The 144,179-nt window shown below is 38.0% G+C and overlaps 6 protein-coding genes across 11 annotated transcripts; 3 read left to right on the forward strand and 3 right to left on the reverse strand.

The window, feature by feature from the left end:
- Window positions 1-4,253: 4,253 nt before the first annotated feature.
- ngdn (neuroguidin, EIF4E binding protein) lies at window positions 4,254-9,520 on the forward strand. The gene is made up of 11 exons (XM_084102450.1): window positions 4,254-4,310; window positions 4,540-4,599; window positions 4,706-4,777; window positions 4,874-5,011; window positions 5,445-5,529; window positions 5,617-5,669; window positions 7,863-7,977; window positions 8,093-8,267; window positions 8,404-8,551; window positions 8,817-8,877; window positions 8,958-9,520. Exons 1-11 carry the CDS (start codon window positions 4,287-4,289, stop codon window positions 8,975-8,977), a joined length of 951 nt encoding a protein of 316 aa, XP_083958576.1. The 5' UTR covers window positions 4,254-4,286; the 3' UTR covers window positions 8,978-9,520.
- Window positions 9,521-11,723: 2,203 nt separating this feature from the next.
- pabpn1 (poly(A) binding protein, nuclear 1) lies at window positions 11,724-21,877 on the reverse strand. 5 transcript variants are annotated; one of them, XR_014604442.1, is made up of 8 exons: window positions 21,394-21,877; window positions 19,863-19,971; window positions 19,488-19,555; window positions 19,289-19,395; window positions 18,479-18,566; window positions 15,996-16,147; window positions 13,039-13,303; window positions 11,724-12,393 (listed from the first exon to the last, which is right to left on the reverse strand). XR_014604442.1 is itself a non-coding variant. In XM_084102451.1 (7 exons), the coding sequence occupies exons 1-7, from the start codon at window positions 21,526-21,528 to the stop codon at window positions 12,198-12,200; spliced, it is 855 nt and encodes a 284-aa protein (XP_083958577.1). In that variant the 5' UTR covers window positions 21,529-21,877; the 3' UTR covers window positions 11,724-12,197. The 5 variants fall into 5 exon arrangements, 3 of the variants coding, with proteins under 3 accessions (XP_083958577.1, XP_083958579.1, XP_083958578.1); XR_014604443.1 differs by having other exon boundaries at window positions 13,034-13,303; XM_084102451.1 differs by lacking the exon at window positions 13,039-13,303.
- A 939-nt stretch (window positions 21,878-22,816) lies between these two features.
- zfhx2 (zinc finger homeobox 2) lies at window positions 22,817-36,185 on the reverse strand. 2 transcript variants are annotated; one of them, XM_084102455.1, is made up of 6 exons: window positions 36,055-36,185; window positions 33,160-33,318; window positions 32,896-32,956; window positions 27,527-31,542; window positions 27,159-27,208; window positions 25,471-27,035 (listed from the first exon to the last, which is right to left on the reverse strand). In XM_084102455.1, the coding sequence occupies exons 1-5, from the start codon at window positions 36,058-36,060 to the stop codon at window positions 27,197-27,199; spliced, it is 4,254 nt and encodes a 1,417-aa protein (XP_083958581.1). In that variant the 5' UTR covers window positions 36,061-36,185; the 3' UTR covers window positions 25,471-27,035; window positions 27,159-27,196. The 2 variants fall into 2 exon arrangements, with proteins under 2 accessions (XP_083958580.1, XP_083958581.1); XM_084102454.1 differs by lacking the exons at window positions 25,471-27,035; window positions 27,159-27,208 and adding an exon at window positions 22,817-25,362.
- Window positions 36,186-36,779: 594 nt separating this feature from the next.
- On the forward strand, window positions 36,780-40,334 carry thtpa (thiamine triphosphatase). The gene is made up of 4 exons (XM_084103361.1): window positions 36,780-36,849; window positions 37,222-37,297; window positions 38,280-38,816; window positions 40,010-40,334. Exons 2-4 carry the CDS (start codon window positions 37,228-37,230, stop codon window positions 40,108-40,110), a joined length of 708 nt encoding a protein of 235 aa, XP_083959487.1. The 5' UTR covers window positions 36,780-36,849; window positions 37,222-37,227; the 3' UTR covers window positions 40,111-40,334.
- A 12,687-nt stretch (window positions 40,335-53,021) lies between these two features.
- On the reverse strand, window positions 53,022-90,900 carry jph1a (junctophilin 1a). Its single transcript, XM_084103405.1, has 6 exons — window positions 90,193-90,900; window positions 87,286-88,048; window positions 66,774-66,892; window positions 56,036-56,724; window positions 55,849-55,945; window positions 53,022-55,186 (listed from the first exon to the last, which is right to left on the reverse strand). The coding sequence occupies exons 1-5, from the start codon at window positions 90,569-90,571 to the stop codon at window positions 55,865-55,867; spliced, it is 2,031 nt and encodes a 676-aa protein (XP_083959531.1). The 5' UTR covers window positions 90,572-90,900; the 3' UTR covers window positions 53,022-55,186; window positions 55,849-55,864.
- Window positions 90,901-93,090: 2,190 nt separating this feature from the next.
- Window positions 93,091-101,229, forward strand: gdap1 (ganglioside induced differentiation associated protein 1). Its single transcript, XM_084103468.1, has 6 exons — window positions 93,091-93,396; window positions 94,463-94,655; window positions 97,223-97,396; window positions 97,483-97,577; window positions 97,744-97,858; window positions 100,368-101,229. The coding sequence occupies exons 1-6, from the start codon at window positions 93,244-93,246 to the stop codon at window positions 100,718-100,720; spliced, it is 1,083 nt and encodes a 360-aa protein (XP_083959594.1). The 5' UTR covers window positions 93,091-93,243; the 3' UTR covers window positions 100,721-101,229.
- The last annotated feature ends 42,950 nt before the right edge of the window (window positions 101,230-144,179 follow it).

A 144,179-nucleotide genomic window follows, 5' to 3' on the forward strand; every position in this document is an offset into this window, starting at 1 on the left:
CAAGACTAATTTAAGTGGGAGCCTTTCCAGAAACGGCACTAAAGGACATCCAATCAGAGGACAGAAAGAGACTCGAAAGCCATTTACTGATGAGAGAGAGGGTATAGCAGAATGGGCGAACTTTTTCATTGCTTTTCCCCCCTCTAATCCATAAGAATGGAAACAAACAGGACAGCTACTAATAATAATTACATTTACAATGTCCTCACAGCCGTCACAAACATAGATCCTCTGTGGCCGTAACGGAGAGAAAGAGAGTGTATGTTCGGGAAAGGCTTTGTCAGAAGCATGTATGATTTCCTTTAATAGTTCCAGAGTCCCAGACACAGATTCATTAGTGATTCCTGTAAGGTCCATCATGTCAGGAGGGTTAACAGGAAGAGCGTCGGCAAGGCCACACAGAGAGCTTTACTCACATCTGTCTCTATCTGCTCTCCCTCTTTCAGCCTGTTTCTCATATCATTAGCTTTATATATCTCATATCACTTGTGCTTTAATTGTGATTCTTTCAAGCACACACTCACAACATTTATCTTATTGTCTGAAACATACATGGATGATTCTTCAATTAGGAGATATTTTCCCTCCTTAATTAGCATTTTGTTTTAAAGAATGGATTAACCTACATTAGCTTCAAACGTGTCCCTTTTATCATTTCCAGATGTTTAAGTGTTATCAATCTTAGAAGTAAAGTTTCTAAAGGGTTCTATCAGCTGCTATATAGAATAGTTTAGGGTTCCATATCATGGAATTTAAAATTTTATGAATTAATCAGCTTGTAAACATACTTTATCACTAGAAACATTTAAATAACCCGTGGGTTCTAGAAGTCCGCTGAACCTTGAAGAGTGTAATGCATATTGCATACATTTAGCAGAATTACTCTATTATGGGCTTGTCATCTAGCACAAATTCAATTCAAAACATCATAATTGTAAATTGTAAATGTAATTGCATTATATATTTGAAGACCATAAATGTAATTCATTTTAAAATGTATACATAATAAGAATAGCTTTGTTTTAAAGGTAGCCTATTATTTAAGAATTTAAGTTCAGAAACAATCAATTTTTTTGCAAAAGAAGAAATGTCATTACCATCATGCACAGTATTAATCAGCTGGGTCGGTTGCATAAACTATTTAAAAGTTAGTAATCTATTTTTTTTTCTTCAAGTCTGAAGCCAGTTGCATACATAGCTATTATGTTAAGACTGTGTCTTGAGTAGGCTACTAGTATGACCAACTAGCAATTATCAAGAGGCAATCAATCTTAATTTTGGTATCAAATTAGACCAATCTACGTTTTTAGGCTACTTGACATAAAGGGATAGTTCACCCCCAAAACTAAATTCTGTCATCATTAACTTACCCACGTGTTGTTCTAAACCTCTACGAATTTCTTTCTTCTGTTTAACACAAAATATGATATTTTAATTCTTTAGTAACCAGACAGTTGACGGTAGCCACTGACTTCCATAAAAACACTACGGAAGTCAATGGGGCCATCAACTGTTTGGTTACCCATATTCTTTAAAATATCTTCTTTTGTGTTCAACAGAAAAAAAGAAACTCATTCAGGTCTGGAACAACTTGAGGGTGAGTAAATGTTGACAAAATTTAAATTTTTGGGTGAACTATCCCTCTGAAACAGTTATGGACAGTCTTAAAGAGAAAAAATATGTGATTAAGTCTTAAGTCTTGGCAGTTTATGCAACAAGCCCTTGGCACAAGTTTTGGTCCCACTTTATTTTAAGTGGCTTTAAGTAGGCTACTTACATCGAAAAGTAAGTACAATGCACTTATTGTGTTCATGTTGTATTGTAAAACACTTTTGCTGACCCCAGTTTTTAAGTCAATTACATGAAAAGGTAGATTGGTCTAATTTGAACCTGAAAACGTAAGACTGATTAGCCTAACTGTTTTGGTCAGACTTCTTAACTTAGCAGCAATGTTTGCCCTTGCAGATCTTTATGTTAAGACATGTGAATTTAAGAGGTCAGGAATGCTTATAATGTAAGAACCATTCAAATAAACGAGTTCAGTAACTGTCTTCAGTTACTCACATAGCCTACATTCATCACTCAATGTGCTTCACTCTTCAGTCGCAAGCATGTGAGGTCAAATGGACTCTTTCGCCATCTTCTGGTGAAATGCAAAGCTGCAGACAGTTCAGGAAAGTCGAAAATCACAAATTCTATTTTAGAATTGTGAATAAACAACAAACAAGTAGACATATGCACTTTGATCAAGCTATATTTATATTTAAGTTGGTTTGGCTAGTTAAAATGCCCCAAAACCTGTATGCGAACATTTTTATTCTAATTGATGTAATTGTATTCTTTTTATTACAATCTTATTCATCTTTTATTTATGAATTCTTAGATCCACATGTTAGGGCTATTGATTTATTTAATCGTTTGGCCTATTTAGCCTATTATATGCTCTGATACTGTATGTTTGATTATTTCCAAATGGAAGATCTTTTGTGTCTCTTCTGTGCTGTAAGATGGAGTGGGTGTATATTTTCCATTAGAATTGATTATGTGATGTACCTTCGTAACAAAATATGTTTCCATCTCAGCAGGCATAAGGTACAAGATACAATATTCTCTTAAAGGTCTTAAAACCACCTAATCAGTCCTGCTAGGGTATAGTGTTGATGGCATCATTAAATGGTTGCAAGAGAAGTAGGCTACAAAGAACTTCAATAGTCTACCACTTCAATAGTCTACCACTGCTATGCTGATGACACACAGCTCTTCCTCTCATTTCAACCAGATGATCCCACAGTAGCTGCACGGATCTCAAGCTGTCTGGCGGACATCTCGACATGGATGAAGGAACATCACCTGCAGCTCAACCTGGCAAAAACTGAGCTTCTCGTCCTCCCTGCCAATCCGTCTCTACAGCACGACTTCACTATCCAGCTAGATTCATCATCAATCACCCCATCAAGGTCGGTCAGAAATCTTGGAGTAACGTTTGATGACCAGCTGACCTTCACAGATCACATTTCAAAGATAGCTCGATCATGCAGGTTTGCAATGCACAACGTCAGGAAGATCAGGCCTTTCCTAACTGAGCATGCAACACAACTTCTCGTCCAGGCCCTGGTCATTCCTAGGCTTGACTACTGCAATGCTCTTCTGGCTGGACTTCCATCATGTGCAACCAAACCTCTACAGATGATCCAGAACGCTGCAGCTTGTCTTGTCTTCAACGAGCCAAAGAGGGCCCACGTCACTCCTCTGTTCATCTCTCTGCACTGGCTACCTCTCGCTGCTCGCATCAAGTTCAAGGCATTGACGCTCGCTTACAGATCTATCTCAGGCTCAGCTCCCTCCTACTTTCACTCACTCCTACGAGCCTACATCCCTACCAGAAGCCTACGATCGGTCAACGAGCGACGTCTCGTGGTTCCATCACAGAGAGCCACAAAATCACTGTCCAGAACATTCTCATTCACAGTTCCATGCTGGTGGAACGCTCTCCCCACCCTCATCCGGAATGCAGAATCCCTGACAACCTTCAAAAGACAGCTGAAAACCCATCTCTTCCGTGAGCACTTAACCTCATAAAAAAAATAATAATAATAATAAAAAAAAAAAAACACCTTTCCCTCTAAAACCTCACTTATCGGGCTAATGCGACTCCGAATAATGCCTGAACTTCGTATCTTGAGCACTTCTTGCGTTGTTTTTGTTTTTGCCTCTTCATGATGACTCGCTTAATCTAGTCCTAACTTGTAAGTCGCTTTGGATAAAAGCGTCTGCTAAATGACTAAATGTAAATAGTCCCTCGTCCCTTCCTGTTACATGCACAGCATAATGTAGTTTATAGTTTCACAAGACTATGGGGCTTCTTCCTCTCCTTTCATTCTGCAAATATCTTTCTTATTTTGGGACTTTCTTTCTCTTTCTGATCAGCACAAATTTCATCTGTCAAATGCAATACTGTGGATAGGCCTATTAATACAGATTTACTTTTCTATCTTCTATCCTTATTCAAAATTGATCTCTGCCTAATCATTGCTTGTCTGCCTGGATCTCACTGCAACAACCAACAGACCAGTCTAAAACCAGCAAGAGTACCACCTTTAGTTGGTTTAAGAATTTTAGCAGGAATGGTAAGCAAGAATAGTTTAAGAAATACTTTCATATTTTATTTTATTTAATATAAATAAAAGAATGTTGACTTTTGTCGAAAGGCGATTTTTTTCCCCGCTGAATTGCTTGCTTCGAGTTTTGTCCCTACGTGGTACCCGTATCAATTTGGTTAATCCAAAATGGCGACGACCACAGTTGGAAACGTGAGTTGTTCTTTAACTAAATAATTTTGTCCTTATTTGAACGTATACATAGATGTGCTGTAATGGGCCTGTCATATTATAGTTTTATCGTCGGTTTGCCATGGAATTGTCTGTTAATTCGCGGATAAATGACAATATGCGGTCAAATTCACGTTGGCTAACCTGATAGCCTTTATGTTCTCTCTCTATTCTCTGCCAAATAGTTAACTAATATAGTTGTCTTTTGCAGGATGTTATTGACACTGACCTTCCCACTGCCGTGAGTCTACTCAACAGTCTCACAGAACAGGTCTGTAATGTAATTTAGATGGACAGCATCACAATTGGATGATATAATGCAGAGATATGAGGAGAATATAGAGAAGATATGATGATTGACACTTATATATTTACAGGTTGCTTCAGTAACAAGTCATGTCCGGGATATGATAAAGAAAGTCAGAGAGAAAGCGTTTCAGACTTCTAAGGTAGAACTATTTTTATGGTATTGAAATACTATCACACACACACACACACACACACACACACAATGTTTATGACATTTCTTTTCCTTTTTGCTCTAGGGTTTGTCTTTTCTGGACTTGAGATATCATCTGTTACTGTTTTACTTGCAAGACATCACTCATTTGATCAGTTTAAAGACAGAAGGAGAAAGTCTGAAGGATAACAGCGCAATCCACAGGCTGGTCACCATAAGGACGGTACGACATAAAAAACTGTCAGATATTCATTTTCTGTTAATATTTGCTCATTGAATAGGTTTTTTTTTTTTTTTGACAATATCCCCTTAATTAATCGTATCCATTTTTGTCAATTTCATCCATTTTTGTCAAATCCCTCAGATGAATTGATTCATTCTCTAAAATAAATTCTCAGTTTTCAGAATTCTGCCTGTTCAGGTTTCAAATCAAATGTGATAATGCAATAAACTACATGTTTAATAAATAAATAAACTTTATTTTTGCCCCATGCCTTGGTTAATTTCTGACTCTGGTACATAGTTAAAATTCACATAATGTACTTATCAGGTCACATCTGTTCTAAATCTGCATGATTCTACAGTATGCAGACTACTTTTAATGCTGTGCCAATGCTTAAAGTGTATTTTTCCCCCTTTCTGTTTTTGTTGTATAGGTTTTGGAGAAGATGCGTCCCCTAGATCAAAAGCTGAAATATCAGATTGATAAATTAGTGAGGACTGCAGTGACAGGCAGCCTTTGTAAGATTTTTTTTTTTGTTCTCGTCATTGATTGCATATTTTAAGAATAATAACGTTTATTGACTTGAATGATGGTGTTTCTTCCAGCTGAAAATGACCCTCTACACTTTCGCCCTAATCCTCAGAATCTGGTTAGCAAGGTAAAGCTCTCGTCATGTAATATAACGTAAATTATATAGTATATATTTTTATTATACATACATACATACACACCCACACACATATATATATATATATATATATATATACAGTGCAATGCATAAGTGAATACACCCATGCTAAAGTTGACTAAAAAGAGGAATAAAAAATCATATTTTGGAAATTGAACTTAATGCCTTAATTTAAAAAATTAGGAAAAATCCAACCTTTAAGGACACCAATTTTCTTTGTGAATGAATAATGTATCGTAAATAAATAAATGTTCTTCCTTAAAATACATGGTGCATAAGTGAGTACACCCCTATGTTAAATTCCCATAGAGGCAGGCAGATTTTTATTTTTAAGTATTTTTTTTTTTTTTTTTTTTAGGATACTATGCATCCTGATAAAGTTCCCTTGGCCTTTGGAATTAAAATAGCCCCACATCATCACATAGCCTTCACCATACCTAGAGATTGGCATGATTTTATTTCAGTTAGCCTAAAAGCTAGTTTGATTTGCATTGAGAGATGATCTTATGGAAAGTACCCCATGCCAATCTCTAGGTATGGTGAAGGCTATGTGATGATGTGGGGCTATTTTAATTCCAAAGGCCAAGGGAACTTTATCAGGATGCATAGTATCCTAAAAAATAAATAAAAAAAATACTTAAAAATAAAAATCTGCCTGCCTCTATGGGAATTTAACATAGGGGTGTACTCACTTATGCACCATGTATTTTAAGGAAGAACATTTATTTATTTACGATACATTATTCATTCACAAAGAAAATTGGTGTCCTAAAAGGTTGGATTTTTCCTAATTTTTTAAATTAAGGCATTAAGTTCAATTTCCAAAATATGATTTTTTATTCCTCTTTTTAGTCAACTTTAGCATGGGTGTATTCACTTATGCATTGCACTATATATATATATATATATATATATATATATATATATATATATATATATATATATATATATATTCATCCAGCTCAAATTGTGAAAGATGGAAATAAATGTTGTGATGTTATTTCCATCAAGAAGTGTGTCAATTTTTTATCAAGATTTTGTATTGACAATGCAGGTGTCGAGCACTCTGTAAAGTCTCTTCCACCACATCCCAAAGACTTTCACTGAATTTAAGGTCTGGACTGAGAGGTGCAAATTCATGTGTGAAAATGATTCTTCATGCTCCCTCCCAGTCATTCTTTCACAATTTGAGCCTGATGAATCTTGACATTGTCCTGGAATATGGCCATGATGTGTCTTCCTAGATGGTCGTTTAAGAATTGAAAAGCTACACACTCCATCAATCAGGATTAGAAGAACCGTTGCAAAACATGTAACATGCTACAAACATAATAATCACTGCAATAATGATCCAATCACAGACTCTTAAAGGGATACTCCACTTTTTTTGGAAATAGGCTCATTTTCCAACTCCCCCAGAGTTAAACAGTTGAGTTTTACCGTTTTCGAATCCATTCAGCCGATCTCCGGGTCTGGCGGTACCACTTTTAGCATAGCTTAGCATAGATCATTGAATCGGACAGGACCATTAGCATCTCTCTCAAAAAAAAAATGACCAAAGAGTTTCGATATTTTTCCTATTTAAAACTTGACTCTTCTGTAGTTACATCGTGTACTAAGACCGACGGAAAATGTAAAGTTCCGATTTTCTAGGCTGATATGGCTAGGAACTATACTCTCATTCCTGCGTAATAATCAAGAAACTTTGCTGCCGTACCATGAGTGCAGCAGGCGTAATGATATGACGCAGCGCCTGAAAATAGGTCCAATAGGTTAGACAAACTTAGTCCCGGTCACTTTGGAAGTTACCAAGCTGGGGACTATTTTCAGGCGCTGCGTCATATCATTACGCCTAATAATAGGAAAAATATCGAAACTCTTTGGTCATTTTTTTTTAGAGAGATGCTAATGGTCCTGTCCGATTCAATGATCTATGCTAAGCTGTGCAAAAGTTCTACCGCCAGACCCGGAGTTCGGCTGAATGGATTTGAAAACGGTAAAACTCAACTGTTTAACTCTGGGGGAGTTGTAAAATGAGCCGATTTCCAAAAAAAGTGGAGTACCCCTTTAAGCATTTTTCTATTCAAATCCAAACAGCGACTTGTTTTTGTTCAGCAGTGTATATATAATTTTATTTAAAATTGCTGCATTTCTTCCACACAGCTCAGTGAATCTGACAATTCAGGCGATGAGGGCGAAGAAGGAAAAACAAAAGGGGGAAAAGAGCCTTCATCCAGCAGGAGATACGTACCTCCTCGAATTGCTCCAATGCACTATGGTAAGTCATTTTATTTTGTAACAGTTCAACTTATCTTTATTTCACATTAGGATTCAGACGTAGAGACATAATTCCAGTTAATACTCATCCCAAACCCTCTCCCGTCCATGCATAGATGGGGACACGACGGAAGCAGACCGGCAGAAGGAGCGCATTGACAAACAGAAGAAAGCGGCTCTCCGCAGCTCCGTGATCCAGGAGCTCCGGCAGCAATACAGCGACGCTCCGGAGGAGATCCGAGACCGCAGAGACTTCCAGACTGAGCGGGAGAGCCGAGAGGAGCAGAACAGGTACATCATGTGGAGGTTCTAGATAATAGAGGCTGTTTTGAACCTAGTTTCACGGTTTAGATTATTCTGTAAATTAAGCGCTTGATAGTCTTTCAGATGTTTTTTCCTAATGCTCTTGGGAAATATTTTGTACAAGGAAAAACTACGAGGAGTCCATGATGGTCCGTCTCAGTATGACACGTGAGCAGAGGCTCAGGAAGAGAGGAATGATGGGAATGGCTTCACAGCTGAGTAACATCACACGATTCGGTGACATCACTGTTCTGACAGGGGGAGAAGCACAGGTGAGCTGGACAGTGGCATCATGGGTAGTTTTGCATATCTTTCAAAAGTTCCAGTTGCCGTTGTAGTGACACATAGCAGTAGTTGCATGTGTATTTCTGTAACAGCTGAAATCCACTCACATACACTGAACATGTAGAAATGCAGCGTTTATAAAAGCTTCGTGTGGTTAATCTACGACAGAGAGGACGTGAGCTATGACACGTCTGCTGATCTCAGATCCTTCATTTTAGAAAATGTGTCTGAGTGGATTTTCTCTTTTCGTAGGATATTGGTCATTCAAAACCCAAGAAAAAGAAGAAAACGATTAAGAAAAGTAAAAAGAAAAGTAAGTATTTCTTTTGTATGAGTGTTTTCAAAAATATAAGCTTCCACGGTTGCATATTAATACATATTTCATGTTTTCAGTTTTCAGGAAGCACAAGTAAACCTCTGATGCAAAGGAATTTCAACAAAATGATTTTTTCAGGATTCTAGATAATATTTGCTTGGGACAGTTTCTATTTTCCTTCCATGAACAAAATGGTATATTGAAATATGTGTGTATGTGTCTTTTTATGTAATTTTGGTTAATGCAAGCTGTTGATCTCAGTATCAATCGGATTACCTTGATTAGCATAACAAAGTGCATTCTGTTGTAAGACATTCTTGTAAATGTGATGGATACTAGGAACGTAATATGTTTACAATATTTTCATATTTAATTGACTATAAATTCAATTTTGCAGTAAATGAAGGCATGATCGTGATGGACTCGAGAGTTGAAACATGTTTTCAACCCATGTTCGAGTCTGCGTCCAATAAAGTGGCCAACTGCTGTTTTTTAAATGGTTTTTGTCCCTTCCAAATCGCAGGATTATATTAAATGTGGCCAAGTCATACTGTTGGTGCCATATTGCTTTTTGAAAAGTATATTCCTTTCAGATGAAACATGCTGTCCGAAAAAAATACACAATTCTTATGTTTGAAAACTTCAGTTGTCAAGTCACCTTTATTTATATAGCGCTTCATACAATACAAATTGTTTCAAAGCTGCTTTACAGCGATAACTTATCAATTTATTATTATTATATTAACTTATCGACAAATTATTATTAATTTGGCTGTACAGCATCTCTAAAAGATATTAGTGTCATTGTTCAGCTGAAGTCAGTTCAGTTGTAAAGATGATTAATCATTAAATTAGTTCATTAATATATAAAGCGGTTCTGCAGAATACAGCGTCATCATCCAGCTCAGTTCAGTCCGATAGTGTCAGTGCAGTCAAATGACTCAAATCAATAATGTTATTGAATATTCAGTGGCCCCAAGCATAAAATAATGCTGAGCGATGACCCTGAAATCATGATACGCAGAACTGTTTCTTGCACAGGATTTGTTAAAATTTTGATGTTTATTGTAATGGCCAGTGGGTCTCAATATGTCAAATAGGTGTACTGTATAACACTGTAAACAAACATTTTTCAGGACACAAGGGATAGGTTATGAAAGACATAGGGTAAGATGCCTTTAAAGGGATAGTTCACCACAAAAGATATTTAGAAGAATGTGGGTAACCAAACAGTTCCTGGACCCCATTGACTTCCATAGTATATACATATATATTTCATACTATTGAATTCAATGGGGACCATTAACTGTTTGGTTGAATTTATCAATTCAACTGTATGAATTCAAATGGAATGATTTCACTCAATTAGCCTATAGGTTTTAATGAAAAGTAAAGATGTTTGATATGTACATTGCTTGCATGGAATTATTAAATAACCGCATCAATTACAAAATCTGTTTAAAAAAATAAATAACATGCCATTTGGGGCCTTCTGTGCCAAATCATCATCTAAAAACCCTTTATTAACAAAAAACACAACAAAACTTTGAAAACCAATATAACACAATGTCACAGATCACTATTTTCCAGAGACACAAAATTAAATTAACCTCAAAAGTGTTGAGATGAAATTTTACTATCGTTCAGAGCATATTTTTTTTAATCTCTTTTTTTTGTTGTTTGTTAATTATTTAGGGTATATATATGGCAGAAAACTAAAGCTTGGACATTTTTTGAGTCCCCGTAACATAATTCAGGTAAAATCTGTTGTACGTTATGCTGGCATGAGAAACTTGTCTCGCCAAAACCACAAGAACCAGAGGAGTCCTCTGCACGGACCCTACGGCCAGCTTCAACTCCTCCCTCCAAATGCAAACGTGACGTATCCCAGTCTTCAAGCTGAAAGAACTGGATGATATATTCTGAATGATCAATGCACATTCTGACTTATGATGCAGTCTGGAATTAAACCACACCATGTTCATTCGTCTAACTCAGGGGTTTCCAAACTCTGTCCTGCAGAGAACATGCCTCAACACACCTGCCTGGAAATTTCTTCTGTGCCGACAAGACATTGATTGGTAGGGTGAGGTGTGTTTAATTGGGGTTGGAACTGAGCTGAACTTTGCAGGATTGGACAGCCTTGGTCCCCCGACTGAGCCTGGTGTTTCTTAAGTTTTTTTTTTCTCCATTTCTATCACAGATGGAGTTTGGGTTCCTTGCCACTATCATCTTTTTGGCTTGCTCAGTCAGGGACACTTAATATCCGACAATAATTATCAATATCATTAATTTGATTGCACTGACACTACTGGATGAGAACTGTACTGAACTGGGTGATGACATCATTCACCTTTATAGATGAATTTAACTAGTTGCATAACTGATGAACTTTACAGTTATTGAACCGAATCAACGCTAAACTGATTTCAACTGAATAATGACTGTTTACTATTGTCTTTCTAGAGCTGCTTTACAGCAGAATTTAATCTGTTTGCATCATAGAACATAGTTTTTCTGCTTATTGTACAGCTGCTTTGAAACATTGTATTGCTATAAAGGTGACTTGACCAAAATCATTAAAAAAATATATATATATATGGTGGGCATCCTGTCTGGCCAAACCACTGACAGGCTTCCCACACCTTTTGACCAATAAATCCCCCTACTGGATAATGATTTCTAATCATTTTACATATGTCGCCCTCAAAAATGGTGATGTCTAACCAATATCTTTTTTTTAGAAAATCTTTTCTAAAAAACCATGAGAAACCCACAGAGGCAAACAGAAACTTAATGGTCTTAAGATTCCCACCTCAAAAAAAAGACCCAAACGCTTAAAGTACTTTTTACACAATGTCTTTTATTTTTTTTCTAATTACAGACTCATGGGTTAAAAATAAAATAAAAAAGGAAAACATCTTTTCTCTTTTCGTCCATACCCACTCCCCCATCTGAAAAAGGAAAACGAACAGAAACGAGAAAACCATCTGCACACAAATCCCCCTCCCTCCCCCCAAAATAAAAGCTCCGAAGCCCTCAAGTAACCGATACCTGTAGCCCACGCGTTAGTGCTCCATCGTGCCCTAACTGCACTGTGCGCTGAGACAGACAAGGCCCTAGAAGAACCCTCCCCTTCAACCTCTATCTGGTCCTGCCTCTCTCACTCACTCGCAATTTAAGCAGCCATTGCTCTATCATGGCTCTGCCTTCACGATATATAAATTTGTGTGGTGGATGTGTGCGGTGTATGCGGTGTCTGTCTGTATGTGTTAACATGGGCCTGGTGCATCTCAGTAAATTTATGTTGGTAAAGCTCAGCGCTTGTTATTGTAATAAATGCCTCCCGCAGTGGGCCGGTGGTCGCCCTGTCCCCCTCCCCCTCCCCCCCACACGGAGAGGATGGGGTGAGTGTGCATAGCGGGAGCAGAAAGAGACAGAGACGCCGCCGAGACGGTAGGGGGCGCCGCGGCCACGGGAGGAGGGGTAGTCAGTCTCCACTGGTCCTGAAACCTGAAACGACAAGAAGTGGTCTAATATACAAAGAGAGAGCAAGGAAGAGGGGGGGTTGGGGAGGGGGGAGCACAGGAACAGAGGAAGGAAAAAAAACTGATGGTCGGGAATGGCATATGGCAGCATGAGACAAAAAAAAAAAAAAACTCTTAAAACACAAAAGAAAAGATCTCAGAGCTCAGGCCATGCCATCTTACAATAGTCGTATGATGTGGAAGATGGTTCAAGAACAGTAAAACGTAAAAACAACGCGAACTCTAAACCATTGTCGGAATAACAGGTGGAGGAGGTAATCCGAGTGAGGGATGAACAGGAAAGAAAACAGCGCTGGGGGGGAAAAGGGATTCCAGAGAGCACAGACAAATAGAGAATATGATCTCAAATAGCACAACTTTGTGAAAACAACAACATTCTTGCTATTAAATTGTTCACATATTCACGGTACAATAATAATAATAAAAAAAAAAGTTAACATTTTTTTTTTTCTGTTTGCCTTTTTTGAATGCAAACATAAGAGGGGCTGTTTGGTGAGAGAAAAATCACAGCCAGACAAAAGGACACATCTGCAGCCTGAGATTACATCATCATCTTCTCAAATTTAAACAAATGCCACCAAATCTCCCAGACGGCCATATTGTACCTTACCAGGGCGATCGCAACACCTCCTCACACCCACGCGCACACACAATCGCACACTGCGGCCAGTCAGTCTGTCTTTCCAGGAGATGCTCTTTTTTTCTTTTTTTTTTTCTTTCTTTTTTGTCTTTTTTTTTCTTCTTTTTTTCTTCCTTTATTGAGAGGGGTCTTTTTTCTTTTCTATAGGGATATGGGGTGATAGTAAGGGGGATTTCATAGGGGGGTAGGGAGGTATTAGTAAGGGGAGTACCACGATGTTGTTCGCCCTCGGCCCCTGGAAAAGAGAGAGAAAAAGAGGGTGAGTTCTTTTTTGTGATTGGTTTAAGAAGACGGACACCAATTCAGTTTTTTGGGGTATGAGTGTATATCAGTAATATGCATTTTAAAGGGCCGGTTGAGGACAAGCTGAACGTTTATGCACTCACGTTACAGGTATACGCAATTCAAAATATGAAATGAAATGTATACCCCTCTTCTACGGATAACAAGATTTAAATAGTGATCAATGCAACCATGTGTGAAGAATCCAGTAATGTGGTTTACTATAAAGGGAAGCTGAGGAAGATTATCCAACAGCAGAATGTGTGTGCGTTAGTTATATTCAAGCTTTATAAATGGTCTAGTGTCCAGTGTTGGGGACAGTGAAAGCACGCTCTCCCTCTTTCTCTCTCTCTGAACGGGGCGGCTCCTGTGGTCTCTGTAAGGGAGAGATCCTGGGGACATGAACCCTCGAACACATGCACACAGTTACAGTCATCGACACACAGCTTTCCACAAATGGACTGGGCCACAGAGCGCGCACACACACACACACACTCGCACATATATACATTAATAAATGCAGTTGCATCCATTCAGGCAGCCAGAGACGCTCGTCATTCACACAAAACCCCCTCCAGGAACAGCCTGTGCTCTTTGTGGCACAGAAACCTGTTATCGGTTGGATTCTAAAACAGTCAATATCAGGCTGCAGGAATGAACCCTCCATTCTGGAAGTGAACACATTGTTATTCATGCGAGGGGTGAAAATGTACCAAACTAGGTTTTTCTAAAGCAAACTTGCCTGAGGTCAAACACACACTTGCCTTTAAGTTATTCAGAGCTGAGCTTGACATCAGCTACATACTCAAACTTGTAGGATCCCATTGGCTAATTATAAAGATATAGAAATATACAATCATAGTCACCTAATAAACATCAAAATTATTTGGGTTTGGGATAAAACAAATTCTTCAACCATTCACTAACACAAGCTCCACTCTAACAAAAAAAAGTCAAAGTGTGGCAGTGCATGTACAAGAGTTTCCCAACAAACTGATGTACATGATTCTGATTCATAAAATGATTTCACTCTACCAGATCTTAAAAGACAGGAAATATTCAAATGCTCCCAAAAATCTTCAATTTAAAGTCCTTCATCACACTAGGTTATCAAAACAATTGAAGCCAACAGTAATGATACAGATATAGACCTGGTTTCACAGACAGGGCTTAGATTAAGCCAGAATTAGGCCTTAATTTAGGCCTTAATTGGGACATTTACCCCCCGGTTCCACAGACAAGGTTTAAGATAGTCTAATACTAAAATGCATGTTTGAGCTGTTTTAACTGAAAGCAACTTGCACTGACATATCTTAAAAAATATCAGTGCCATTGTTTTGTCTCGAGATGCACACCAGTAATGTTTTTTTGTTTTTTTTTGTCTAAAGCACATTTATAAAAGCTGTTTAAATGTCCTAATTGAACTAAGGCCTAATCCTGGCTTAATCTAAGCCTTGTCTGTGAAACTTGGCCCTTAGTAGCTTTTTTTAAATGTTCCTTAGAAAAATACATTACTGGTGTGAATCTTGAGAAAAACAACAACAATGGCACTGACATATTTTAAGATCAGTACAAGTTGCTTTCAGTTATGACAGTTCAAACATGCATTTTAGTCCGGAGCTAGGCTTAAGCATTGTCTGTGATACCAGGCAATAGAGTGCCAAATCTGTCCAGAGGGCCTATCAGGCTTTAAGTTGAGTGTCGAAACCTAGCAAGATGCCTACTGAGACAGGACCACAGGTCTGCCCTTTTTGAAAATTCCCCATTTAGGCATCTAACTCTGTTTTGAGGCACAAGGCATACATGATCTTCACATTGGGAAGCAGGTTATTGACTTTGAAACCTCTGGAGAGTGTGAAGGATCATTCATGCTCAGAATCTTACACTGCAGGAGGGAAATGGAGATGATAACGATGTGTGTTTTTAATGGTTTCTGTAATTGTTCCTCAGTTTTCCTTTTAACATGACGACACAGAGGGGTTTGTACAGAGAGTGCAGACTACAAAAGAGAGTGGTGCAGTTCCTTCTCTCCTCACACCGAGGCATTAAACAGCAGCATGCATACATACAGGAGACAGACTGCGGTTACACTTTAATTTAAGGTGACGTAGTTACATTGTAATTACTCAAATAAGCACTGAGTAATATTAATTCACTAAATGTACTTACTATAGAGTTAGGGTTTGGTTTAGGGTTAGTTACTTGTAATTATGAATAATGTACTATTTTACTTTAGTAAGTACATGTAGTAACGTGTAACTATGTCACCTTAAAATGAAGTGTTACCCAGAATGCTTTACACTTGCAAACTAGCACAGAATGCTTTAAAAGGTAACAAAAAAAAAAAACAGAAAAAAAAAACAGAAAAGTTGATGGATTTTAAGAAATGTCATGTTATATATATAAAAATGGACAATTTTTTTATACATTTTTTTTCTTTTGGTAATTGTTCCTGAAATGTTTCTATTACACGATGGGATTAATAAAAATAAAATAAAAATAAATAAATAAATAAAGCATGGATATTTAGAAACATTTAGATCGTCCCCCACCCAATGCGCGCACACTTTCACATCAGCACTCTCTGTCAGGATGGAGCCTGTGTGTCAGTCAATGTCAAACGTGCAGGTTGGCATGGAGCTCACCTGAAGGCCCGTCCTCTGCCTCTGGGAGGTGTGTAGCCACTGTAGTAGCGTGCCCGGGATGAGAAGTTTCCTCCCCGTGAGCGGAAGCGGGCCCGAGGGAAACCGCGGTCTGTGGTGCTGATGCCAGGACGATTTGTTCTCTTGGCCCCAACCTGGAAGAACAGTTGGGAAATTTAAGGGCGCTTTCACACTTGGTTCGATTGCTCCCCCCTACCCCCTGACGGAATGTGTTCACATTATATTATTCGTATCCGAACCGCGGTACGCTTGCGTCATCAAGGTGCAGCTGGTGCATAATCGTGTTGCTTGGTAACCGCTATGAATGAAAAGGCGTAAAAATGGATAGAAATGCTTGCTTCACATGTGTTGTTCTTTTTTATACAGATACAGAAACACACTTGCATCTGTCTGCCGCAAAACTATTAAAATCGTTCCAAAGACAGTGGACTGTCCGCCGAAGACAATTTTTGTGGAGGCAAGCAGAAATCATCTGATAATTGCCCGTTTTAGGGCTTTGACGATTAATTATCTGTTTTAGGGCTTTGACGATTATGACGATTATTTGTCTGTTTTAGGGCTGTGTCATACATTTTTTGTGAGCTTCATTTATTAAATAATTGTGATGAATTTAATCCTTTGTAAGTTATCATTTTGCAGTGTAAGATTACAATTAACACCTTTAAATATTAAATAAATGTATTCAATAGCTGTGACAATTTTTTTTTTTATTAAACTTAGTGAGTGTATAAATCAGCAGCAAAAAGTAATTCTTGAAAACATCTGCTCAGTAATTTTATCAAATCTAAACGGGTTAAAAACAAATTACAATTCAATCATTTATTCATACATTTAACAATTTTATATTTATATATGAATGTAAAGAATTATGTATTATTGTGTATATGTGTGTGTAATGTATATATATATATATATATATATATATATATATATATATATATATATATATATATATATATATACATACACACACACACACACACACACACACACACACACACACACACACACACACACACACAAATAATATGCAATTAAATTATGCTTATTCTAAATGTACTGTGCAGCTTTTTAATGGGGCAACAAGACATGATAGATATGACAGAACAAGATAGGCTTTTAATAATCTTTCAGTGCGCAAAACCATGATAATATGAAACGCTTCAAAACAGAGCAGAACAAAGCGCGTATGCAGAATGATGTGCTTAAAGCAACATGGAGTCACAATGCGCATCGCTGCACAAGATCACATTTAAAAGTTCACGGCACAAAGTGAAGAAATGCGAGCGTACAAATCCTAGTGTATATCTGTCCAACAGTTTATTTATCATTTGTTTCTTCACAGTTTTAAATTCCAGTTATTGTGCGTTTGATGCCCATTCAGTCCTTGTAATGTGTGTGATCTAACAGGCACAAGTCGTTTAGAAACAGTTTTACCGTGCATCCTGTCGTAACTGGACAACGCGCTGAATGGAGAATGATTGACAGCCGCAGAGGAGGGAAGACGAGTTTCCGTGACCTTAAATTTAACGATGCAAATATACTTATGTCCCTCATATTAAGCTATGGAATGGCTTCAGATGACTTTGAATATATTGCTGGAAAACTTAATTAGTGCTTGTCTATTTCTTTTAGTCCATGACTCCCCCCTTGTGCCGTAGGCCTATAAAAGAGCGCAATAATCGTGGTTGTCTTAATCGCGGTTAGATCAAATAATCGCGATCAGACGGTTATTTAATTATCACGAAAGGCCTATATTCAGGTAAGAAATACTACAGAAATTTAAGTAATCAAATGTAAAATAACTGGATCGTCTTCATTGTAAAAATTAAATACAGATTAATGTTTACAATTAGTTACAAATGTTATTCAGTCAAGAACAGAGAGTGATTTTCTTTGTCTTTTGTTCTTTTACTAACAGACAGGAAGTTTTTGACTTTAAGAGTTTTTGCACGGATCCAACATACCGCATTGACATTTTTTGTGTGCATTTGACCGTTTAAGCACAGTAAGCCACTCATTTTGGTACTTGCGACTCACAAGCTGCTTGAGACTGAGAGGCAGCTTGTGCTCTCCCCTTATATGATAAGCGGTGCGTGTTTTTGGTCTGAGGGCAAAACCCGCAGGTATTAGTAAACTATGCACAATACAAGTACTATATAACCAGAGCGAATGAGACGAGTGAGTGCGTCACTTCGTCATCAGAGAGAAGAGAGCGAGAACGTGCAGCTGATGTTATTGCCTGTGCTGCTGGCAAGAAAACGGACCGGCTCGGAATCGGAAAGACGTGAGACTGACCGGGTCACTGGTCTGGGCCGAACAAGCGGAAAATCTGCCGATTCCGGTCCCTGGCCGGTCGATCGGTGCATTTCTACTACTGAAGTGTTTGTCAGTGCTTTATATCTGCTTCAAAACTAATTGACTTTTGAATATGTCAAGACAATTTATGTTATGCCTCATCTCACCTTAATCTGCCTTCCTCTGAATAAGGACTCATCCAGTGCCATGGCCGTCCTAACAGACTCCTTGTCTGCAAACTCTATATATGCAAAACTGAAATGTGAAAAGGGCAAATGATCATGAGGGCAGTCAAGGTCAATTAAAAAGAACAGGAAAGCATATACTGAAACTGCTATGAATTATTAATTGTTCTGGACAAATATATACATGCATTAGAAACTAAGTAAGCATATTGTTAAAGATTTAAAGACGACAGAAAGTAGATTTGATTAAAGCTGGCAAATTATTAATGGGAACAGCTTGAAAATACTGTGAACCAGAATAGCTAAAGAACAATCTCAAACTCAGTGTCAAGTCCACATATAAAAAGTATAAAAATCACACCACATACCGAAAAAAGACCATACTAATTATGGCAATGTTCCTACAGATACTGAGTGGCCATGCACAAAGATAAATAGTTGTTTATATAAAAATACATATTTCTTTATAAATAAGCTCTAAATTATGAAGAGAAAAATGCTTTTAGTTTAGTTTGCCATTAATAATTTGTGTTCAATTAAACACTCATTTTATTTAACAATACTTCTTTACTAGTATCACAGCCAATATGCCTCAAATTCTAGATTTGTTTTTCATTTCAGTGGTTACTGTTCACTATATCTGGGTTAAGGTGATGCATCAATGCCTTCTCTAAACCTACAGTGCCTATCTAGAGCAGACGCTGCACAACATAGAACAAGAAAATGAGACGCCCAAGAAAAGGACAAATACGACAGGTAGGAAAGTGCAGGTTAAGAGAATGCATGAATTACCCTTTAGGATGTCCTGTAAACTTGTCACACAAGATGGTGACTCTGTTTACGGACCCACATCCGTGGAAGTGCGCCTCCAACTCCTCTGCCGTCGCACCATAATCCACCTGCAAGAGACAAAATCTTATCACTACCATTTCTACCGTCAAGCATGAAATTAATGACTCCAGCTTGTAGGTGTGAGAATAATTGCCCATACATTTCCAACATAAATAGATCTCCCATCGGCTTCCATCTTCTCTTCAATGGACATGATGACAGGGCCAGCTGCAAAGAGAAAACATTATTTCCACACAACTCTGATAAATCATGAAGTTGCATATGTTGATGAATGAGAGTTTCATAGTAACCCCATTGTCGGCAAGGTTATTGCATAGCTTCATCTCTGAAGTCTATTTTTCGTTCTGTTTCTAGTCATATCTCTATTGACCTCAAACGGTCCAGTGTTAGTTATTCTTCTCCTAATGCAGTCCTATGCTTCATCACTGTCTGTTCTGCAATGCTCTCCTTTAATTCAACCTTCCTTCCCAAGACTTGCCCGTTCTCCCTCCCTCATTCATTCAGTCTCACTTACCAGGTGGAGGACTGAGATTCATCTGTTTCTCCACCTCGTTCTGTAGCTCCTTCAGTTTCTCTGCCTCCTCCTCCATCTCTCTCACCCGGGCTTTAATTGCCTCCAACTCCTGAGAAACCAAATTAACATGCAAATTTAGACCTTAGACATTTAGAATATTAAACATTCAAAAAAATCGTTGCATAGCTAGATCCTGATATTGAAACGAGTCAATTATTTTGAATGTGCCTGATCGACATTGGATCCAAATGCATCAGTATCATGTGTTTCTGCTAAACCCATTTTGTCAAAATCAGTCATTATTTTCACCGGTTTTCATGGAGACAGCATGCACATGCACTTTCACACACGTGATTATGCACTGGGCTCTTTCAAACCATGTATTGTCCAGTCAGCAATACGCCCTAAGCATGATGCCATCCGTGCAGGCATTGTTGTGCGCGAGCGAACACACTTTTGGTGTGTATTCATTCACACGCACGCACACAAGTTTCAGCAGTGCTGCATTGCAGGGCAGTCGCTTTGGATCGCTCCTAAAGTAACACAGCATGGATGTGATGGCCCCTTTTACGCAGTTAAGATTTTGCATGATACGATTTAAATAGAATACACAACCAACAGCATATTATGAAGTAACTAATGATTAAATACGAGCCATAAATAGAGCAGAATTGCATGATGAAATAAGGTAGCCATGCATTCAGCATGCAAATACATGACCTACTCTAGTTCCAATAACGTTAATGTGCATGGAGAGAAATGCACCAGCCCAGCCCTATTGCCCCATCTCCATCACACACACTCGCAAAAATCGCCAACAAATTATACAATGCATCACGAGCGGCATTTAATCTCTAAAGTACATCGAATACAACGATCACGGCGATGCAGATGTGCATGACATACAGCGTTTTGCCCAACGACAACTATGCAGCTTTCCTTAATGTAACCAATTCGATGGAAAATCAGAAAATAAAAGCCTTTCACGCCTTTTTAACATGTCACACACGTCGCATGAAGATTTATTCCATTGCAGAGGCCAAAAACAATCACGCGCAATTACCAACGCGACTTACTTTTTCACGCCACAAATATTACTGATCAGAAAAGAGGCGTGTTTACCGTGAGCCGTCTGCTTCTTTGCGGATGGATCCACACACTGCTGCGGCTAATGGCGGCCTGTCCTACCCTCGCCCCTGTCTCTTACATCTCCCGTCGCGCATTTTTTGCGATGAAGATTTTTTCCCTCCGCTAGGTCTGCAGATCTGGCGCAGAGGAACCCAGACGGATGTTGCGCCAACATGGCGGCCAGCAGCACGCATGTCACTCACTAATTCTACTGCACTGCGTGAGCCACAATGGCGGACAAACCGTCCTGGCAAAACCGGTTTCGCGTACACATGATTATTTGGTTTGTAATTCAGTTTTATTTCATTTTAAAAATGTGAGGTTGAAGAGGAAGTTGGGGTGAAACCCTATACCAATATACGAAATGAGTCGTTAAAGCGGGTGTGATAAGTCCTTCACTCACCGGATCTTCAATAGCGGCCTCTCCCTCGTCTAATCCAGGTTCTTCATCGCCGGCGCCTGGGTCTTCAAGTTCTGAGTGACCCGGGTCTGAGTCCAGCAGAGACTCATCTGCCAGTCCGTTACCAAACTCCGCCATCGCCTGATTCCCGGTGGTCCGACGCGCCTCGTGGCTGAACTACAGGCCGCGACTCTCGCAGGGGGGAGCAAGAGAGAGGGGCAGGGGAGGAAATTAAAAAAACGGCGGAAAACGCCGCTCACCAAAGTTAAAATGGGGAATAAAAAGCCCGCCTCGCTTCCTCTGGAGCTCAAACGTGTACTTCCGCGAATAAAACAACTACACTATTTAATCCAAATATAAATAGGTTTCACTTGGTCAATATGTCGCAATTACTACTCTATTTACATTAGAAGACAAATTCAGAAAAGCAAATGTGTATTCTTCGCGAGGGCTCGTGTGTTCCAGAACAGAAATGGAAGCCGAGGGCGGGGATTCCGAGCACTGCAGGCGCACTATCGAAAGGTGATTGGACAATTCCGCACTTTAGACACGCCCTCTCAACGTATCGAGAACGGGTATTGGTCTTCTCTTGGGATAATTCAATGCGCTCGCCACTTATACTTTACAACAGTGACTGTGATTGGATGAAAGCAGCGTCATTCAGTGCTCACAGACCACCTTTGGATTGCTTGCAACGGTATTTGTATCGGATTAGAGCTACTATGCAATGTTGCCATGTCCGCACAGTATAATACACTTTGACTTGTAGTTTACGTAAAGTCACTTCTAAATAATTTATTTATTAAACTTATTTCCAGAATATAGTCCCATCTTTAGGCTTGCTGCTGCCTGGCCTAAATAGCACAATACAGCATGGCCAAGCAGCAGTTGTCGAATATCAGGAATAATTCTTTTCTTTTTTTTCAAAGCCTTGAATTTCTGTTTTTGAAACATTATATTAAATACATTGTAATTTTTTATTTAGTTTTATTTTTTTCTCTATTGTTCTCTGAATGTTTGTCATGTTGTTCATAAAAATAAAGAAAAAAGTAATGTGACCACTAATGGTTGTTGTCATTTTTAAAAACATTTGGGCTTGCTTTTCAAGTGAGATCTGGCAACAATGCTACTATGCACACACTGAAATACCGAGACCTTCAAAACTTAACCCGAGGCCACTGAAATTATGCCACTTACCCATTATAAGACATGAATATTGATAATCTCTAACGAGTAATACTTTAGTATTTTCATTTGCCTGCCACATTAAGCAATACATTAATGAAGCTGAACCCCTGACAAGATGGTCCATAATAGTTATATTAAACAGTGCAGCTAATACCCAATTTATGTAGACATAAAATATAAATAAATCTACATATACACAAATTATAAGGGTAATTTACATAATGAAGAGAAACATCAATACATGAACTTCAGTTTATTTGTTTTCTGCATAAGAAAAAAGGAGAACCAACACAAAATGAAGGTACATTTGAGGGGAAAACAAGCTTAATCAATATTCTAATTTTTCATAACAAGACTGCCACCATTATCGTTCAATATTCATATCAATGGCATATCAAAGTCTGAGATGCCATTAAAACCGTTATGAATCAATAATAATCAAAAGTGATGAAAAATAGTAAGTAGTAGTTATAACAAGTGATAATCAAGTGTCAATGAAAAAGTGAAAAGATAATATAAAAGCATTTCTCCATATTCTACCTATATACTCTGAACAGTGCAACACCATGTGATCCCACGTCCTGTAGCACTGCACTACAACCCAGTCCATGTTCATTTCATATGAACTACTTGACACTAATTTTAACAAAAACAACTTGTATTTGCTGGGATATACTGAAAACAAAACATTTCGATGAACTTCAAGTGTTCCAAGTTGAGTTGTCGGAAATGCATTTATCTGTAGCTCATGCTTAAACCCTGGACTAGTTCAAAGTGTCAAGGCATGGGAGCTCCTTTGTGGTTTGCATTACAAACACTTCCAATCAAGATTGCTTTTTGGTATCTTTAATGAGACAAAGCAACAGAAAGAATAACTTTGGAATATCATTTTCTTAATATAGTTCATTAAAAAATCTTTTTTAGTTTTGCATTTTGTTAAAGTATTAATAGTATCAATAATAATATACAAAATAAACCAAAAAGGAAAATCGTCTTTAGTATTTCATGTCCTTCAAATCGCACCTCCTGTTGGCCTGATGAATAGTTTCCAGGTCCACTTAAAGCACCCTGTCTTCTCTCCTGGTGGGTTTTAAAGAAAATACTTGAATATTCTCAGTACGAGCACTCGGCTTACAAAAAAACAAAACGCTTAGTGAAAGAACAAGAAAAAAAAAATGACAACTCTCTCCCATAAATCTAAAATGCTTTTGCTTTTACCATAAATAAATGACTTTTGTGTTTAATTTATATTGACAAGCTGGGGTTACTCCCTAGACTCAAACCAAATGAAATGATTTATCAGAGGGTATAAGGTACATGATTTCAATGTTCCACAAATCTATATAAAATTGTGTAAGTACAGACTTGACTTTGGCTTCGTGCACAGCGGCTAGGTCTGATCCATTTTTTTTTGTCTGTTTTAACTATGTGCAATGCAAACTCTTTAAAAATAACATTAAAAGCTGATTAATACTTCATTACAGTTTGACATACAGTAAGTTTTTAACCATACAACAAAACTGTTTATTTTGCGGAACATGAAAACCTTAAAAAAAAAAAAAAATCATGTTTGTGACTTTAAAAGGGTCAAAGTGCTGTATGAGGACCATCTGACATCTTTAACGTTCAACGAGAGCTCTGCTGATGACTATAGGATTGTCATGATGGTTGTTCAAAAATAGCTATCATATTGTCTGGATTCAGAACACGCTCCCAAATTCTCCATATTCCAGACTACACATATTCTCTGCTTTATTTGTCATTACGATTTCATTACTATCAACTGTTAGCATAGTCTAGTCTTCTTTCAACTGAGCCAGAAGGAAAACTTCTGTTTACAGGATAGATTTCTTTGAATTGACAAGACTATCGGAGATAAATCAGCTTAGAAACAACTCTTCTATATAGGCTTTAAAAACAGGCTAAAGACCACCCTGGCTCAAGCAAAAGCAGTACCACAAACATAAATGACAACCCAGAGCACTTTGGTTGAGTTTTTGGGCATTCATTACCATAGATTCTCCCAATCAAACCAAGTGTTATATGTAAATGTGAGTAGAATATTACCCAACATAATAGGAGTTTAAACCGAGATGAAGTTGTGAAAAACGGACCATGATCACATAAGCATTAGCATGTCCATGATTACCATTTCAGTAGATTATTTATAGTAAAATGATGCTGTGGCAATAGGTCATTAAAAGGAGCCCTGTAAGTAAAGACTCTGTATAATAACAATGTCTTGCTGATATCCAAGGAGAGAAAGTGAAGATGGCCAGATTCATCTGTGCCCACTCCAATTTAGAGCCTCAAAAGAACAATAGCTTAAAAGACCAGCACCCTTTATCTGTCTTTTTTAAGCCAACAAGTCTAGTGGGTCCACAGACTATACCAGCTTCAATTCATTGTTTAGCTGGAGCTGCTAGCTGGTGATGGGGTAGAAGACTGGCTGGCAAAACCAGTAGACCCCGTACCAGATCCATTGCTGACCAACGCTGCTTGCTGACCAAAGTTAGTGGTTCTCAGAGTGGCAAGATGTCGAGCAGAGAAGACATGGTCACGTGCTGCAGCCCTGGATTCAAATTCAATCCCACAGGCGTCGCACTTGCCTCTCAGAGTCTCACGGCCTGTTGTCTGGCCGATGGTATATGATGGAGTTGGTTCCACAACTGTCAGTTGTACAGGTTTGGGCAGGATGGGACGGTTGGCTCGGAGAGCATTGTATTGCAGGTAGCTACCCGAGCTGACATCTACCTTCTTGGAAGGGTCAATGGGATTAGGTGACTGTGTGAAGATGTAAAAATTACATTGTTAGTTTCATTTCATTACAGAAAAACTAAATTTTAAGCAATAACAACAGAGAAAACTGTGTGTGTGTGTGTGTGTGGGGGGGGGGGGGGGGGGGGGATCACTGTAAATCCCTCTGCCTTAAATAGTTATTGACCATAGTCTAAGTCAGGGGTCGGCAATCTATTGCACGCGGAGGAGTAATTGCTGGCATGTGAGCAAAAGTAAGAGAGGTGTATGCATTTCATTCAGATAAAGTACCTCGCACATGCATACAGATCTAATCATTCCTCATAGTAACACAGCTTGCTTTACTAAGTTAGGAGTTATAAATGTTATTAAAGTGTGAGAATTAATCTGCTCAAGTCAATTAAAGCACGCAGCTCTGAAAAACCATTAGCACGACCACTGCACATCATGCGCGCACAAGTTACTGACTGACAGCTTACAGCTTGTTCCGCTGTACATAGTTAATGCTATAAATTTCAGAGATATTCAACCAATATATAGTCCTAATATACATTCCACACACATCAAAATGACTGTGATGCATGTGAAAACCCGAAAGAGAGGGCATTTTTTCACATTCCAGATGAAACTGGATAAAATGCATCTGGTTGTTGAAGTATTAAATTATCTTACTAATGCTGATGCCACTCACTCCTTAATTGCAGTCTTTGATTTAGAAATTAGCTGATGATAAATAAAATGAAGCTTATATCTTGCTTTCATTGACGTGAACACTGCTTCAGAAATATTTAAGATTATGCACAACTATATTAGCCATTATGAATATTTAAAATATATTTATACATATGGGGGAGGGGGGGGGGGGGGGGCACAGATTAGGTTAGGGCACAGTGAATAACTCAGAAACTTAAAAATGGCAAAAGGTTGCCGACTCATGGTCTAAGTGCTCAAGTTTTGATTTAAAAAAAAAGAAGAAAAAAAGCAATTTTTGTAGTAAAATCATAGCAGCTGCCACTACTTTCCTGTGCACCATACACTTCTGTCCATCAGGTGGCGGAAACAATCACCTGCTTCTAGGCATCAATGTAAAAGATTCAAGGGCTGCGTCCCAATTCAGAGGCTGCATCCTTCAAAGACCACATTCGAAGGCCGATTGCATCACAGTAGCGTGACGAAGGCTGTCCCAATTCTAAGGCTCCTTCAAATGCGGCCTTGAAATGCGGCCTTCGTTTCCTGGGCATTGAAGTACACAACAGATGGATCCTTCGTTGCCTAGTATACCCCAAAATTCATTGCATGCCATTGACGACAGGAATTTAAGAGAAAATGCCGGATTACACTTTCAAATGCAAGTATTGGGTGTCAACTTACTCGAATATCTAATGATACAAATGTAAAAATAAAAAGTTAAGCATTTCAAATGCTGACTCGTATCTTACTAAGATGCGATTTTTTATAGTTTATACTCTTTATTACTTACATAAATGGACCACGGTGAGCATATTTAGACAAGTTGTGAACCCTGTTTTGTTTTCAGACAGTTGAATATAACTTTCAAAAAAGTCCAGTACAAACATTACTGCCGCTCGTTAACGGCAGCTGTCACAGTTGCTAGTCGACAAGAGCAATCCTCCGTAGGCTAGACCGTCCCATTTAACAACACTCGGTCCGACCTTTGCGGACTTCGAAGGATGCAGCCTCTGAATTGGGACACAGTTAAAGAAAAAGAAGTAAAAAAAAGTAAAAGAAGCATTTTGCCACATACTGTGTGAAGCGTAGATGGTGCACAAGAGAGAAGTGGCAGCCCACGTTTTACTACTTACATTTCGGGGTGAACGAAGCACTTAAATACCCAACCAGATTAAATGATCTCCTTTTGTGTAAAAGAACGTAAAATGAGATAAATGAGAATGTAATGCAAACAGGTTTGGAATGACATGAGGTTGAGTCAATTTTGGATTGATATTTTTTTTTTAAAGGCATCAACACCAGTATGTCAAAAGAAATAATAAAATATGAATTAAAGATGACACTTTTTTTAGTTACTGCACCGGGCACATTTTTTATAACGTGTTGCTAGTCTATGACATGAGAAGTATATTGACACCTCTAAGGCTAATGGCATTGTAGCAAAATACTAAAATTAGACATGAAAACAGTTGCTTCAGAATATTAGACAAAGTGCCCTTACCATTTTCTCTTGCTGAAGCCTCCAGCGTTTCTCCTTAGCACGTGTATTTTGGAACCAGATTTGCACAACCTTCAGTGGAAGCCCAAGCTCTGTCCCCACTGCCTCACACTCCAGTGCATTAGGATGAGCACATGTCTCGTAGCACGACTGCAGGATGGACAGCTGAAGACAGTTCAGGTGAGTTCGAGGTCGTCTTGGGGTGGAGTTCTGAAGCATGTAACTTGTTTCTTTTTGGTTTTGACCAGAAGATACTGTAACCGTCACAGGAGATGGCGTGGTGGGCGTGGTGGTAGTGGGTGTAGGTCGCTGTGAGCTCAAGCCTAACTGTTCTCTTGAAAGGGTGTTGATCTTGAATGGACCTTTCTGAGACCAATATTTGAGCCCATTGTGTTTCTGAGATGCCAAGGCAGAAGATTTGTTAATTGGCGTAGGGGACAATTTTGGCACAATGTGGCTGGTAGTCCCAGACTCGACCTCTCCTCGGTAATCGTCATCATCTTCATCAGTATGGTCTGACTCGGCTCGTACCTCTTCAACCTTCCTTTTCGGAGCAGATCGAGATGTAGGAATCCCACTCACTAGCAGAGGAACTGCAACCGGAGTGGCCACTGTCTTAGGAGCTATTTTAACCATTGTAATGGGAGTTGCTTCTGTTTTGGTCTTGTGAACTAATGAAGGGCCGGAGGACACAACGGTGAAAGAGGCTGTCTGATTTGGTCTACTTGGACCTTGAGTGGGAGTTTTCAGGGGCTCCTTGACCTCCTTCACCTTATCTGTCTTTGGAGGAATATTTCCAGTTTGGGGTTTTGCAGAGCCCCAGCCAGTGGAGGGACTTGGGTTAGGTTTAGGTGGGGTTGAGAATATGGGCTTCGAGAGTGGCCAGGTGAACTTAATGAGTGGTTTCCCAACAGCTGCCAAAGTGCCATCACTGATAAAACGGACCTCTCCCTTTCGCTCCCTAGCCCTCATATTCTGGAACCAGATCTGAACCACTTTCTTTGGAAGGTTTACCCACTCAGATATTTGTTCAAATTCATGCTTGCCTGGGTTTGGATCTTTGAAATAACATCCATAAAGAATATCAAGCTGGTCAGCATGGATGATGGTCCTGGAACGTCTCATGTCCCTGAACCGTCTGACTTTTGGCCTCTTTTGATCCCGCTCTTTTTCTCGTTCCTTCTCTTTTTCCCTTTCCATGAGTGATGTGCTGACCTTTTCTGCTGCCCTCATGTACACAGTGCTAGTCTTAGCCAAATTATTGCGATTAGTACTGTTATTGGAAGATGGTAAAGCAATGGCAGATTCTGGCTTCACCTGAACCACGATGAGACCTCTATCTGTAGGAACCCCAACAGTCGCTGGTCTCAATCCTAGACCATCAAGCAAATGACTTTTCTGTATAGAGGACTTGTTAGCTGGGGAGACAGATGATATTGTAGAGCTGTGGTTTTTCCCCATGCTTAGATCCAAAGCAGACTCGCAATCATTACCATTAGATAAGGAGTGTGTAAGAGAGGTGGGTGCAGCTGCATTAAGAGGGTCCGAAAGTACTGCTGCTGGACTCCGAGTGTTTGCAAAGGCCATCTTACCTCGATCTCTTTCTGAAAGACCCACCCCAATAACTGATGAAGGAAGTGAAAGTACATATGGACTGTATAACTGGGTGGAAAGTGGAGCCAATGACAGGGAAAGGGGCAATGACTGCAAGATGCCAGTTGGAACGCCCTGATGATCGACCGCAACTGAAAAAGGAGTAGGAGGGTCAGCTTGTGCTTCCAACTGAAGATCAAGATCTACATCTTGCTTCTCTCGTTTGATCTCCACCTCTTCCTTGTCAATCTCACTCTTTCTCTTTTTCCTCTTCATACTTTGTTCATCATCATATTCGTCCTCTGCATCCGAGAGGAAGACTGTAGTAGAACGAAGAACCTTTCCACCACCACTTGACCTTTCAACTGTTGGCTCTACCTGTGAAGACTGTTTGATTGGGCTACCTGACTCTTCCCTCATCGAGCTGCTTTGACTTTCTTCATCAGTCACGATAACAGACGTGTAGAACTCTTCGTTTTCAGAGTCGGATGTCAACAGCAATTCTCTTGGGCTTCCCTTACCAATCCTGTGTCGTTCTGCACTACTGGAAAGGTCAATGGCATGACTACTTGTTGCTGATGGACTATGTCCATCTTCACCCTCATCTATCATTAAATTACCCTCTTCTTCCTCCATACTTCTGTCCAATTCATCATGGAAGCTGTCTAATCTCTCCCTATCTTTGGATTGCCGGGCGTCTAAGAACCACTTGCGTACCTCTTCTCCACTTAGCCCAACCTCCCTGCCGAGGGCTTCACAGTCCTCCCGCTGAGGACTAGATGTTTCAGCATCATCTCGTGACTCTAAAAAGGCCCACAGAACCTGAGATTGAAACTCAGTGAGCACAGACCGTCCTGAAGACAAGAGTGGATGATCTTTAGCACTTCTATGGCCTAAAGCTCTTAAGGCAAAATTAGTGTTACGAAAGGTACAGTAAACAGCGCCAGAGCTGTTAACAGGATGTGCATGGCTGATACCTTGGTTTGGATCCAAAGCGAACGAAATATCATGCTGATGGACAGGGGCCGCTGAGGATTCAGTTACTTTGGAGTTTGCATCATCCCCCTGACACACCTTTTCACTGTTCCTCTCAACTTCCATTTCACTTTCTTCTTGCTCTTTTTCATCACATGCCTTGCCATCACACACCATTTTCTCACTTTGCTCTTGTGTATTTTCACTCTTAATACACATCTCTTTTTTTATCCCATCAATTTTCCAGTCCTCTTCAGATTTTAGTGACATTTGCTGATCGCAAGGCTCTACTTTTATCTCATTGTGCACTTTCATGTCTGCACCCTTGTCTACCATCTTGTTGGTCTCCTCTAAACTCATTTGAGTGGTGGCTGGGAGGCCAAATGCAGCCCACTGACTTTGTAAGCCACTGAGTCTTTGGGCCAAAAGAGCCTGTTGTGCAGTACTGAGACCAAGAACTGGCACTGCCTGCTGCAAAAGCTGGTTTGGAGATTCTGGATTCTGGCCCTGGATTTGGGTTTGAGTTTGGAGTCCATTCAACACCAGGGGCATGAGCATATGAGGCTGGGGTATAAGCTGCGGGGTAGCTGCCCCTGGTGTTGCAGATGTCCCAGTCGTGAAGAGAGGAGGAAGAATGGAGTGTGGGAGAGAATTTGGGCTGGAAGTCAGGAGAGTGAGAATAGCAGACATGGCTTGTGCGGAGGCCACCGGAGAAGAAAGTAATGAGGGAGCTAGCTGAGGCTGCATCTGCTCTCCGTCTTTGGTCGTTACTGCTGATGGAGTCAGGTTTGCTTGGGTGACACAATTGCTGGTGGAGGCGTTAACTAACTGTGTGGTGCTTCCAACAGTGGTCGTAGCCAAGTTTGTAACCATGGTTCCAGTTCCTGTATTTGCAGTGGAACTAGGAGTAGCATTCCCCGCACTCCTGCTGCGACTCTGGTGCAACACAGATTTTAAATGACTTTCCAGGGTAATGGCATGATTGTAGGAGACACGACAGACGGCACACTGGTATGGTTTGTTGGAGACATAAGGTCGAGCCAGGAAAGGGGTTGAGTCACTGTCTTTCACCGTCCCGGTTCTCATCCTCTGAATATGGGTGGTTGAATTATAATGAACACTCAATGCTGTTCTAGTGGGAAATGACTCCAAACACGCATTACACTTGAATGGACGGTTATCGCCATCAGAGGCTACACTGTTTTTACAGACGGATCTGCCATTGCTTACAGAAGCCTCTGATGTTTTTATAGTTTGCTCCACATTGTCCTGATCTGACTCCAGGCCAGCCACGTCACTTTCCTCATTTCTTCCTCCCTCCAGCTCTTCATCCAGCCCTTTTTCCTGAGAAGAACCACCCTTGTCACCTGCATCTGTAGATTCGCTCTCATTTTGGGAAGCCATTGAGGGGGACTTTGTGTTCTCTAAATGTTTCTGCTGAGATGTGTCATCTAATGAATTGATAAAAAATAAAATACAATGTTAGTGAGCATTTACAAACAAAAAAGTCCAAAATAAGTGCAGTTTTATTATGCTGAATATGTAAAACAGGTCTTCAAAAAGGGAGCAATTTCACAAATTGTCTGCTAATTGTAAAAAGTTATTTTAAAGGGTTAGTTCACCCAAAAATGAAAATTCTGTCAGTAATTACTCACCCTCATGTTGTTCCAACCCCGTAAGACTTGTTCATCTTCGGAACACAAATTAAGATATTTTTGATGTAATTGAGCGCTGGCTCACTCCTTCATAGGCTGCTAGGTAATTTATATCTGCCAGCCCAGAAAAGTTAGTAAAGACATCATTAAAATATTCCAAGTGACTACAGTGGCTCAACCTTAAGTTTATCAAGCGACGAAAATACTTTGTGCGAAAAAAAACAAAAAAACTTTATTCAACTATTCATTTTCTTCTGTGTGGGCCTCTGAGTGAGTTCACGTAGTGTAACAGCGCAGCGCTTCTGGGTTGTACATCAGAATGTAGGCTTACTATTGGGCAGCATCACACACATGACCAGCATCGGCCAATAGTGAGCCTACGTTCTGACGTACAACCCAGAAGTGCTGCGCTGTTACAGCTGAGCAGCTCTCAGATTTCATCAAAAATATCTTAATTTGTGTTCCGAAGATGAACGAAAGTCTTACGGGGTTGGAACAACATGAGGGTGACTAATTACTGACAGAATTTTCATTTTTGAGCGAACTAACTCTTTAAACCAAAGGTAAAGTTAACAATACATTTATTAAGATGAATCGTAATATACATGTGTATGAATCCATAAATCAACGTTAATTTGACCAATATCATCTCATAGGTAAATAAATTATACATAGGTATAATAGAGCAGGCTTAAATCACAACACTCAGTTTACGATATGCAACTGGGGTCCCTGGTCCATCCCTCACCTTAACAAACTTGAAACCCCATTATGTCCGGATTCAGAACAAAAATCATTTGTTTGGATTTAAAAACAACCAGTGAAATGTAAATAATTTGCAACAAATCATTTGTTTTTTTTTGTTTTTTTCAGCAATCACATCCAGGAGTCAGCAGGAAAACTGAATACTTGTGGGGGCCACACTCAGCTACAACCTACAGGTGCTTCATTGTCATGGAAACTACTGATGCAAGGTGGTCACCAACACAGCCAATTGTGTGTCCAGTGGTGCATAGCCTAGGCCTGGTATCAATAACACTGGAACCTAAGACCTCAGTGCTGGGATAGTGTTAAATCACTGTGGCACAAATACAAACACTTAACATTATAATACAATTAACAATAACTTTATAGATTATCAAAACTCACCTGAATCATTTAGGGCTTTGGATTCTTCATCTTCAGCAATGGAAGAGTGCTTAGGAGCAGCCTTATGAAAAGAGGAAATCAATTATTTACGTTAAAAGCAAACAAAACAAACTTGTGTAAGCTTATAGTTTCACTGACAACACACAATGTAGGCCTCATTTCTTTTGTAAGAAAAAAGGATTTTCCATCAAAACGTACATAATGACATCACTAAACATTACTAACATTTTTCTTTCCCAAAAAGTCCATCTTAAATATACTCACAATATCCAGTAACTTATCAAGGCAAGCAGGGAGGACACTGTGTTTGTCTGTAAGGTGATGAGAGAGATTCTCACGGTCTGGTTGACTTTCTTGACATAGAGGGCATAAACACATTGACCCCCTGTTACTGGCACCTCCCAGAGTTTCTCCTGGCTCCTCCTGAAACCAAAGTGGTATTATTATTATATGCAATAATATTTTATCATACCTAAATAAGGCAAATATTTTATTACTTATTTTCAGAATTCACAAAATAAAATTAATGATATTGTATAGCATGTATTTATTTTTGTTTCAAGTGGCCTCATGCTATTGTGTGCAATTTTTTTATGCATCAGCGATCTGAAAGAAAGGTGAAATTAACAAATACATGAAATAAGTGCAGCGCTTCACAAAACTATAGTCTTAAAGGGTTAGTTCACCTAAAACTGAAACCGCATCCTTATGTCATTCCTAACCTGTATGCCTGACTTTCTTCTGCAGAATGCAAAAGAAAATATTCTGAAGAACATTGGTGTGCAAACAACATCGGACCCCATTGACTTTCAAAACAGATATTTTTATCTGTATTTTCCACAGAAGAAAGTAAGTCATTCATTCAGGATTGAATTTGGAATGACATAACAGTGAGGTGCAAATATAAATTTTTGGGTGAACCAGTACTTACATATATATATAAAAATGAGATTACATAAACATATAGAATATATAGAATAAATAACAGATTTATAGACAGCATCTAATGCATTAACATGCTTCATGTCACTGCATGTATTATGTCTAATGTACAGACAGCTCTAAAATAGTTGTTCAGTTCACATAAGCTTAATTGTTAAAACTCAAAAATATACTTTAAGAAATGCAACAATTGTCTCGCTTATTAATTGGGTTTGATGTTAGATGACACTTACAAAACAAAACAACAAAATGACCATGCATAACATTGGGACATATCACTCAACCACCCCTTTCTTTCATTCAAGTATGTTCACAATCAGGTCTGATATTGTGACCTCTAGTTACTTATATAGGCCATACAATCTGTGCTATGCACTTATAACAGTATTCGTGCAAGACATCAAATCTGATTCACAGATGCAGTTATGTTCTTTCTGCTAGACACAACATAACAAAACTGGACCACGATACCTTGTGGCCTGTTAATAAATCATGCATTTGAAGGCACATTACTTTAAGGCATACCATGTTCATAAAATCTGAGAAGCAGAATCACACATGCATTTATCACTTCTGCAATAACTAGGCTATTTACCGTCAGATGAGGCCTAAATGTTGACCTTGACTAGTCTTATAATATGCTGATGTGAGTGAAATTTGGCAACATGTTGCCCCTTGTGAATAAGGCGACATGGGCTGTAAATAACAAATAATGGGTGCAAATCCCCTGGGATATTAATGACAGTAATGTCTCTTTAAAACAATAACCCAAATAAATAAATAACACATACGTCGAGATCAAAGATATAAACATCTTAATTCACATCTAAACGACTTCGTTTCGCGTATGCATGCAAAATCGTTTCAAAATACACCGTTTCTGGCTTCGTTTTTACATGCCACACTGTCAAGTAACGAACAGACATCAAATGCCAACAGTGCTACAATGCCACGCCAATTAGCTTCCCTGCTAGACTGAAAACATGCACTGAATCCTCAAGGCAAGTACTATTAACTTCTCCTAAAAGTCAAAGACAGACGAACCCACACGCCGCGGGACACTGCCGTTCGACAGCGAGCTCATATGGCCGCCATAACTCTTGATGATTTCGTTAATTAACCCACAGCCTAATTAGCAAGACCCGTGTGCTGTTGAATCAATTGGAAACGGAGAGCTTTAGCCTGCCTCGCTAACACGCATATATACACACAGACACACACTCACTCTCTCTCTCTCTCACTCCAGTGTAATCATGACAAATACCCCATTAAAGTGCATCGCACTGCAGTCTCCTGCCCTAATAACCCCCTTTTCCAACTTTAATCGCTGCAAAGCGACTGATTTTAGTGATTTCTTACTTGAAGGGTGATGTTAAAACAAAAGAAGCCGTTTCTCATAAACAGTCGTGGCACTTCACATGGCTAACGCAGCTAACAACACTCAACAAATTGGTCAACTAATTATGTATCGCCTATCACGCCACAAATCGCCCACAAACTTCTCAAAGACACCGAATAAGAGCTGCGAGAATAGATTATAAGGTATATAACAATATCAACGCTCGAGATGCTGCAGTCCAAGTCTGCTTTATTGCGCTAATTGAATTGTGTAAATAGGCTTTCGGCTCTCAGATGTAAAACCTCGGGCTTGATTAGTTCCTCGCCCCCCTGATTGTGGCCTGTTGGTCGGACATTGAGACATCCCCCGCCCGCCGTCCGCTGCACAGCGGAAATTGCGGCCTACATCGACTAAGCTATTTAATTAATGAATTTGGGTTGCTTCATACAGATGTGTTAACAAAAACAAGCCGTTTGTCGTTCCTCTTCGGCATTTATCTAACCCAATACCTTGCATTTGGCGGTCTAAGTTCCTCGTTTAGTAGATAATGTAGATATTAAGCACCATAAGTGTGTTTTAATAATTGTAGAGCGCAGTAATTAACGATGGACGAAGCGCATTGCTGCTCGAAAAGAGCGACGTGCAAAAAACGAGCAGCGAAAGGGGGTGGCGGGGCCAAAATGAGAGTCCGAGGCAGAAAAGTTTGGATTTTAACACTCGAAATCTAACTAAATATTCGCAATGAAATGCCATGCATCAGATTCTCTATCATGCTCAGGACGCGATGAGATCCGCATCGCCCACACGATCGCAACTTCTTGATCAATTCGGCGTCAACATCGTTTAATTAACACTAAAGCAATTAGCTAAGGCTTTACCTGCATGGTTGGGACTCCAGCACACGCTTCCTCTCGCTCTTTAAAACTGAAAAGTTTTGTCTCTCTCTCTCTCTCTCCCTCCCTCTCTCACTTACTTACTCACTCACTCACTCCCTCCCTCTCTCTCTCTCGTTCACTCTTGCATTGCTCTCCTCTAGTAAACACACGACAGCTCCCCCAAAAGCTGACTGCTAACTCTCTCCAAGAATGTTCCTCTTCCCACTAACGGTTCGATTCAACAAAACACTTAAACGCATGTTAGAACATTGTTATACTGTCATCAATTAAATTAGTTGTAACTTTGTTTAAAATTTCGTCTTTAAGAATGTAGAGGCGAAGTATTAAAACATACACGGCAAATGAGAGAAATATTTATACAAAGGTGTGTATAAAAAAATAATAATTAATAAATATATTTGTATGTTATTGGTAATATGGTGTTAATAATTATAGGATGTAATAAGAAAATAAAATGGGTCTAAGCTAATAAATGTAATCTTAACATTTTTTTTTTTATATATATATATATATATATATATATGTGGTTCTACTGGCACTAATGTGCTAATCAAACTGATTGCAGACTCATTCGTTTATTAAAACACTACGAAATTGTAACAAGAACCGTTAAGCAACTATTTAGCCACATTTTATACTTAAAAAAATCACTCTGTTCTGTTGCGTATGTGGTGCGTTTAATGACGAGCAGATATTAGGCTGCCCGTGAACATGCCTGACCGGAAAAGCTGTACAGGACCCCGATTCCACGTCTGTCCTCATTACACTGATTGATCGGTAAGTTCAGATGTTTTTGTTTTATGGTTTGTATCGTTGACTCGGAATGACTGTCACATCCTGATTTTTTAACCGCATTAATAGTTACAGTATAATTACCTCAGCCACAGCTAAAAAAATATGAACCTGTTAGTAGGTTCCCGGCAATATTTGTTGTCAAGTCTCATTTGACAGCATTTGAAGTCATCGCCCCGAAAGCGAAAAACTACTGCCTCACTGCGCAGCTCACTTTGTTTTGAAACACAGCTGATCTGAATTGATTTGGACATTTTACAACATTATATGTTCATTTATAGGTTGTCCATTACAGCAGAAAGTCTTTAATAATGCGGAAATTCTACTTTCTCGTTTTTATTTTTATGTCTCATATAGGACAAAATGACTGTAGAGGTGGAGAGAAAATTTGTTTGTAATGCAGAAATTATGGGGAAACTACAGCATATTGGAGGTGTGTTCAAACTTTTTTTTTTTATTCACGTATGATATATGTATTTTAGATTGGTAATGTTTTTGAAATGTTAATGTTTAATGTTTTTGAAAAAAGTATCTTATGCTCATCAAGCCTGAATTTATTTGATCAAAAATACAGAAAAAGCAGTAATGTTGTGAAATATTATTACAATTTAAAATAATGGTTTTCTATTTGAATATAGCTTAAAATATAATTTATTTCTGTGATGCAAAGCTGATTTTTTTTAGCAGTCATTACTCCAGTTTTCAGTGTTACATGATCCTTATTTATCATCAATGTTGCAGTTGTGCTGCTTAATATTTTTTTATATACTGTAATAGCCTACTTTTTTCACGATTCTTTGAATAAAAAATTAAAAAAGAGCAGCATTTATTTAAAATGGAAATCTTTAACAATAGACACTATCATTCAAATATTTGGGGTCAGTGATTTTTTTATTTTCGTCTTTGAAAGAAATTAATACTTTTATTTAGCAAGGGTGTATTAAATTGATAAAAAGTGATGTAAAGATTTATATTGTTAGAAAAGTTTTCTATTTTGAGTAAATGCTGTTCTTTTTAACTTTTTATTCATCAATGAATCCTGAAAAAGTATCACAGGTTCCAAAAAAATATTAAGCAGCGCAACTGTTTCCAATATTGATAATAAATCAGCATATTAGAATGATTTCTGAAGGATCACGTGACGCTCAAGACTGCAGTAAAGACTGATAAAAATTAACCTTTGCATTACAGAAATAAATTATATTTTAAAATAGAAAAAATACATTATTTTAAATTGTAATAATATTTCACAATATTAAATTTTTTTTCCTGCATTTTTTTAATAAAATAAATGCAGGCTTGATGGGCATAAGAGACTTTTTTCAAAAACATTAAAAATTAACATTAACACACACACACACACACACACACACACACACACATATTAATACATATATATTCATTTCTCTACACAGCTAAATGCATTGGTCAGCGGCAGTTTCAAGACCAGTACTTTGACTCTCCAGATTTCATCCTCACACTAAAAGATTTCTGGCTGAGATGCCGAGAGGGATTGTGGGAATTGAAATGCCCTGCAGTTTCAGGAACTGCTCCTGACAATGAAACTCAGGCCCTTTGCTCACGCTACAAAGAGATAACCAGTTTCCCTCTGATTCAATCAGAAGTCAGAAGGATTATCAGGGAACACGCTGCTGAAGGGAGTGAATCAAATTCCTCACAAAGGGAACAAATTGACAAAGTGGCAGAAAATGAGGACACAGAGGTCTGTTCAGCAGATGACACAAAGTGGCTGTCTGACCTCAATCTCATCTGTTTTGCTGAGTTCAAGACCAAGCGCTGCTCGTTCATGCTAGAGAGAGACGGTGCAGTGCGGGTGGATCTGGACCAGGCTGATTTCGGATATTGTGTGGGAGAGATTGAGGTTCTGGTGCCTGAAGGAGGTGACATGAATGCAGCTCTGCAGAGGATTACAAGCACTGCTGCAGAACTGGGTGAGCTGATGTTTTGTGTGTGGTCACTGCCACACAGAGGGAATTTGTTATATATATATATATATATATATATATATATATATATATATATATATTCATATTTCCTAGTCAAAACTAACAATTCTTGTTTGTTTTTTTTTGGAATATTGCGGTATTTATTATTGTAAATGATTTATTCATGCACATCATTGTTGTTATTTTTTTATATGCATGTGCCCTCGTAATCTTTAATTGAAAAAACTTCCCCTTCCTTTTGCAGCAACATTTCTTCTCTGATGATGTGTTAACTGCCGTGAGGGCGGGGCAACCTGTCAATCACATGACATCACAGAAATAGCAAACCATATCCAAAGATGCAATCAATTCCCGATGGACAAAATCAAGTCCCGCCCTACATTTTTTTTTTTCTTGTTTGAGAAGCCGTTTCACTCGGATATACGTCCCAATACGGAAGAAAAGACTATTGCAATCCGTTTCATGCTGTCTATAAAGTTTTAGTAATTTTGTCTTTTTCATTTGTCACTTTAGTTTTTATTTCAGTTTTAATTATACATTTTTTTTCTTGGTAGCTAACTGAAATGAAATAAATTTAAGTTTTAATGTTTATTTCAAGTAACAAGTGGGGTTTTTTTTTGTCAAGTCTACTTTATTTATATAGCGCTTTATACAATATGGATTGTTTCATAGCAGCTTCACAGTAATAAACAGGAAAATAACAATGAGTGATGCAAACTTCACAATGATGCAAACATCAAATATGAGAAAAAATGAAATACTGCTATGCAGGTCAACAGAAGAAAATACTGTCATTCAGTTCAGTGTTGATTGAGTTCAGTTCAAGTTTTATATAGTTTAGTTTTAGGTTCAGCGTTGGCTAAAGTCAGTATGAAACAGAAGTTGTGATAGTCTTTTCTTCCCTAGTGTGGCTTCTCGAGCAATAATAAATGTGGGGCGGGACTTGATTTTGATTTTTAACTATAATAACCCTGTCTAAGACATCCAAAGATGCATATCTGCTGCCTAGTCAACATTACTATAAAACAACTATAAACGAATAGCTAAAACACTTAATTGGCATCTGTTATACATCAATAACCCATTAGAATTAAAGATAAATAATGATACATGAACCTCATTTATAATAAACCATGTTATAATATAAAATGTGTTTTTTTTTTTGTCTGTCTTCACAGGTTTAAGCTGTGAGAAGAGAGTAAAGGGGAAAATGGATATTTACCTTCAAAGATATCAACCAGACCACTATGCAAAACTTCTTAACGCTCATATTTTATGAGGAATCAATAGTGTAACATGTAATTTGTAGTTTTTAATTGTTATTAATTTATGAAAAAGTGCACTACACAAAGAAAATAATCACTGTTGTGAAGTACAGATAAATACAGAGGAAGTATTTAAAAGTATAGAATGTAGCATTGTACATTCTGTAGTTGACATTGTATCATGCGGTTTGCATCAGTCAAACAAAGCAGATATTTGATTAAAAAATATGAGTACCTTAATATAACAGTCTTTGTGATTTGTTTTGGCACTATACATTATTTATATATATATATATATATATATATATATATATAATATATATATATATACACACACACACACACAGTGGGGAGAACAAGTATTTGATACACTGCTGATTTTGCAGGTTTTCCCACTTACAAAGCATGTAGAAGTCTGTCATTTTTATCATAGTACTCTTCAACTGTGAGTGACGGAATCTAAAACAAAAATCCAGAAAATCACATTGTATGATTTTTAAGTAATTAATTTGCATTTTATTGCATGACATAAGTATTTGATACATAAGAAAAGCAGAACTTAATATTTGGTACAGAAACCTTTTTTTGCAATTACAGAGATCATACGTTTCCTGTAGTTATTGACCAGGTTTGCACACACTGCAGCAGGGATTTTGGCCCACTCCTCCATACAGACCTTCTCCAGATCCTTCAGGTTTCGGGGCTGTCGCTGGGCAATACGGACTTTCAGCTCCCTCCAAAGATTTTCTATTGGGTTCAGGTCTGGAGACTGGCTAGGCCACTTCAGGACCTTGAGATGCTTCTTACGGAGCCACTCCTTAGTTGCCCTGGCTGTGTGTTTCGGGTTGTTGTCATGCTGAAAGACCCAGCCACGACCCATCTTCACTGCTCTTACTGAGGGAAGGAGGTTGTTGGCCAAGATCTCGCGATACATGGCCCCATCCATCCTCCCCTCAGTACGGTGCAGTCGTCCTGTCCCCTTTGCAGAAAAGCATCCCCAAAGAATGATGGAGGTTTCCACCTCCATGCTTCACGGTTGGGATGGTGTTCTTGGGGTTGTACTCATCCTTCTTCTTCCTCCAAACACGGCGAGTGGAGTTTAGACCAAAAAGCTCTATTTTTGTCTCATCAGACCACATGACCTTCTCCCTTTCCTCCTCTGGATCATCCAGATGGTCATTGGCAAACTTCAGACGGGCCTGGACATGCGCTGGCTTGAGCAGGGGGACCTTGTATGCGCTGCAGGATTTTAATCCATGACGACATAGTGTGTTACTAATGGTTTTCTTTGAGACTGTGGTCCCAGCTCTCTTCAGGTCATTGACCAGGTCCTGCCGTGTAGTTCTGGGATGATCCCTCACCTTCCTCATGATCATTGATGCCCCACGAGGTGAGATCTTGCATGGCGCCCCAGACCGAGGGAGATTGACCGTCATCTTGAACTTCTTCCATTTTCTAATAATTGCGCCAACAGTTGTTGCCTTCTCACCAAGCTGCTTGCCTATTGTCCTGTAGCCCATCCCAGCCTTGTGCAGGTCTACAATTTTATCCCTGATGTCCTTACACAGCTCTCTGGTCTTGGCCATTGTGGAGAGGTTGGAGTCTGTTTGATTGAGTGTGTGGACAGGTGTCTTTTATACAGGTAACAAGTTCAAACAGGTGCAGTTAATACAGGTAATGAGTGGAGAACAGGAGGGCTACTGGTTGGTAGGTGATCAAATACTTATGTCATGCAATAAAATGCAAATTAATTATTTAAAAATCATACAATGTGATTTTCTGGATTTTTGTTTTAGATTCCGTCACTCACAGCTGAAGAGTAGCCTACCTATGATAAAAATTACAGACTTCTACATGCTTTGTAAGTGCAACAAACCTGCAAAATCGGCACTGTATCAAATACTTGTTCTCCCCACTGTGTATATATATATTTATATATATATATATATTATTAAACAACTGTTGAACTTTACTCTTAAATGGTTCTGTTACATTATTTTGAGTTATTGCATGCTACTTTCATGTTAAACAAGTTATTGAATTTTTTTCCTAGTGATTAAGTATGTTTATGAGCTGTTTAATTCATGAAATTAAATCAAAATAAAAAAGTGAATTAAAATTAAATCCATAAAATGATGCCATGATGGGAACCCCTAAATATTTCAATATAAAGATCTTTAACAAAAGTGGGTTTGTTAAATGTATCATGGACAAGTAGCAATATAATAAGATTTTTACTAAAAGTTGCTTTATATGGTATTATCTTACAGTAAATCATGTGTTAGATTGTTTAATCAAAAAAAATAAAAAATGCCATATTCGAAAATATTACATATTTCAGGTACTTTTATTTTGAAAGTAATTTAGTAATTTTCTGCTTTGACCTAAATAGATTTGTGTATGATTGTAAAGTGCACCGTTTGCTCAGCAGAGAGCGCTGTTATCTTAGTTATGAGCTGTTCGCTCAGCATGCCAGCAGTGGGCGCAATCTTACTGGAAAAAAAACATTGACAAGTTCATTAAACTCTGTTTTAACACCAGGTGGTTTGGTAATCTATACGGAGCAGACTTCGAAATGATTAAAATGAGCCTTATTCATTACTAATGATTTATGGAGCGTCAATTAGATCAATTATCTATAGGCCTACATATTACTCTGATTCATTGTTGACACTCCAGCAATGTCCAATGCTCACACAACTCTAATGGACATTATACCACAATGACATGTGTTTATGATTCACAAATATTATTTTTTTAACCCTTGTACATTCGGCATCAAATTGACGACATAGTTTGAGTGTAACCTACACTTATTTGCAAAATACATGATTGTTGTAACATATCTTCATTTTTAAAATTAAATGTTTTAAAAAAGGAAGTATTTAAAATCTAAAAGCAGTAGTTTTATGAGGTGCATGCACATATTATTGGAGTATTTTCTTCCCAGTTGTGACGTATATCCCATTTAACGGCTCCGAGTGAAATTGCTTCTCGAACTTGTTGGGCGGGATTTGATTTTGTCCGGGGACCTGATTGGATGGTTGGGGTTTGCTATTGGTGGATCTCATGTAAGTGACAGGACGGGTTGATCCCGCCCTCACGCCAGCAAACACCATCACCAGAGAAGAGGCAGAAGGGAACATGAACTAAAATAATAATAATGATGCGCACAGAAAAAATAATTTATAATGAACTGCAATATTCCATAAAAAGATTTATTTTGACTTCAAACGCTTACAAATTCAAACCCTTAAAAATTAACTGATACATGCAATTGCTTTTAACATGATTTGTTTGATTTTAATAAACACTAAAAATTAATTAGGCCTATAAATAATTTTATTATACTAAATATTTGACAATAAAAACATCAAAAGAGCACCCAGTCAAGGTAAAAAAAGAAAAGAAAGAAAAGGTCATGATGGTAACAAGCTCACGTGCAAGGCTGTAATAAAAGAGAGTTGGTATGCAGGGATGCAATGGGTATTTATTTCATCTGGAGACTTCAGCTTGAGTGTGGAGAGAAGGCTTTTATGAGGAAATATTAGCAGAGGTGAAATATGATGCTGTGTACTCACTTCAAAGTGCAAGTAGGCTATCTCTGGCTTTCTTCTCCCTAACACAAGGCCTTTGCCTTTAGACTTCTATTATTTTACGTTGATATCCCTGAGAAAATGACTCTAGATATTTGCTCAGACCAACTCTGTTCATTGTTTTTTTTATATGTATATAGTGATGAAGGGAAACCATTGTGCAAGGTTTGACAGGATACAATTAAAGTGCCATTATTTCAGAGGAACCTTCAGATGGGAATGACAGAGGTGTATTTTTCGCATCAAAACCATTGGATGCCTTGTAACTTTTGCTAATAAAAGCTTTAGTTTTGCTGCTAACAATCCCACTTGCATCCATTCACACTCAAGTTCTCACAGTCTCACAAAACGTCTCTCTCTCTCTTTCCAAACAATCAGTGACCTTCCTGTCATCAATAACACTTACACAGGTGATCAAATGAAGCCACATGGCGCTGTTGCTTTGAAAGTTCTCACATTTGACTCCTCTCACAGCAGCTGCTTTACACTATTTTAGTTTGGCTTTGGCAGAGACTGTGAACACAGTCTCTTTATACACACACACACACACACACACACACACACACAACGCGTCAAAATGTTTAAAAAACGTTTTGAATGTTGAGAGAAATAACGTTTTCATAACTTAATAGGAATGTTGGCAAAACGTTCTTAGAACATGTTTTTGTTAGCTGGGATGAAACTCTGAATTAATGGTATTATAATGAAGTCATATAGCTATGAAATGCATTTTTTTTTCTGGATAGAGATTTAACATTCCTTGTTCTGTTGAGAATAAAATGTATATTAAAGTCCCCCTGTAGTCAACTCATCTTTGATCACCAAAATGTCCTTGAAAAAAGTATTCATGCCTTAATATAGCTTGAATTTAACTCACCCTTGCCTCATTTAGTATACGCGGTTCTATGAATATGCAGATTAGCCCCACCTCCACTCACTCACACCTGAGAGATCCACTCGTTGACGATGACTCGTTGACGTGATTGGTTACAAGGTAGTTTGTGATGTCAGAAACACCAGCGATTTCAAACCGCGTTTTTTAGACTGTCTTTGGTTCACTGCGGTTTTAATGAGAAAATACTTAGCAATGGTGTTGACTTATGAATTTGCACATGGTTTGTCTTAAAACATATTAAAAACATATAAACAACATTAAAAGCTTGATTTTCAAAAAATAAGCTCTAATTTTTCTTACAAATTCTTCTTATATGTTACTGTGGGCTATTTAAAAGGCAAGTATTTTTATTTCCTTTCTATCAAAGCAATTTCATGTTTTTGAAAGTTAAAAATGTTTTGCATTTATTCAAGGTTTTATTTCTGGAATCTTTCAGACCCCAAACAGAAACAATATAACATACTTTATTGATGACTTATAGAGCAAGTTATCATGTGACATCATAACATATCAAGCTGATACTCCAATGTTAAGCATGAAATCAAAATTGAAAATTCTTATTTTTTTCATAATTCTTATTTTTTTAAATACATGTGCCCTCATAAACTTTAATAATAAAAAAAAACGTACATCGACGTCTCTTTTGTCTGATACTGGCTTTGTCCGCTATCCCTAACTGCTAAAAAAGTATGTTCTATATAGTATGAATGTAATCTGGACGCACTACATTCGCCATGTTGTCATTATCATGTGACCTACCAGTCAGTTACGTCGCTTCACTGTCATTCACAAATCCTCTCCCGTGGCCTCATGGGATAGTAAAGTCAAGTCAAATCACCTTTATTTATATAGTGCTTTTTACAATACTGATTGTTTCAAAGCAGCTTTACAGTGATAACAGGAAAATAATGCAACAAAGTTTGTTTCGGCTGTACAGCAGATCTAGAAGAAAATAGCATCATAGTCAGTGATGGTTCATTTCTGTTTTAAAAAAGTTATTAATTTACTTCATTTATCTATACAGCCTCTCTGGAGAAAACAGCGATGTCATCGTCCAGCTCAGTTCAGTTCTCATATAATGGAGTCAATGCAGGCAGAACAATAATATTGTTGAATATTAAGTGTCCCCAACTAAAGCGAGCCAAAAGCCGAAGGCGACGGTGGCAAGGAACCAAAACTCCATCAGGTGACAGAATGGAGAAGAAAAAAAACCTTGTGAGAAACCAGGCTCAGTCGGGGGGGCAGTTCTCCTCTAGCCAACAGTAGTAAAAGTGTCCATCATATGCACACTTCAGAATCTTGCCGGAAGAAGTAGGTCATCCGGGTACTTTTTCCCTACTCTTTTATGAGTAGGCCTACTGTGAATTTGGACATACTACTTTTGTCACATACTGTTTTTTCACCTGTTAGTAGGGAAGTATGTGATTTCGGATGCAGCCAATGTGTTTACTGGCATGAGGGCGGGACAATCTGTCAGTCACATGACATCACAGTTATAGCAAACCACAACCAACAATCCAATCAATTCCTGATGGACAAAATCAAGTCATACATGTTTGAGAAGCCGTTTCACTTGGATATACGTCACAATAGGGAAGAAAAGACAATCGCAACTTCAGTTTCATGGCGATTTTCAGGGCACGAACAAAATATGAGGATGAGAAGTGCTTATGAGTTGACTTGAGCAATAGTTTAGTGTAATTTAGTGTTATAGAAATAGTTATTGCATTTAATAATTTGATATAAAGGTCAATAAATCATCTGAGGAAATGTTTACATGCAGCTGTTGTGGTTCACCCACAAAAAAAAACAAAAAACAAAAAAAACATAGTTAGACTTGATTAGATTTATTAAATGAACTCAAATCAGTTAGTTTAAATTAATGGAATGAACTTAAAATATTTACATATACTTTGTATAAAAAAAACTAAAGTTACATATCAAAATGATTGACTAAACCAACACTAAATTATGAGTGAAAATGATATCAGTATATATAAGTTCACAATAGTCATATGTATTTATTTTTAAACTTAAATGGTTTGAAGCAATCCGTTTCCTCAATCGGTTTGAGTTGAGTTAACTTATTGGGTTTTACAGTGTATCAAACAGAAACAGTATAACATTTTGATGCATTACAGTGGGTCATGATGGCAAATGGTTTTCTATGTGAATATATATATATATATATATATATATATATATATATATATATATATATATATATATATAAACAGTATATATACAGTACACACATTTTCAGGATGTCTGCACTTTAATAAATTAGGGTCAGTATAGGTTTTTAGATACAGTATAGTAGAGAATTATGGGCATCCACTGTGGGTTTTCTCTCTTAAAGAAGAGCAACATGTCATATTTGATTTGTCATCACACTCCTCTAAGCCTAAAGCCAGATCTGAGCTCTTGTAACAGTTCTGTCACTTCTCATTTCACATGTGTACATATCTAAAGGGACCAGTGACCCAGGGTTTTGAGCTCAAGTCTTTTATTCTTATCAACCGCAAACCAAAGGTTAAGACATAATTCGTTTGTCATAAACTGATGATTCATCCATGTATTTCTTAACTATTAATCTCATATGTTTAACCATTCTATTGATTGTTAATATAGGCTATTTCAATTCATGTATATTTTATAATATATTTTTATATTCATATTCATACATCTAATAAGGTGAATTATTTTTGAAAACCACAAAAGATAAAATATTTTTTTATTCTGGTCACCAAATATCTGACAATGAAAAATATACACTAGGCCTACTGTTAAAAAGTCAGTGTGTCTTTTTAAAGAAATGAATACTTTTATCCAGCAAGGATGCATCAAATTGATCAAAAGTGACAGTAAATACATTTAGAATGTTGCAAAAGATTTCAATGCTTTTCTTTTGAACATTCCATTTATCAAAGTATCCTAAAAAATAAAAAAATAAAAAAAATAAAATCATGGTTTCCATAAAAATATTAAGTAAAAATTTTAAATATATTTACCTATTTTAAATATTAATAATATTTAAAAAATATTACTGTTTTTACTATATTTTGGATCAAATAAATGCAGCCTTGGTGAGCGTGAGATACGTATAGTATATGTATATATTTTACTTATCCCTCTACTGCACACATTATGATGTGATATATAAAATATAAAAAAAGAAAATTCTTTTCTTAGAATGGCTTAACTTGAAGTGCTGTAAAAAAAAAAAAAAAGGAAAAAGTATTGTTTTAAGGTACTTTATGATATGTTGCCATACGGCAATAACCTACAATAGTGGCATTTTTTTTAAAATTGCCATTTAAATTAGTTTTTTTTTTTTCATAATACAAATGCCTTGGCAGTCCTTAACATATGACTAATCAACATTATATCACTAGCATTAATGTTGTTATTGTTACAGCTTAATAGATTGCAGCTGACCTTTCCACATTGAACAAAATTATAAACGCTTTTGTTTTTGCCCCCATTTTTCGTGAGCTGAACTCAAAGATCTAAGACTTTTTCTATGTACACAAAAGGCCTGTTTCTCTCAAATATTGTTCACAAATCTGTCTAAATCTGTGTTAGTGAGCACTTCTCCTTTGCCGAGATAATCCATCCACTTCACAGGTGTGGCATATCAAGATGCTGATTAGACAGCATGATTATTGCACAGGTGTGCCTTAGGCTGGCCACAATAAAAGGCCACTCTAAAATGTGCAGTTTTATCAAACAGCACAATTCCACAGATGTCACAAGTTTTGAGGGAGTGTGCAATTGGCATGCTGACTGCAGGAATGTCCACCAGAGCTGTTGCCCGTTCATTTCTCTACCATAAACCGTCTCCAAAGGCGTTTCAGAGAATTTGGCAGTACATCCAACTGGCCTCACAACCGCAGACCACGTGTAACCACACCAGCCCAGGACCTCCACATCCAGCATCTTCACCTCCAAGATCGTCTGAGACCAGCCACCCGGACAGCTGCTGCAACAATCGGTTTGCATAACCAAATCATTTCTGCACAAACTGTCAGAAACCGTCTCAGGGAAGGTCTCAACCTGACTGCAGTTCGTCGTCGTAACCGACTTGAGTGGGCAAATGCTCACATTCGATGGCATCTGGCACGTTGGAGAAGTGTTCTCTTCAGGGATGAGAGGTGTTCTCTTCACGGTGTGGGTGAGCGGTTTGCTGATGTCAACGTTGTGGATCGAGTGGCCCATGGTGGCAGTGGGGTTATGGTATGGGCAGGCGTATGTTATGGACAACAAACACAGGTGCATTTTATTGATGGCATTTTGAATGCACAGAGATACCGTGACGAGATCCTGAGGCCCACTGTTGTGCCATTCATCCATGACCATCATCTCATGTTGCAGCATGATAATACACGTCCCCATGTTGCAAGGATCTGTACACAATTCCTGGAAGCTGAAAAAATCCCAGTTCTAGCATGGCCAACATACTCACCGGACATGTCACCCATTGAGCATGTTTGGGATGCTCTGGATCGGTGTATACGACAGTGTGTTCCAGGTCCTGCCGATATCCAGCAACTTCGCACAGCCATTGAAGATGGGTGGACCAACATTTCACAGGCCACAATCAACAACCTATGCGAAGGAGATGTGTTGCACTGCGTGAGGCAAATGGTGGTCACACCAGATACTGACTGGTTTTCAGACCCCACCGGACCCATAAAAATACAGTAAAACTGCACATTTTAGAGTGGCCTTTTATTGTGGCCAGCTTAAGGCACACCTGTGCAATAATCATGCTGTCTAATCAGCATCTTGATATGCCACACCTGTGAGGTGGATGGATTATCTCGACAAAGGAGAAGTGCTCACTAACACAGATTTAGACAGATTTGTGAACACTATTTGAGGGAAATAGGCCTTTTGTGTACATAGAAAAAGTATTAGAACTTTGAGTTCAGCTCATGAAAAATGCCGCTTGGCAACACAGACATTTGATCGATTTGCCAAAAACTAATTTCATAAAAACTTTTTTGAGTGGTGAATATGTCATCATATCTTACCTGAGGCAATGTTTCCAATTTTTTTTGTGTATGTGATATGGGCTTGTCCTTGTTTGTTACTGATGTTTTAATTTGCTTTCAGCAACAACCGACAAGAGTCTGCCAAAAATTGTGCTACAGAAAAAAAAACTGCATGTCATGTGACTTAACCAAAGCACATCATTGGCTAAACTAAGGTCTTCTCATTCCAACAAAAAACACGAGAATGTTTTCTTAAAGAGACAGTGGCAAGGAAATGAACACAAAGAGTATGTTGCCCTATGGCAACACCATGCAGTAGAGGGTTAAATGGTGATGGAGAAAAATCATATGTGTTTTTATGACAAATAATGTAAATATACTGAAAAGGCAGGGGCCTTTGGTCCCATTGTACCCAAAAATAAATACAATACACTCATTTGTTCTGCAGCAATTTCCTGTTTAAATAATAGTGGCTTATAGCAAATATTATAGCAAATCACATCCAATGGTCATTACAAAATAAACAGAAATGTTAGTGGCTGCATCCAAAATTGCATACTTCCCTACTATATAGTATAGGCAAAAAACAGTATGTGACAAAAGTAGTATGTCAGAATTCACAGTACTCATAAAAGAGTTGGCAAAAAGTACCCGGATGACATTCTTCTGGTGAGATTCACTTTACTATCCCATAACGCCACAGGAGAGGATTTGTGAATGGCAGTGAAGCGAAGTAACTGACGCTGGTTGGTCACATGATAATTACAACATGGCGAATGTAGTGCGTCCAGATAACATTCACGCATATAGAACAATACACTCTTTTTTAGCGATGGTGAATTAATAACTTAATCAAAATAAGGCTACCCACTCAAAAGAGTATGTGATTTCAGACGCAGCCTTGTGTAGCCCCGCCCCTTTTTAGCGCTGATGAATGAACTGCTTGTTTTAAAATCTTCCCGGTCTAATGACATTTGTTATGACATCAGCTTCAAACATTACAATACTCATGATAACTTTCATTAACTCTTTAAAACCACTTCACCAGCTACTTACTCTTCGACAGCGATGCCATAGAAGTATACAGAATTACCGCAAAAACAGAAGTTCAAACACAAATTTCTAAAGATGGCTGCGTGCTTGTTTCTCTGGCGATCAAGGTCTATAGGCCTACATCCAAATTTCTTTGGTCTGAAATAATGTGGAATGTTGTATATTGTATGAAACAATCTAGATATTCCTGCTTTATATTGCTGACAGATGTTTATGTCAGGAAAACAGAGCCCTGGTTTGTTTAGATGACTAGAATGTGAGTCATTTGCCAAATACTCTACGCTACTCAGACTTTGGTTTTCTTAGTCATAGTGCTTACAATTAAGGGGTGATTCATTACATTTAATCCATTTTATGTTTACTCAATGATGATTCAATGGTGCTAAGCTAAAGACAGAAAGATAATTTTGCCCAAGCTAATGTCTTAGCAACTCTGTTTTAAGAAAACACATAACCAGCCATATCCCTTCCCTGCTTACTAGTCTTAATCCAATTTCAGCAACATGTTACATTCGCTTTTTAGAAGCTGGTAGATCTTTGACCTCTGAAGACGTTTAAGATTACACATGTGAAACTGATTCTTTAGTGTGGTGCACGGTGCTCACGCTATGTCTACATTTAGTCATGCAAAAGTGAAACGCTGAAAGTATTTTAAATGGTCAGAGGGTTCAGAGCAACATGCACTGTATTATAACTGTACTGTACTTCTGTCTAGTACAGAATAACCCAACAAAAGTGAATAAATGTAAAACAGGGTGCTATTCTGTACCAAATGGGTGTCAGTTGATTTTAGAGATTTTTTTTAATGTAATTACTTTATATTATAATGTTGTGATTCACTTTTAACATTAACAATTGTAGTTTTGAGTGTTTAATATTTTTGGACACAATTGCATAGAATTTGAATAAATTTTGGTAACACTTTACAATAAGGTCTCATTTGTTAATGCATTAACTAACATGAACTAACAATGAGCAATATATTCTGCATTTATTAACCTTTGCTAATGTTACTTAATAAAAATGTGCATGTTCTTTTTAGTTCACTGTGCAGTAATTAATGTTAATAGATAACTTTTGATCTTAAAAAATTAGGTTTTAAAAAAAAAGATTAACAAATGCTGTAAAAGTATTGTTCATTGTTATAGTTCATGTAGCTAACTAATGTTAAAGTCAATAATTTTAACCCTTAAAATCAGCAAAATCCCTTATCTTTGATCACCAAAATTACATATTTAAAGTTTTTTCCTTGAAAAAAGATGCTTCATGCCTTAAATTATCTTGAATGAAACTCTACACCCTTGTCTCATTTAGTATATGCAGTTCTATGAATATGCAAATTAGCCCCGCCTCCACTCACTCACACCAGCTCAGAGATCCACTCGTTGACGTGATTGGTTACAAGGTAGTTTGTGACGTCAGAAACACCAGCGATTTCAAAAAGCGTTTTTGTCTGTCTTTGATTCATTGCAATTTTAAAGAGAAAATTCTCAGCAATGGTGTTGACTCATGCATTTGCTCATGGTTTGTCTTAAAGCATATTAAAAACACCACATAGACATATAAACAACATTAAAAGCTTGAGTTTCACCACAGGGGGACTTTAACAAATGAAACCTTTTTGTAAAGTGGTCCAATTTTAATATTGCATTGAATTTTAATATATAATATTAAAATAAATATTAAAATGATGATGATAATGATTAGTATCTGCCAGAATTTAAATATCAGTGCATCCCTATACCTAATAAAGCAAAAACTACAGAATCTATTGGATTCACTGATTCAGAATCAATGACCTTAAATTTTTAAGTACAATTATGATGTTTAAGTCATTTCAACTTAAATTACATTAAACATCCTCTATTTGGGTAATTTTGACCCAAGAATCTGTAACACTTGAAAAACTTTTGTCGCACTTGAACCACGAATACACACAAAAAAAGACTGGATTCGAGGAGATTATGTGGGTGAAATAAAAAAAGTAACAAATCCTTCTCTCGGGGTCAATTTGAGCCCCTTAGGAATGAATGGAAAGCGAAGAATGCTTCAGTATACATAGAACCAAAAAACCAAAAAATTGCTCAAAATTAAAACTAAAAATGCTAAATCTTGTGTATCTGAATGCATACTGAAGAGAAAAACTGACTTTAGGACCCAACGGAACAGCTAAATTGCATAAAAAAATATTATAAAAATGAAATATAAGTTTTCTGAAAATAAAATAAAAAATAACTTACTAATAACTTGTCATAACTTATTGATCATATAATTTTTTACAGTGTAACCAGTGCTTTAGCGTTGGACGAGAATCAGCCCATAGATGTGTTGTTTATTACAGCACAATAGTTGAAAAGGGGTAAAAAATTATGGAGAAAGCAGACTTACAAGGTATAACATTTTATTATACAGATAAATACCATAACTTTTCAATTACAGAAATACGTGGGGCTCTATGGGCTCGAAATGTAACAGAGATTAGGTTTTTTTTGCATTGAAGGGTTCAAAAAAGTATTCCTGTATCCTCAGCATTTCAAGTCACATTGAATCATATATAGTTTTAGTGTTTTAATTCCGATGTGTGAGATACAATGCTTGATATAAAGGAGCTATACTGCTTTTGACAAAATACAGTTGTGCATTTCAATAGAAAAATATCTTAGAATTCGTATTGTAATGGCTGTGCTCTGTAAAAATTCTTATAAATAGAATAAACCTTATATAGTATATAAATGTCTTTTGTTTGTGCAACATCTGTTTTTAAAAAAATAATTCCTTGTCCTGTCCTGTTATAAGAGCTCCAAACTCTCCTTCAGAAAACATATAAAAAAGAGCCCGTACACATTGCACTGCATTGTTGCACAGAATTGAAATACAACCAAATAAAACACGTCCTTCAAGAGTAAATTTTGATGCCTTAAACATTTACCTCAGATTGTTTTGAGTCAGATATACAGGCGTTAGTCCATTTAAAGTCTCCATGCAAACGAAAACTAAAAGCAAATGAGGGTTTGAAGAAGAGAAAGCCCTTGTACACTCACCAAACACTTGAAACGATATCTAGAATTCCATATATAATAAATAAATCTTTAATTAACCTTCCAAAGAGGAAAAATGCGCATAAATATGATAAGAAGAATAACAAACAGAAGTTAAATTTCCGGATGTACCAAAAGAAAATCATTTTACAATATAGTGGCACATTTAAAATCAATTCCCAATGACTGCGTCAGTCAAAATTTGCATACTACAGATTTAAGACAAAGACTTCATCTCGTACGAGGCTTTTTCCTTTATTTCGTTTGAGGTAAACTGAAGTACTGTTAAAGACTCTTAAAGGCAATGTCCTACTTCCTCTAGCGCCACCCGACTGTGGCACTACCTGACTTTTGATATCCAAAGCATCCAAGGTCACAAGCATGCAAGCAATCCCTCAACGACTTTTTTTTATTTTTCCCTCCGAAACATCTCACATGCTGTCACACGTCATACCTGACATCTGAAGCATGACAACTCTTCCACAACATCGCATGCACAACGGCATAGGCTTCATTTACATAACATGACAAACAGTCAATTCCCAGAATTCAATAAATAACACACTTTATAAGACTTTTTGATTGGTTTTGCCATGACCAGAATGGGCGTGATCAAAAAAAGAGCGGGAAATCAGTGCATCGTTAACTTTTCAAATCCGTTCATGTTTTTCCTTCTCTTAAATACCAGAACAAATGGGACAGAACTACAATGTCCCTCATTGGTAAGTGTAAAAATAAATCATATTGCACATTTTTAATAAATAATATAATATTTTCCCATTTTTCAAATAGTACCAATACTCACACACACACAAAAAAAAAAAATTGGTAGTGATTTTTTTGCTTCGTATAATTCAAACACGGTGTTGATTGAGGTGAACAAACATAAAGGAAAGAAAGAAAGGTACATGAAAACAAAAACTGAAACGTGATGAGTACAGTAGGGAGCTTCCGAGAAGAACGAAGGAGATGCTAGAAGAAACTGCAGTGGGTCAGTAAAGGGTGTAAGACGGGACGAGTGACGCTGGTGTACGCGTTCGGTTTCCTCTCACTGGAACGGACGCCCGCTGCAGCAAAGTCCCCTGAACGCATTCCTCTGGCACTCGGAGCACATCTCCCAGTTACACGTCAGATGGTAAATGAGTAAGGCAGCTGCTCTTGCCCATCATGTAAAAGTGCATCATCAAACATTTCCAGTTAAGTCTCTGCCAGAAGCCAGAGACCTATGGAGTGGCTGATATTAAGGCTTTCCATCAGCAGATATGAGTCACGTCACACTGCATTCTCTTCTTCTGTTTCCATTTTAATGGTAATTTTTCGCCCCAAAATATTTTCATCTCGTTTACCAGAGCCGCATGACATTAGACCATGTCATTTTCAAGGATGATGCTCTCTGGATTTCAAACTCCCATATGTTGATTCTTCAGCTCTCTCTGCTCTCTGGAGACTGCCTGGTGCCGTTTGGATTTCAGAAAGGTCATTGACACAACTGTGTGGGTTGCCATCCAACACTAAAGGAATAAATGTTATACAGGGTTAAAAGTCACAATACATCCACAAAAATGCAGCTTGGGCTAGTTGTCACAGGGACTGTTGGCTTTAAACACATTTTTCAAAAATGTCTTTCTGTAAATTAGGATTTTTTTGTGTGAATTCCATCCTCCAAACTGCATTTTCAGTTTTAGTATGAATGAACAGGCTACGTTCACTGTAAAAAGTCACTGCCTTAAATGTTTAAGTACAATCAACTTGGATGTTTAAGTCATTTCAACTTAAATTACATTAAATTGACTTAAAAAAATGAGTTGAATCTTGTATAATTACATTTATTTGATCAGTAATACAGTAAAAGCTGTAATATTTTGAAATATTATTACAATTTAAAATAATCGCTTTCTATTTGATTATATTTTGAAACCTAATTTATTCCTGTGATGCAAAGTTGCATTTTCAGTGTCACACGATCCTTAAGAAATCATTCTAATATGCTGATTTGGTGCTCAAGAAACATTTCTTATTATTATCAATGTTGAAAACACTTGTGCTGCTTAATTTGATTTTTTTGTCAGGATTCTTTGATGAACAAAGTTAAAAAGAACAGCATTTAATTTACAATGCATTTAAATTAAGGCATCAACATTTTGAACTGCAGTGTATAAAGGAAAAAGCTTACCTTAAATGGTAGTGTTTCATGTCAGGAAATGGACAAAAATGATTGCCAATCCAATGTTCAAAAGCATAACCATTGCAACCAAAACTGAGTTAGGACCCTGGGTAAAAAAGACACATGATGTAACAATTACAGCACAATCCATAAAAAGACATCTGTAAGTATAAACGAGACACTAGCAAGCACTTACAGATTCTTCCGCTAGTGTTTCATCTGCCATATCTATGCTGGCTTTCTTGGTATCAGCTAAGCTCTTTGGTTTAATGGACTCTTGTTTCCTGATCTTGGGCTCTGGTTTGGGAGTGGGTGTCCTGACCAGTTTGGGTGGCGGAGGCATCCTGGCCAGGCTAGACTGTGTCATCTCAGGCTCATCATCTTCTGGTTCTTCTGGTGGAGGCATCTTCGACATTGGCTTCACATAGTAACTGTGATAAGCAGCGTGTAGCTGCCCATTACCTGTGCTCGCAGGTTTGGACGGGGGCATAAGGGTCTTGGGGGGTTTTGGTGGGGGCACTTCCTGTAACTTGATGGCCGGGACAAGAGGAGGGGCGGATACTTTGGTGATCTCTGCCACAATTGAGGCTCTCTCTTCTTTGCTTATCTTGCGAGCTACACTACTACTGTCCTTGCTTATCTTTCGGGCTACGCTGCTGTTGTCTTTGCTTATCTTGCGGCTGGCGCTGGGGTTGGGTGCTTGGCTCTTCTGAGGAGAGTGAGGAGGTGACGGGTTTGGGCTCTGGGCAGGAGTGTGGCTTGGAGTCGTGCCGTGGCGATAGAAAGGGCTGCTAGAAGACTTCTCCTTCTCCTCCTCCTCTTTAGGTGCTTCCTCCTTAATCTCATCCACCGGCTCACTGAACTTTTGTTTGATGTAGTCAAGTCCTGTAAGGAAGGGATCAAATGTTGGAGAAAGTTAGGGATATTACAAACTAGAACAGGCAGCCAATACAGGTCAGAAAAACTAAAGAACAATCCAAAAGAGATTCAAGGATTCAATACAAGTTAACCAGCATTTTGACAACAAACTTCACTTCATTTTAGCCAAATTCTAGATCATAGATTAATGTGGCCCTGTTATGCTATTTTAAAGGTTCCTCATTTTGTTTTGGAGGTTTCATACAACAGGAAACATGCATCTAAGGTAAACGGGAAAAAAAACATTAAATGTTTAGTTAGAAGATTTTGTCTCTCTAAACGTAAACTCTTTACGTGAGGTTACTCTGCTCTGACTGATCAGATGGCCCAGTCTGTTGTGATTGGGCGGGTCAAAGTAGATGTTGTTTGTCGGCAGCCAATGAAAACCATAGGCTGGCATTATGCAAATTCGTTACAAACCTATGTAGGCATTTTTATATTTAGTAATATTCTTTAAAATTAGATGCTAGTAACATGTTACAACAATGGATATTCCAAATCATAGCAACCAAAGCACCTCAGCTGGATTTAAAAAAAATTATTACACTGCATGAATGAAAGGTAATATTCTAAAAAGTGACTTGTTTTTTATTTTATAACAATATATATAGTATTGCACTGCAAACTTCACACATTGTTGCCAAATCTTAGGTCATCAGGGGGCCATACATTTAAATTAAAATATATTGTATACATTTGTTTTATAATATAATCTGATTCCCAACAAAAAACTTGGTTCACTCTGCCAATGAAAACTCTTAGTGCATCTAGATCAATTAACTTAGAAGGTAACTGCAAAACTATGAATGACGCAACGCTGAGTTTGCATAATAGAGCCTTCCGGGAAAATCATACGGCTCGAACTAGCTTAAGCCCAAACAATTTAACTGCAGTTTAATTCACTTGACATCTCTGGCATCCATGATGATCAACTTCAAAGAGTGAGAGGGCATTCTTAATGTTTAAATGGCTTAAAGTATCTTCTGAACATAATTTCTCACAATAACTTGATAAGAGCTCATGCTTTATGGAGGGTCCATTCCGTTTCTTCCTGTCTGAACAGAACTTATGTCACAAGTTCCTAGCATTGTCTGTGTTATTTACTGACCTAAAGGGACCATGGTAGCGCACTGCAAGCATAATTCACTGCCAAACACACACGCCTGTTCTTCTGTCATTTACAGAAGACACTGATCTACTCATATGACCAGCTATTGACTAGCTGAAGTAGAAAACAGAAGTTAACTCTTCTTGATCATTAAACATAACATACTAATGAAAGAAAATACGTTTCTATCAACATTAAGACTGATTTTGATCATATGATGTCTCATGTTACACGCCTTTGTGTAGAGTGTTACTCCAACGGCAATAACTTAATCTTGTAGTTGCGGAGCAACTTAAAAATAAAGTCCACATAATGCTCTAAGATTGCTTTGATCTCTCTTTAATCCTCGAGCAAGACTCTGAAAGTGGCAGACTGCTACCCTGGGATGGCACAATAGTAAAATACTGTATTTTATATAAACAAAACAATAAATACAATGCACTTGAGCAATTTTAATAATCATTTAAATTCAAAATCATCTTAATAATACACCATGCATGACTAAAAAATTAACAAACATCGAACTAGCGCACAGAATGACAACTGAAAAACACACAATAGGGCATTAGACCAGTGATTCCCAAATAGAGTTACATGCACACCAAAGCAAAATTAGATTGTTTCATTAAATCTATAAATCTATATATATATATATATATATATATATATAATTTTTTTTTAAAGCAGTCAAAAGATTACAATTTAAACAGGTAAATAATAAATCCATGAAAATAAATATTTTCAGTTATTTTTATACAAATTTATCCAAAACAAGACTGGGTGTGCTACAGTGATATATGAGAGGCAAATAATAGATATAAAATAAATACAAAATATTAATTTGTTCTCAGATGAAACAACATTTTCCAGGGCAACCACTGTTACAAGATGAAGATGAAGACAGACGAAAGCAGATTCAAAATATAAATGAGGTTTAATCCACAAGCAGGCGATAAAAGGTAACAGCGTGTGTTACACACACACACACACAAACAACAACTGACAGAGAACTGAGGAGAAAACGGAACTTAAGTGCAGATTCAAACAAGATAATTAATCAAACACAGCTAAACCCAACAAACGAATAATTTCTGACCATAGAAACAAAGAAGAAGCGGGAAAAATCAACAAACTGAAACTAACTGAACATAACTGTGACAGTACATCCCCCGCAGGGAACAGATGATGAAGAGGGAGGGATGGTGGGGATTTGGAGGTGGCAAAGTGATGGTGACTGAAGGTGGCGGAGGAATGGTGACATATCATACTATAGCATACTTTTTGAATGGTCGTGAAGTAAATTCAAATTCAATAGTACCTACACAAACAGTACGGGAGCTTGGACAAAGGAAACACTGCTGCAGGCAAAACTGTGTTACTTGAAGCAACGATAGGATTATATTCATAATCAGAATGCATAAACTAAATCAGTACAAATGCATTACAAGCATGTAGGGCTGAAAAATAAAAGGTAATTTCAAAGCAATCCCATAGGTTTATAAGAATAATATGTTTCTTTGTGTTGTCCACAGATGACGGCTATATAATGGATAATCCTGGCCATATTCCAGCACCATTAGACAGGCCTATGGGGAAGCACGGGCCGTTAAATCCTTTGGAGCATTGCATCCTCGCCAACCTTAAATTAGACCAAGCGTCAATAACAAGAGGTATTCATTTGATAGTTGACGGGACGGAAATGCCTCATCTTCTGAGTTAAATGTGCTGTGCTGGAGTTAAAAAAATGCCTTTGTGGATTAGATTATGGCATATGTGCGCTGTTATGATTTTTTTTTTTTTTTTCGTAATTAGTATTTTTGTCTTGTATCCGCCCCCCAAAAATATCTAAACACCCTTCAAAGTAAATTCCAATATTTTCTTTTAGCACAATTGTATACCATAATAATTATTTATTTACTGAATTAACCTTAAAACAAGCAAAACATTAAAACAAATTTGGCCTTAAGGTAAGAAATATAAACTTAATTTAAGATATATTCTCTGAATACAAGGCTTATAAATTTAACTTGTTTTAAGGATGCAAGATGCTTATTTAAACAAGACAAAAACATTGCTTAAGAAATTATTTTTTATATTGTAACAAAGCAAAAAACAATTATACTTACTAATTAAATAAAAACAATACTGAAAACTACCTTAAAAGAAGATCTTACAACAACATGATGAGACATCGAGATGTATAATGAGAACTGTCATGTTGCCATGTGAAATTCAACTCCAAAAATAAGTGGTGGCAATAGAACCTCATGGCTCAAAATCAGCATAAGGCATTTGACAAAGATCCAAAGGCCTCTCTTATGACATGAGAAGGATTATGAAATCTTTTCACCCACAGTTAAGAGACACAACTCAATTACCTGATACGCAATTAAAGCGGTACCCTTGTTTTAACATGCATTATATGAAGACGCTACGACACAGCACAAACAAACCTAGGCATGCAATCAACCTTAAAGTTTTGTTTATTATCTACATGGTCCGGAATATTAATAGGCTCTCTATCCCAATAAAAGCGGCTATCTGTCTTGATGGGGCATGTGATGCAGGGCCCGGGGGCTTTTGAATTTATTAAGCACTTCATAAATTCATGCCAGTGGAGTCTTGTGTGTATTTAAGATTCATGCCATAATGTATTTCATAATGACAGACAACTGATGGAATAGTACTGACTGATTTATAGTGGATCTATGTATATTTATCTTTTACTGTAGCGACAGTAAAATAGATTCAATATAACAATAGATGTTCCTTTCCTTCTCATAGAAAAATACATTAATAAATTAAGTAAATTAAATACTATTAAATTAATACTATATATATTAATCGTGATTAATCGACTCTAAAATAAAAGTTTGTTTACATAATGTGTTTATATTTGCATATACAAATACACACATATATATTTTATATATATATATATATATATATATATATATATATATACACAAACATATATTATGTAAACACAAACTTTTATTTCAGAATCGATTAATCGCGATTTGACGGCGCTATAATTTATATATATATATATATATATATTTATACACTGTAAAAAAAAATTTACATCCCCAAGTCAAAAATTTCAAGTGACCGATAACATCTAAATTTTTCAATTAGTCTGACGTATTATTTCTCATTGAGCCAATGTTAACAGACTATTGCAACAAGAATTTCACTTGGGCCAATTGAAAAATTTAGATGTTATCGGTCACTTGAAATTTTTGATTTGGGAGGGTTAGAAATTTTTTACAGTGTATATATATATATATATATATATATATCTATTATATAATATGAGTTTATTTTGTTTAAACAAGAAACAGTCGCAATTGTGAGATAAATAAATATATTTATAATCTATTTACTTTCTACATATACTTGCCTTCTTTCATAATAATAATAATTATATATGTATAAAATAATATTTGTTTATAGGAAAAACAGTCTTAATATATACATTAACATATACATTATTTATTTATAATAATGTATGTCATAATCTGAGCCATCAAGTTTGCACTGGAACGGCATAAATAAAGAGGGAAAACGATTTGGGGGTCATAGGGTCAGGGAACCAGCTGGCCTCTGTGCACCTTGCATTGAAGAGATGGGCAATGATTTAAAGAGAGGTGGGAAGAGGAGGTGCAGTCAGGGTTCAAACGTCTGACTGAAGGAATGGACAGCTGCTCGCTGTCCTGCCATTCCAACTATCCCACCGTTAGCTCCCTGTAAAGGACACACTCGCTCCAAATATAGCGCAATTAACGTCACTCTATAAACCTCGTTGGGTAGACCATTTCAAACGGGACCTAAAGACAACTGTGGCGACAGTGCAGCGTTTTTTTCTTGATGTGTTACAAAGGCATACATAACCTCTGCACTAATCTGCCATAAGCCAGAAATGTCAATTACGAATGCTAGTGCTTACTCTTCTGAGCAGGATGTTTGAGAGCTAGTGGGAGAACAAGGCACCGCTGGGGATCAGGCGGATCATTTCAGAAAGCCACTTTGTTTTCATACGACACTTCAAACTGAACACACACAACTGTGTACATCAGCAAAATTTTATAATATTGTGCAAAGTTGCTGCATTCCTTTACAATGTTTTTGAAAGAAGTCACTTCTGCTCACTAAGGCTACATTTATTTTATTGAAAAAAGTAGTATTGTGAAATATTATTACAATTTAAAAGAAACGTTTTCTATTTTAATATATTTTTAAAATGTAACTTATTCCTGTGATGCAAAGCTGAATTTTCAGCATCATTACTCCAGTCTTCAGTGTCACATGATCATCTAATCATAATTAGAAATCATTCTAATATTCAGTTTTGCTGCTCAAGAAATATTTCTTATTATTATCCGTGCTGAAAACAGCTGTGCTGCTTAATATTTTTGTGGAAACCGTGATGCATTCTTTTCCAACATTCTTTGATAAATAGAAAGTCCAAAACAACAGCATTTATTTGAAATATAAATCTTTTGTAAAATTATAAATGTCTTCTTTACTGTTACTTTTGATTCTAGCTGAATAAAATTATTCTTACTGCCCCCAAATTTTGATGCATATGTCTATTTATTCATCATATCGCTGATGCCAAAATTTGAAACGAACAGCCACTCGAGGCTCTGCGTTACAGTGACTCTGGGCCCTATTTTAACGATCTGAAACGCAAGTATCAAGCATGAAACGCAAGTAACTTTGTGGGCTTTCTTGGGCACTGTTGCTATTATACCGGCGGGATAAATGACTCTTGCGCCCGACGCAAATCTAAAATGGGCTGGTCTGAAGTAGCTTCATTACTCATAGGTGTGGTTTGGGATGTAACGTGAAATAAACCAATCAGAGCATCATCTCACATTCCCTTTAAGAGCAGGCACGCTTGTTCCATGGCGGATTGCTATTATAACGGTGGAGTTGCCAGGCGCACGCCAGGAACGGTTCACAGCCGAGGAGACCGACGTTCTCGTCAGGGCCGTAAAACACAGAGAAGTGACGTTGGGGATGGAGAAACACACCCAAATTAGCTTCGGTTAAACAGGCGTATAATAATTTGGGTAAATGTGTAAGCTAGATTTATGCCTATTTTTTCACATCTTCATGGACACAACGATTTCCCTCGTGTGTTAATATTTTTCCTTGTAATAATGTATGGTTTTCTAAAAATGAGAACTGCTGCGTCTGTGTGTAGATGAGATAAGCAAAGTGTATGAGCGTTGTGCACACGCTACATTGATTATGGCCAAGCATGCACCCTTAAAATAGCATATGAATAACATGCGCAACGCGACTTTAGACTAGGTTTTTCCTGGTCAGTGGCAGAATTGTTTTCTAAATCTGCAAAATAGCACCAGGGAACGTTTGCGCCGGAACACGCCTCCTCTTTGCGCTGAACCGCCCCCGGGAGCGCAAATGCATTTCCTAGTTTACCGACGTGCGTCTGTGGAGGGAAAAGTCTGCTGTGCGCGGGTGAAAAATAGGAATGATACATGCGTCGGTGTACAAAGTCAATTGCGCTGGGTGCAAGATAGGGCCCTAACAGTTTAAGCGAGGTTTCTCTTCATGTCATCACCAATAACATTTCGTACCCTTACCAATAGTAAAATCACTATGTAAGTACAGCTGTTTATGTCTTATAGATAAATCTAAAAGCAAAATCTAATCAGCAACAAGCAAATCTATATTACATGGTACTATTTGACATTATATTTGTAAAAGGTACAATCAATCATGGCTGATAAGACAATAATGACCTCTGATGCTAACAACAATCCTACTTTAAAACTGAAATATAAAGAAGAGCAATACAGTGTTTGACGTTGCACTGAAAGTGTTGTTTAACTGGATGCAGTGTTGGTTCAAGTAGACTCTGTGCGTATTTAATACTTGGAAAGAAGATGAATGACATGGGGAAATGTTTGTGAAGCCTAAACAACACAAATGAACAAACAGAACCAGGAAACGCCCAGAAATGTCTAATTAACATAGAAACATATGGCAGCATATTGCATATCAGTTCTGTAAAAGAAACCTCACCTACAATAAATGCACTGCCACGTAAATGTTCTACCACTTGCACTCATGAAATGTGAATGTCTGGTTAGTTTTAGCATGCAGGGTATGTACTGAAAACTTATCATATTAAATAAACACTTGGCAGTTATGACCTCAAGTGTGTTAGTCATTAAATCTAGTGGCACTTATTAGAGGCTCATTAACAAATTATATCCTCCCTTGGATTAATCAACTATCAGAAGCACTACTATCAAAATAAACCTGTCTATTTGAATGAATCTAGTTTGACACATCATGTTTACAGTGAACTGAATTCTATTCATCAACAAAACTGTATTTTCAAATTTAAATATATTACATAAACTACCAGTTTTACTAGTCAGTAGTTTTTGTTAAAGATATTCTGCAAGGATGCAATAAATAATCAAAAGTGACTATAACATTTACTGTTCTTTTGAACTTTTTATTAATCAAAAATACTGAAAAGAATGCATCACGGTTTCCACGAACATATTAAGCATGTTTTTTGAGCAGCAAAAAAATGATTTCTGAAGGATCATGTGACACTGAAGACTGGAGTAATGATGCTGAAAATTCAGCTTTGCATCACAGGAATAAATTACATTTTAAAATATCTTAAAATAGAAAACGGCTGTATTAAAATAGTTTTTATTGTGTTTTTTATTAAATAAATACAGCTTCTGTGAGCAGAAGAGACTTCTGCACAGAAGGAGTGTACTCATTTTCAATAGACACAATCTAATGTTACAAATTCTTACAAAACCAGTTTCGCTTCATCTCTGAACAAGCCGGAATAAGGTGGTGTTTCTAACAATCTTATTCAAACAATACGGTGGTGTTTCTGTAATGTGTGTGCGGGCGTGTAAATGTATTGTAATGTACAATGTAAAGCGACCTTGAGCTACGGAAAGGCGCTATATAAAAAAAATCTGGCATTAGATTTCACAAATAATGTATTTTGTGATAAATAAGGTCACTCAGAGAGTAAAAATAACTGGTAGAACAAAAAGTAAGCTCTGAGCAACAACAGTTCTCAGTTTAGTTAAGATATTATCTCCCTAACAGCGCTCGCAGAGATTTCCCGGTACCTGCAAGACATGACTCATTTGCTCAGTCACATCCAGTCCAACATGAGCGTCTCCTCTTGAAGGTGATTTCCAGTTATAGATCTGCAGAAATGTATATACCCCCCCTTGTGAGTTTGACCTTTCTCCCTTGACCTCCCTGTGCTCAGCTGGCAGGAGTTTATGTGTTTGTGTGGGGTTTGCTTCTGAAAACTGAGAAGTGTTTCTGGGACCTTTTCCATGAGAGGTGAGCGGCACAATAGAGCTGTAATTTGACATGCCCACTTCTTATCTGAATCCGCTTACTGATAGCAATGTGCCGTACGCACGACACACTCAACAAGCCTTGCATTCCTCATCCGGAGAACATTCTCGGTTTGATATGGACCACATTCTTTGGCTGCTGTCTGAAATATTTCTAAAGGGAACTAGAACAATCACTGAGGAGCAGTCTACTAATATTAGTGCTCTGTAATGTTGAGTAATACACTTTATTTGTTTTGATTAGGACTGCCAATGTTGGAGGCTCATTAATGATGTCATGATTCATTAATGATGTTAAAGATTACTGAAGTATTTTCTTTCTTAGCAAGACATCTCTCAAAGAAGTTCCAAAAGATTTTATTGAACAAAACAACAAAGCCGAGTTGCTAATCATCTATTACCTAAAAAGAGTGCTTTTGTGTTCTTTCCCAGGGTTAAACCCATCCCATTTGTTTGCCACAATTAATTATCAGACCTTCGGACTTCTTTTTAATGGTGGGATCCAGCCAACTAGTCTATTTTTAAAAAAGAACATTTAATCCCATTCATCAAGAAAGTGTACATTACATGTAAACAGAATAGAACAGCTTGATTAATGAGTGTACCATTCAGTGATTGATGGATATTTTCTTCACTGTATTCCAATGCTGAGATGAGACGAGGCATACAGTATAGTGAGGTAGACCTTTTGAGGCCTACTAAAACTAGATTTTCCTGGTTTATTCCAGGCTATATGTTTGATATTAATATACTATCATGATAAAAAAATCACATAAAAACACATAATGCTAATAATGATCCACTACCACATTCAAATTTGAATTATATTTGAATCTACAAGTGCAACGTTTAAAGGGACATAATTGAGGAAAACACATTCCTGTAGCCTCAAACAGTTGATCTGTATTTATATTTCATTTATAATTTTAATAAATATTTACTATTATAGTATTAAATCCCATATCATATAATAAAAATATTATAAATTATATAAAATGTGGATAAAAACAGTACGACTCACGTCATCTGATATTTGTTGTGCTCAGAGCAACCATCTGCATGTTTCATGAACATTATGATATTAAATCATGTTTAAGAGGCATCTGTCAGGTGTTCTAATAATTTTGGCCACCACTGTATATTAAAAATAGATTAGAGAACATTAACACATGACAGCCAATATTTACATATTAATGTTTTGATAAATGTCAATCATAACAGAGGTCAGAAATCTTAAAGGTACAGTAGCAAAAAAGCCTGATTAGCTCTCAGGGTCAGAGAAAAATGTAATTTCACTGTCAAAAAAACTTGATAACCCAGGGAAAAGCATTCATGTCTTTGTACTCTTTTGTTTCTACCCTCAACAGAGCTCCACTGAGCTAGTTTCATGCGGAGAGAAAGTATCTATTGCGAGGTTTTAATTACAGGTGTTTGGTTATAATCTGGTGACTTTCATCATGGGTATTTATTTATTTGCAGGGTGTGTGTGGGAAAGTAAAACATTTCTTCTGTATAAACTGTACCTGGTTGATGGAAGCTTGGAGATAATTCATAAGCCACAGCTCTGGCCAAGTCGGATTCTTGACATCCTGCAAGTGCGGCCTGGTCCGCTGCTTCACTCTTAGTCCTTGCGTGGGACGTCCTGTAACCACAAAAGTTAATGGCATACATCATTTTCTGGCATATATACAATCATATGTGTGTATTATACAAAAAAAAAAAAATAATATATATATATATACACACAGTACACACACACATATATAATGTAAACACAAACTTTTATTTTGGATGCGATTAATCGTTGCCCAGCACTAATATGTATATGTATACACACATATATACCCCCACACTCTTACAAATGAGTCTTTTCAAATGAGTCAAATGAGAATTTTCTGAATGCTTCACTTTTTGGAACTTCATGTCCCCTTAATTTCACACTTCAATCTATTCAATCAATCAACTCAATCTATTAACTTGAAAGTTCATTTTCATAAGTATATCTATTGTCTTTTTGATTGTTTTGTTGTAAAAAGTGTGCTTATGCTATGTATATTTGAAATCCTGAAATATTCACAAACATATATTTAAAACACATACAGTACATACTGTTTAAAGTGTGTGTGAGTGAGCATTTCTTTGACTGAGTGGTTTGCTGAATGCTTGCGTTTGGGTTATTGAAACATAGATGCATTATCTTTTGTACTGTGGCCTGCCTTTAGCTGTGTATAGGGAGAGAGGGAGAGAGGGAGGCAGAGGGAGGTTGTGTGTACGTGCACATGTGTGCACACATGTATCTGTGTGTATGGAGAGTAGAGGATTCCTGTGCCTAAATAGTACTATGGGGTGTGCTGATCCCCCTGTTTTTGTCAAATCCAAATCCTGCTTTTACAAACGGACAGGGACAAAGCATTTAATCTGGTCAGAGGGCACAGACCACAGGAACACATCCCTCTTACTCAGCACACAACAGACATGATAGAACACTAAGACCTGTACTCCAATAAATAAACTATTCTACTAAATACAAATATATAATATTATATTTTATATATAATGAGGAAATCATATATTAGTATTTTAATATACTATACTGTATATATTTTTATAGTGTGTATATGTATATATACTGTATATATACAGTACTGTGCAAAAGTCTTAGGCACGTTAGTATTTTCACCAAAAACAAAAAGGTTTTAAGCCAGTTATTTATATATTTTGCTATAGTGTGTCAGTAGGAAATATTCCTTTTGCCATTAATTGTAATAATCCAGTGAGATTTTTGTATGCACAAGAAGTGTGACAATAGCCAGTGGTCCACACAGAGATCTGATCACACCATCATCAAGTCTGGGCCAAATGCAAAGGAGATCTCTGGCAACGTCTCCAAGACGCTTGAAGAAACCTGCCTAAGAGTAGAAATGTGCTTTTGCAGACTTTTGCACAGTATTGTATACACAAACACACACACACACACACACACATATGTATATATATATATACAGGGCCTAAAATGAACGCTCGCCAAGCGCCAAATGTTAGTACAAATTGGTGTTGGCGAGTATATTATGAAAGGGTGCCAATCGCCAGTTGGCTCGCAACAATATTATGAGTTCTAAAAATGCAAATTTGTGAGAACGTGAACAAACGTGAACGGCGCTCAAGACAGTTGATGGGGCAGTCCTGCATCGTCACAAGAGTTTAAACCTTCCCAATTTAAACATACAAGCTCAAGAAGACACAAAAGGGAACTAAAATTGTTACTCAAATGCTGTGTGGGAAGTTTTCTGTGCGCAAACATCCGAAATGCACTTCTCACTGGCAGTGCGCGGATACTGAATTGAGCTCTCTTTCACGTCTTCTTGCGCTTGAACAGAAATATTCAAGCAAAATTATCTCAAAATGCCCATCTTGGCTATAGTTTCCTTGTAAACAGTCAGTTGTGCCTTAACTAACGTAAACAGTTGAGAAATAAAACACAAGTGTGACAGTATATTCATTGGATCTGTGCATTAGCTCTTAAAGTGACAGTCAGCCTAATATTCCTGCTACTGTCTGCGTTTTTAATGCTAATCAAACAACAAAAAACAATCACTCATTGCTCTTGCCTGAATAACTTTTGTAACTTTAATTTATATTTCATTACTGGTAAAAAATATTTATGGCTGGTAAATTTTCTTAAGTCACAGACCCTGTATATATATTAGTATTTCAATATTTCTAATTTTAATAACATTGTTAAAATGTTCTAAAATTAATATTATTACCAATAAAAATCGTATCTTATATCTGTATATGCTTGGGTGGGACATGCCTGAGGAAGTTACCAAGAGGACAATGTTCACTGAACAGCATGTGACATTGTTGAGATTTGAAACTAGTGAAGACACACAAGATTATGAGGGTCTTTTTCTTAAAGCAGGGCTCAGTAGTTTCGGGATTTCTTCGCTGTATTCTCGCTTTTTGCTCGCAGGTTTCTCTCTAGAGCTCCCCCACAGCTTCGGAATAGGTATTTGACAACACTGTTGTAAAAACTTGTTGGCGATTCTCAGACACCAGAGGCTAGTAGATCAACGACATCAAAGCAGACGGGACATTCTTTAAAACGTCTTCTTCATTCGGGTTCGAACAGCGTGAGGGAGCGCAATAATGACAGCATTTTAGCAGATTTCTTTTGGCCGTAAAGCAATTGTTTACATCGCGAGACCTGATATCACGCGATACTTCCTGACGCAGCGGCCGGCGGCCCGCCGACTCAAAGTTGCAAGTGCGGATTTTCCGCTCATGGGCACCATTCAACCCGAAATAAGTAATATAACCATTCCAATGACTCCGAAGCTGTTCAGTTAAGGTAAAAAAGTTACTTAGATCACCTTTAAGAGCAAAAGTCTCCATATGTCTCGAGGCGAAATAATCATGAACACAGGAAATGATCATACTAGCACACATAACAAGTAAAAGTTTATGTTGTGTTGGGATCATGATAGGCTTGGCCTCCGGACGGCTTTAATGAAACCCGCATCATGCTGAAACACAAGCTTAGTTATCAAGAGGTGACCTGCTTCTCAAATCCCTTCAAAACCCCCAACGTGCTGCAACACACACTGTTTTCATCTTCTCACAGACAGGCCAGATTGAGTCTGTGCAGCGTATGCATTAGGCATTAGGGATTTTTCCCCGTCGGTTCAGAGCTATTACTATAACTATTATGCAACCCCAGCATCAAAAGCACAAAATAAACTCTCTAAAATGCAGGGGATTAGTCCAACTTGATGCTTCAGTAAGAACTACCTCCAAAATATGAGTCAAGTCAAGATTCACCAGCAGAATAGGATGTCTGAAATAAATAGCTGAGTGTTCTGCATAGAAACTAAAGCTTTTAGTTCTCTATAATATCAATCAGTTTCTTCCTGTGACCATGATGGATCGAGATGTTTACGGCTTTGTTAAACCCTTCTTAGACAAAGTGGTGGTCTGTTTTAATCATTAACCTTATTTCAAATGCAAGAGGCCAGATGCTTTGGGATAGTCTGGCCACCAGTGCAAAAATAGCTTATCATTGGGGGACAAAGAGGTGCTTTCTGCCCAGATTCCGATTCTGACACATGTCGACCTCTATTTCCGATCGTCACATAATAACGATCATTGTAGAGTCCTCATGTAGACAGTGTGAAGCATGCAAAGCAAGTGATAAAGCGTGAGGGAGTTCTAGACGCATCTATTTGGGGTATGAGACAGACTGTGGGGTTATGGAGGCCCCCACTGACAGAATGTTTAACCTCACGGCCCTTAATAAGCAAATCCATAACGCTTTATTATAAATAAATACACCATGCAAGCTGTGTCAAATCTGTTTAAAAATTATTCACCTCAATTAAACCTCAATGAAGTAAATACACTACTGTTCAAAACTTTGAGGTCAGTAAGATTTATTTTTTGAAAGAAATTAATACTTTTATTCACATGATGCATTTAATTGATCAAAAGTGAAAGTATAAACATTTACAAAAAATAAACGATGTTCTTATGAATTTTCTATTCAAAGAACCTTAACAAAATGTAATGAGGTTAAAAATACAAAAATATTGAGCAGCACAACTGTTTTCAATATTGATAATAAGAAATGTTTCTTGAGCAGCAAATCAGCATATTAGAATGATTTCTGAAGGATCATGAGACACTGAAGACTGGAGTAATGATGCTGAAAATTCAGCTTTGCATCACAGGAATAAATTGCATTTTTAAATAAAAAATAGTTATTTTAAATTATGAAAATATTTTACAATATTACTGTTTTTTGATCAAATAAATGTAGCATCGGTGAGCATAAGAGACTACATTAAAAAATATTTTTAGTGGAGTCCAAAAGTCTGACACCACTATTTCATATTTATTAAAGAATTAAAAAAAAAACCCTCCCCCGTCAACATGAATTGAAAAATTAATATGAATTTCAGAATATTTTGGTATTTGGTATACATTTAAGAATCTCAAATCTTTCTTATTTATTTTTTATTACTCATGTTTTCATTTAATTAAAAAAAACATTATTATTTTTTATTCCCAATTTTCAATGTGGTCTCAGAGACTCGACTGTACATATGCGAAGCATTATAGAATGAGAGAATAACAATTACAAATCCCTCTCTATTTCATATTCTCCCTCTATTCAAATCCCACCAGTTTCTGTGTGTACCTACTTCAAGACCTCTGGGTATTTAAAACCTCGGTATGCATCTCTGCACCCCTCTAATTTTAATGGTGCACTTGAATTTCACCCCCTCTTTGTGACCTCCTTTCAGGCCAGGGCCGGGACAAATGTGCCTGCGGGATTGGCTGGTCGTCCCTCAGGCCATTGGCCCACATTGAGACGAGCTAACATGGCTGATCAGAAACCAGTTTTGCCAGTTTTCATATAAGGATTAAGATGAGGCCTGTGGTACCACAGGATGCCTCCTGATCACAGCAAAAGGTTCATTTCCACCCGGAGCTATTTGCGGAATCTACATTTACTAACACTGTTTTGCAGTGAGCCGGTGCTGGCAATTGGTACAGTATGTGCCTGCCTCTCTCTCTCTCTCTCTCTCTCTCTCTCTCTCTCTCTCTCAGTGACCTTCTCCCTCCCACATTTTCTCAGTTAAACAGGAGATATTTGCATTTTATTCAACAAGCCAAAATCTGCCCCCTAAGATGCTTACGTGGTACATAGACATAAATCAAACTCTGGGTCTCAGTTATGAGTCATAATAAAGACCAGCGTATTATGCATTTGAATAACTAATAAAGAGGTTTGTATCACTTTGAATAACAAATCCCTTTAGGCTATGAAAAGGGCTGATGAAGCACTGGATAAACAGTATCTAAAAGGGATAGATCACACAAACAGAAAAATCAATGAATTATTTACACCCTCATGTTGTTCCAAACCTTTATGACTTTCTTTCTCCTCCATGAAACACAAAATCTTGTTGCATACAGTTCATTGATTGATAATAGCCCCATAAAAGTAGCATAAATTCACGTTTAAATGTATGTGGTCAATATGTTTTTTTGAAAGACATTATAAAAATACAATGAAATGCAGCAAGGGTGCATTAAATTGATCAAAAGTGACAGTAAAGACACTAATAATGTTACAAATTATTTATATTTCAAATAAATGCAGTTGTTTTTAACTTTCTATTCATCAAAGAATCCTGAAAGAAGTATAATGCGTTCAACAAAAATATTAAGTAGCACAACTGTTTTTCAACATTCATAATAATGTCAAATGTTTCTTGAGTAGCAAATCAGCATATTAGAATGATTTCTGAAGGATCATGTGACACTGAAGATATAAGTAATGATGCTAAAAATTCAGCTTTGCATCACAGGAATAAAATAACATTTTGAAATTGAAACTCAGCAAGTAGAAAATAGATCAATTTCAACATTTTAAATTGTAATAATATGCTGTTTTGATCAAATAACTGCAGCCTTGGTGAGCATAAGATACATATAAAAAATACTGACCCCAAAAAGTAGTGTAATCCATATGATTTTGGATAATATGCAAAATCTTCTCAAGTCACTTGACAACTTTGTGTGATAAGAGAGAGAATAAGATAATTTGTGTGAGAATAAGAACATATCGTTCTTATTCACTGAGAACCACTGAGACCAAATCATTGAGCAATTAAGTTTAACATGAATCAGGGTAGCATTTTAGACTAAAGGTTTGTTTTATGAATTGGCCTGATCCAATTCTGGAGTTCAACTCATTGACTGATATGATTTAGGAAAATTATCAGTGAATACTAACTAAATAAAGTTCTTCTAAAGTCAGGCGATTTAGAGCAATTTATGTAGTTTTTTGGTGTGTCGTTTTTGAAACATGACATGAAGCTTTTCCATGTCAAGGAAAGTACCCAATTGCAGATTCTTCAGAAAGATTCTTATTTTGTTGTCCGCAGAAAAATAAAAGCATATAAAATAAAGTGTTCAAAAACGACCTGAGCGTAAATGATGAGACCAAATGATTTTGAAACTATATTACAATACTGGTAGTATAAAAACACATTAAGCACATACGTAGACTGAGTGGAATACACTTCAGATAATCAGTCAGATGTTGAAATGTAGTGTTTAGCATGCTTAAAATTGTATACAATTAGCACAATGCTTTTACATACATGAAGCGTCTAATGCCGGACTCCCAGTGGGAATGTGGAATTATGCTGACATAATTAATGGCTTGCTAAAATAAACAACGAAACATAATCATTTATCCAAGCTGTGTTGATTTGAAAATGAGTTGCGGAACAAAATGGTATGTGGAACAACCTACATAAACAATGATGACAAGAATACAGCCATTGTAAACATGAAGATGTTAATGCTTTGGCATTCTGTCAGTCTTACTGATTAATGAGCATATAAGCACATTTAATCTAGAAAAAGATCTACAGCAACACAAAAACAGATCCTAATATTTATCTAGTACAAAATGAGAGAAGACTTTCAGAATGAGATAAATGAGGCTGATGGGAGACTTGGTGTAGGATGCTTTGTTGGGCAAAAATAAGGCAAAACAGTGGGATCTCATCCAAAAGAATTGCATATTCCACCTCATCCAATTTATCACTCAAATGTCGTTAATAAAGAATGTTTTACGACATGGCTGAAATTAGAAATGAATCCTGGTTGTCTGTTGCAGGCAAGTTCAGGTTAGTGAGTTGTTCAACACGTACTGTACATATCCCAAAAAGTCTAAAGAGGCAACATCTCTTCAGCATCCATTACCAAACCAAAGACAGATGCTTGGCAGGGAAAATAGTCAAAATCAGCTTTGATTAAATAGAAAATACGCAGTGCATGGGCATTTCTGTCTGGATTAGCTCTTTAATCTCTTTTTGACATACTTACTTTGAGTGGCAGTCATTGACGATTTAAAGTATTCCAGATATCACCAGCTCACAATAACCCTGGATACTTGTGCTTGAGTGAGTTTCAGTGTGACATCAAATCCAAAAAGGCCACATAAGACATCCTATTTGAGATTTTTCTCATTGCAAACTTCAGCTGATTCTTTGCATGTTCTAGTAACATCAGAAAGTGGAAGTAGCCTATGTCTTTTATTATTCTCAACAGTTTATAGTGACATCTGCAGAATCTTTAGCCTTGAACAAATATTCCATCCATCCATCTATTATCCAAACCGCTTTATCCTTATTAGGTCACGGGGGCTGGAGCCTAACCCAGTGTCTTGGGTCAGAGGCGGGTAAACAACATGAAAGGATGGCCAGCCCATTGGCTCAACAAATATTGAATATTGAACAAACATTCACATGCTAAAATTAAAATGAACTGCATGGCAGATCTCAGATCAGTGTGAAAAGTATTACTTTTATTCCTCATTGGCTGATGTCCTGAGTTAGGCATTTCGATTTCACCATAACGCTTCACAAAATACACCCACTAAAGTGAGCATTATATGATCTCCTGCTTAAAAGCCCATGAAATCACTTGACAAAATAATAGTCTTTTGTTTCGACACAGCATGGGCTACGTATACTATAGGAATAGGAATAGTATAGGAATAGCAGAGTATATATATAGTAATATATAGTGTATATATATATATAGGAATAGCTATGTCTGTAAATAATAATAATAATACGTTTTATTTATAAAGCGCCTTTCCCATATACATACTTTGCAAATTTATATATTTATATTTATATATCCCCTATACAGAATGCAAATTTCCTGTAAGTACAGAATTGGCCAAATGACCTACTACACTTGCCAAAATGAACTGGAAGTAATTTAAGCCGCAACATTAATATCTTTCTTTTATCTTGACTGATTATTTGGTTGGAGTACCAGATTTTTTTACACAAAAATAAATAAAATGGCAAAATAACTGGCTGAGTTAAACATGACACCAATGCAGCATACTACTGTTTAAAAGTCTGTTGTGACTACTGGCTACTGTTTCACTTCATCCTTAAAAGAATAGTAGGCAGTATGGAGTATATACTGTGCAGTAAATATTTCTTTCTGAACATGATTTGCTATCTGATGTGCTGCGTCCAAAAATCGCAAACTCTCTGAGAAGGTACTTTTTTGAATAAGTACTCTGTCATTAAAAAGTACATTCTATATAGTATGACTGCAATCCGGCTGCAGTACATTAGCCATGTTGTCATTGTAATGTGAGTGACCTACATTGTCAGTTTTTCTGCCATTCACAAATCCTCTCCCATGGGCCATGGCCTCAAGGGATAGTAAAGTGATGGTGCAAGGATGGCGTACTTAGGCAATTGGTTTTTTGAATGGGTTTCAAACACAGTATTGCATTAAACAATCAGTTGTAAAAATAGTCATTAAACCCTGAGGTAAACTTTAAAACACTGCATAGTCTTAACTGTATCAATTAAATATACATTGAATCTTATAAAAATACTAAAGTTATTCAGTCAAGAGCAGTGAGTGATTTTGTCTTAGTCTTTTGTTTAACATTAATGACACTAGCAGGTATTTGCATTAGGCTTTAAAGGGATAGGCCTAGTTCACTCAAAAATTAAAATTAGCCCATGATTTACTCACCCTGAAGCCATCCTAGGTGTATATGTGTATAGGTGAACTTAACGCACAACGTAATGATGAACGTGGTTGCCCAGCCGCTGTTTGAACCGCGAGAGGCCTCTAAGCTTACGCTACCTCCTACATCCTACGTCATACATCGTCAAGTGTTACTCTTTTGGCGTAAGTCGACTTGCGTACGGCCATCTGCCGGAAGTTTTAAATATGGATATTTTTCTTACACGAACGCATCGCTTCACTTCAGAAGGTGTTTATTAACCCACCGGAGCCGTGTCGAGCACTTTTATCATGGATGGATGCGCTTTGATGGACTTCCAAAAAAATATACCCATTCTAAAGCTTGGAAGAGCCAGGACATTTTTAAATATAATTCCGATTGTATTCGTCTGAAAGAGGAATGTCATAAGCACCTGTCACAGAGATTCCGGAAAAAACACAGATAAAGTGACCCAGGATTTGACCCGGGTTCGTTTGATTTTGGTTCATTCACGCTGCCAGTGATTTTCCGGAATCAGAGAGTGTTCACACACAAGCCGTAAAAATCCCGTAAAGACACGTGACATCGACGTGACATGCATGTAATGTCTCAGCAGCGTCTTAAGTTTGCTTATGAGCTGCGATTTCTCTCTCGAGAAACCACGCTTGTGCATTTTTTTCTCTGATTCGATCATAAACTTGCGCATTACGTACCGTTTCACCAGCTGGCGAACGATCCCGGCTTCAGCGTCATCACTACGACACGGCATTATTACGGCTTTTGTTCACACAGCGCGCGTTCTGGGACTGAACACGCCAATGTTACTAGGTCCCCAACTCGGCATCGATGCCGGTGTTGTGCCGAATTTCGACCCCCTGCCAAATTATTACCCCCCTCGTTGAAGTCAGTACCTGATTGCCTAATCCTAACCCCACCCCTAATCCTACCCCTCCCCCACAACTAATCCTAAACCTACCAATACTAGGGGGGTAATAATTTGGCAGGGGGTCGAAATTCGGCACAACACCGGCATCAATCCCGGGTCGTGTTTGCGTTCACACAGAAGGCATTCTGGCAATTTCCTGGCCATTTGCCGGGATCATCACGCTGTGTGAAAGGGGCTATATACACCTAGGATGACTTCAGGGTGAGTAAATCATGGGCTAATTTTCATTTTTGAGTGAACTATTCCTTTAAGACCGAATGCACGTATCTATTATAATGACACGCAAGCGATTTCTTTCCCAACTGTTTATTCACTTAAGACATAACTGACTGCCTTTATGTAAATACTCGCCAAGACGGAAATGTTTACATATTTTTGTGTATATGTTTGATCGTTTAGGTGCGCGCCTGAAACCCCAAGTAGCCTATACTTTGTTCATCCGTGTTCCACTATGTCTCACAGCGCGCACACAGAAAGCATGTGGGGATCAAACTTTTTTGCAGTTTAATGCGCTTTTAAATAAAGCTTTTCCCGCAGTAGACTGCATTTTACGACAGTCACGTTGCATGATTTGACTTATTTGGACATTAAGTTTAGGTTAAGGAGGGGCGAAAGTACGCCGCTTCATAGAGGAACGGCATGCGGCACAATGATCATTTTAACTTGATTATCACAATTTCAGAATCGTTGGAAGCCAAAATACTAAAACTAAACTACAGCCATCGAGTAGACAGTCATTGCTGTATTTTAACATTATTACGAGGACATAAAAGATCACGATCTCTACGATTTCGCTTGAAATATAGTTCATGAACGTATTCAAGATCGATCATGACATAAAATCTTCAGATCTCCCACCTCTAAGCTAACAGATATTTACTAAAAGCCACAAATCATTTTGATCAAGTCAAGTCATTTTGATTTCATGCCATGGCATCTTTAATCTTGAGAATGTATCAATGATTATCAAAGATTACATTGTCCACCCATTCATTTTGATGTTCATTTAATTAGCGAACCTTATATATATCTGACATTTTATAACAAAAGCTTGCAACATTTGCATTCTGTTTTTATCTTGTGATCAGCACACAGTGGTCACGTTGCCATCGCTTTCTAATTTTTGCTCTTTATTAAATTAATGAATTAAATAAACAGGAAGTAGGAGCGAACCATCTGCCTCCCTCACAGTAACGCTTCTACTGCAGAAAAAGCAGTGCATGGCTGACAGGATGCGGTCGCCATGGCAACGCTACAGCACTCTGGCAGGTGCTTCTACACATCATCTGGCCCTGTGTTAACAAATAGCAAGAGCTTTACAAACCAAGCGAAATAAAGACTTTACGGCTGTAGAGCACGTACAGGATCACATATACTCACTTAACACTCTTTGCGCACAGACAGGGTGGGATATGACATGTAGGGCATTCAAGCGAAAGCATCGTGAGCTTAAACACACACACTCGGGTACGTTGTTGAGAAACTTGATGTCTGTTGTACAGTGTTCATAGCACCCTGTTAGAGGAAAGGTCACATCGCCTGGCAACAGAATGCAACGAGCTCCAGCTGCAATTTTAATTAGGGCAAAACCGTTTCCTGGCCTCTGTTTCCTCTCCTTCCATTCACAGGCGTGCGGTCGATACAAGCAGGTGAAGTGGACACATCTTACACCTCACTGCTTTGATTCACATGCAAACAAATCCATATGGCCCTACCTAACAACTCCAGAACACATCTTTCATTTCAATCTATAGGTGAAAAGGGAAAAGGATAGTTTGCTTCTTAATACTATTAGTATTATCTTAATTATATTAAGGGCCCTATTTTAACGATCTGAAACGCAAGTGTCAAAGCGCAAAGCGCAAGTAACTTTGTGGGCGGGTCTCGGCGCTGTTGCTATTTTCCCGGCGGGATAAATGGCTCTTGCGCCCGGCGCAAATCTAAAAGGGGTTGGTCTGAAGTAGCTTCATTATTCATAGGTGTGGTTTGGGCGTAACGTGAAATAAACCAATCAGAGCGTCATCTCACATTCCCTTTAAGAGCAGACGCGCTTTTTCCTTGGCGTATTGCTATTATAACGGCGGATTTGCCAGGCGCGCGCCAGGAGCGGTTCACAGCCGAGGAGAGCAACGCTCTCGTCACGGCCGTAAAAGAGAGAGAAGTGACATTGGGGATGGAGAAACACACCCAAATTAAACAGGCATATAATAATGTGGGTAAATGTGTAAGCTAGATGTATGCTTTTATAATAAATTGTCTATCTATCTATCTATCTATCTATCTATCTATCTATCTATCTATCTATCTATCTATCTATCGTTTGTAATAATATGATTTGCAAAAATGAAAACTGCTGCTTCTGTGTAGATTAGAGAATCAAAGTGTATGCGCGTTGTGCACGCTATACATTATGGTCAAGCATGCGCCCTTAAAATAGCATAATGAACAACGCGCGACGCGCCATTGACTTTAGACTAGTTTTTTTCTGGCCAGTGGCGCAATTGTTTTATGGAACAGTAAAATAGCACCAGGGATTGTTTGCGCCGGGACACGCCTCCTTTTTTGCGCTGAACCGCCCAGGGAGCGCAAGTTCATTCCCTAGTTTAGCGACGTGCTTTTGTGGAGGGAAAAGCACGCTTTGTGTGGGTGCAAAATAGGAATGAATGGGTGCAAGCTAGGGCCCACAGTCTTACAGTTTTTCTCAGTCGCTTTGGTGCATTTCTCACATCACTATTTACATTTGCACAACAGTTAGTTCAACCTCCACAACATTTAGTCATTTGTGCACATCATAGTAGCAGTTTCTCATTCCTTCCAACAAATTGCAAATGCTTTTGGACATGCATCAATTGCTTTCATACAACTCTCTGCTGTTTTATAACATTATCCTTTGCTTATGTCATGTCAGTCAAAATTAACTATACTTGTGAATGCTGAATAGTCATTCCATATAAAACTAATAGTCCTCATTTCATTGCTTGAGTCATTACATACAAAAATGTTGAACTAGTTGTCAAAATCTGTCAAGCAAATTTTATACATTTTTTTAAATCTTTTTTTTCCTGAAAAAAGCAAGACCCTTTCTCTTTTTCTGATTGCAAGAGATGATATTCACTGTGATGTAGATGAAATTATGTGGCCAGACAGAGAGGAACGTCTGGATGTGCATGAATGATTACAGTACTATGTTGTATGTTCAGTTCCAATATGTACTCTACCCAAAGGGAGTTTATGTTTGTTGTAAATAAGGGTGTATTTTTTCTTTTGCACAATGCTGTGAACAAATTAGAATTGCAAAGAGCATATGCAGTAAAAATGTGAAACATACAACTTACTGTATTTTTCAAATGGCTGTGCAAATACTATATAGTGCTGTCTTGAGCATTTTCAGGTAGTGTCACCAAGATCTGACTTTTTTGCATTGGAAAACATTTACAGAGTAAACTGTCATAATGAAAACATGACCTTGTTCATAAACAATGGTGTCAGGACTTTTCATCTTGATGACACTGACACTTTCATTGACATGAATACTTGCTTTTGAGGAATGAGCTATCCATTTTGAGCAAGTGACACGCTTTTGCAGGTTATCAACTAGGTTTTGCAGTTTGTACTAATTGTTTTGAGAACTGCATTAACTGTTGTGCAAATGTAAATAGTGATGTGAGAAATGCACCAAAGCGACTGAGAAAAACTGTAATACTAGTATGTTGTTTACTTGTGCAATATCGGTATATATAATATTGATTCTTAATCCATATGCACTGTAAAAAATATATGATTTAAAAATATCTAAACATGCACTGCTGTTAAAAAGTTTGGGGTTGGTAAGATTTATTTTTATTTTTAAGAAATTAATACTTTTATTCAGAAAGGATGCCTTAAACTGATCATAAGTGACAGAAAAGAAATTTATAAATGTTACAAAACAACTTTTGAACTTTCTATTCATCAACAAATCCTGAGAAAATGTATCACGGTTTCCACAAAAATATTAAGCAACACAAATGTTTTCAACATGGATAATAATAAGATATGTTTCTTGAGCAGCAAATCATCATATTAGAATGATTTCTGAAGATCATGTGATACTGAAGACTGGAGTAATGATGCTGAAAATTCAGCTTATAACATTATATAAATACAAAATAATTCTTGAATCAACCTGAATTTTTCTTTTCTTTTTTTCTTCTTTTTTTGGACATTTGATTTGTCTTTACATTTGTATGGTTTATATTTTAAAATATTTTTTTTATCATTAAATTTTTTATCTTTATAAGTAACAGCTTATTACACAATTTGCTTCTCTAATATATAAACATATATCGTTTAAAGGACGACAAAATATTTTCACTGCCACGCAAAGAGTGAGAAATTCCATGTTTCGCAGTGTGGCACTGTGCCGATTATTATATTCATATTGGGTCATATAAAGTTCAATAAGCTCTACGATAAGCACACAGGATTAAAATCTCCTGAATGATCTAATGAGCTTAGAAAAAGGTGGTGGCATTAAAGATGTAGCACAGGAAGTGAAGACAGATACAGTGGGATTAATATACAGGCAGAGATTGCGAAGGTTTAATGGATACTAACAAAAACAAAAATCTTTGACACAGCGGTGTTCTGTCCAGAGGTGCGGATCAGGGCAGTTTTACGTGCCAATTCAGTGCCGTTCCTAATATTTACTGTACACAGAGATCTTTCTGTTATTAATACCATGTGATGCTCCAAAAGGGAGGGTGAGGATGGAGAGGCCGCATGATAAAGCTGGCAGATGTTTTGTCTGACAGTGAGACACTAATCTTGGCGTTAAACACGATTGCTAATATCAATCACTACAGCTGTGGATTATTACATATTAACATAAATTATGCAAGTGTTTCAATAATCACATTTCGCTTCAATTTTACTGACATTCTACTTATCCAGCAATGGACTTGCCACACTACAAACTAATCATGGCAGCATTCTTAGAGAAATTGAGATGTAATCGAGCATGCTTTCCATTTTCACCACAGCTATAATTTATGTGTCCTCATTCCAGAATGTATTAATTAAAAATACGATGGCTGCGTCTATCAGTCTTTTTATGTGTTGCTCATATTAAGCTCTAATAAGGGGACTTGTTGGGAGTTCGGCATCAGCACGTTTAATTTTAGTGGTTGCGCTGTGCTGGAGGGTAGGGTGGCTCTCACGTGGGCCCGCGTTGAGCTGGATGTGGACAGGCTCCTCACTCATAACCTGTCAACATGAAGTAATCCCTCACTGCAGTTCTGCCACAGCGATATACAGATGGAGGGATTGGGCGAAGCAGGTAACGGACAGCTTCGTCAACCAATCAGAGTCTGCTCTTTCCTGTAAGTGGATTTTTTCACACACTGTAAAACACTCTGTGCTTTTTAAAACTGGCTCTGTGCCTTCTAAAGCACTGCCTAAAATGAATGGTCTAATTATATATTATATTCAACAGTTTGAACATTGGAACATGCAAACTATAATTTCTTAGCCTTATAATATTTATTTATTTATATTATTTTTATGTTAAATACACTACCGTTCAAAAGTTTGGGGTCAGTAAGAAAAAAAGAAATCGAAATCAATACTTTTATTCAGGATACATTCAAATAAATGTGGTTCATTTGAATTTTTCTTTTTAAAAAACATTGATAATTAATTTCTTGAGCAGCAAATCATCATATCAGAATGATTTCTGAAGGTTCATGCCACGTTGAAGACCTAAGTAATGGCTGCTGAATTACAAATTATATTGAAAAATGTATTCAAATATAAAACAATTGTAATAATCTATCACAATAGTACTGTTTTACTGTATTATTGATCAAGTAAATGCAGCTTTTTATTTCCTATAGTTGATTGAAATAACCTACATCCAGCATTTTATGTCATAATTATTGTTATTCTTTGCTGTTTCCTTTACTAACTTACTGGCTCATAGTCAGTGTGTCAGCGTGTTTATATCTGTGTTCTCGCATGCGAGTAAGGGACAAATGCAGATGAAGTCATTGTTGCGATTGACGATAAACATTTGTGAGCTCTATTGGCACGTAGGACAGATGACAGCCTGGCAGTGATGGGCTACTGTATCAACTGTTTACTGGCTTATGTATTTCTGTCCAGAGCTGATAAGTTGACTCCATCCTTGCCTTATTTAGTCAGCCAGAGTTCTGTGCTGCTGACACACCAGTGAGCATGAGAGAGAGAGAGAGAGAGAGAGAGAGAGAGAGAGAGAGAGAGAGAGAGAGAGAGAGAGAGAGAGAGAGAGAGAGAGCACAGGGCTGTAGGTTGACTGAACAATTAAACGCTCCTATACTCCCTCCTTTTTATGGTGAATGACTAATATCAACTGGAGCTGAGTGTGAAGAGGGTGAGAAAGGTGGGAGGAAAAATTGAAGGGCTCTTTTACCTCTCTCATTCTCTCATTCATAATCACTAGTATAGCCAGTGGCAAGGCAGTCATTATAAATTGGGGGGGATGGGTGCGCATATCCATACCACATTTAGAAATTTCTATCAATTTATGCTCATGCTCAACGTATTGGGAGTTAATAAATATCAATGGCCTAATGTGACCCCCCGCAGGTTTCAATTCGTTCTTAGGGTCATATTTCATTTGAAAAACCTAAAGAACAAATAAGAAACAAAGAAACTAAACTTATTTTTGCACCATTAAGATTTTCTTTTAAATTGACCTTATTTTCCCTACTGACCCTAATTCGCATAAATGTAAAATGAAAAAAGACAATATTTAAATGTAATAAGTATTTATAGGTTATGGCCGCATGTTCTGTGCCTTTAAAATAAAAGAGAATTACAGTATTTTTTATTGTAAATAAATTCTAGGGTGAAATGTGACCTGGGCACTGGGCAGTCAGATGAATTTCTTTTTTATTTTATTTTTTGAAGCTCTTGATGTGTCAACTTTTTTAAGGAGTGATAATAAAGAAATGCTATTCAATAATAAGTGATTGATTCAACCTAATTATAGGTCCAAACAAAGTTAAAGCTAACCCCGCCAATGTGTACAACCAACCAAATTGTCAACAATTCCCCTGACTAACACTGTGTCTTATCCTAAAGTGAACCTGTTATATTCTGTAGTTGCCCTGACACTGAATCTATCACGTTTCCTTTCACAGTGAGGCCAAGTACGCAAGTTAACCTTTCACACCAACTCCTAAAACAGCAGATTCTGTTGACCACAGCAAGAGCCCAGCCCCTCGGGAAAGGGGGTGTGTGGGATTATATTTACGACCCTTTAAAGAGAATACACTCCAGGGTGGAGTGAAGATACGGAGCAGTATTACTGTATCAATCTCTAAAGCACTGATAGCCAGCCAAGATCGTAACCGTTAGCCTGCAAGCAAGCTCTAGTTCAGCTGTAACTGAATGCAAGTAATGCATAGTAAAATGGCTTTACTTTAATTTCATAGCACTGGTACTGACCCTGGAGCGTAAGCCCTGTAACCCTGACCCACTGCTCGCTGAGGGAGAGGTAACCACAGAACACAGGTCACTCTTGAGTGGGACAAATGCCAGATACTCAGCTAATGGTGCCCAGTATGTGCTATGTGGCTTATTCCATGTTATAATAAACACAGAAACTGTAAATAGCCAGAAAGTGCCACTCAAACCAACTGTTAACCTGTTTGACCCCTTTGTACACTGGCAGTGCTGCCTATATTCTACATCATGATATTTATTTATTGATTGGCTGATCACTAACATGAGGTCAGAACGTCAGAGTCATGAGGCAGCCGGAACACATACATGAGGCAGACGTGCTCTTATACACATACCAACAATAATTTACTAATGATGGTCTTTTATTTATGGTCTTTAACCCAGAAATAAAAGATCTGGACTGAAAAGTGCTCTTTTATTCGTTACACCTACGTTTGGTAGGGGTTAAATGTTACAAAGGTTACTGGTTCAGTTCCAAATTGGAGTGACACAGGAAGTCAGAATCTGTGCAATTCTGGTCAGTCGCTTTATACCAATCACATCATTTCTGTGTTGGCTTTGGGCCATTAAAATGGCACAATGTCTTCCATTCTAACTGAGAATATGGAAACTATCTACACTACCGTTTAGGTAAGTTTAGGGTTGGGAAGATTTTGTAATGTCTTTGAAATAAGTCTCTTATGCCTCACCAAGGCTGCATTTATTTGATCAAAAATACAATAATAATGATCAGAAAAAACTGTTTTCTATTTTAATATATGTTAAAATGTAATTTATTCCTGTGATGGCAAAGGTGAATTTTCAGCATCATTACTCCAGTCTTCTGTCACATGATCCTTCAGAAATCATTATAATATGCTGATTTGACGCTGAATAAATATGTCATATTATTATCAATGTTGAAAACATGTATTTGTGTAAAAGAAAGAAAGTCATATAGGTTTGTAACAACTTGAGGGTGAGTAAATTATTAATAATTTTTGGGTGAACTATCCCTATAAAACCCATTAAGAAGTCATTTTTTTAAGTGCAAGCCCACTAATTTGTGAACCAAGACCCTTGCTCATTCAGTGGCTTCAACATTATGAGTGGGAGCACATAAGGATAGCTTTCACTATATTAAAATACTCTAATGTTTGTTTGTGTAAAAATCACAGACTTGGATAATCCTTCATTAATCCTTCATTGGCTGCAAGTAAACTCTCTAATCCACTGGTTATGCTCATACAGTGTGTCTGTATACATTCATACCTTATACTGGAATTTGGTCTACTGAAGACGTTTGATTGAAGATGTTTGACGAAGCATCTGTTCGGGTGGTTAATGGAAGTAACATGAGCATGTGAGTTCCCCAAGACCTGTTTAGGATGCTTTGAATTTGCGTGCCTTGAATAAGTGGTTTACACAACACATCTATTAAAATATGTCTGTCTAGTATGGCTCTTGGCAAGGGAACAGACATCATAATAGAGTACATGAGATGCATGACCTCATGACTGCTCCCTGTGCACCTGAGCTATGGACAAATAATAGACACCAATCCTCAAAAAGGTTGTTTGTGAAACCTTTTAAAATTCGGACTTCATAAAGAAGATCAAACAAAAGAAATCTGTTAAAAACACCTGAGCTTTGCTGAACATGGTTGGTGTGACTCTGAAGCAACATCTAAAAATAGGTCTATGACATACGGTTAATGAATGAAATCTGAATAGTCGCCCCATACGCCATACGTCTGAACCATGCAGACATCACAGCTTAACAGTGCAAGTAGTAACAATCTTGGGAATGTTACAGAAGGCTTGATGTGGTTGGTGAACTTGATCACAACAGTTTCAAGTCAACCTGTCGAGATTGCACATGATATATTACAAATTCTTGATGTCTCATTGTTGTTATAATGTCTATCATCATTTACTCACTTTCATGTCGTTTAAAACACATTTGACTTTCTTACATCCAATACAAAAGAGAAGAATGTAATGGCCATAAAATGATGATCGCACATGGGGATCTGTGCTGTTGAGCTTCAAAATGACAAAAAAACACCATTAAACTATCATGAAAGTAGTCCATACGACTCATGTGCTATATACCATTTATTTGAAAGCCATATAGCTTTTTGTGACTAACAGACCAAATTTTGACAGATTATCAACATGTTCTGAATATGAATATGTGGAAGTGCAACTAAAAGCTACAGTGGAGTTTCATTTTTATACCATTTAATTTTTATTATATAATATTATTATATTATTTATTTATTTTAATAGGCTTTTATTTTTATATTTTCAGTTTTTTATTTATTTAAAGTTTTAGTAATTTTGTTATGGGCTTTTGTCATTTTTATACATTTTTTATATATTTATATTTAGCTTTATTTACTTTTATTTTAAGTTTTTATTTTAAGAAGCTGTCAGGGATCAAAATATTGATTTTGAACATGTTGCAAATGATAGTTTTGAGAACATGTTTGAGATCGTGAATATGAGCCAGATGCTGAATACTGGGAAATGAGCTCTGACGAGGACAGTGATGATGGTATAAAACATCTGCTCAAACTGAACCCTTCCAAGATCCAAAATGTAACAAAATATGCTTTGTTTTATTCCCCTATAATTGTTACTCTCAGGAAAGTTTTATATTATCGCGACAGGTAGAGAATCTTCCGGGTTAGATATAGATCTGGGTCGCTAAAGACCCAAATATGTAATAATGATTGGCGACAATAACACTGCAGTGCAGGGGACTGGGAAAGATTTAGATTAGGGCCTGTTTTTTTTTCCACACAAAACTATCGTATGGCTTCAGAAGACTTGGAATTTAGTTTTTTTTTTTGTGTCATTTTGGAGCTCAACAGTCCAGATTCCCATCTACTTTCATTACATGAAAAAGAGTGGACATTCTTCAACGTTTCTCCTTTCGCATTCCACTGAATAAAGAAAGTCATACAAGTTTTGAACAACATGAGGGTTAATAAATGATGAGAGAATTTTCATTTTTTGCCCCAGAGAGGAGATTTTCAGCAGAGGAGGTGCCTTACCTTGAAACTGCTATTTCCACTTTCGTCCTGGCGATAGCTGCCGCCCTTCGAGCCCCCTCCACGGCCCTGTCCACTTTCTCTTTAGTTTTATGGTTTTTAAGAGGAATAAGCTGCTTCCTTATCCCACGCACCAACACATTATTTTTATACTTCCCCTCCTCTTTGGTTCCATCTGGGAATATTGTGCATCCGTATCCATGCCTCTTGTTGTTCATCCATTCCCCTTCGTACTTCAGCCCATTGGATCGCTCACTGACTCCAAATCCATTGCGCTTGTCATTCTTCCACTCGCCCATGTAGGACTCGGTGGTGGTGGCATCCACATGGTCCTCCATGGGCGTGAACTCATCGGGCACTTCTCCGTCTCCATAGCTGATGGTGGAGTTGGCGTCGCTGGAGCTGATGCGGCTCATGGTGGCGTCACTACGCGCCGAGCTCCGTTTGCTAGAGATGGACGTTTTGGAGTCAGATTTCCGTAGCTGGCGGAGGCTGCCAAAGAGGGACCCGCGGCGGAACAGGCCCTTCTTCTTCCCGGTGACGACTTCGGTGTCGCTGTGAAAATTCAGCACGAAACCACCACGGCTTCCAACTGGTGTGTCGGGTACCGTATCCTGCAGGACGGCGCCATTGCTTTGCACACTCCTTAGGGAGGCCAGGGAGGTGCGAAGCGGAGAGCGTATGATGGTGGCCATTCCGTAAGGCACGCTCTGTCGCACACCGTAGCCATGCCTCATGCCCCCCATCCACTGGCCTTGATAAGTGCCTTATGAAACAAAACAAAGTTAAACTTGTGTAAATGAACAGCACAAGCCTGGTAAAGTTGGTTTGGACCATACTCATAATTTTAGTCTCAAATATAGCCTTAGGCCGTGTGTCCACCAAAGCGTTTTTAGCCAGCTGAAAACGCTAGACGCTCTGCTGAAAACGCCTGGCTGTGGGCGCTTGAGAGCGTTTTGGCAGCGCAGTGTTTTTTCAGTTGAGACGCTTCGTTGCTATGATACAGAATATCCTCAGCACAGTTTACTTGTAACTGAGTTCGCAGATAATTTGTTTCATACTAAAAATGTATTTTTCATTCATTTTGTTTGGTTAGCTCCGCTGGTTGATGTCGTTGTACAGAAAGAATGTTGTGACAGTTGGTCGGTGTGGTTTTAGTCCCGCCCCTCCTCCACTGTGATTGGTCGGTTGGGTAAAAAGTGACAGTGATGAGCGCAGCGTTTTACCCAAAGTTGAACATTCTTCAACTCTCGGCGACCTGTAAAAAACGCCGAACGCTCAGCGCTTCAGCGTGAAAAAGACGCTCAGCGCCTCGTTACGCTCATGGCGTTTAAAAAACGCGGCGTTCCCATTGAAAACAATTGAAAAAACACGCCAGCCGCGTGGAAAAACGCTTTGGTGGACACACTTAATGATGAAAGAAAGCATGCATTTTAGGCACATTAGCATATCAAGTATCAATTAATGTTAGTTGCATGAGAGTTATGTTGTATGTACAGAGTTCATCAGAGCTTAAATCACTGACACTCTTTACACACAATATCAGCAAGCACATTTGGAAACTAATATGGCTCCAAAATGCAAAGCGTTAGGTAAATGATGGATGTCACATTGCGATGCATTTAAAAAGCATATTAGAGTAGATTGTGGCACAAGTTTAATATACAATCTTACTAAAATTATGTAATGTGCAAAGTACTAGCCTATATGTTGTGCATTTATGTATATTTATCTTAATGTCACCAGCATTTGTTTATTGTACTTTGAAAGCATTGGATTTTATGTACACACACTGGCAATGACCTCTGACCCGACAGTTGGCCAAAACATAAATAGAGTTAGGAACCTTGAATTGGTTCTTTTTCATGACGTTCTATTCCATTCAATTGCATTCTTATGGAATTGAATCATAGTATTTAGAGTGAAGACCTTTACAAAATCAGCACAAAACATACATCGATCAGTGCAGTCTGATTCTCATGAGCCGGTTCTTATTAGTGAACAAAAGCTAACATAGTGTGTGCACAATTCCTGAGCGAATGACTCTCATGATCCGGTTTAGAGAATATATAGGCCTAATCAATCTATTCAAAAACTATAAATATATAATATGTACATAATATATTACAGTTTTTTCACAAAGCATTGATAAATGTTTATTTTATATTATATATGCATTTTATTTTTTTTTATCTTATTTTATTCATTACTTAGCACCTCATTTAATAGTATTTTATTGTTGTTTTTCAAACGAATGACTCGTATGATCAGATTCTTTTAAGTGAATCAATACATTTTAAGACTCCCAAACGAAACATTCTTATGAGCCGGTTCTTTTTAGTGAATCAAAAACGATTATGGATCAGTCGGAGCCGTTTCTGAATTAATCTGACTCACTTACTGAACCGCAAGTTATCGTCTTGTCCGAATCTAAACGAAGCAACAGCTGTTACAGTGTTATGTTGCACTAAAGGCTCTTGAGGCTTAAAACGGCGTCGTTAGACTGGTTGTTCTATGATAATTTGTAGTCAAAGACATGAGTTTTTCTGTATGAATGAATTAATGAAATACGTTATAATATATATATATATATATATATATATATATATATATATATATATATATATATATGTGTGTGTGTGTGTGTGTGCTGGTTTTGTCTTTCTACAGAATAAAATTGATCCCTGATTTGTTTTATCTGCAATGATCATTTGACAACAAGCTGCTGAGAGCAGTGTATCAAAGAATGGGTTTTTTTTTTTTTTTTTTTTTAAACGTTTCTTCCTCAAAACTACTAAAAAAAATCATTATTGTGACATTAAATAAAGGAACCGGAATCGTAATCATTCAATTGCTTACGATTCGAATCCCTAAACATACTTGACATTTGTAAACAGCAGTGGCACTTACCACCATCCCCATAGGTTTCGACTCCATATCCATCCTGTAGTCCATTACTCCACGTCCCATCGTATCTAGCAGGTGTATTGGTGCTCTGCCGAACTCCATAGCGACCCTTGAACCCGTGACTCCACTCCCCACGATAAAGCCATTTCCCCTTGGTCTCAACACCAAGCCCGTGGCGTTTGCCTTGCGACCAGTAGCCCTGGTACGTATTCCCGCTGGGCCAGGTGTAGACCCCGACTATCTCAAAACCGTGGGACCAGGACCCGGCGTACTCGCCTTGACCCTTGGGTCCCGTGCAGATGCCGTGTCCGTGGGCTTTCCCGTCTTCCCATCCGCCACAGAAAGTGCCTCCATCGTCGAAGTCGAACCGTCCGCCCGTCATTCAGAATGGGATGAAAATAAAAACAGTCGTAACGTTGCCGTGCGCTTCTTCTCGTCTTTCTCTTTCATTAAACCTTTTTTTCCCAGCCGAGTTCAATAGCAACGATGAAACTTGGGAGAATTAATCACAGTGGAGATGTTGTTGGTTGGTATTTTTGCTTGGGTTGTGAGAGTATGAATGAGGAGGCAGGTTTAGTGCATCATTACCGAAGCCGCACACGCTGGAACCGCCGACTCCCTCCCGCTCGCAGGCGCTGCGCAGAGCAGAGAGAGAGCTCACACCGAGACCGCGCGCGCTTCAGCTCAGCTGCGAGAGACGCTGTCAATCATCACGCGTCATCGCCGCGGCCACGCCCACTTCACCCTCACTGAAGACGCGCAGGTTCACTTTGTTTTGATTTTTTGATCTTCTTTATTTGAAATAAAAAAATACATAAATAAATAAATGAATGAATGAATGAATGAATAAAAAAATAAATAAAATGTATCCATAACTAATTTAAAGAATTATCTTACAATAGACTACCGAGAATTTACCAATTAAACATATTTTGGGAAGATTTAAGCTGAACTATTTATTTTTTGTGGAATGGAAAAAGATTTTTGCATTTGTATTTACTCAAAATGATTATGGAAGGATTTAGAAACTTATAAGAGGAAACTGGTGTCTAATACATTTGTGTATTATATTATATGAATGTGAAGAACAATACAGTTTGCCATTATTTAATGAAGGCTAATAGGAAAATTTCAAATACATGAAAAGAAGTGGGCTTTTGCGAATGACGTTTTCATAGCACTGAAATGTATTTTCTTTCTTTTTCTTTCTCTGGCAGCTAATGTTGGAAATAATGTGACTATAATACCTCTTGTTCTTGTGGCATTAAATGGTTCAGATGGTGGAAATTGACCATCATGGACAGGTGAACTGCTGATAAAAGCTATGATATAAGTGCATGTAAATGTAGAACTATAGCAGTAGGCCTATGTTTCACAGATTGTTGCAAACCCACAACTCTGCATGCCATTAGTTTTATAAAATAGCAACTTTTCACTGAAACTCAATACATTTTTTTTTACATTGCTTTAACTCCTCAAAATAATTTAAGCAATTTGTAACTTTTTTATATAGCCTTTTTTATATACAAGTTATAAAAGATTCAACTCATTTTTAAGTCAGTTTAATGTGATTTAAGTTTAAATTACTTATATAGATTGTACAAAAAAAAAAAAAAATTGATTGTAGGCTACTTAAAAATTTAAGTTTTTTTTTAATTATTATTATTATTATTTTTACAGTGTAGAATGTTCTTTATTTTTGTAATTCGATTTTTCCCTTTAATCAAAATGATGACTTGAAGCAGTGGTTCTCAACCAGGAGCCCAGAAGCCACTAGGGGGCATCAGCATACTTCCAAAGATGATTTGAAATTCTTTAAAATAAATTATAATTATCTAACTTATCTAAAACTCTACAAACTGCTACGAGGTAGGCTGAAACATGACATCATGTTTCTTAAAATATTTAGTTCTCATTTTAATTTGTCTCCTCAACTACTGCTGTTTTCAATAACAAACATAAAGTTCTTGAAATGTCTGGAATCACAAAAATAATTGTGGTTGATTACATTTATATTTGAATACTGTCATGGACATTGGGACTTGAAGATCACAACATACTTAATATAGCCTAGATAATATATGTAAAAAAAAGCAGTGTAAATGTGACAATTTTAGGGTTGATACATGTTTTGTTACTTAAAGCTGAATTGAACCCCATTCTCATTATTATTATTTTTTACTTTTCTTTCCTTTTTTTCTTTTTCGTGTAGAGATTTCTGTATACCTACTTTCAACAACTGGGTTAATATGATTATATTGGATGCCATTTCTTTATTAAGCAAAATCTTTGCGATTTGGATGGATGCATTTCAATGTAGCCTAAGTATATTTAACATATAGGTGTAATTTAGCTACAAAAATTATGTATTATGAAACACGGGAAAGTCTCTTTTTATTGTATGAAACAGATGACATTTCTAGCCTATTAAACTGCATATCATAAATTATCAGAATAAAATGTCAAAATTCTAAACAGTTTTTTAATGTAATGTAATTTGATAGAGAAGAACAGTCTACAGAGACATCTGCTGGTTCATTTAAAATGTGCGCTTCTGATTTATACTTGAAAATTAATATAGGCCTAGCCTATTATAAACATTTACTGTTAAATAAAGCAGTTAACTAATTTTATTTGAGAGCATTAAATGCAATAATTTGCTTTTTATTTGATTTAAATTGAATTTTGAACATTTTTTTAACAGCCTATTTGGCTATATAGGCTATGTTTTTTGTTTTGTTTTGTTTTTTGTGCCTACATTTCATTATTATGAATGTGGATGTGTGTCATTTAGGAAGTTGGGTACCACCACTTGAGGCTGCGCTGTTCAACACACTGACTGTGTCTTAAAACCTAGTGAGTTGCCTCCCTAGACAGCATTTGTGGGCATCATCTCGCGCTAGCAGGCTCAATGCGCAATAGAATACGCGGGTACGCGCCTGTGATGGCGCTGCAAGCGCGTAATATGCTCAAAAATGATGCGCGCGCGTAGTATGCATAAACATATACCGTCGTAGGCAACTAGGTTTTGAGACACAGCCATCGACTGATAAAATGGCGGTGGAGAACATCGGCGAATCTCAGGATGAGAAGGAAATCCTTATTAAGAAGGATGCACAGGACAGCGGTGAGGTTGTCGAGAGCACAAAAAACAAAGAGTCCAAACTGATATTGTACCACTGGACTCAGTCATTCAGTTCTCAGAAGGTAAGCGATCCCAAAATTCAACATTACTGGCGTAGACAGCTCAAGAGCATCAGGGTGGATGCAGTCTGTTGTTTTGATTGTGATATTCACATACTTTTAAAGATTTGACATAGTTTGGATTATTACTCTATTCATATGGCATATCTCAATTAAACAATTGCTGACTGACAGCATGCATGTTAATTATTCATAAAGGCTGTGTCGAATTACTGTAATAATTACTGATAAATATTATATTAATATGTAGGCTAATACTGATATTTAACGCCTGAATCTCAAATATATTACACAACTACCTCAGAACTTTGGCTAACGTTCTGGCAAGGTTCCCCAGCGGGCACCTTGATATCAATTTGACGTCAAAAGTTAGTCAAGACTTGATCAAGATACTGCATATCATGAGGTCAGTTTGAAAGGCAATGTCTGGTAATTAGGTGAAAAGAGAAAGTTAATAACCACACTGAAATTGCTTGGTGTATATGCAGGCCAATATGTTTGACATTCAGTTTACATCAAATCAATGTCATTGGATTGATTTTGACATCAATTTGATGTCTTTTCAACATCAGTTGCCCACTGGGTCTCCTAAAGTTATGAACAAACATCGTTCCATTAACGTTGGTAGAACATTAATTCAATGTTATTTGGTCTTTAATAATGTTCTCAAAAGGTCGGCACAAAAACATTATTTACTAAATTTCATTCATAGAAGGCTTTTTTTTCTGAAACGTTTTAGTTGGCGGTTCATATACAATTTTTTAAATGTTACTGCTTGTTTTAGAATGAACATTCAAAAGTAACATTCCCACAATGTTTGCTAAATTATCAAATTAAATGTTTCCTTAACGTTCAAATAACCATAATGGACATTTTGAATATTCAGAGAACATAACGTTTGCAAAACTTTAGTAAAACGTTCTTAGAACAGATTTTTGTTAGCTGGGCTGCTGTTGTTTTCTTCAACAAAATGAGAGTTGGAGTGAAAAATAACTGATGTTTCAGTCTTTCTATGGTATAAAATTCTAAAGAAACGGCCAAAAAAATGAACATAATGTTTCTGTCATAGGTGAGACTGGCAATAGCTGAGAAAGGTCTTCAGTGTGAGGAGTATGATGTGAGTCTGCCTCTGAGTGAACACAATGAGCCCTGGTTTATGCATCTGAACCCCACTGGTGAGGTTCCTGTGCTGGTTCACAATGACAGTGTCATCTGTGACCCCACACAAATCATGGACTATTTGGAGCAGAACTTCTGTGATGGTAAACGCTTAGGATTAGGACTTAATGTTGTGTGTAAAACAGTATTTACATTCCAGAACGCATGAATTAAAGTGTAAATGCCATAAATACAAGAGTACTAAAGGGCATATCATGTTGATTAACCCTCTGATGTAAAATTATTGTAATCACCCAGGGTGTGATGTCACATCCTAATAATGATAATAATAATAGTTCTATATGTCTGTCCCTTTTATAAGTACCTCTGGAATATTTCCCATTATTTATATATATATATATATATATATATATATATATATATATATGCAATTTATATAATTATTTTTGTAATATTACTTATTTAATTATTAGTAATATTAAATAATATATGATATCTACACTACTGGTCAAAAGTTTGGGGAAAAAACTTTTTTGAACAAAAACGTTTTTGAAACAAGGTTGTATTTCTTTGATCAAAAATACAGTAAAAACTGTAATATTGTGAAAGATTATAGGGGTGTAAAGATACCATAATTTCACGATTTGATACATATCACGAAACTAAACTCACAATACGATATTATTGCGATACTCCTATGAAGACATGATAAAAAGTTAACAAAATATTTACTGTTGATTAAAATGCTAAATTTGATATTTAATTGTGGGTGTAAATGAATAGGCTTGGACTTGGTGCTGATAACCCAATGCACAGGACAATGGTAACTGGTAAAAAAATATTCATGATTCTGAAGCTGAAAATACAGAATTATTTTAGACGAATATGCTAGCACTCTGTTACTGACTAGATATATTTAAAATAATGTAGGCCACTTTTTACTGGTAAAATAAGACATTTGGCATTATCACAGGACCCACAAATATTCACCTATTGCATTATTATACATTATATTCAACATAGTCATTTAATGTAGTACTGACACTAAAACTCTGAAAACTTGAAATTTGTAATTTTTATTTTGGTTGAACTATCCACGATATATATTGTCACTATCCACGGTACATATTGTTGCTTTTTTGTATTGCGATATATTGTTACACCCATAATTATTACAATTTAAAATAACTGTTTTCTATTTGAATATTTTTAAAAATAGAATTTATTCCTGTGATGTGAAAGGTGAATTTTCAACAGCCATTACTCCAGTCTTCAGTGTCACGTGATCCTTAAGAAATAAATTCCTTGCAAGAATGAATTTAAATTTTTAAATATTCAAAATAGAAAACATTATTTGAATATTCCACATTATTACAGTTTTACTGTATTTTGATAAAAAAAATGCAACCTTGACATAAGAGACCTTAATTTTTTTAAGTACAATCAATTCAAATGTTTAAGTACAAGAGCATAAGAGATAAGAGAATCTTAATGATTCCAAACATTTGACCAGTAGTGTATATTTTAAATTAAAATAAACTGTTGGAAATGTTTCTGCTGTTGTTTTAAAGTAAAAAGAAACATTACGTTTTTTTTTCTTAGTGATTTAAATTCATGCATCAGAGGGTTCAATAAATGAATGAATAAACAAATTAACAGCTGATTTACCATGTGTTAATATCTGTAATTTTTTGCTACTGTGTGTTTATGTTTGTTTTATGTTTGAGCTGCTTTTGCTGTGTTCAGTGCATTTGTCGTCTTAAGGATGAGCACCTGTCCCGCATTTTGCAGAACAGTTCCGAAATTGGGAGCTTTGTCCCGCATCCCGCGAGTCAAGACGTAATCAGTGTCCCGCATTTCAATTATGTCTGTTATTTTATTTTTTCCCTAAAATTACAAAACCACAATAAGAAATATAATACAAAAAAAAAGTGATTGGGCAGCCGTCATGTTGTAGCTAGAGCGGTAAAATAACCAACCAACGCATTCATTGGTAGGGATTTTTCTGCTGATGACGACTTTGTTGATGAAGCAAAGGAACCATGTGGACCTCATCAAAAGTCATTAAATCTAACTACACCAGCCAGGGCAACAAAAACATTCAAGTTCAAGATATAATAAAGGATAATAGTCTAATAAAGTAAAGTATAAAATATTTTTTTTATATATATAATATGTGGGTTTTTTTAATCTATACTAGCCTGTTATTCAGCTCATTATATTTACCGGTTGTAGACTGAATAGTTCCAGAGTAAATTATATTGTATTACTTGAACTTGAGCAAATAGAATGCCAGTCACAGAGTCATAATTAACAAAGCTTATTGACGATTTAAACATTTATCATCCAATGTGATGGCAAATAGGCTTTCCAAATAATGTAAATCAATATTTACATAGTATAATAGTAGTAAATGTATCTCTCACACACGTGTTTTGCATTGCCCTGCAAAATCACATCTACTGTTCTGCAACAGAGCAATAACCAGGTGGTCACCCTAGTCTTCTTTTCATTTGGTTCCATTTATGTTTGCATGCACCATGTTAAGTTCAGCATGCCAGGGCAGAATTTTGGATAACATGAGAGGCATTAAAGGGTAAGTCAAAATAAGATATTTTCCATTGAGGATAGCAGGTCATGTAGATTGCAGCAACATTTTTGAGTCATTTATTTGGATAATGTACTGTATGTTGTTTGTTCTCTGAATCAGAGCACACACCAAAGCTCATCCCAGAAGAGGGAAGCACGTATTATCATCGAGTACAGCATTACAGAGAACTGCTGGACTCCCTGCAGATGGATGCGTACACCCATGGCTGCATCCTCCACCCAGAGATCACCGTTGACTCCCACATTCCAGCTTATGCCACCACTCACATTCGCAGTAAGACGGGGACACAGCGTAATAACTTCATATGAACATACAGTTTTTGGGTATACTGTGAATTAACTGTGATTTCTGTCTTATAGCACAGATTGGAAACACAGAATCTGAGCTTAAGAAACTAGCAGCAGAGAATCCTGATCTTAAAGACGCTTATATTGCAAAACAGAGGCGCCTGAAGGTAAGTAAACATTCATGCAGTGTTCAGTTTCAATTTTTCACATGATTACCCTCTCTGTTTTTATTCTGCTGAGTATGTGCAATTAATTTTGACTACAATCTTGCTTACGATGCCAAGAAAGTGATTGATGAGTGTCATAAAATACTATTTATGTGAATCTCTCTAGAGTAAATTGTTTGACCATGATAACATGAAATACCTGAAGAAACTCCTGGATGAACTAGAGAGTGTTCTGGATCAGGTGGAGACGGAGCTGCAGAGGAGGATTGAGGAGACACCAGGTTGGAGAATCTTCTGTTAAACACATTGTAAAAATGTTTTGATGTGGGGACATAATAAATTAACTGGTTTTATTCAAAATTAACATTTAAATTTACATTTACATTGAATCATTTAGCAGATGCATTTATCCAAAGCGACTAACAAATAAGGAGAGCAATAGAAGCAATCAAAGTAACAATAGGGCAGCAATATGCTAGTGCTGGGACCAGTCACAGTTAGTCTTGCACAGTATACGTAGCAAGGTTTATTTTTATTTTTAAAAGAATAGTAAGTGTTAGTATTAATTGGTCAAGTGTTGCCTGAAAAAGATGCTTCTTCAGCAGTTTCTTGAAAATGGCTAAAGACTCAGCAGCTCGGGTTGAGTTAGGCAGGTCATCCACCAACAGGGAACCACAAGGTGCCATTCACTTGCAGAGCACAAGCTTCTGGATGGCACGTAGGTCTGGAGTAATGAGTTTAGGAATAGGGGTGCAGAGCCAGTGGTTGTTCTGTAGGCAAGCATCAGTGCCTTGAATTTGATGCAAGCGAATTAGATTTTGCCAACCAGTTTTTGAGGAGAGGTGACGTGCGCTCTCTTCGACTCATTGAAGACTACTCTTGCAGCAGCATTCTGGATCAATTGCAGAAGTTTGACAGTACATGCTGGAAGGCCTGCCAAGAGATCATTACAATAGTCCAGTCTGGATAGAACAAGAGCTTGGACAAGGAGATGTGTAGCCTGCTCCGATAGGAAGGGCCTGATCTTCCTAATGTTGTATAAGGCAGATCTGCAGGACCGGGCAGTTCTAGCAATGTGGTCTGTGAAATTCAACTATTCATCAATCAGAACTCCCAAGGTTCCTGGCTGTCCTAGATGGAGTTATGGTTGACGAACCCAGCTGAATGGAGAAGTTGTGATGGAGTGTTGGGTTGGCCGGGACCACAAGCAAAGTTTAGTTGAAGGTGGTGGTCCTTCATCCTGCAAGAAATGTCTGTCAGGCAGGCTGAGATGGGAGCAGCTACTGTCGGATCATCTGGTTGGAATGAGAGGTAGAGTTGTGTGTACTCAGCATAGCAGTGATAGGAAAAGCTATGTTTCTGAATGACCGATCCTAGTGATGACATGTAGATGGAGAAGAGAAGTGGTCCAAGCACTGAGCCCTGAGGCACCCCCGTGGCTAGATGTTGTGACTTAGACACTTTAACCCTCCACAACACCCTGACGGACCTACCTGAGAGGTAAGACTTGAACCATTGGAGTGCGGTTCCTGAGATGCCCTTTGTCTTGAGGGTTGAAAGGAGGATCTGTGTCAAAAGTAGCAGACAGATCCAGCAAGATGAGTACTGAGGATTTGGAAGCTACTTATGCCAGTCTCAGAGTGGGGTTACCCGAGCCTGCTTAAATGCTGTGGGAAAGGTACCAGTGTGAAGAGAGGTGTTGATGATATGAGTGAGTGCGGGTACAACTGAAAAAGAAATGGCTTGAAGGAGGTGAGTGGGGATAGGATAAAGCGGACAGGTAGTAGGGTGATTAGAAAGGAGTTTGGAGACTTCTGCCTCTGATAGCGGAGAGAAGGAGGGGAGAATGCGTGTGTTAACTGTTAAGATGTGTGTGTGTGTGTCAAATTGTGATGTGGAAAAGAATGTGGCAAAGTCGTCAGCTGTTAGGGTTGATGAAGGAGGGGGAGGAGGAGGGTTAAAGGAGAGGATAAGGTATTGAAAAGCATGCGAGAATCAGAAGAATTGTTCGTTTTGTTGTGGTAGTAAGTAATTTTAGCAGTAGTGACATTAGCAGAGAAGCAAGAGAGGAGGGATTGATACAAACCAAGGGGGGCAGAGGGGGTGGCACAGGCTGGCCTGGATGAAAGGGGGCAGAAGTTGTCTAAGCAGGATGTTAGAGTGGAGAAAAGAGTATCAGTTGCACTGTTAGTATCTAGTTATGAGTGATTAGGACTGATTAGGGGGAGAAAGTGTGGATGAGGCCAAAGAGGACAGGCGGGAGGGTGAGAGTGAGCGTAGGTTACGCCGAATGATGGCTTGTGAAGGAGTGTGTGTTGTGTCCTGAGCGAGGTTGAGGTTAAGAGTGAGGAGGAAGTGATCTGAGGTGTGCAGTGGAGTGACCAGCGTTTGGTCAGTGGAGCAATAGTGTGTATAAATACGGTCCAATTGGTTACCTTGAGCAGAGTCTGAGGTTTTTCTAGGTGGATGTTGAAGTCTTCAAGAACTACCAGAGGTGTACCATCCTCAGGGAAGGATGAGAGTAACGCATCCAACTCCTCCAAGAAATTGCCAAGCAGTTCTGTCTTCGCAAGTAATTAATTAATTATTTTCTAAACAAACAATCTGGCTGGGAGAAAATGTATATATATTATTTTCGTTTTTAGCACATCGTTGTCATGTAAACGTATCCTACATTATTGGAGAAGTATCACCGATCAGTATCCCCATCAGAAAATAGATGACTAGTGAATTTCCATTTTATGCCGACTTTATTTCTTTTAGCTTTTTAAACTTCTCATCTCTCTCTAGAAGAGGGCAGTCAGCAGGCTTGGCTCTGTGGCGAGTTCTTCAGCATTGCGGACGTTTCCCTCGCTGTCACCCTTCATCGCCTCAAGTTCCTGGGCCTGTCCCGTCGGTACTGGGGAAATGGGATCCGGGTCAACCTGGAGACGTATTATGAGCGTGTCCTGAACCGGCCGACATTCCGCAGAGTGCTTGGCCAAGTCAATAACATCCTCATATCCGCTGTGCTGCCCACCGCATTCAGGGTGGCAAAGAAAAAGGCTCCAGCCTTTGTTGGTGCCACTTTATTGATTGGGTTGATTGGGGGTGCCACTTACCTGGCTTTCAATTATTTTAAAAAGAGACTTATTGTGTCTTGAGACATCTATTGGGACTCATTCAACATTGTTCTGTCTTGACCTGTGTATAATTATTGTCACAATTGGCTCATACATACTGTAACAGTTTGATGATTGTTGCACAAGAAGCACTTTTCTGCCATAATATGAAGCAAATCAGTTTGGAAAACTGACACAAAGCTTTTTTTTTTCTTCCAGTGATATGTTCATTAAACTGACTGGCAAACTGACATGGCTTCAATTCTTGCTGTAAGTCCTTCATGGCCAGTATGTGCTTTATGCTAAAATTTCTTTGTAAATGTCTGCTCGCAATTACAGAAAAAAATAAATCCCAGATTTCCAAGCATCAGGCTTGTAAAATCCATATACTAAAAAAATTGTATTATTAGGATGAGAGTTTGTGACTGTTCTGCACAAGTTTCATTCATTCATGCTTTTCACTTGATAAGTCAAAAGATTTACAATACTATATGCAAACCTAATTTCTCTGCACAGGAAAGACAAATATAATAAAGCCTATTTCTCAGTTATGCAAGTGTCTGGTTTACAGTAATTATATAATGTTTTGTTTGAAATCAGTAGGCCTTCTGCATCAAAGTTGAGGCTAAACAGAAGTACTCTCCTATGTCCCCTTTTTATATATATACAGTATATATATATCTGTCTGGTGCCATAGATACATGTTGTGTAGGACCACAAACACCATGAGGTGGCAGTGTTGCCATTTTATTGTTAAGCAGTAAAGAGGACGTTATAGCGACCTCTGACTGAGTGTCCTGAGATAAAGTTAAAGAAATATTGCATTCAGCAACTGATCATCATGCAACTCGCCCATTCCTATTTCTCAACTGATTGGACTTGACATCTTGCTCTTTAGTTGCCAGTTGCTGTGTTTCTGTAATTTGCTGAAGTCTTTATCTTCTAAAATGTAAGACATGATTTCCCACTGCGTTAATTCAGGTATCCAAATCACTGTTGGGTGTGGTTATGTCTTATAAATATTGCAAATGTCATCATATTAATGTGTTCTGGCCAGATGTAAGAAACATCTGGATAATTCACACAGAGTTCACATTTACAATATGGCCCATTAGGTTGCCTTAAAAGAATTGAGTCTGGAAAAGCAGAGTCTCTTCTTCTATGAATACACAAAGTGTCTTGGCGAGTACTTTATAAGCTTCAGGCTTTGTGCGTGCCCTTTTGCTGACGTGGTGCACTTGTTTGAACTATTTCCCATTCTAAGTGTATATTTATTCTAAGACTAGTTTTATCTCAACAAAAAGAAAACATTGAAATTCAACACCACTTCCTTAGTGTCAAAACACACTTGACTTGTTTGACCATAATCTGTATGATCTATTGTGTTGCTCACACAACAGTTGCTTTTAAGTAACCATAAAGTTGAAGAACTGTTGAATTTATAGGGGTAAACCAGGTTATATTTAAATCCCTTGAAAACGGCAAAGATTCACTTTCATGGAACTGACCAAGTGTGCGATTTATATTCACTCCAGACTGATTAACTTGTAATCAAGGGCCTAATGGCTTTATAAATAAATCTAAAATATGGTTAATATCTGGCCATCTCAATTCCCTAGACAGTCCATGACCAATTGAAGCGTCTTAAACTTGGCCGGGAATGTCTGAAACATCTGTCCTGCTTATCTTTAAGGAGGAGCCAAGGCTTGCCCTACCCTTGAAGAAGGAAAACTCTGATCAGACAGACTGTAATAAGAAGAAAGAGAACAGAGGAGGAGAAAGGGAGGATTTTGGCCTTGGGTATAAGGTAAATATCGTCCCACACAGCTCAATGTGGAGTGGCAGAGATCCCGGTCTCCAAACGGGTGGGGTGGATGGAAACTTCCAAGGTGCTTTTTCTCGCCAGTCCATCTTTGCGGCCCGAGTGTCGTGCAGGAGAAAGACAGATGCTAGGAGTGGGCAGAGAATCCAGTTTCCATGGACACGCATGATATACACTCCTGAGTGCTTCGCAAGACCCCTAGAAATATTGCTTCATGTGGCTCTGTCTGTTGTCTGTCATTGGCACAAGAATTTTTGCTTGATGTTCTTACCATAGACTCACCGTTCAACGGCCTTCTCCGCTGCTATTCTCAGAATATGATGTCAGCTGTTTAAGTTACAGCTTTCATACCTAAACTGTGAAATTTGTCTTTTGGCCAAACCACTGCACTGACATTCTGCCCAATCGGTTTTGCAAATGTACCAAGCCCAAAGGGTGATTAGTATCACACTGAGGTAATTTGACTGACCTTGCCACCACTTGGCTTGCATACAGACATCCCTTTTTCATAATTCTGGCTGCCAGCGGCGTGGGTGCAGCTGCATTAATGTGCACTAAGCACTAAACTGCATGATTATTTTATTTTTTTCCGAAACCAGTTCAACGCAAATCCTGCCCTGCAGCCAATTTCATTGGGTAATGTTGGGTGTGGGGTAGGGTTAGGGTTTAGTATTTGTTGTAGCATTGTGTAGGCATTCAGCACTGTGATTGACTTGACCAATGAAATCTTTAGAATCGGCTGCAGGGCGGAGTTTGCGCGGAACTGGTTTGGGAAAAGAAAAATCATGCTAGACAAACCCCTCTGATAATGCAAGTGGGTTATGGGGAGCCACAGGATAATCATTTGATAAATCAGTAAATCAGTTTTAGCAATCAATTATAAATGTGAATAAGTAGATTAAAAAAGCAATTAGTAAAACAACAGATAAATAAATTAAACATGCAATATTCAATTTAAATAATATTGAATTTATTCAATATTCAATTTAAAATTTTAATATTTTTAATATGTGATTATATCGTTATGTTTTTATTATAATGTACTGTATTAAAAAATAATATACAATAATATAATTTTTCATTGTAATGTATTTTTAATGTGTGATTATTTAATTATATTCTTAATTACATTATTGGTTTGTTTTTTTATGTGATTATATAATTATTTTAATTTATTTTATTTTATTATATTTTTAATGAAATAATGACAGTAACAGCTGAGCAATGATTGATGGCAGAAGATTAAGCACCACACCGCAGAAATCAATAAAATGTCAATAGATAAAAATAAACATTATTTTAAATTGCTTAATTGAATATTGCAAATTGTTAATTATTTTTTGTCTTTCATATGTTTATAATTGACTAGTCAACTGATTTATCGTTAAATCAGGTAAATCTTAGTTAACGTGAACTAAGAATAAACAATACTGCTGCATTTATTAATCGTAATGTTAATTTACTAATACATTCAAATCAAAAGTTGTATTTGTTGGCATTAGTCAATGCACTGTGAACTAACATGAACAAACAATGAACAGCTGGATTTTTATTAACTAACATTAACAAAGATTGATATATATGGTAACAAATGTATTGCTCATGTTAGTTCATGTTACATTTACTAATGTTAACCAATGAGACCTTATTGTAAAGTGTTACCGAATTATCAATTTCTCAGTTGATTTACTGATTTATCAAATGATTTTGGTCCCCAATAGCGAGTGACGTTGAAGCATTTTGAAGAAAAAATGAAAATGTTTTTCAGTCACATTTGGTGTCATTACACATTCTCCTCAGGCTCAAAGAGAAAGACAGTTTCCCCCATCAAAAGACATTCTCAGAAAACTTGCCCATCTTCCCGAAATGTCTTTCAGGGTCTGTTTTATGGTATTTACTGATTGGGCTGCTTGGTTCCCGTTGTTGACACGAGTGTTAGAATGGCCCCCCTGCAAGTTTGAACATCGTAACTTCATGATGAAACCTGCTGTGTTCATCCATCTGTACATGTGCTCCTCAAATATTTAAACAATCACTGCATAAATACAAGCACACCGGAGAGCCAAGTCACCGCTGCTGGGTCTGTGCACTGTAAAGCCTACTTACTGAGCCAAGCTAAGCATACCAGCTCATTTTAAACCCTTAATTAATTTTCTGAATGTGCAGAAATGAACTTGTTGCCTCCCATGAAAAAAGCCACTGCTCCAATTTGGATTGTATGATCCCTCCTCATTGTTTTAAAATACCAGCGCTTTTTTTCTTTTTACTGTGAAAATTACATCTTATATAAAGCCAATATTTGGGACCACACATTATTATTGGTATATCCAGGCTTTTGTGCTTTCTTGTTGACATGAGTAAAAATTCTTAACATAACTAGAGCTGGGAATTGGATAGCTTTGGTCAAACCTGTCACAAGCAATGAAATACTACATATTTTAAATGTCTATAAATTACAAAAATGAAACCATAACCATATAAAACATATTTTCCCATTTAAACAAGAGTGTAGCACATATGGGCCTACTTGAAATCTCAAAACTGTGTAAAAAATAATACCATAATACTGTATTTTTAAAAAAAAGTATAATGATAATTGTTTAAAATGATAATGTTAATTAACTTTTTAATGTACATTGTAAAAAAGTTATGAGAACATGTTTTACATTGCTTTAACTCATCAAAATAATTTAAGCAAATTTCTACTTTTTTTTATAAGTTATATAAGATTCAACTCATTTAAGTCAGTTTAATGTCATTAAGTTGAAATTACTTAAACATCCAAGTTAAATGAACTTAAAAATCCACAGTGTACAAATACAGTTTGTTCAATTACATTAAGGAAAACATCAATACTATATGCAAACCTAATTTCTCTGCACAGGAAAGACAAATATAATAAAGCCTATTTCTCAGTTATGCAAGTGTCTGGTTTACAGTAATTATAGAATGTAATTACAATTAGTAACATTAACATTAGTACTTAAAAAAATTAGTACTTCAAGTAAAGGCAAAAGATGACAAAAACAGTTTGAGAACCACTGGATTAGAGGATTTGTCTGCAAGTTATTGTCTTATTTGAGAGACTCCAGTGTGTGACTGACTGACCGATATGATGGACATTCTTTTCTCAAATGCTCTCAAATCTCTGTATTGTGAGTTTGCTTTGAGCCAAGCCAGTGCTTGGTCTCATGCTCCGGTTGGGTCTCTGTGTCTCCTCTCACCAGCCTGTGAATACTCATGTGTTTGCTACACAAATATGCCAAGACCATCAGTGTCCAACAGCTTTGATCTATAGCGTCTCAGGCCCTGAGTAGATACTTAAACAGGCAAATGTGAACTCAACATCTTAATGAATGCAAAGGCTAAAGGAAAAGGCTTATTTTTTATTTACTTATTTATATATTATTATTATTATTATTATTATTACTGGGAACAAGGATTTGACTTTAAAGTAAAAAATTATATTATATAGGAGAAGTATTGCATTATGATGTCCAACTCATTTCTTGTAAATTAATTTTTTTTTATTTTCTGCTACATCCTGTACCCTTACCTTACAGATGACCTTTTGATCCCATCCCAAATGCGTCCTAGGCCCTTGTAGTCATCCTTCGAGTCCACACTTTTGGAAATGTAATGTTCTGTAGAGTCTCTAAGTGCATGCTTGGCAAAACCACAGATAGTGACTGCAAAGTGGGCGCCTCATGAGCACCTTTCAAAATCATAAAATGACAAATGGGACACCCTCATGGACTTCACAGAACTCTGAAAGAAAGAGAGTTCACATTATGTACACCATCTGGGAAAGGACCTTTGAAAATCAGGTTACATGATCATTAACTGTAAAACACACTAGAATAAATAAAAAAATGAATAAATATAGTAGTATTTATTCATATTTTGAATTAGCTAAAATTTTTATATTTTCAGTTTACATTTTAAATTTGATTTAAGTTTTAGTAATTTTGTTATGTGTTTTTGTCATTTTGTTTTTATTAGTTTAAGTTTTTATTATTATTTCTGTTTAGTTTTATTTATTTGTATATTTACTTATAAATCAATATTTAATTTAATTTCAGCTTTATTCCAATTAAAGAAATTTAATTTCAATATAGGACAATATAGGACTGTCGTTAATGACGTCACATGCAGGTGGTGAAGTACTTGGTTAATAACTTCTATAATAAATCGATTCAAGATTATTATAGTTTATATAGTTGGCTCAAGATTATTGTAGTTCATTAACACGAAAAAAACAGAAAAACGTAAATTTCTTAATCACGTTTACAAGCAGAGTTTCCTCTTACGTCATACTCCAGGGTTCCCTTGGGCATTTAAGCAAATGCTTCAAAATGCTGCTGATTGTTGACCTGCTAAAATTTAAAGTCTTTATATATTTAAATGGGATGAAAGATAGGGAAAGTACTGCATGTTAACTTGCTTTATTGTGTCCAAGTATATGATCAACAAACTGGCTGCATCCTGATTCAGAGGCTGCATCCTTCGAAGGCTGTATTCAAAGGCCGAATGCATCACAGCGGTGCAGTGAAGGCTTCCCCAATTTGAAGGATTGAATGCGCCCTACAAATGCCTTCTTTTGTTTTCCGGGCCATGAAGTATACAACAATATAGGTCCTTCACACTCTAGTCTATCCAAAGATTTGTTGCATGGCAGTGAAAAAGTTGAACATATTTAGACATGTTGTGAACCCAGTCTTGTTTTCAGACACTTGAATCTAAATTTCAGAAAAAGTCCAGTACAAACATTACTACAGCTTGTCAACAGCAGCTGTCACAGTTGCTAGTCGACAAGAGCAATCATCCGTCCCATTTACAGTAACACCGCTCGGTTCGACCTTCACGGATTTCGGAGCCATGGCCTTTGAAGTCCATATCCTTCAAAGGATGCAGCCTCTGAATCAAGAGCTGTAGCTCCAACCACTCAAACTTGTGATGTTTTTTGCGAATGTTCATAGAAACCATGGTTTCGGAAATCACAGAATAGTTGAACTATGTTAGTAACAACAGAATTTGCGACCAAAGTTGGCTTACGATCCTTTCGAGAAACGCACCTCAAGTCATTATATGCACCAAAGAAATAACTGTAATCAAACCATGAGTTTTCCTGAACTCATGCTATTGGTTGAGCCGTGTTGATTTTCTCATCCATAAAGGGAAAAATATTTGAGGAAAAGGCTATGAACTGTGAAAGTGAAAGTGGCTGAGAAAATCTGCTAATACTGTCTGTGAGTGTAATATTATTCCTTTTTAATAATGCTCAATATATTTCATCAATGGTCCTGAATGTGAAGGTATTCCAGAGGACACATGCATCACAGCTGAATTGTTTAACACCTGCCATTATTCTCACAAGGATTTACTTTTTATGCAAAGCTCAATGTGCCAAATGGACTGCATATGAGATTAAAAAAAAAATATATATGATGCATCCTGGTACAAATGTCTGGGGGTCAAGTGTCATTTGTCAAATATATCAGCAGAGTTTGTAAGAAGTGTTTTCACATTCCCCATTCTCATATACAGATAAACTCTTGTGTCCAGCCTCCAAAGAAGGGGCAGCATACATTGCTGTCACAACACAGTAGATCAAAGCATTGAAAACATGCATTTCACATGGGATTCAAAGAGTTGAGCTGTAGTGCTAGGTACAATTCAACCAGAACCTGTAGTGTTTGCATTCTGACAGCAAAGCTCAAACTCAGGCAAGTGTTAAAACAAGCCACTCAGGTGTTTGTGGCGCGGTAAACATGGTAACGTTCGTGTGTTTTTAAACATCAGCATTTTGGAATATGGAAAACACTATAGACGATTATAGAGTTAAAGTAATGGTCTGAATTGACATGATTGTATGTCAAATATTTATTTTTTACAGTTACAGTTACAATTTACAGTTTAATATGGGGCAAGACATTCTGGAGGGTTTCAAAGCAGAAATATACAGCACAGGCTTTGTTAAAGTATTCTTTTTGTTTTATTTGTACAAAATGTGTTATTTTAGCGGTCAGACTATTCCAGGCAGATGAATGTCTGGTTGTGCGTAATTCCTGTGGATTTTTTTTATTTTTATAAACGGTACCTCTCTGGTTTTTAAAAGTCAGTAAAAATAGGGCCCAATGTACTGTGTTAATATGAAAGAATTTCCATATTGATTTTCACTGGTTTTTAACACGTATATTGAATTAGACATTGCATTGTGTTGTGTTTTAGAGTAAAGTATAGATAATGTTCTGGCAGAAAATTATCAGTACTTTTTCTATGGATCTTCTATGGATATAATCTTACAGTGTAGCTTTACATGGTTAAAAGAAAAAAATGATACAATATATAAATACACACACACACACACACACACACAAACACACAAACACACACACACACACATACACACACACACACACATACATATATAATTTGAAAATATAAAATTTGAAAACCCCTGCCAGATGAAGATGAATGTATATACCATATATTATACACAGATGAAAAATGTTTATTGATCATGTAGCTGGAACAGTACATACATTACTGATTTTCAAATTTTAGGTTTGAACATGCTCAGAAAAAAAAAAGAAAAAAAAAAGTGTGTTTGGATGAATGCAGCCCACTGGATGCATTCAAGTGACCCTCATGCCAGAGCCTCTCAAGACACATTTTAATTACTAAACTGGTAATAAGGCCAGCTGACTTTTTTTGTAAATTGCAGATTTTTTGGTGCTGCTCGAGGAGCCCTTGGTCTCAAAAGACAAATACAGTTTGATCGGGCCACAGCCAAAGATAACAGCAGTCATAGTTTCTTGGCCAACCTGCTTGGCTCACTGCTACATTTGGCAGGAGATCATTGACTTCATGGGCCTATTACTATGATCTCTATCAGCCACTAATAACGCTAATGACCATGAGGGGGCCTGCTTCAGATCAAACACACACAGTCATGTTAATAGCCCAGGAGGGAAGATTGTGAACATGCTGAACCAGAAACAGTGTCAGTGATCCATCAAACATACATTATAAATTATAGCTAACATACAGGATCTTAGCATCAATTTATAATCAATATACTGTCCCTAAGAGAAAAAAAAAAATACTATCCATGTAAAAGAGAAAGATAAGGAAGTTGGTCCAATAATTTAGGGGAAAAAAGTCCACCAGTAATAAAAATAAATTCAAATTATTTTATAATTACCTCAAAAAGAATTCTGCTTTAGCCTGTTAAAAGAAATGCACAAAGACCTTTGCACAGTGCTGCAATAGATTTTTTCATAACTTGTAATATAATGTGAATGTAATATTTTGCCATTTTTATATCTTTCATATTTGCAAAATGTCTTTCATAACTGTCATACTTTTTTGGACTATTTCCAGAGGGGAAATTTAGCATAGGGGGAGAACCGGGGCGAAAGTAACGCGGGACGAAAGTAACAAAGCTATTTTCTCAGAGCCCTGACTATATTAGCATTTCAAGCTATGACAGCACGTTTAGTACGCAACCCTTGACAGAGCTGCCAAATATCACGCGATTTCGTCATCGTTTCCCGCGGTTAAGTGCGATAAGTAAATTACTGAAGCGGTACTTTTTTTCTAATTACAAGTTGTGTTTTTAGTTTCATGTCACACAGTAATGATCAATCTACAGGTTATTAAGTGCTGTAACACATCCTGAAGTTTGCCTTGTCAGAGTTTTTCAGTATAAAAGTAAATCGGGTTTAAATGTCCGGAGTTCCTGTCGGGACGAAAGTAACACTTGACTTTTGTCCCTCTATAGTGAAAACAAGTGTTTCTTTTGTCGCGCTGCTAATGTGGTGACTTTTTCTGTGTTGCAGCATTTATTAAAACATGTTTATGTCATATTATACTAATAGAATATGGCAAAGTGAGGGTCAGTAAGACAGATAGAGGTCTGATTCAGCCAGATGTTTATGAGAGGGCGTTCACATTTAAATCAGCTGATTTCTGTGTCACCATTTTTTTACACTCAATCTGTTTCCATTTACCCTAGTCACATTTAGGTTCTCTTACGAGAGGTTCTCTCGTATTGCGTAAGTAGCTTACGCTTCGGGAAAGTTCTCTTTCTTCGAGATCTGAAGCCAAAAAATTATCCTTAATTTTGCATTTATTGTCAACGCAGTGCAGCAGCAGGCAGACCAAAGCAAGCTGTATCAGCGTGCTCATTGGCTGCCAGGCGGCAACTGCTTAAGCCTATCAGTGCTTCGCGCCCTCCACACCCTTCTAACCGTCAAGAAGGGTGTGGCCAGTGTGTATATATTGCGGGCTCACAGGCTGAACTCTGATTTTCTTGTCTTCAGCTAAGCTCTTCGCATCGCTGGATCTTGAGAAGCCGCCGCCGTCGAAACCAGCGACCAGCAAGCCTAGGACAGCGCCTGAGGAAGCCGGCCACCTTCGCCACCTTCAGCCATCCGTGCCTGCTACGCTATCCGGCGACATATCCTTTTTTCTCTGCATTATTCTGTGTGTGTATTCTGTGTGTGTGCCCTGCGACACGCACTTTCTCTTCTAAAAGAGCGCGAGGCGTTTTTATCAAAATGCCTCGTTTCTCCTGCGGTTCATGCCGCGCCCCGCTCAGCAACGGAGACCGCCATCTCATCTGCGCTCTCTGCCTGGGCCGCGATCACGCCGCCGCCGCACTCTTTACGGGCGGCTGCCCCGAGTGCGAAGAACTCTCAATGTCGACCCTGCGGGCTCGACTTGAGGTTTTTGACCAGGCTGTCGCTCCGCATGTCCCTGTCGGGCCGCGCAAGAAAAAGCGCCGCTCGCAGCGACCACCGGAGACCGATGCGGCGCTCAGAAGCTCGCCGGAACCTTTCCCTCGAGCTTCTCTCTCGCCCTCTCCGCCCCCCCTCCCGGCCTCTCAACCGCCGGCTCTCGCCCGCGCCGCCGCCGTTTCAGGGGACGAGGCGGATGAGTCTGATGAACGCGCCGCTGACAGCTGCTCCATCCTGGCGTCTGACAGCGAGGACTGGTCCACCGCCTCCTCTACAGTCCAGGATTCTCCTCCATGATATGGACGAGAAAGGTCTGGAATCTGCTTCCATTACGGATCTAAGAAGCGCAACGGACCTGTCCCTTCGCGCTACGAAATCCGCTGCCCAGGCCATCGGACGGTGCATGGCTTCTCTGACCGTTACAGAGAGGCATCTCTGGTTGACGCTCGCCGACATGAGAGAGTCTGAGCGCGCAGTGTTTCTCAACGCCCCTCTCTCTCCCACCGGCCTGTTCGGCCCAGCGGTTAGCGGGATCGTTGACCGTTTTTCGGAGGTACAGAAGACTACACAGGCTATGAATCTCTTCCTGCCTCGACGCTCTAGCTCTGCTGCACGCCGTCCTCGCGACCAGCCTGCGCAAAGTTCCACCCAGCGTCCAGCTCGACCTCCGTCCTCGCAGCGACGACAGGGCGGCCGCCCTAGATCGCGCTCTTCCAGCCGAAACAGACCGCCTCCTCCCCGGGGACCCCGGCAGAGGATTACGGTGAAACCTGAGCCCGCTAAGGCCTCCTAGCCCGAGGAAAGAAGCGACGGCTGTGTCCCGCTGCCGGACCACCGTTAAAGCTTCATGTCCTGTCAGTCCCCGTTGCTACGGTTACTGCGGACATTCATTTCGCAGCCAACGAGCCGGTAATCTCACCCTCTCGCCTGCATACAACCGCCGTTCTCACGGCGACCCAGAGAAATCTCAAAAAGAGCATTATGTCTGGTTGCACGGCTCGCGCCGCATGTGTTTCAAATGCAGTGAATGTGCCCACGTTTCTGTGTTCACCCCTGCACACAAGCACTATAAATCCTGTGTCTCTCACAGAGCCCACTCTCATAAAGCGAGTAGAATCCGCTCGAGTGTTGAAAGTAGGTCACGTGTCCACCTCACGGTGCCCCCGTCTACTCACTGCCCGCTCTGTCACACGGCCATTCACAACCGGTCATGTTCTAAATATAAATGCTGTGCCCGCTCCCCTGCGCTCACACATACTAACGAACATTTCGCCCCCAACGCCGCCCTCGCGTGTCGCGCCTCACGCTGTATGTTCCCCGTCCAAAGCCACCGGGACACCACGTGTAAAACGGCCAGTTATCGCTGTGTGCGATCCGCCGTGTCTAAGCACAGAGAGCGCGCGCGCTGCACCCGCCCCTCCGTTTCGAGCTCTCGAGCCCGCGATGTGCGGCGATCAGAGCCCGGAGGCCATCCTGCCCCTGGCTGCACACGCAGAAGCGTGGGAGGCTATCCCAGGTGCATCAGAATGGGTGCTAAACACAGTAAAACAGGGCTATACTCTGCAGTTCGCTCGCCGCCCCCCGCGCTTTCAGGCGCGTACCGAGACGAGAGTGAATGGGGAAGTAGCACATCTGCTTCGAGCAGAAATAGCGACACTTCTGTGCAAAGGGGCTATAGAACCGGTTCCCCCTTCTATGAGCGAGTCGGGCTTTTACAGCCGTTATTTCCTCGTTCCCAAGAAGGACGGAGCTCTCAGACCGATTTTGGATCTGAGATATTTGAACAAAGCTCTCATGCGAAGACCGTTCAAAATGCTCACAACCAGGCAGATCCTCGCGCAAATTCGCCCGAGGGACTGGTTTATCTCTCTCGATCTAAAAGACGCATACTTTCAGATCCAGATAATACCCCGTCACAGGCCATTCTTGAGATTCGCCTTCGACGGTCAGGTATATCAATACACCGTCCTACCATTCGGCCTGTCTCTAGCACCCCGTAAATTCACGAAGTGCATGGACACGGCTCTCGCTCCCCTGAGAGGTCGGGGAATGCGGATTTTGAATTATTTGGACGATTGGCTGATTCTAGCACAGTCAGAGGCCGAGCTCATCGCTCACAGAACAGTGCTCCTCAGCCACCTGGAAAGCCTGGGGCTTACGGTCAACTGGACCAAGAGCTCATTAGTGCCCAGTCGTTCAACCTCCTTTCTGGGTTTGGAACTGGACTCTGTGGCAATGACGGCCCATCTGTCGACACAGCGCGCGCGCTGCATTCGACGCCTGGCCGCTTCCTTCCGGTCGGGCAGCACCGCTCCTCTAAAGACATTTCAGAGGATGCTGGGTTGCATGGCCTCAGCTGCAGCAGTGCTTCAGCTGGGTCTATTGCGTATGCGCCCGCTTCAACGCTGGTTGAACGCCCAAGTGCCTAACAGAGCCTGGGCTTCCGGCAGCATTCGAATCAGAGTGACTCAGAGCTGCGTTTCAGCACTGAAGCCCTGGTTAGCGGCCGACTGGTACCAGCGGGGAGTGACAATGGGAGCCGTCTCGCGCTGCAAAGTTATCTCGACGGACGCTTCCACCTCAGGTTGGGGCGCTCTTTTCGAGGGCAAGCCGGCATTTGGCCTGTGGTCGGACCAGGAGAAATGCCTCCACATAAATTGTTTGGAGATGATAGCGGTCGAGAACGCGCTCAAGCGCTTCCTCCCATTCATACGGGATCACCATGTGTTAGTCCGCTCGGACAACATGTCAGTGGTATCCTATGTGAACCGACAGGGAGGTGTCAGATCCAAGAGCCTGTGCAAACTGACAGAACGCCTTCTCGTGTGGGCTCACCGCTCGTTGCGCTCGCTGAGAGCCGCGCACGTGCCGGGCCACTTGAATGTGGGACCAGACAGACTGTCCAGGGACATCATTCCCCCGGGAGATTGGTCCCTGCATCCTCAGACAGTCCAGCTCCTCTGGCGCCTATTCGGCAGGGCGGAGGTCGACCTTTTTGCGTCGAAAGACAACGCTCACTGCCCGATATTTTTCTCGAAAAGCGAGGACGCGCTGTCCCAGACCTGGCCCAGCCTCCCGCTGTACGCTTTTCCCCCGATCTCCCTGTTACCTCAGGTTTTAACAAGGATCAGGGAAACACAGCACCCAGTGCTCCTTATAGCCCCGCGCTGGGAGAACCAGATTTGGTACCCAGAGCTGGTGAGGCTGTCGCACTCACCCCCATGGCCGATCCCGGTGAGAAAGGATCTCCTCTCTCAAGCCGGTGGGTCAATCTGGCATCCCCATCCGGAGCGGTGGTCTCTGCATGCATGGGTAATCAACGGATACCCGTTGACCTGCCAGAAGGGGTCGTGAACACGATCACGCAGTCTAGAGCTCCCTCCACGAGACGGCTCTATGCGTCTAAGTGGTCTGTGTTCTCTAAATGGTGCGCTACTAAGAGCTTTGATCCACGCACATGTGGGGTTCCGCAAGTGCTCTCCTTCCTACAGGAGCTGTTGGAAAAGGGTAGGTCCCCTTCCACGCTCAAAGTGTATGTGGCGGCTTTTGCAGCGTTCGCTGAGACGACGCGCAGCCGGGCAATCGGAAGGAATGAGCTTATTATCCGTTTCCTCAGAGGAGCCAGGCGGATGAATCCCCCGCGGCCCCCCTCGGTTCCTATTTGGGATCTGTCCTTGGTCCTGGAGGCCCTGAAGGCTTTTCCTTTTGAACCGCTTGAATCTGTGGATCCTAAGTACCTTTCGCTCAAAACCGTTTTTCTGATAGCTCTGTCTTCAGTAAAACGCGTGGGGGACCTGCACGTGCTATCTATTAGCCCTGCATGTCTTGAGTTCGGACCGAATGACTCTAAAGTCATTCTCAGACCGAGACACGGGTATGTTCCCAAAGCGATTGGTACCCCCTTTAGGGCACAAATCATCTCCCTCTCGGCTCTGCCAATATCTGATAACGGGGACAGTGATAACCTCCTATGCCCTGTTAGGGCGCTGAGAGTTTATATCACGCGTTCCGCCGCTTTCAGGCGGTCCGAGCAGCTCTTTGTTTCTTTTGGCGGACGCACCAAGGGTCTCGCTGCCTCGAAACAGAGCCTGTCCAGGTGGATAGTGGACGCGATTGCAGCAGCTTACGTCTCCAAACACCTGCAGTGTCCTTTGGGTGTCAGAGCCCACTCCACTAGAGGCATGGCCTCTTCGTGGGCCTGGTCCAGCGGAATTTCTATTCACGATATTTGTATGGCGGCGGGCTGGGCCTCCCCATCTACATTCGTGAGGTTTTATAACCTGGAAGTTCCCGCCCTGCAGGCTACACTGTTATCAGTATAAGTGCAGACTATGTCCACATACTGGTTAATTTTCTGGTTGGCACCAGGGGAAGGATTCTTTTCCACAAATAGACCAGTGTTTCTGCTCTATTCCCTTTCCCTATACGTGTTTATGCACTGTGTGGGCCCGCGCTGCCGGCCACACCATTTACACTGATGTATACAGACCGGCTATGCCGCTCTATCATTTATGTGAAGTGAAGTGCTTGGTACTTGGCCCCACCGGCCACCTGTTTCAACGCTATGTTTTTCCCCGGTCTCCCTGGGATTCATGTGTTGGATGCTCGGCGCGCACGGCGTTGACAATGGGTTCCCGAAGCGTAAGCTACTTACGCAATACGAGAGAACCTCTCGTAAGAGAACGTACTCGGTTACCTAATGTAACCTCTAATGTTCTCTCTAGAAGAGGGAACGAGTATTGCGTAACCTGCCGTGACGCGCCACGAGCTTTTGCGCTTCAGACTATGAAAACCAGAGTTCAGCCTGTGAGCCCGCAATATATACACACTGGCCACACCCTTCTTGACGGTTAGAAGGGTGTGGAGGGCGCGAAGATCACGTCACGCCGGGCTCACTGATAGGCTTAAGCAGTTGCCGCCTGGCAGCCAATGAGCACGCTGATACAGCTTGCTTTGGTCTGCCTGCTGCTGCACTGCGTTGACAATAAATGCAAAATTAAGGATAATTTTTTGGCTTCAGATCTCGAAGAAAGAGAACTTTCCCGAAGCGTAAGCTACTTACGCAATACTCGTTCCCTCTTCTAGAGAGAACCGAGGTTACATTAGGTAACCGAGTACGTTTTAGCCATACCTTATAGCTTTTCCACCTCCACCTATGGATTTGCAGGGTTTCCATCCTGATGTTTTTATGCAGATTTTAAATATATGCATAAAAACAGCTTGATGGAAACATGCCTATTGTTACATTATGTTGAGAATTTATATTATGGTAATTTAATTTAATTTTCATATTGTTCATGTTGAAAACACATTTTATAAAATAGATTGACATTGCCAATAAAAAAAAAGATTTTAAATAATTCAAGTTTGTACTGTTGGGTTATTTGAAACATTGATGAAACTGAAATTTAAAATGAAAATTTAAATTAACAATTTTTTGCTTATATAAAGGCCAAAATATGTTTGCAGTTACATGTTAACAAGGTCATATACTCAGGTATATTTAGGCTAATAAAAAAACAAAAAAAAACAAGAGTAACACAAAAAATCTAGCTTGTATATTGTTGTGTTACTTTTGACCCACCTGTGTGTTACTTTCGTCCCAACTGACGGGGTCGAAAGTAACATAGGCAGTCTTAAGTTCAAAGTGAAATTATACTGAAGTCCTTCTACATTTTTTCAAAATACCACCTGCTATTGATAGACCACACTTGTAAGTGTCTGACCACAGCAAAAATATATCTCTGTCTAAAATATCATCTTTTCAAATTAAGTTTTTCTGAAAAATGGTACTTTCGCCCCTGCTCTCCCCCTATATAGCAGCAAATATATATCAAACACAGATTGAGCATCCTGACCATCCTAACACAGCAGCTTTGACTTAATAGTGTGAGTTTGGGGCAGGACTGTGTGTCTGGCTAATGGCAGAAAAAGACAATTCACCTTTAAACAAGTTTGGTATATCTCACTGGGGAACAAGCATTAACAATAATTCATCGTAATACACATTAATTAAATGAGAAGGCAGCAAGGTTTATTGACGTAAATTATTCACTGAGGATCTCTGTTTTCTCAGCAAGGGCTGAAAAGTTGCTTTGGCAAACTCAAAACCAAGCTATTTTTCCAATGTTTAATTTCCAGTGTTTAATTCTTAAACTAAACTCCAACAAGCCACACTCATCAGCTCCAAGTACTCAAAATAAACTCAACTGTTTCAGCAGCTTTCACTGTCCTTCACACGTCAACAGCATCTGTCATTTACCTTTACATTTACAGTATTTTCTTGGCAAGATGAGAAAGTGCATATTTTGGTTTATGATAACTTCAGTTGCTATGAATAAAAGCAAAGCACAAATCTATAGTGCAGATTATACACCATCAAAGCAATTTTCTTAAGGGGAGACACCCCAGTTGAATAGGATTTTTTTTTAACTAATAGATATCAGCATGAAACTTCCCCAGTAAGAAAATGTCTTACTGACATTAAGACAAATATCTTTTGTATTACAAGTTTTTAGAATATTTATGTTTAAATATGCAAATTAGGTAGTATCTCATTGAATATGCGCTAATTTGCATATATTTCCAGAAGAGAAATCTGAACATTGGATAAAGCCAGATTCAAAATTCTTGTTTCATTTTGCTGACATATTACAGTCAAAGGTTTTTACAGAGGGGATTTTGGATATCTCTTTTTATCACTCCATTAATCAGAATATATTCTGATTATTCTGATCGCAGCGATCGCTGACAGCGATCGCGGAGCAGGGCGATGATTTACAACACCAGCTTTTGTTGAATTTAGGAGAAATCTACAGACGTAAATAGACAAAGTGTAGTAAAATAAAGACCTAAATGTGTATTTTGGACTTTTTTTCACCACAAGTCTGAAAGAAGACAAATAGCCCAAAATCTTCAAATTGACCAGTGAAAAAAATGATGTTTTTGCCTGCCATGTCTCGCCTTAAGATTCACATTTTAAGGTTCTGAGTATGTTGCCTACTTCTATTATTTACAAATTATTAGGTAACACTTTACAATATGGGTATAAGGTTTTATTTGTTAACATAGTTAACATGAATTAACAATGTGAAAAAAAAAGTTGCTGCCTTAAATTTTTAAGTACAATCAACTTGGATGTTTAAGTCATTACAACTTAAATTACATTAAACTGACTTAAACATTTAGTTGAATCTTGTATAACATAAAAAAGTTGAAAATTGCATTATTTTGATGAGTTCAATCAATGTAAAAACTTGTTGTAACTTATTGATCATATTTTGTTTTACAGTGAACAATACTTCTACAGCATTTATCAATCTTGGTTAATGTTAATCGCAACATTATAATACATTTTTAAGTTCAAAAGTGGTATCTGTTAACATTAATTTACATTAATGGATTGTGAACTAACATGAACATGATTTTTTTATTAACAAAGATTAATAAATGCTGTAAGAAAGTTTTTCCAATTTTAAAGTGTTACCAATTATACCAAAAACTAAAACCATATATTTATTTGATTATGTTAATAGTGTAAGCTAGTGGTACAATAAGCCATTTAAAAGACATAAACTATGATTAAACACACAGCAAGAGTTTGACATAAACAGTGATGTGATTTTAAATAAAGTTGAAGTCTTTGTTTTAGAGAACTTGGCTTATTCACAAAAAAACAGAAGAAACTCTTTGTGAACTTCACAGTGATAAAGCCGTGCATGTGCATTTAAATCATGTTGACAGGATGTAGTCTAAGAGAAAAAGGTTTCGCTATCTCAAAATCACTCCAGATGCATATCAGCTTCATGGGTCACTGCAGAAAATGGAAATTTAACAAAGGTGTTTAATAGATGTTTGGCTTGGCTGTAAAGTATGCAACGGTTCGTCCTGGTGTTCATTAGATAATGCAGGTGAGTGGAGGTCTGGCATAATCGTTGATAGCTCTCACCCCGCCGAGCTCAAATGTTTGCGTTATGAGGATAAACTTCTGGGCAGAGTCAGTGTGAATGTTTATTGTGGTCATGAAAACCCAGTTTTATGTAATATTACTGGCTCTGAACGCAGCTGTTTATTTAGTTCTAGTTTAGACGTTAGATAAGCCACATGATTCACACACTGGTTTCTCAAGAATGAAATGTCCACTATGGTGACCTCTTACCAGAACATCTTGGAAACGCTTCAGTCCTCTCCAAATTTATGTTAGTATGGTAAAAGCTGAGTGTTTTCCTAATTTATGTTGTACTCTGAAGTGCCCTCGTCATTTCTCCTACCTTTCCACTCTTCCAGCTGAAATGGCCTGAAAACCATATTTCAGAACAGATACTGTCTCCACTCCCCCTTCTGGTATGGAACTGAGGGATTTCTGAGCAAATAAAATGACAAGACACAAAGAATTCAGAAAAGATGAATTGCAGATACTTCAGTCATGCTTTCTTCCAGGCACACTGTGGGCATGTGCTCTGACAGCCTCATATAAACTGTCCTCATATATAGAAACAGAACATTCTGCACCATAATACACATCATCAGCCAATCCAGAGGGATATGGAGCATGGAATGTGCCTCGGTTGGTGTGAGAGGTGTTAACAGTGGGATATTTTCCGTTTTCATGTCCTTATTCCTTTGCCAAAATCCGAGTTCAGTCATTTGCTGCTAGCAATGGCAAATTAAATACTGTACTTCTTAACATACTCAAAAAGTAGATTCTTTATAAATGAGTATCAATTAATGACATTGATGATGACAAATAGAACAGATCAGAAAAAACACACAATAATCTATAATTAAGCAATATCATTTGTTTGCAGATAATCACAGCCATATTAATATTCAATACAATTCTATAAACAAAAAGTTCACAGAAAGTTGGCCAATGAAAATAATTTCAAAAGAAGCCAGCCCAGAGCATAAAGATTTGCTTGTCACTAAGCAGCACATGGACTGGAATAATGTATCTGACTGGTACAGTGAAGCAGAAGAACTAGCACATTCACTCTTAATCGAATGCCTTGGTTCCATTAATGTTTCTTGTGTAGTCATATTTATTTACAAATTAAATTTATCTAAACTGCATTACACTGCCTGCCAAGATTGACTGCTGATTTAAAGTTCAGTGTTTCAAACAGTAGGCTACAGAAAGTGCAAGTGGTGCCATTTTTATGGGTAATCTAGTTACTGGACTCTTTGAATAGGATATCATATCTTCCATGAAATCAGTTCAAAATGAACATTTGGTCTTGAATGAACAAATCTATTAGATTCTTCTTTTTTCCCACATGGCTAATAAAAACAAGATCAGAAAATGTATCTTCCACTCAAATTGCCACACACTCATGCCAGGGCCATGTGGCACTTGGATGGAAATATTATTGTGTTAATTTAATTCACAGTGGGAAAATACATGAACTCAGTACCCTCTTGTTTATTTACAGCTTTAAGGCTTTAGTGTTTACACTTCCCTACCCCAATAAACAAGACAGACCACAGCCACATTGCCATGCTAAGAACCTCACAGTTAAAGCCAAAAATGAGTTTTGAGTTTATGAATAAGCTGTTCATTCTCTCCACTTGTGCAGGGATTTTAAATTTTCTGGAGTCACAATCTCAAGTGGGCAATGCAGCCTAAACTCCCATTGTGCAATGTTAGCAATATTATTACAGTTCATAATGTTTATCAGAGCTAATTGAGAAAGCCTTTATCAATGCATTGACTAGAAATAAGGCCATATCTTAACAATCTAAGCGCATGGTCTAAAGCGCATGGCGCAAACGCACTTAGGGCGTGTCCGAATCCACTTTTGCTAGTTTAACGAGGGTTGTCTCTATTCTCTTAATGAGTAATGGGTGTGTTTTGGGCGTAACGTGCAATAAACCAATCGGAGTCTCATCTCCCATTCCCTTTAAAAGCCAGTTGCGCTCGCGCCATGGCGGATTCGCTATTTACATGGCGGAATTTGCAAGCGGAAAAACTGAACGCTTCTCTAGTGAGGAAACGGAGGTTAAAGTGCGTGAGCCGACCATCTATGGGACAAAGTGTACGCGCATTGTGGACCTGCCTATAGGCTCATATTACTAACGCGCTCTTTAAATAACAAAAAAAATATTGCGCCATTGACCAGGTTTCAGTTGGTCAATGGCACAGTCTATTTCAGTTGCCTCAAAAGAGCAATGCGCCAACAATGCGCCTGAATACACCTCGTTTTCAGACCAGCACGCCCATGGGCGCACAAATGGGCGCAAATGCATTTGCTATTTAAACAACGTGGTGCCGGATGTGAAAATGATAACTGCGTCGGGCTGAAACTAGCAAAAAACACTTGCGTCGTGCCTGGCGCTGCATTGCGCTGGGTGTATGATAGGGCCCATAGTGTCCAAAGACAATAATAAAACTATAATCTTGTCTGTCCATTACATTCTCTTCTGCCCTAGTGGAATTGAGACAAGAAAATTGCTCCACTGAGACTTGTAATCACCTATTTCAAGATAAAGTATCCAGACTTTTCTTGGGTGATCCCATTAATCATAACCAGCAGAACCTAATCTTGGGAAAAAAAGCAAAATGGCTTGATATTGGATAATAAAATAAACTTCTCTTCCCCAAAGGAACAGTTAAAATGTATTCATAGTCCAGAGAAAATAACATGCTACTGCCCATAATACCTTAGACAGTTATTGTTCCCTGAAAAATTGTTGAATATTGGATTAATTGATATAGGGCATGACAAAGATTGCACTGTTATGTCCAAACAAAAGAATTTAAGCTTATTGATTAGGTTAATATCATCTAGAGAGGAAACAATGAGAAAGCTGCACCCTTTCTGAGAAAAACTGAGAAAACTGTGTATATAGAGTAGATTGGATTTATTTGCTTAATTGCTGTACTTTTAGGATCACCAGGAAGCTCGGAGATGAAGAAAAATGTAAACCACCATGTACCACGAATGAACAACATTCAGAATAGACAACAGGGAACTAAAACACAGGTCAGTAAATAGTAGGTGAGAACGAGGGACTGAACAAGGAACAAGTGTAACTTAAGGGGTTATGATAATGGATCCCAGGACCATTATCTGGAAGACTGCCATGAAGAAGCCGGCAGAGGAGAATCACGATGGTACACTGTGTATCGGGTGGCGGATGACATGACCACGGTGGAGGAGGAGACCATAGTGAGGCCTGTGGAGATAATGACCACGGTGGAGCTGTAGACCCCAGTGGAGGAGCCAGTGGGAAGGAAGCCCACGATGGAACCAGCAGAGTGAATGACCATGGAGAAGTCGGAGGGATGGAGGTCCATGGTGGAGCCAATGGATTGAAAGGCTGAGGTGGAAACCAAGGCGGAGCTGAGGGAATGGATGACTAAGGTGGACCTGGTGGGACTGAGGACAATAGTGGAGCCTGAGGGATGAAGGACCGGAGGGTGAAGGGACGAAGCACAGCTAGAGGACCAGAAGTCCATAGAGGAATCAAAGGGTTGACAGACCAAGGTGGAGTTGAGGACTCAGAGAACCTCAGGATCAAAGGGCAAAGGCGGAGATAAAGTCAAAGGGTTGTTACTCCTTTCCGTAAGTCCCAACTCTGAAGACCACGGTGGCTCTGGCTGGCCAGGAAACCGTGGTCGTACCAGTGGAGCCTGAGAACTGGAGAGAGCCGACAGGACAGGAATGTGGAGCAGCAGGTCAACTGGATGTACCAGATTACTGACTACTCAAGGGGGTGTCATGATCATCCTCCAACCAGTTGCAGGCCAGATCCATTTACCCATGGACCGTCCTTAGGCAGCACTAACTTCAAAGGTATGTTTAAACCCGCTCTAATATATGATAAAGGAATTGTCATGGAAGTGCACTGATTCGGCTAGAAGCAAATTCACGGATCACAATTAATGTTTTATTGTATTTAGGTTTTTTTTGTGCATTGGAGTTTTCCAGACAACAGAGATGTGTAGGCTGGAAGGACAGAACAACATTGACTAATGAGCCCTGGATGACGATTTAGCTTGGCATTTACTTAGGATAGCTCGTAAATCAAACAACATCGGTCCATTTATCATTAGGATGACCTACTTGCATTTGCGAGAAAAACACCCTAAACATCAACAGTGGGAGTGTGACCTAATTTATTACAATCAAACATTTAAACTGGGGTTTTGGAAATGTGTAAATGTCTTCAGAGAACTATTGACATTGCATCAATGGTAGTGTGATTTTCTCCAAGCTACATGTGCTGAGAGTATGTGTATTTGTGTAACTGCATGAATGAAACCAAAATTTTATGCTTCAGCCATTTTAGAGCTTAAGTCTTTGTGGCAGCTTGCGTCACTGTGCCACCAGCTCCCCTAAAATAACAGATCTGTTGCATTTTGAGATTAATGTCAATCATTACCTTTGTATTTTGGTAAATGTTTCCCTCATGAAATGATCTTAGGTATTAGTGCTTACAAAGATAAACTCATGTCCATAGACTTTGCATTCTATCACTGCTGTATATTATCTACATGAAAAGTAATATTAGACATTCAGAATCAGCTGTATTAGGTATCATTACAGTATGAATAAAAGTAAAATGCAATATAACATATTTTGGATAAATAGTTCACAATGTCTGAATGTCATGTAACAAAAATATATTTCAAGGAGAGACCGGAAGCAATATGAGAGAAAACAGGGACACCAAACAGAGAAAGGACAGTGAACCAGGACTTCCAACTCAGGTTGTTCGAAGTCAGTGTGCTGCCAATAATGATGCAACTTCAAGAAGTTAGCACACTTTTCAAGCAAAACATTTGACATTTGAAAGGTTTGTACTGATAAAATAATAGAGAGTTTAAAATGAACACAATTAGTCTTATTTGGACACTTTCAGGTTGTCAAAGGTGAGTGGGCCATGTTCATAGTTAACTTGATATAATACACTTTTGGTTCTAAAAAATCAGCAGGACATATTTAACCCTTAATTATTTTTTATATCATGGCTGATCATTTTTTTATAGGTTTAAGGGTGAAACAGGGAGTGAGTGGGCCAACTAAATCAACTAAAATATTGATGGTCCAGTTGTCTCAGTTGACTTGGTATAAATATCATCTTTAACTGAAAGTAACATGGCAGCATCCTGTGTAAAAGCTGCAGAAATGTTGATATATTTTACTCTATACTGTTCAAATGTGTGAGATCAGCAAGATGGTTTCAGCAAAAGTATTAAGCAGCACAACTTCTTGTAATGTGTATATTCTGCTATGTTTTGTTTTGGTTATGTTTTCATTCTTTTTGCTCTGTTCTTGTTCCAAGTTAGTTTCCCTGTTTGTTGATTCATTTCCATAGTTCCTAACCTGTTCAGATTCTCTTTGGTTACTTTCCCTATGTAGCTAAGCCCTGTGTTTCATTATGTCCATTTGTCTGTTCTCGCCTTTGTTTTGAGTGATTTTGGATTATTAATTAAAGCCTATTTGAATATATCTCCTTCGTCGTGCTATTTGACCAGCGTGACAGTTATCAACATTGCTGATAATAATAATAAATATTTCTTGAGCACCAAAATCAGCACATTAGAATCATTTCTGAAAGATTATGTGACACTAAAGACTAATGGGCCAGTTTAAAAAAAAAAAAGAAGTATATTATTAAAATAGAAAACAAAATAGTTATTTTAATTTGCAATTATATTTCACATGTTTTTACTGTATTTTTGATCATGATCAAATAAATACAAGCATTAGAGACTTTCAAAAAAATAAAAAAATCTTTTTTTTAATTTTGTAATTTACAGGAAAGATCAAATGTAGTATTTAAAAAATATATATTATTATTAAATGTTTATATTTCTGTCGATTTAAGAATTTACCTGGCACACATTAAGACTGCTAAAATCTACTGCTATGTTATGTCAGTGCAGGATTAGCTACCCTTTTGGGGCCACAGCTGGTATTCTCATCATGTGCTACAGGGGCTCCCCGTGGGGTGAGAACAAGCCTCATAGGTACATCTTGGAGAAAACAACTTTTAATCAATGACTTTACCACAGCCACAGGAAGATTCCCAAACTGGTAAATAAATAACCTCAAAAATTATATTTTACACATATACATTTATAATAATAATCATAATGTCTATCGAATAATCTTCTTCATTTACCCCACAGCTGTTGGTCACTTATGTCAACCTGATGAAAGTGGTCTTAGAATGAATGGAATGTTGTTTCGGGAAGTTAATAGAACAGTCTTTCAGCGTTTTACGTCACTACCACCCACCGTTTTCCTCAACATATGGACGGTAATATGAGTGTTTCCTTGTCTGCCTCTTGATGACAAGGGTCAATTCATTGACACTCACTTCTTAAAAATCACATGACTAGACTCTCATCAATGGCGTAGCCTTGCAATAACAACACCGGACAAAAAAAAAAAAAAAAGTATGGTTGTTGAGTTAACGTCTAGTACGTGCAAATATATTGAATTTGACCGGGCAAGGCAAAAGTTTGATTTGGCAAGGTGGAAAATTAATGATTTGGAAGAATGCAAAATACGTTACATTAGCTGTTGTACAGTGGACATATTTGACTTCTTTTCAAATTGGCTTGAATCAGAGACTATATTGGTATTTTGTCATGGCTAAAGACTGACCTTTCTATATAGGCCTACTGCAGATGTGCCCTAACATTCTTTTTCTGCTCCTGTCAGTGGAAGTAGACTGGATGGATGTGCGCTCTATGCACGATAAAAATGCGAGCCAAATTTTTGGAAATATTCAGTATTAAGAAATACTTAACGATAAATCCTCCCATACTACTCAATTTCAGTTGTTAATTGTGGGAAAAGAAGAGTAAGCTTTATTGGATAATCTGTTTTACATATGATATCCCTTGCTTTTGGAAGTAAAGCAGTCCTGCTGAGCAGATCATCAAACAAGCACAAGTCTCCATCACCAGGTGCCAGAAAAAATAAAGACTTGTCAGGCAATATAGCCTGTTAAATGCCACTAGGGCTGTAGAAGCACATTCTTATGCATTTATCTCGGAGCTAAAGCAGTACTGCATTACCTTAGGTTTTCAAAATCCAGATTTATGGTACATTGCCAGTATAGAGTTTGAATATTCTTGACAAAATTCATGCTGCTCGTGATAATAAAAATCGAAAGATCGAAAGATTAAGCTTAAATGATTCAAATAAGTTTTGTGGACAATATAAATTGCCTATAAATAAGGTATTTTGAAATTATTTATTTATATAAGGGGAACGATTTAAAAACCATCAATGGTACATACCTGGTTTCAGAATAGCATTGAAGAAGCTAAAATGTAAAATAGTTTTGATTGGTTATAAATTGTTTTGGCCATATTTTCCAAAACTCCATTTGTGTTATTTCATAGTTTGTTGTTACTTCTCAGTTACTATTCTAAAAGATGATGGTAAGTAGTGAGCTTTTTTTGAGCTTTTGTTTTTAAATATTCAGTTTTCTTTTTCAAATTGTAGTTTTTGTCATTTTATGTGCTGTAATTTTCTATTTAGTTCGAATGTATTCTTATTTTAATTTTATTTTTTAGAAATTGAAATTGTAATACTTCAGCTTAAACTTATTTTATTTCAGTTAGTTGCCAATGCAACATTTCTAATTTTCTAGGGGTTTTTTTTGTTGTTGTTTATTTTATTTTTTCTGGTGTTGTTTGTATTAGCTTACACTGTAACAAGTGTTTTCCTTCATTGTATCTTTGTTTTGTTTAGTATTTTAAAGTTAATAGAGCTGCAAATTAGATCCCCTGTGTCGAGTGTTTAATTTGTAAATTAATAATTGCCGAATCCAAAACAGCAATTGAAAGGCGCTGTGACCGACACTAACTATGCAACTTCCATTTTCCCGGAACATACAATGATGTCACTAAACGGTGATGGCATAACTAAATAAGAGCATCATTCACTACCTCCAGCCTACTGTATTATTCTGTCACATATGTCCAAATATCATTCAGTTGATCAGTGATATTCTCTCTCACTGACGGCGTCGCTGCCTCTTCATTACATGATTTCTGACTGATCTAACTCCTGCTGCTCATGTCTCTCGCTTTCCTGATTAGTATAAGCAGAATTGTCCAGGAGTGCAGTTCTTCTCGGAATCTCTTTTGATCAGAAACACCATCAGCTTTATTATGTATATGAAAAAAAACACACTCGCTCTGTCTCACTTTGTCTCACACGTGCATCACCATGTAATGCACTTGTTGATGCTGGAAAATGTAATTTTCTGGAATAGGATCTGGAATGGGATCTGCCAGGATCCAGCTCAAAGTAACACAGTCTGTGCCTCACCTCGGCTTCTTCCTCATGTTGACTGTGACTGAACACCATTCCGAGGAAAGGATTTAATCATGGTTCTAGCCGCAGTTCCACTTCACCTAGAGGATACCGTACCCATCATCCCCCTCCCCCCCCACTCCTCTGTGGTTCGTCATCCCTCAGGCTCCGCCAGGCTCCCTCGTCCCTCCGGCTCCACCTTGGTCAGTCATAATCCTATTCCAGGCCCCTGGCTATGCCTCATTCCTCTGCCTCTTTGGCTCCACCAGGCTCCCTCTTTTCCTCCGGCTCCACCATTGTCCTCAATCACACTGGCTCCGCCCTGATCTGCCGAGTCCTCGTCTCCACCGCGGACCTGTGGGCCTGCGGTTCTGCCTCGGCCCTTCAGTCGATCGGTGTCGCACTGGGTCTTTACCTCTCCCGGCTCCACCTCAGTCAGTCGGGCTCCTGGCACTACCCTGGTTCCTCCCTCCTTCGGTTCTGCCATGGGCCTTTGTCCTGATGGTTCTGCTCGGGGTCAATTCCTGGCTCCTCCCACTGTTGTCTCCTCCCTGGCTCTCCTCCTTGGTGCCAACTCAATGTCCACCTCCAGATCCCCCTCCCTCTCTCCTCTATCGGATGTTTATGCCTCGAGGATGTGCCTTTCGGGAGGGGGGAGTTATGTAACGTTCAGTTTGGTTTCTGTTTAGTTTTCATGAACTTCTAGTTTGTAACGCTTTGTTTCCAGTGTTTCCTTTTTTTCCTCATGGTTTCTAGAACGGCTTCTTTGGTTGTCATAGCGACTCATTATTTGATTGATTTGATCCACTTGATCCTTGTTTTGTTTATTGATTTTGCTTGGTATATATTGCCCTCAGTTCTGTCTGTTCTTTGTCTGGCATTGTTTGATTTAGCTCACATTGTTTGCCTTCATTGCATCTTTTGTTTTGTTTAGTATATAAAAGGTAACAGTGCTGCAAATTAGATCCTTTTTGCCTCACCTCGTCCTTCCTCATCCTGACTGTGACAATAGTAGGGTCACCACTTGCATGCCAGATTGCTGTCAACAGGTCTGTATGGCTGGACTGTGTTTTCACTGTATTGTTTTTTTTGTGATAGGAAGTGAAGAAGAGGGGTTTTCCCCACTGAGAGAAATGAACGTGTTGTCCTCCTCCAGGCAAAAAAAAAAAAAAAGTAGCACCTAACAGCAGTCTTTTTAACATGGCAAGCAGCAAGAAAAAACACCATTGTGAATTCAAATGATTTAAGCAGTTATTTTTAAAAGGAAATTCTTTAAAAACTATGAAACGGATTACAGTTTTCCATCCTACATGCCAATGTCATGTGCCATTTTCAACAAGACATGCTTTATAGAGAGTGATCATTGGTATATCTGATATATTGCACTTTCAACTAAATGCCCCACTAAAATTGCCTTTTTATGTTAAATGACAAATATGTGTGGATCACAACCTGGAAAAAATAGATCTGCAAAACAATGGCAAAGAAAAATATCAAAGGTACCATTACTACATGAAGTAGTATGACAAGCATGCAGTGTCTGTCTTTTATGCAACTTAGTGGCTGCAAACCACTTTTTTATGCTAACAAGGTGCACTAAGTCATATAACTGGCTTAAAAAAAGTCAATCTATTCTGCATAAGAGATCCCGTCAAGGTGGCTGCCATGTTGAGATCATTAGACCACACAAACACACTTTCAATTGTTGAATCAATTCATTGTTTCATTCAAATCATCAATCATTCAAATTGTGTTTCTAAAATTGAAAATTGCATTGGAAGGGTTTTTAGCACAATGCCTCCATGCCAGTAGGCGTAACTAAAAAAGTTCAAGCCAAGATCACTGCGGTATCAGTTGTTAATGTTAAGAGCCAGTAAAACATAACTAAAGAAACTCTACACTAAAATTCCCTACACTACTCCACTAATATAGTCAACTGAATAAATGAATGAAAGCGAGTGAGCAAATTCAGACACAATGAGTGCATCGGAAGTGCTGTAGATGCATCTTCTAGTGAGACTAGGGAATTCATTCAGAGCAACGAGGTGTTTTGAGGTGCATCGTGGGATTGAATGAGCATGCTCAATAATGTCCACAATGGCATCATATAGGGCACTATATATATAAGAGGTGATTTTGGACACATTATTATTATCCCAAATAACTATAAATGGCATATGCAATATTCAGGTCATCTCTAAATAATCAGTTTAAAGTCGGCATGAAATGGAAGTTGCAATAGTTTTTTCTTCCCTACTGTGACGTATATCTGGGTGAAACAGCTTCTCGAACAAGAAAAAATGTAGGATGGGACTTGATTTTGTCCATTTGGAATTGATTGAATTGCATTTTTTAGTGACAGGTTGTGTCACCCTATTGCCAGTAAACACGTCATCAGAGAAGAAAAGAGAAGAATTAAAAAAAAGAGATGTGCATGGATAAATCATTTATAATAAATACTGCAATAATCTATAAAAAAACATGAATGGTCAATTTTGATTTTATGAGGACTTAAGATTATCTATAAATTAAGGCTCTGTATGATAAATCAACCAAATCCTTTTTGATCTGCCACTATAAATTCTACAGCTGCTGATGCAATCATTGTTCATGACATTTGATGTTTTCTTTCATGGGGAAATCTTTGTTATGTACGTCCATTTCTAAGTTTGTTTATATAATGTTTAAGGTTTCAAGTCACGGCTTTTGTCCGTAATTTTTTTTTTTTTTTGAACGTCACCCCTAAATGTGAAAGATCATTCAACAAATCATAGGCCAGAAAGAGTTTAGTCACAGCAGAGGTTTCCCAAACTATGACAGTTCTCTTATCTTTGTTAACAGATAAATTGTTTTGCTTTACTACTATTTTTACCATGTTTGGAGCTTTAGAGACTGCTTTTCCTGGCTCCAAGTCCAAGTTACTACAGTTACTGAGGTTTGTTTAACGATGGGAACGAGTTCAGAGAGATCTCTCCTCAGACAGTTCTGTCTGTGTTAATGTCATTGATGGAAATGGTTTCTCCAGTGCATATAAAGTGATGTTAAGAAGGTTTTCTCTCAGGTGCCCTTGCTAATAATGTCTTTAATGTGTAGATATTAGTGTGGATTATGTTTCTCAAAATAATGACAACATCCCCATTACAACATGCGGGTCTATGACAAAACAAGACATTAACTGTGAGTTTCTTTGTGTATTCTTTTTCTTGTGGTTCCATCTGGATTTACTCTGGTACAGTGTGATGGTCAGGGTCATAGGTCAGCTAAAGGTTTGTCATTCTAACACACAAAGGGTTAAAAGGTGACCTAATAGAGACAACCAAAGAGTTAAACTTTTGAAATGTAAAACATTGTTAGAGTACAGGCATATGTCTATACTGAAAAATATTTCTGTATTAAAATATTTTTGGGTAGAGTCATATTGCAAACTTTCAGATATGTGACCCTGGACCACAAAACCAGTCACATGGGTAAATTTTCTGAAATTGAGATTTATACATCATCTGAAAGGTGAATAAATCAGCTTTCAATTGGTGTGTGATATGACAATATTTGGTCGAGATACAATTATTAGAAAATCTGGAATCTGAGGGTGCAAAAACATTGAGAAAATCGCCTTTAAATTTGTCCATTTATGTTTGCGCTTTCCACTCACAAAAATAAATGTTTTATATATTTACGGTAGGAAATTTACAAAATATCATAATGGAACATGATCTTTACTTAATATTCTAATTATTTTTGGCATAAAAGAAAAATCGATACAATGACCCATACAATGTTGGCTATTGCCACAAATATACCCCTGCGACATGTGACTGGTTTTGTGATCCAGGGTCACATATGACCCTGACAGCCAAACACTTCACATACTGTAGAGACCTATTCATTGTAAGATATCTAGTCAGAGAAGATACCACTGGCTCCACTGTGTATGAGAAAACAACTATAACAGAACATGCATATTTTTCTCTCTGCTTTTTCACTGTATTCAGAAAGCATATAAGACTAGAAATATTACTGCATTGGCTATTTAGCAACATTTCAACAAGTGCAAGCAACTTTTAGTGCATTGCTGGTTCACTTGAAGGCCATGGAAAGAACAATAAGGAAGACATTCTGCATATCCTGCTTTGTGCTCCTCTTGGACACAGTGTAACTTCAGATGTAAGGCTAAAGACTGAGAGTGAGGCAATGTTTTTAGTGTAAAGATACCAAAACAAAGCATACATTTACTGTATTTATGTGCTTACAGAAGCTCTGTTCCAAAAGCTAGCTTCCTTATAAAGTCACCATGTAATCTTTTTATGGAATATTGCAGTATTTATTATATATGATTTATCCATGTGTAACAGCCTGGCCTACGTCCATTACACACACACCCCTAAACCTCACTCCCATCCGGGTCAAAGGCACAGAATGTAACCAGTCCTACTCTACCCGCTCTGGGGTGCGTTTCCCGTACAACTATATAGCTCGCTGCTTAACTACCATAGTACGATGCATCGTTGGAGAAATCAACTAGCTAGTCACGACTGTTTCCCGAAACCGTATGTCGCAAAGTATCGTTCAACCACGTTGGTTTATGACGTCTCGCACGTGGTGGACTAATAACTTATTTTAATTAATCAGTTTGAGATCGAATTAACGCTAGATTTTGTCATTACAGACATGGCATCTGAAGACCATTTCTAATTTTTCTCAGTTATTCTGCTTTATTACCAGACTCAATATTTGGCTCGTTCTTACATCGTAGGCTAGAGCACGTTCGCACATGCGCAGTATTCAAAAACGGTGCTTTAAATCTCTTGACAAACTAAAAGACATAAATTACATTTGTATGTATTCTAAATAAATAACACGGGTTGTACTGAATGTCAGCTTGCTTATTTTGCTAAAGATAAGGATTTATTCAGTCTACATCTCATGTAAACTAGAAACTATGCTTCTAACGACAGCTCGAGAGCTGTCGTTCCAACCACACAAGTTTGCGATGCTGTTTGCGAACGTTCGTTGGAACGATGGTTTCGGGAAACACCAAATCGTTGAACTATGCTGATATCGACGGAACTTGCGACCATAGTTGGCTAACGATGCTTTCGGGAAACGCACCCCTGAGCGGGATTCGAACTGGGGTCTCCGGCATGGGAGGTGGGCGTGCTAACAAGGACACTAAAGGACATAACAGCTAGCATCAGCCGCTAACATGCCTCTTGAGGCCAGGGGAGTGAGGTTTACATGCACAGCTCTTACTGACCAAGTTACACAGGCATATAATTTTTTTTAATTCATGTGCCCTCATGATTTTTTATCAAAATAACTTCCCCTCTAGCCTGGGTTTCCCCATGCTGACTTGCGCGCAGCGTGATTTTATTCACGCTGCTAGGCAGCCTGGATTCCATGGACCAGATTTTCGCCTCAGCGAGGGGACCAATCACAGAACAGGGAGGGAGCAGCAAGACGATGACGACGTCTATGCGACACACCGAAGCAGTTTGTTTATATCTATGGATCCAACATGGGTTGGTGTGTCCATATATATCTTCTACCCTCATGTTTGTCTTGCACAAACGGCCATAGTCGCTGAACACCATCGTGTACACATAAATCTCTGCCCATCGTCTTCTTCGTCTTCTGACGTTAGCCAGGCTACTTCCCCTCCCTCTTGCAGCAACATCTCTTCTCTGATGATGCTTTTACTGGCGTGAGGGCGGGACAACCTGTCACTCACATGACATCACAGCAATGGCAAACCACAATGATCCAACCATTCAATCAATTCCCAATGGACAAAAGTCCTGTCCATTTTTTCTTGTTTAAGAAGCTATTTCACTCAGATATATCAAAATAGGGAAGAAAAACTTCCGTTCCAACTCCGTTCTAACTGTCATGGGACCTCAAAAGTGACTGATTTAGAATGATTTGCAATTAGTTTTATTGTGATTTGATCTTTCAATAAGCATAAAAATACAAAGCACTCACACAAATATTGGTAAAATAGTGATTTAAAAAAAACAAAAACATTGTGTTGAATGACCTAACAAGGATGCTAGTGCGTCTGTCGGGATCAGGGGAGTGAGTTTTGCCTGCACAACTCTCACTGGCTGGCCTCCGTTACATCTGGAAACAGCTGAAAAAATCAAATATATGACCCTGGACCACAAAACCAGTCACAAGGGTAAATGTTTTGAAATTGAGATTTATACATCATCTGAAAGCTGTATGGTTTGTTAGGATAGGACAATATTTGGCCGAGATACAACTATTTGAAAATCTGGAATCTGAGGGTGCAAAAAAAATCTAAACATTGAGAAAATCACCTTTAAAGTTGTCCATTTATGTTCACGATTTTGCTGCATCCACTCACAAAAAAATATTTGTTTACATATTTACAGTAAGAAATTTACAAAATATCTTCATGGAACATGATCTTTACTTAATATCCTAATGATTTTTGGCATAAAAGAAAAATTGATAATTTTGACCCATACAGTGTATTGTTGGCTATTGCCACAAATATACCCGTGTGACTTGTGACTGGTTTTGAGGTCCAGACTCCAGGGTCACATATGAGATTTGCACCAGCGACCACATGTCTACTGTTTGTGGAAAACCACATGAAGTGAAGAGGTGAAAAGATGAGCCCAGCAAGTCACTAGCATGCTGGCATGATTTTCAGTGCAGTGACGCATTATTGATTTTCAGTCGAATGTAATGAAAAATGAATCTTCTGGTTAAGTGCTTTGGTGAGACCCAAACACCATGCAGATGTGGTAAAACATGATGTCATGGCTTTACTCTTCGGGATGTTGGAAGTCAAAACTTATCTGGGCCTGTAACCGCTAGACACACCTTGCATAAATTCATAAAAAGAGCTAAAAGTAATTTACATTTTCCAGCCACTTTATTTCCAGGAAACAAGCTTATGTCTGTTGCACACACACAAAAAAGGCTTGCTATTGGAATGAAAGCCAAAGGAAAAATGGTGGGTGAAACTGACCGGCGGTAGAGCTGCAGTCAAAACAAAGACTGAGGTGATGCAGATTTGTGTGTCTGGTTGAGTTCAAACACTAAAACGTTGGATCCCTAGAGTACAACGTCAACCGATTATATGTTAGGCTGTCCACTGACGTATTTTGCACCTGGAGTGGCTACATTTGTTTGTGATAAAGCAGTGTTTTCAAAGCATTCACGACTGTTTAAATTCAGCTTTAAGATAAAGAGAGATGTGCTTTACTAAAGCAGAGATGGCACAAACAAACGTACAATCTTGCCTTCTCGTAGAGTAAGTTTACTTGTGCAAGTTTCTTTTCATCAACATGTGAGGTCAGCGTTTGATATACAGGGATGGGAATAATCCCCACTCCAGTCTAAAACAACATTATCATGGTCATCTTTGGAAGAGCTTGCTAGGTTTTTTGCCAAGTTTTCATTGTCTCATTAAACAAGACAGTATCACGGCTTACTGTATGATTTGTTTGAAATTAGAGAAAGACCTCAAAGCGAACCACCCTATGTGATATTTGATAAAAGCTGATACGCCCTCGCGGAAAGCTTTTTCTAAATCAAGACCTGCTGAGCATGTACATGCAGCAGACCAGAGGGTCGAGTGCGGTTATAATATCAAGAGAAACTGGGAGTGTGATACTCTTTGTTTTTGGAGACAATGAAGTCATGCGGCACGGTTTCACTTAAATTGATGGGTGACAGATTTAAAGACACTGAAATCGTTAAATTGTAATGGATTCTTTGTTGAATAAGCCAAACAAAAGCACAGAAATTATGATGGATTTTCAATCACCATCAACACTGCCAACATGCCTTTAAAAAGCCTCTGAATAGAAAAAGCCAAAATGGTCAATTATGGGGACACGGTGTAATACTGGAAATCTTTCATTACCAGTCATTTCTTTTTGAAGGATTGAGTACAATTTATCATTAAACCCTGTGGTGTACAGTTTCTTTGGCTCTGTTGCTTTGGAAGTTAGAGAGACAGAACATTTTGTATCTTTTTCATCATAGCATACAGAACCGGGACTCACTCGGATGTCACCCCAACATGCCCATCTTCACCTTACGATTAACTGACTCATGTATTATCATGTACACTAAAAAAATCTACATCATCAATATTTTACATTGACATTGACTGACATTCACTAATGCATTCCTGTATTTTTTATTTCCAAGATGTGTTACTCATGCTGTAATGTTGCACCTGGTCTACTGGCAAACAGTCCGAAAAGATCACCTCAATGATAAAGGCCTGTTTACACCAAGAACAATAACTATATAACAATAACTGTATTAGCGTCCACACCAACGGATGACAACATTCTGTTTATTTTAAGCGCACGCTGCAGTTTAAATGCTCAAGCTCTTTAAGATCGGGTGGATTCTGATTTTTTTTTTTCTGAAAGTGATTTCAGTAATATCATTACTTTGTGTCTTTATTGTTATAGTGTGTGTGGACTTCCCTATTCTCAATTAGAATGATTATTAAAACTTTATAGTTATAGTTTTCACCCTCAGTGTGACCAGGCCTTAAGTCTTCCCATACAAAAAAAAAAAGTTTATTCAACTGTGCTATTAGTAAGCTTCTTTTAAACTAAAATAAGAAAGTACACTTTCAGTCTACTTTTTATGTACTTCTCAGAAATATACTTAAAATTATTTAAGGTCTACTGACAGAAAAATTCTAAGTAGGCTATATTTGGCCTATAATTGTACTCAATCTTTTGATCGAGATATACTTTAAAGTATAAATTAAGTATTCTAAGTATACTTGGCTTGTAGTTGTGTTTACTCTTTTGATTGAGCAGTCAATAAAAAACTTTTTCACATAGTTTTACATACTGTCTTATAAACTTGCATTGTTTGAAAGAATGTGTGTGTATTGTGAGAATGTGTGTGTAGTCCACTGGTAGTGTACATAAGAATTTACTTCAAATCTACTTAACTCTCTCCCCGCCATTGTCAGAATTTTCTGGCAATCCATATTTTCACTGTTGGTAGGGGGCGCTATTGCACATCTTCTAAAAGAGTACAGAATCTCTGGATCAAAAGACAGGCGAAGAAGCATGAAACAAGCGTTAGAAGCATTGCTTATCCACATGTAAAATAACACGATCATCAAACATTATACAGCATATAAATCAAAACTGCATGACATTACTGAATGAAATGTCGACCCAGGGCGAGGTACAGGACTGTGAAGCTTTGGGGGTGTTGATGGACTCAATCTACTCTATCTAACACTAAAAACACGATTTTCTCACCTTTTTGTTCAAAATGTTCCTTTTTTTATGAAACTTGCCTACTTTCAAGGATGAGAAATATATTTGAACTTACTTAAAATGAACTTGAAGTATTTTTTGTAAGGGTTTCCTTATCCTCTTGTCCTGTTGTCAGAAGCAGCACAAGCTCGTGGAGTAACTTACATCAGAAATAGGCTGAAGCATCTGTCTATGGCGCTATGCAATGTGTCCAGTGTAGACAGCATCGCTGATTATCATGGGTTTTTGTGACTATGTGTACCATTCCACTCATCCTGACAATGACAGCTTAAATGAGTAGGTCATCATGAACAAGGTGGTCAGGTTTTTAGTTGAGTCAGGAAAGGGATCTTGGTGCGAGCCAACAGCTTTTGTCGCAACCATGTTTACAGTCCACTGCAGCGATAAAGTGACACTGAATTATTATCATTATTTGGTGGATTGTAATTAAACGTTCTGTCAATGTGCTATACTGTATGGTCAATTAAAAATAGAAAAGCAATTAATGTTATCATAATCATTCAGGTTATTAAAAATAACATTTCTCAGAAGCACTTCTTTATTGAAAAATGTAACTAGTGGGATTTAATAGATTTCAAACTGAATTGTTTGCGCCAAATTTCAAAACCCTAAACTTTTATGAAGGTACATTCTTAGACAGACACCAGTCATCAGATACAAGCCAAACCAGGAACTTTAAAACAACCTGCAAATATTCCTCTACAGTTTGTTGACTTGACAGTTTTTGCAGAAGTTACATGATGAAAAAAACAGTGGGGGAATAAATCTCCAAAAACATTTTGATTATAGGAAAAGGATTTATGATAGTTAACATTTAAAAAACACAGGCCAACTGAATGAAGAACCTGCATACAGTATCTGCTCTACCAATCACCATATCTTGTGATTTTCAGCTGGACTGCTTACGGCACATACAGTAACAGACATACGCATGCACAAGTTTATCCTGCTGCACGTGTACATGTAGCTCATCTGGTGGCACTATAGCAACATTATATGGGTTTGAGTTCCGGAAAATTCACATACTAAAGCATGTAACTTAAATGCATTGTTCAACATAGGCTCATTGGCAAAAACATGCCACTATGTTTGCAAAACTCAAAAAACGTACCTACCTATACATATATTTTACTGCAGATTCCAGCTGAAATGACCACTGTTGGCAGTAAAACTCCAAAAACTTATTTTTGCTTTTTCACAAAAACTTGCTTGTTAGTTCACCTGGTACAGCATTGCACTTGCGATTTGAAGCACTTGGCTACGAGTCCTGTGAAACACAAGAGCTCAAAGACTCGTAGAAGCAAGACAAAATGGGATGGTAGCTTCAGCCAATGTATTTTTAGTTTATATTTGCTTTTGTTAACACTATCGGTTCGGTTTAGTGGTGGAGGTATGTTATTTTCAAACGTGATAGATCGCCAGTCACTGGTAACATTGCCAGATTCATGTTCTTCTGTTTCTGATAAAACTGAACACACTTTTAGCGCCACTCACTGGATAATTTACTTTCAAAAAGTATCACGAAACGTGCAATAAGCAACACAATATCATTGTTCAGAAATTTCGCCACATGCGCGTTTTTCCAATCAAAAAACGTTTGATTGCAATCCAATTGTTTTTTGTTGCTCTATACTAAAAGTATGCTAAATATGCAAATACAAAGTAGACTACGACAGAAATTTAGCTGTTTTTTCCCCACTGCTATAAATGCCCATAATATATAGACTAGGGTACACAGCAATAAAAGGGTGTTACATGACAGTCAAGTATGTAAGCAGATGAAAGTGTAATAAAAAGATAATGAATTCATATTTATAGAGCATTTTATCAGATGCAGTTCCCATACAGGAAAATTGGAATCTCTTTTGCAGAAAGTTTCTCTTCTTTTGTTTCACTTTGAAAATTTCTCTCCACTTTAATCATCTCAGAGTTAAACAATACTGGGCAACTTGAATTAGAAAGTAAGTGCTGTAATCTTGACACAGACAGAAGTTTATAAAACACAATGTTCCTTTCTTCATCCCCTAAATCACCTTGGACATACAACATTTTCTGCAGTCATCTCTAATATTTTTAGCCACGTGAAAAGAAACATGTACAAATAACAAAGAACGAAAGCCACACATCATTGGGGAGTGCATCTGACATACAACATTAAGTTAGAATTGCACATATGCAGCGTGATTTGGATACATGCTCTTGAATTAGCCATGACAGGTAGAAAACCTTGGCTAGGGAACAAGGCTGAAACCGCCAGCTGCCAAAGCTGAAAGTCATCTTTCATCTGCTGTCTAGACAGCCTCAGGCCCTCTTTAGCCGCAGCCAATCGGCTTGCTCATTTTCACAACCAAGAGAGATCTGCGAGACCACGCTGACCCACAGTGCACACTTTTATTCCCACCAAGGCCAGAAAAGAGATGTGCTCCAAAGCGACTATAAACATGTAAAATGTCAGATCGTTCTGTCTTTTCCCCAACATTTATCTTCACACACCAACCAGAGTACAATGGCATTTCAATTTAATGGATGGTTTTTAGTTCATCTAAAAACCCAAACTGAATCTGTATGGTTTTCTTTCTTCTGTGGAATGTACAATTGACTTTTATTGTATAGACAAAAACAGCTGAAACATTCTTCAAAATATTTTTTTTGTAACAAACATTACATTAAACAAACATTAAAAATGTAGTCTTTTTGGCAACTAACTGAAATACACTGTAAAAAATTAAACCGTGATTTTTACGGTAAAAAAACGGCAGCTGTGGTTGCCAGTACTTTACCATCAAAAATACGGTAGCAACGTTATTGGTTTTACAGACTTAACTTAAAATTTACAGTAATAACTCGTAATTCATTATCTGATATAATGTGAATTTAACGTCCTATTGAAGTATTAATATCTGTTTTGTACCATTGTCATACTCTGATAACCAACAATCACAGCAGTGATGAGAGTCACATGATCAATCAAAGCTCATCACAAGCAGCTCTTTCACAATAAATATAATACTAATATAATAGAAGCTGCACAGTGTCATTCACACAAACATTAAACACCATCATGGTAACACACATGAAATTTTAAAAATGCAATAAACATTAATTTAACAACATTAAATGTAACATAAAAGCCTAATGTACATAACTGATTAGAACAAACTAAGAAAACTATGAAGAAACATAGTTATTTTAACAAAAATAGATCAAATGTGAAGTGTCATGCAGGGAATTGTGGGAATGTCAATTTATGGTTTTTCACTGTAAATGATACAATGAGTTGTTCTTTTTCACTTTCAAAAACTGTAAATTTAACGGTATTTTACAGTAAAATTACATTAAATGTACCATTAGATCTATCACAGTTATTTACCGTATATAGTACGGAAACTTTCTGTTAACCAATTAACAGTTTTTCACTGAAGCATTTTTACAGTCTTTTACCGTTAAAATCACGATAATTTTTTACAGTGTAGGTTTATGTTGAAGCAGTTAATTTAACTGGAAGTTAATAAAAACTAAAACTTATACTATATAAAAAAGAAATTAATAAAAATGACAAAACATATAACTCAATTGCAATGTTTTTTAACTAAAATTAAAATGACAACAATAGAAGCTAATTCAAAATATTAATAGGAACTATAATAGGCTAATACTAAAATAACTGAACTATACTCTTGGAACCATAGTTTTTGTACATGTCTGTGATTTTGTACATGTATTTGTACTTGATGTTGTATTTATGGACAAATTCGTTCTCAGAAGAAAAAAAAAACCCCACTAAGTTTAGGCCTTGGGAGCATTTCATGTTTACTCGTCCCTGCGGCGTTTACATCAGAACCTCTTGTGAAATGTCTGAGGATGGCCACGAAGCCAACTGCCCCCGCGCTTATAAGGTCCTAGCATCAAAGATGGCCATAAATGTCTTATATATATATGAGTGAATATTTTGGCTGTGCAGGAATGTAGTATGTTAAAAATAGATATAGTAGCAGGGAGATGCATGATCATGTTCCCACACCTCAGCTTTATTTGCTGTGGACTGTTCACCCTCCTAACGTGCAGGTGTTGTTTCTTATATCTGTACAAGATGTTTAATACGTAGCTCGATGTAGTGTCTAGATTAAAGTTATTATGGGGATTCTTCTAACTGCACCAAGGTTGCAGATAGACCTGGCTTTGTATAACACTGTTTACACTTGATCTCGGTTTAAGAGCTCACTTTTGTATGTGCACTTGTCAAACCTGACAATGAGATTCTTTGAAAACCCAGAAAGGCCCATGTGAAAGCATGTATCTAGACAACATGGTGGGAAAACATCTTTTCTGGACCCCTTTTTCCTCGTCTGATCAGAGCGTTTGAGACAGACACTAGTTGCTTTGAATTTATGGAATTATAGTTTAAACTGAACACTATCATTTAAGAAGAAAACATCTTATCCTTTGAATGGCACTTTAATATCCATAAACTCATCTTTGATCGCCAATATGACATATTTAAGCATTTTTCCTTGAAAAAAAATTCATCATGCCTTAAAATAGCTTGAATGTAAGTCTACACCCTTGCCTCATTTAGTATACGCGGTTCTATGAATATGCAAATTAGCCCCGTCTCCACTCACTCATGCCAGCTCAGAGATCCACTTGTCACACGTTGACGTGATTGGTTACTAGGTAGTTTGTGATGTCAGGAACACCAGCGATTTCAAACCGCGTTTTTGAGACTGTCTTTGGTTCACAGCAGTTTTAAGGAGAAAATTCTCAGCAATGGTGTTGACTTATGAATTTGCTCATGGTTTGTCTTAAAGCATATTAAAAACACCACATAGACATATAAACAATATTAAAACCTTGATTTCCACCACTTTAACAAAATTACAGGACAGTGCAAGAGAAGACATTTTTGCATTTTCCAAAATCAATTCTATGCAGTAACATCTAGACAAAAGTGAGCATGCCCAGACAACAATGTGAAACATATGGACATTTCACAACACACGCCTATGACGGGGATAAGCCACTATGTATTGACACTCCACCTTATGTTTACATCTAAATTGATCTCAATAAGAACTGGATGTGCCAGTTTTTGAGAACAAAACTAATGATTTCCACATGGAAAAGATCACTGAGATAAGTCTACAAACAAAAACAAATGATCAGTGACTGTTCGAATCAAATCACCACTTCAGCGTAGCTCTCAAATTCGAGCCCTGAGGGCAGACGCTGGTTTTGCTAGTCTCGAGGCAGTGGTGTTTTAGTTTCATTCACACACCGATGACTGCTAAGTGATTTTCCTAGACATGCTGTTCCCTGCCAGAGAAGAAACTAAAGCCTCGGGGTGGAGTTCACAGCTGTGAGTCTGTGTCTAAACACATGGGCCGAAAGCACACTGATGAACTCTATGATGTGCAGCCTCTTTTGCGTCTAACCCTGTTGGCATCAGTAGGGCTTCCACGAGGCCGCGGAGAGGGATCGCGAGGGGAAACTTGGAATGAGGCAATAAGAAAATAAATGTTTCATCTGAAAAAAGTGGCCTTCTTCAAAACAGTTCTCTACTCTCAGTCTATCCCTCACAAATGAGAAGTGATTGTTTGTTTGACTGTGCGATCATTAACCGTGGTCTAATTACCTGGGGCAGTGGTGACTGTTGATGTTGTAGATTAGCTTTTGGATTCGAGTGATCTAAAAGACCTGAAATAACATGGAGAGAACACATTTCTTGATGGCTGAGTGAAGTTTCTTTGTCAAAGAAGAATCCTCAGTCGAATAGTGAGACCACAGACATCTTTTCTGTTAAATGTGATGGCAGAAGCATGTGTGGTGTGCATTAATGAACATCTGTCCAGGAGTGTGCATCAGTAAAACCAGAGCAGGTGCAGTGAGGTCATGTCAGGCTGTTTATTAGTGTGTTCATACTGAATTTGGATTAGCCTGTTGATGGATGTTGATGTTTTGATGTAGGGGGAGAGTGAATTTGCTTTGACTGTAGATGTTACCTGACTTGTGGCTTAATGGCACAACTGACAAAGTTGCCTTAATATACTAAAGCTGTGGTATATGTGGAATCATACCTGCCCCCTCAATGCCTCATGTATACCTGCATGTATGTATGTATATGTATGTGTGTGTATATATATATTCTTTCAGAGTGGTGTACCAGTCTTGACATATGGAGTAGATCTAACATTGTTTTCCCACTGAGAGCACAGACTGTCTCATAAAAACCAGCAGCTCTCACAACGTACTGTAGTTGTATATTGGTTTAATTTCTCACAATTGTAGCTTGTGAAGGATATCACTTCCAAGAAAGTTTGGAAACCACTGGCGTTCGTGGGGAGGAGGGGGCTGCTTCTGCGTCACGTTGTTTTAATTTGTCCTCAGGCTGCCAAAGAAAATGATTAAACTGCTGAGGGGGTTTTGCTCTTGGCTCGCCAACTGCTGTGGCACACTATATTGGCTTGACGCTGAACAAGTGCAATCTGTACAATTTAATGAATTATTATAAATAAGACAAAGAAAATAAAGTTGAGAGCAATAGCCCTAAAGTATAAAAACCACTGGACTTCCTCCAGCCATTCTTGAATGTCCTAATTACTTGACCATTTAAGACAGTGTAAGACTATTGTTGTATTGTAACTACATACTTTATGGTGCAGCCTAATACCAGTTTATAGTCTATAAAAACAAACTCAGCTTTAATATATACGCATGCTTTTGCATGGCGTATTGCATTTGCAAAAGAAGAATAACAAGAATATATCTAATATGCATATGCAGTGCATATGGATGCTAAGCATAATAAGGTAGAAGAGACCCAGGGACTGTAACATGACTTGAGTTGTATTACACGACAGTCCTCAAATCTGATTGGTCGAGCAGCACTCTAAGAGTGAGACTTTCACTATTTGTATCACCCCACTTGTCTGTGTTTATTCCAGAAGGACATAGTTTGTGAACTGGTGGTTTGTGAACACTTTTAGACATACACCCGTGAACGTCCCTAAGCACTTCCCCTCGGGGGAATCCCCACCGCCATTTTGAAGTGTGTTCAACTTCGTCAAGTGGACGTGGGAAGTTTATTTGGAGAGACGCTCGATCCCTCGATTTTGACAGAGTGAGCGAGTCAACTCAACATGTACACTTCGGGCAGAACCATAGACCCCAACACACCATGACTGTGACGTCACAGCAGATCACACTTAATTTACTCCCACCCCACACAACTCTAGTGTGTAATATTGGAGTTAGTTTGACATTTAACCGCATTAAATATTTGTAGTAACCTTAAGCTGACTGTTTTTTTTACACAGTAATCCATTCCAATGTGCTACTTTTCCTTTGTTTTTCTATGTAAAC

This window comes from Abramis brama (assembly GCF_963993115.1).
Source record: "Abramis brama genome assembly, chromosome: 24".
Lineage (NCBI taxonomy): Eukaryota > Metazoa > Chordata > Actinopteri > Cypriniformes > Leuciscidae > Abramis > Abramis brama.

Bases quoted from the DNA above. Each gene is read 5' to 3' on its own strand.
- ngdn (XM_084102450.1), top strand. From the start codon at position 4,287: ATGGCGACGACCACAGTTGGAAAC. The intron at 5,670-7,862 runs GTAAAGCTCTCG...TCTTCCACACAG, and splicing joins CTCAGAATCTGGTTAGCAAG to CTCAGTGAATCTGACAATTC. The intron at 8,878-8,957 runs GTAAGTATTTCT...TCATGTTTTCAG, and splicing joins TAAGAAAAGTAAAAAGAAAA to TTTTCAGGAAGCACAAGTAA.
- pabpn1 (XM_084102451.1), bottom strand. From the start codon at position 21,528: ATGGCGGAGTTTGGTAACGGACTGGCAGATGAGTCTCTGCTGGACTCA. The intron at 19,396-19,487 runs GTATGGGCAATT...TGTCTCTTGCAG, and splicing joins GATCTATTTATGTTGGAAAT to GTGGATTATGGTGCGACGGC. The intron at 18,567-19,288 runs GTAATTCATGCA...TTCACATTTCAG, and splicing joins TTTACAGGACATCCTAAAGG to TTTTGCATATATAGAGTTTG.
- thtpa (XM_084103361.1), top strand. From the start codon at position 37,228: ATGACTGTAGAGGTGGAGAGAAAATTTGTTTGTAATGCAGAAATTATG. The intron at 37,298-38,279 runs GTGTGTTCAAAC...TTCTCTACACAG, and splicing joins GAAACTACAGCATATTGGAG to CTAAATGCATTGGTCAGCGG. The intron at 38,817-40,009 runs GTGAGCTGATGT...CTGTCTTCACAG, and splicing joins AAGCACTGCTGCAGAACTGG to GTTTAAGCTGTGAGAAGAGA.
- zfhx2 (XM_084102454.1), bottom strand. The intron at 31,543-32,895 runs GTGAGTTTTGAT...TCAATTCATTAG, and splicing joins CAAAGCCCTAAATGATTCAG to ATGACACATCTCAGCAGAAA. The intron at 25,363-27,526 runs GTAAGGGCACTT...ATCTTCACACAG, and splicing joins GGCTTCAGCAAGAGAAAATG to TCACCTAATCCCATTGACCC.
- gdap1 (XM_084103468.1), top strand. From the start codon at position 93,244: ATGGCGGTGGAGAACATCGGCGAATCTCAGGATGAGAAGGAAATCCTT. The intron at 93,397-94,462 runs GTAAGCGATCCC...TTTCTGTCATAG, and splicing joins AGTCATTCAGTTCTCAGAAG to GTGAGACTGGCAATAGCTGA. The intron at 97,859-100,367 runs GTTGGAGAATCT...ATCTCTCTCTAG, and splicing joins GAGGATTGAGGAGACACCAG to AAGAGGGCAGTCAGCAGGCT.
- jph1a (XM_084103405.1), bottom strand. From the start codon at position 90,571: ATGACGGGCGGACGGTTCGACTTCGACGATGGAGGCACTTTCTGTGGC. The intron at 88,049-90,192 runs GTAAGTGCCACT...TTGTTTCATAAG, and splicing joins CGAAACCTATGGGGATGGTG to GCACTTATCAAGGCCAGTGG. The intron at 66,893-87,285 runs GTAAGGCACCTC...TTGTGGTTACAG, and splicing joins GTGGAAATAGCAGTTTCAAG to GACGTCCCACGCAAGGACTA.